Raw genomic sequence first — 144,179 nt, 5'->3', positions numbered from 1 at the left:
GGAGGAACTTTGACATAAAGAGGATTGACGCACAACTCGTGGGGACGGCAAGACTTGGACAGCAGCCCCTTGTCCTGCTGTCACCATAGTTACCCAGTGCCCAGTCAGCGACATGTAACGCCCCTGTCCATGCCTACTCGTCCAAGTGTCTGTGGTGAAATGCACCCTGTCACACACAGAGTTTCTCAAAGAAGCGGTGATGTTGTGTGCGACATGCTGGTGGAGCGCAGGCACACCTTTCTTTGAGAAGTAGTGCCGACTGGGCATCTGGTACTGGGGCACTGCGACGGACATAAGGTCTCGAAAATCCTCTGTGTCCACCAGGCGGAAAGGCAGCATTTCTGTAGCCAAGAGCTTGCAGATGGTGAAATTCAACCTCTTAGCTTTCTCATGGCTAGGAGGAAATGGTCTTTTACTTGTCCACATCTGAGGGACCGAGGGCTGGCTATTGTGCTTAGACGGGGTTGATAAGGGTGTCCCCGGCAAACTGCCGGTCTGTGAGGAAGATGCAGGCGGACATGTTAGGTTGCCTTGATCCAAAGGTGGTGCTATCGATGTCGGACAGCGCTCAACACCAGCTGGTGTTCCCACCTCCAAAGAAAATGATGACCTGCCAATCACGCTGGCTGTTGCGGGTAAAGAGGTGGCAGGTCTGCGCCCCAAAACAGGTGTGACTTCTGTCCCCCCAGTCACAGAGGATGAAGAGGCCGCGGATGCACAAGATATGGCAGACGGTGGTTGGCCCGGCCGGCTAGGCCGCATTGTAGCACACTGAGCTTCCCACTGCAACTTATGCTTCATGTCCATGTGCCGGTTCATGCATGAAGTACTCAAACTATGTATTTTTTGGCCTCTACTTAGCTTTTGCTGACAAATGTTACAGATAACACGAGTTGGGTCATCTTTATCGATCTGAAAAAATGCCCAGGCTATGCAAGGCTTAGCACCCATGCGACCTGAAGAGCCACCACGACTTGTGGTGAGAGGCAGAGTTGTGTTTGAGGATGCAGTTGTTGACGTGCTTCCAGTACTACGTCTCTGTCCAGGAAGGCGCAACCTTACCTCGTCGTCACTAGCATCTTCCTCCACCTCCTCTGCTGACCTCATCTCTTGGCTGACTGTGGGTTGACAGTAAGTGGGATCTCCAACCTCATCATCATCACCCTGAGCGTTATCACACCCGTCGTCCTCAGAGCCAACCTGTTCCTGCCCTGACAAAAAACTAAAGTTGTCGCTCCAATCAGGTATTTGAGTCTTATCATCGTCTTCCTCATTGTCTCCACCAACAGGAGTTACAGTTTGGGAATGAGGGTCTACATTATGGTCAGAACCTTCTGCGTCTGGTCCTGGATCCGACTCATAAAGATTCTGGGCATCAGTGCAGATCATTTCCTCGTCTGGATTCACAGAAGCGCTGGAGTCGACCTCTGATTCCCAGGCTATAGTGTGAGTAAACAGCTCTGCAGACTCAACCATCTGTTCTACCTCATACTCAGACGGGCAGCTGGTGATTTGGGAGCTGTGAGGAAGCAAGTGCGATTGGGGTGACACCTTTGAGGACTGGAGTATTTGTGATGTTGAAGTTGATGTGGAGGAGAGCCCACTTAAAGGAGCACTTGATATCCGTTGAAGCACCTGCTGTTTTTGTGCCTCATCTGGAATTTGTAGCGATTGGCGTGGCCGTAAGAAAGGGATCTTATCACATTGTCCGCTAAAAGAAGTAGACATTTTAGTTTGGCTGGAAGATCTTTCTTCTGCAGATGTTACTGTTGCTTTAACACCTACCCCACGGACACAACCTTTTTTCCCCTTCCCAACACGCCTATTCCCCTTTCCACCAGCAGCAGGCCTTTTTCCACTCATTTTGGTGGTTAACTAATTCACAACTCTGGAGTTGTTTGCACAAAAAACAATGGATGGTAACCGAGCAGAGCTGAGTGGCCAAACTGTGGTATTAGGCCAAAACTATTGGCTGGGTTAGATGCAGAAAAAAATTATATTCAATTTGCAACCTGATGGAGGTCAGTATAGATGGACTAATACAACAAGTCCCACACACAGCTAGAAGCCCAATATTTTTTCAGAGGTAGATGCAGAAAAAAATATATTCAGTTTGCAACCTGATGGAGGTCAGTATAGGTGGACTAATAGAACAAGTCCCACACACTGCTAGAAGGCCAAATATTTTTTCAGAGCTAGATGCAGAAAAAAATTATATTCAGTTTGCAACCTGATGGAGGTCTGTATAGATGGATTAATAGAACAAGACCCACACACAGCTAGAAGCCCAATATTTTTTCAGAGGTAGATGCAGAAAAAAATATATTCAGTTTGCAACCTGATGGAGGTCAGTATAGATGGACTAATACAACAAGTCCCACACACAGCTAGAAGCCCAATATTTTTTCAGAGGTAGATGCAGAAAAAAATATATTCAGTTTGCAACCTGATGGAGGTTAGTATAGATGGACTAATACAACAAGTCCCACACACAGCTAGAAGCCCAAATATTTTTTCAGAGGTACTGTAGATGCAGATAAAAATTATTTTTAATTTACAACCTGATGGAGGTCAGTATAGATGGACTAATAGAGAAAGTCCGACACACTACTAGAAGGCCAAATATTTTTTCAGAGCTAGATGCAGAAAAAAATTATATTCAGTTTGCAACCTGATGGAGGTCAGTATAGATGGATTAATAGAACAAGACCCACACACAGCTAGAAGCCCAATATTTTTTCAGAGGTAGATGCAGAAAAAAATATATTCAGTTTGCAACCTGATGGAGGTCAGTATAGATGGACTAACAGAGAAAGTCCCACACACTACTAGAAGGCCAAATATTTTTTCAGAGCTAGATGCAGAAAAAAATTATATTCAGTTTGCAACCTGATGGAGGTCTGTATAGATGGATTAATAGAACAAGACCCACACACAGCTAGAAGCCCAATATTTTTTCAGAGGTAGATGCAGAAAAAAATATATTCAGTTTGCAACCTGATGGAGGTCAGTATAGATGGACTAATACAACAAGTCCCACACACAGCTAGAAGCCCAATATTTTTTCAGAGGTAGATGCAGAAAAAAATATATTCAGTTTGCAACCTGATGGAGGTCAGTATAGATGGACTAATACAACAAGTCCCACACACAGCTAGAAGCCCAAATATTTTTTCAGAGGTACTGTTGATGCAGATAAAAATTATTTTTAATTTGCAACCTGATGGAGGTCAGTATAGATGGACTAATAGAGAAAGTCCGACACACTACTAGAAGGCCAAATATTTTTTCAGAGCTAGATGCAGAAAAAAATTATATTCAGTTTGCAACCTGATGGAGGTCAGTATAGATGGATTAATAGAACAAGACCCACACACAGCTAGAAGCCCAATATTTTTTCAGAGGTAGATGCAGAAAAAAATATATTCAGTTTGCAACCTGATGGAGGTCAGTATAGATGGACTAACAGAGAAAGTAACACACACTACTAGAAGGCCAAATATTTTTTCAGAGCTAGATGCAGAAAAAAATTATATTCAGTTTGCAACCTGATGGAGGTCTGTATAGATGGATTAATAGAACAAGACCCACACACAGCTAGAAGCCCAATATTTTTTCAGAGGTAGATGCAGAAAAAAATATATTCAGTTTGCAACCTGATGGAGGTCAGTATAGATGGACTAATACAACAAGTCCCACACACAGCTAGAAGCCCAATATTTTTTCAGAGGTAGATGCAGAAAAAAATATATTCAGTTTGCAACCTGATGGAGGTCAGTATAGATGGACTAATACAACAAGTCCCACACACAGCTAGAAGCCCAAATATTTTTTCAGAGGTACTGTAGATGCAGATAAAAATTATTTTTAATTTGCAACCTGATGGAGGTCAGTATAGATGGACTAATAGAGAAAGTCCGACACACTACTAGAAGGCCAAATATTTTTTCAGAGCTAGATGCAGAAAAAAATTATATTCAGTTTGCAACCTGATGGAGGTCTGTATAGATGGATTAATAGAACAAGACCCACACACAGCTAGAAGCCCAATATTTTTTCAGAGGTAGATGCAGAAAAAAATATATTCAGTTTGCAACCTGATGGAGGTCAGTATAGATGGACTAACAGAGAAAGTCCCACACACTACTAGAAGGCCAAATATTTTTTCAGAGCTAGATGCAGAAAAAAATTATATTCAGTTTGCAACCTGATGGAGGTCTGTATAGATGGATTAATAGAACAAGACCCACACACAGCTAGAAGCCCAATATTTTTTCAGAGGTAGATGCAGAAAAAAATATATTCAGTTTGCAACCTGATGGAGGTCAGTATAGATGGCCTAATACAACAAGTCCCACACACAGCTAGAAGCCCAATATTTTTTCAGAGGTAGATGCAGAAAAAAATATATTCAGTTTGCAACCTGATGGAGGTCAGTATAGATGGACTAATACAACAAGTCCCACACACAGCTAGAAGCCCAATATTTTTTCAGAGGTAGATGCAGAAAAAAATATATTCAGTTTGCAACCTGATGGAGGTCAGTATAGGTGAACTAATAGAACAAGTCCCACACACTGCTAGAAGGCCAAATATTTTTTCAGAGCTAGATGCAGAAAAAAATTAGATTCAGTTTGCAACCTGATGGAGGTCAGTATAGATGGACTAATAGAATGATGCTATGCCCAAAAGATTTTACTTCACTAGGTGCAGTAAAAAAATTGGTATTCTATACACAGGTGGTATATCTTGCAACACAGATAGGCTACTCCACTGACTAACACAGTCTGCAATAGGCCAAAAAGGATTAGCTTTGCTAGTTTCAGCCAAATGCTGTGAAAAAAACTTGCACAGCACTGGCACAGACCTGCCTGGCAAAAACTGATAGGAACTGATGTAACCTAGTCCTGAAAAGGACTCCAATTACAATTAGTCTTTACTCCCACAACCTATCTATTTAAGAGCACATACCTGCCTGATAAAAGTCGTAGGAAATGCTGTAACCTAGTCCTTAAAAGGACTGCAATCACAACTATTCCCTACTCCCAAGCTATCTGTATATTTGTGCGAAAATTGGCTTGAAATTAACAAGGTATAGCGCACACAGCAACAGCGGTGCCGTCTAACACGCAGCTGCAGCAGTGAGAAAATGGTGGCGACGGGGAAAATGGCTTGGTCTTATAGGGCAAGGACATGTGACATACACTGCCAATGACACATGCCCTTGCTTGTGTGAAAAAAAGCACTTCGCTCCATGTGTGCGCTGCTGATAGGCTGACAGATTGCACCTCCCCACTGTAAATGCGGGAAAGAGAAAAAAAAAATGGAGATCTTCATTATTCCTGCAGAGATCCATCCCCTGCCCCTCCCCCCACCCCGCTGTACACTCAAACTGCGTATTAACATTAATTTTCATCATTACTGAGAAAAAATCCAGTTATGATTTTGGTGCACGAACAGTTATCGAACATAACCTCGAACAGCCGAATTTTTCTCAAATTGTTCGTGTTCGCCGAACGGCTCGAACACCGCCCAAAACAGCTCGAATTTGAGATTGGCGAACAGTTCGAGTAGAACAACGCTCATCTCTAATCACCACATCAGTTACAAGCTGGAAGCACTGCAGTACTGCCTCAGCCAAGCGGCAACAGGCTGTACTGAAACTCATAAGCTTAGGTGATAAACCTCACACTGCTTGTGAGTTGTGGACAGCTGTGAAAGAGCAGGCAGATCTGTGGCTGAGACCGCTGAACCTACATCCAGGCATGGTCGTGTGTGACAATGGCCGTAACCTGGTGGCGGCTCTGAGGCGAGGCAAGATCACACACGTACCATGCCTGGTTCATGTGCTTAATCTCGTGGTTCAGCGGTTTCTTAAAACATACCCCGAGTTGCCAGATCTGCGCGTCAAAGTACGCCGCCTGTCAGCTCATTTTCGGAAGTCGGCTACAGCTTCCGCCGCCCTTGCTGTGTTACAGCAGCGTTTGCAGCTTCTGGCACACCAACTGGTGTGTGATGTCCCCACACGTTGGAACTCTACACTCCACATGTTGCAAAGGATTTGTGAGTAGAAGAGAGCAGTTGTGGAGTACCAGCTGCAACAAGGCCTTCGATATTCAGGTCAGACTCCACACATAAGACATCAGGAGTGGACCTGGATGTCTGACATATGTACCATCCTGACAAACTTTGAGGAGTCCACCAAGATGGTGAGTGGCGATGACGCCATCATTAGCGTCAGCATCCCACTTGTCTGTCTTTTGCAACGCTCTCTGCAGAGAATTAAAGAGGAAGCATTGCAGCCAGAGTATGATGAGATGGATCAAGAAGCCGTAGCGGGCGATTACACACAGCCCAGCCTCATCTCATCCCAACGTGCATTGGGGGACAATGAGGGAGAGGAGGAGGAAGAACAGGACCTGGTATCATGCGCTGTAGACGGTAGTACCTGTACAACTGTCATACAGTCGGTTAAGCGTTGGTGGCCTGAGGACAGAGGGGGAGGAGAGCATGGTCAGTCGTCATCTAGGTGAGGACACGGAAGTCTTGCCCGTTGCCAGTCTGGCACGCATGGCTGACTTTATGTTACGCTGCCTTAACCGTGACCCTCGCGTTGTCAAAATGTTGGGTGACAGTCATTACTGGTTGGTGACACTTTTATACCCCCGCTACAAGAACATCTTTCACGCTCTTATTCTTGAGGTGGAGAGGTCTACAAAAATGTGCCAGTACCGGAAGGCCCTTGCTGCAGAACTGTTAAAAAAATTCCCATCTGAACATGCTAGTGGCAGAGGTCACAGTTTGTTGACCAACCAAGGCATACAGGCGAGAGAGATGCAACTCCAATCCAGCAGAGGCAGGGGAACACTGTCAACATTCTGGGACAGTTTTCTGAGACCCGCCCAGCTTACAGGCCCTGAGGCGCGGGGTACTCTCACAAGGAGTGTAAAGTTTCATAAGATGGTGAGGGAGTACCTTGCCGACCGTACCAGTGTCCTCCGTGATTCCTCTGTGCCTTTTAATTATTGGGTATCCAAGCTGGACACTTGGAATGAACTCGCTCTGTACGCCTTGGAGGTCCTGGCCTGCCCTGCTGCCAGCGTGTCATCGGAGTGTGTTTTTAGTGCCACTGGGGGAATTATAACTGATAAGCGCACTCGCCTGTCAACTGACAATGCTGACAAGCTGACCCTTATCAAAATGAACAAGGGCTGGAGTGGGCCAGACTTCTCATCACCACCAAATGACAGCAGAGTAACATAAAGTCAAATTCACTGTGTTATTTCGGGAGGTGTATTCCCATTTAAATCGTCTTGTTAAGCTACTGCAACCTCCACGTCTCTTCCAAGGGGCATTTAAACCGTCTTAAGCTACTGCGACCTCCATGTCTCTTCCAAGGAACATTAAAACCGTCTTGTTAAGCTACTGCGACCTCCACCACATTTTCAAGGGGCATTGATATTGTCTTTTTATTCCACTGTGACCTCCACGTCTCTTCCAAGGGGCATTAAAACCGTCTTGTTAAGCTACTGCAACCTCCACGTCTCTTCCAAGGGGCATTAAAACCGTCTTGTTAAACCATTTTGAACTCCACAGCTCTTCCAAGGGGCATTGAAATGTTGTTTTTAATTAACTCTAACCTCCATGACTCTTCCAACGGGCATTGCATTTCCTCCTAATTTTAGTCAGCTTTTGCTTTTCAATGCATAGGCGAACACTAAGGGAGACCCACTCCCCAATAATGGGTAGAAGTTTTTTAGTATGCTGTAATCCACGTCTGTTTCAAGGGCCATTGCAGTTCCTCATAATTTTTGGAAAGCCTTCCATTCACTGCTTAGGCCAACAGTGCACAGGAGACCCAGTTGCTATAAATGGAAAAAACGGTTTAGTTAAGGCCCTCTGACCTCAATGTCACTTCCAAGGGGCATTGGAGTGCCTTCAAATTTTTGGTAGGCATTGCACTCACTGCATGTCCTATAACTGTGTAGCCGAACCGCTCCTTTTGGCACAGAAACATATCCTACAAGACATGTGTGGTTGACTGGCCTGATATTGATGTGAATGGTCCCTGTTCCTCCTGCTCTTTCTCCTTTGCCACCACCTCATCCATCATTCATCACCTGAAGCTTTGTTTTAACGGGAGTCATAGAACTGGGATAGTAGCAGGAAAACATCCAGCAATCCTCGGAGGACGTAGGATATGTGCCAAAACGCTGACCACCTCAGGCCTAGCCGCTACTACATACATGCGCTTGCATTCCAAGGAACAGAAAGCTAAGGAGATGGATGGCCTCATGATCATGAATAATTTACTTGTTGTGTAGGAGGCCGACCACTGCTGCTGTCTACATTTTGAACTTTGTGTTGAAGCCTGATTGACCCAGGACCCGCAATCCTCTATGTCTGGAGGACGTGTTGTATCCCAGTGTCCAACTGTGTCCTGGCTTCCACAATATTAACCCAGTGTGAAGGCGTGAGATGGACCATCCCTGGCCACATTCACTTGTCCACGTGTTTGTGGTTAGGCTGTCCTTCAAATAGGGGTGGCTGGGGACCGTTTATGGACACCCGGCCGCCCCCAGGCGGCTGGGGACCGTGTGTGGACACCCGGCCGCGGGGCGGCTGGGAACCGAGTATGGAAACCCGGCGACCCCCTGGCAGCTGGGGACCGAGCGTGGACACCCGGCCACCGGGTGGCTGGGGACTGAGTATGGATACCTCGCTGCCGAAGCAGCCATGAGGTAGTGGCCAGCTTCGGCCTCCTCCAAACTAAAAGACCCCATTTCAAGTGCAAGCTAGCAGTATGGTATTGCAGCCTGGGGGTGGGTGAGTGGGTGGCAGGTTGCACACTTACGCTTGCATTCCAAGAAAACAAAGCAGATGCTAATTTTTATCATCATCATCATGCTCCTCACCTCGGCACTCTCAACTCCCCTGATGGAAAAGCCAGGGCCCACCGGAGGAGTCTGGTACTCTGGTGGGCTCGTGCAATGCTGCCCTAAAGCAGGCTGGGCTAAGAAAAGTGTGTGGGGCAAGTTCCGCTGAGAAATAGGGGCGGCTGGGGACCGTTTATGGACACCCGGCTGCCCCCAGGCGGCTGGAGACCGTGTGTGGACACCCGGCCGCCGGGCGGCTTGGGACTGAGTATGGATACCTCGCTGCCAAAGCAGCCATAAGGTAGTGGCCAGCTTCGGCGTCCTCCAACTAAAAGGCCCCATTTCAAGTGCAAGCTGGCAGTATGGTATTGCAGCCTGGGGGTGGGTGGGTGGCAGGATGCATACTTGCGCTTGCATTGCAAGGAATGGGGGAGGTACAATTGAACACTGCCCTGGGACAAGGACTTGCACGGGGATAGTTGCAAGTCTGCATCTTCTGATGCGGCAAGGATCAATTCTGATGGGCACACTTTTAGGCAGTGACCTGGGTGTCAGAGATGCTTCCAAGGGTCTTCCCCATGCTGTTCCCATGTCTTTTCAGCACTGTATGCATGTGTCACACAGCACATGGCCAGATAAGATTGTAAAATGTTAAAATGACATTTCCCGGTGAATGCATTTGTCATGGTTGAAAGCAATACAAAAGTGCAAAAATGCATATATATGTGAACATAGCCCAAGGTGTGGAGGAGTATTTTTGTTTTTGGTTATTTATTTTACCTTATACACAAGTCTTTACCCTGGAAAGGAAGTTCCTTAACATATTTCACAGGAAAGCACTTTCAGTTTTGTTTTTGAACGTTTTCTTGTGAGCCCGTAAAAGTGGCTTAATACCTCTGACCACGTTGTTGACAGCAGTGACCTGGGGGTCAGAAATGCTTCCTGGGGCGATGCCCATGCTGTCCCCATGTCTTTTGAGCACTGTCACTATCGTTTTGGGCACCTTTTAGGCTTTCTACAGACTGTCGGGGGTGCCGCCGCAAAAATGTTCGGGTCTCCCATAGACTAACATTGGGCTCGTTGCTGGGGTCGAGCACACGAGTATCACGGCGAGCTCGTCCCGATCTTCGAGCACCCAAGCATTTTAGTGCTCGCTCAACACTAGCCAGGAGAAATGCACTAGTATGTTTGTGTTGACTTTAGAACTTGTGTGTATTTCTATGGCTGGACAAGAAGGACAGACCAGTATTTGTATAACCCTGATTGTTGTCTTCTCTTGGTTCTGAAACAATGATGCTTATTTACAACAGCCTCCTGCTGTAGCAACTATGTAAATTGACAATATGCTAAAACAATGAGACCTGAGACCTGTGGAATGATACTCTCCCTAACCCTTTCCCTGTGGATGTGTACTCGAAATAACAAATGTGAACTATTTAAGGAACATATGCCTCTGTAGCAAGGAGATTTGAAACAGAGAATTGAAAGAGACTTTACAGGGAGAATCAAAGATCATACTCTCTTCAGACCATCAGCTTGGTAGCATGGCTTTTTCCAAACAGACACAGATTTGGATTCTCCATGATACCAGCCTATGGGTATATGGCCCTGACTGGAAAGATACGGATCTGCTCCATTGACCATCAGAGACCTCATGGATACATTTGGGGAGACCAGGTTTGGACGATGAAGTCACCTGGCCCCATGAATATGTTGTTTGGGGTTGCCAGGTAGGACCCTCCAGTCACCTGGAACCCATAGAAACATTCGGAAAAGCCAGATTGGGACCAGCCAGTCATCTGGTCCCATGGAAACTCTTGGAGAGGCTAGGGTGGGACCCTCGGGTCTCCTGGCCTTGTACCTTGATGGACTGCTAGCTTCCTAAGCTTGCCGCTACCTTCTCTCTGTGTGGGTCCGCCAGAAGCGGGGGACCACTGGTTGAGGTAGTTTGCCCTGAAAATCCCAAAGTCGCAGCTGTTCTATCCCAGGTGGGCGGAGCGGAAGGGTGAGACTGTGTAATGTTTTACCATCTTGGGTATATGCTGGGACTGTTCTGTGTGTTTATTGTCTGTTTTGTTGTTCAATAAAGTATTACCACATTGTTTTACCCTCACCCTGTGTTGTGTGGGTGATATTACGCCCACAGAAGACACCGTGTCTTCACATTAGTTTTTTTTCAAATTTGGCGTGAACATTGCATATTCAGATGCATGATCGGACACCCGAGTGTTTTTACTGAAAATCGGCCCAAATTATCGCATTTCCATTACTACTATTTTTTAGGACTTTGGCTAGGGTAGTACTGCTGTATGATGAGCGGGGGGTTGATGATGTTTTTGATGAGGGAAGGTGATGGGGAGAGGTCAGAGTAGTGGCGGGCTGTTAATCTTATTTTTTTTTTCTTAACTTAATGTGTGCAGATTCTGGCAAGACAATCAGGCGTAGGAACCATTCACAACGTCCACACACAAGAGTTTCTGTCATTGGCTACTGAAGTCACAGGTCCCTCTCCATATAAGCGGACATGTTGTTTTAGCACCATTTTGTCAGTTTAACAGCACAGAGAGGCTGCTTCTGCTACTGTTCCTGGATACTGAGAGATTTGAGCTAGTTAGCTAGGCAGTTGCTTCTAAGTCAGATAATTAAGATAAATAGGATCCCGTGTGGCATGAAAATCGACCAAAAATCGACCAGCAGATCAATCGTTTTTGCTATTAGTGTGGTCCAGACAGAGACAGCAGGACTCTGTTGTGCACTGCTGATATTGTGCTCCATGCAGGAGTACACCTTTGAAACTCTATTTTTTTCTGTTCCTACTGTGCTACATAAAGCAGACCACTTCTGAGCTTCTAATGCTATTGCGCTGAGATTCAGCTGTATCCAGGGCTCCACAGTAAAAAAATCTAATTTCTTCTGTTACTACCGTGATACATACAGCAGGCCACATCTCAGGTTGCAAATTTTTAGCTCATATATTCTGCTGTATACAGGTCTCATCCACCGTAAAAAAATCGAATTTCTTCTGTTATAACTGTAATACATACGGCAGACCAAATCTCAGCATGTAATTTTTTGGCGCATATTTTCTGCTGTATCCAGACCTCATCCACAGTAAAAAATCTAATTTCTTTTGTTACTACCGTGATACATACGGCAGACCACATCTCAGCTTGTAATTTTTTGGGGCATATATTCTACTGTATCCAGGCCTCATCCACAGTAAAAAAAATCAAATTTCTTCTGTTACTAACATGATACAAAAAGCAGGCAACATCTCAGCTGCTAATTATTTTGCACTGAGATTCTGCTGTACCCAACGGCTCCACAGTAAAAAAAATCAATTTTTTTCTTGCTAACAGCGTGCTCCAACCACACTATTGGAGCAACATGAGTGGAAAAAAGCAAGGCCATGGTGGAAGGGGGAATAGGCTTGGTGTTCAAGGTATATGTAGGGTAGGTGGTAATGTTAGTGAAAGCACTAGCAGTGAACCAACACTGTCACGTCCTATCCAAAGACAACTAACAACTTCTGTTACTAGACGGGCTACTTCACTCCCTTTCTTTGGCAGCCGTACAGTAGTACGCCTTGTTGATGAGGGCCAGAAAGAGCAGGTGCTCCACTGGATGGCAAGCGTTGCTTCAAGTGACCTCTCCTCCTCTTCCTCCACCTCAACATCACACCTAATACAGTCCACAGAGGTGGCACCCCAATTACCCTTGCTTCCCACTGCGTTACAACTCTCCAACCGCCCAATTGACTGTAGGGAACTACAGATGGACGAGTCTGCAGAGCTGTTCACACATTGTATACCATGGGCAGCTTCAAAGATTCACAGACTCAAGAGGAGTAAAGCATCTGCACCGATGCCAAATTTTTTTTCAGTTGGATTCAGGGCAGGACGAAGTATGGTCAGAGCAGAATCCAGACCCATGTCACCAGATGTTAACCCCTGAGGCGGAAAGTTGATCCTGATGAGACTCAGATACCTGAGGCACACGCAGGTTGTACTGTGCTGTCAGGGCAGGAAAAGGAGGAGGGTGATTCTCAGGGTGAGGAATGGGAGAACAGAGAGGATGATGATGAGGTTGTAGATCTCACTTGGTGTGAACCCAGAGGCATGCAGCTTAGTAGCTCATCAGTGGAGGTGGAGGAGGAGGAAGATGAGGTGGTTACGTTGCGGCCTACCGCACAGACTCAGAGTAATGCAACCATAACAAGCACTGCATCCTCCTCCACAACTCTGGCTGTGGCCAGCAGTGTTCACGGGTCTGCAACTTGCAGGGGTAGCAAAGGTTGCCTAACCTGGTCCTTTTTTGAGACCACAACGGATGACCTAACTCACGTTTTCTGACAACTTTGATAAAAACGACTCAGTAGAGACAAAAATTGCAATAATTTGACTACCACATGCATGAACCGGCACATGCGCATGCATTAATCTGGGAATCTGTCACGGGTGTGTCAGATGTAGCAGACAATCATTCTGTAGCTGGGTGCAGAAGGTCACTTCGTTTGGCATTACAGACTCCTTCTTAAATCTGTCTTACTCTAGGACCCAGCGGCTACCTCCCTCAAACTCTGACAACCTGGCCTGGGTGTTTAAATACTTTCAGTGAGTTGTTTCATAAATTTTTTAGATCATCTCGTGCACCAGCACAACAGAGTACAAGTCTGACTTGTGGTGAACGACTGGAGAGGATGGTGCAGGAGTATCTAGAGCTCAATATCAATACCATCAGGGAGGGTTTGGACCATTTTACATTTTGGTCTTCAAAAATGGAAGAGTACCCTGTGCTCGCCTGTCACTCCTTAGAGGTTTTATTATGCCCGGCAAACAGCGTTCTCTCAGAACGTATCTTCAGCACTGCTGGTGGTGTCCTGATTGAGAAGTGCATCTGGCTGTCCCCTGGAAGTGTAGACCACCTAACTTTCATAAAGATGAACAAGTCATGGATCTCCAAAGGCTTTTGCACCCCAATCGCAGACTGTGCAGACTCGGCGATGGTGTATTTTTTACTGTGCTGCATTGATCTCGCATTATTGCAGTCTGTTATATCTTTGTCGTGGCTTCTGTGCCTGTTGTTGCTGCTGATGTTAACAATAATTTTTTGAAATGTGGAGACTCGTGATTGGGCCTTTATCTGCTGTGTTGGCTGTAGTCTAAATGGTGTCAGTGCCCTATTATACTAGTTCTACTCTTTTGAAATTAATGCCACTATAGTGGTGTCTGCCCCTAATTTTTTTAAAAGTGGAGACTCATGGTGGGGTCTCCATCAGGTGTGTTTCCTGTAGTGAAAGGAGTGTCAGTCCCCATTATATCATTTCTACTCTGGTGAAATTGATGCCACTTTGCTGGTGTCTGCCCCTAATATTTGGAAATGTGGAGACTCTTGGTTGGATCTCCATCTGGTGTGTTTCCTGTAGTGGAAGGGGTGTCAGTCCCCATTATACTATTTCTACTCTGGTAAAATTGATGCCACCTTGGCGGTATCTGCCCTCAATATTTTTAAATGTGGAAACTTGTGGTTGGGACTCCTTCATGTGTGTTGCCTGTAACAGTAGGGCTTCCAGACCGGCAGGCCTCCACTTTCAGTGACTTGGATTCAGGGAGTTTGGAAGGGAGGAATTTGGACTTAATTGCTGTCTGTATTTTATTAATTCTTTACATTTCTTTTTACCTAACATTTCTGTCTAGCGCAATCCCCATTAGGAAATGAGCTCCATTATTGGCAATGCTATCCAGTGTACATCTTGCCACATGTATGCAATCCTTGAACAGCTGGTCGGGGTTGCATACTGCTGCGCGAGATGTGTGCACGTTGTGCGTTTGGAAGCCCAGGTACTGGATCTAAATGAGCAGCTGGCAACACTAAGATCCATTGACAATATGGAAAGGAGTCTGCTGCTCACTGAGCAGCTGCTCACTGGGGTAGATGTGGGGGAGGGTGGTAGTAGGGAGCTGCAGGACAGTGAGGCAGCTAGCTGGGTGACAATTACAAGGGAGGTTAGAGGGAAGAGTGCCAAGGAGGCTAGTCCTGATCTGGCACACCCCAATAAGTTTGCAAAGTTGGCAGATGAGGGGGGTGAAGGTACAGGTGCAGCACTGCTGCAGCAAGGCATGTCCCCTAAAATCCAGAGGAGTGTCAGCTCCAGTAAGGAGGGAAATAGGAGAGCAGGGCAGGCCAGGCAGGTGCTGGTAGTGGGGGACTCAATTATTAGGGGAACAGGTAGGGCAATCTGTCACAAAGACAGGGATCGTCGAACAGTGTGCTGCCTACTGGTGCTCGAGTCCGGCACATCGCTGATTGGGTTGACAGATTACTGGGAGGGGCTGCTGAGGACCCAGTGGTCATGGTGCACATTGGCACAAATGACAAAGTTAGAGGTAGGTGGAAGGTCCTTAAAGATGATTTCAGGGAATTAGGCTACAAGGTTAAAGCAAGGACCTCCAAGGTGGTATTGTCTGAAATACTACCTGTACCACGTGCCACGCCAGAGAGGCAATGGGAGATTAGGGAGATAAATAAGTGGCTCAAGAACTGGTGTAGGAAGGAGGGATTTGGGTTCCTGGAGAACTGGGCCGACTTCTCAGTTGGCTACAGACTCTACGCTAGGGACCGGCTGCACCTCAATGGGGAGGGTGCTGCTGTGCTGGGGGAGAAAATGGCTAGAAGGTTGGAGGAGTGTTTAAACTAGGGATTGGGGGGAGGGTATTAATTTTATAGGTGGGGAAGATAGTGCAGATAGTGACCTGGGCACAAATAAAGAAGTTGGGGTGGGGTTAGAACAGTCAATAAAGTAAGAAGGAATAGAGGTACAGAGAGATACATAAAATGCATGTACACTAATGCCAGAAGCCTCACCAACAAAATGGAGGAATTAGAATTAATTTTGTTGGAAAATAATTATGACATGGTGGGGATATCTGAGACGTGGCTGGATGAAAGCCATGACAGGGCAGTTAATTTACAGGGCTATGGTCTGTTCAGAAATGACCGTACAAACAAGCGAGGGGGTGTTTATATGTAAAATAATCCTTAAAACCCATCTTGCGGGAGGATGTATGTGAATCTAATGGAAATGTAGAGTCCCTGTGGGTGGATATAAGGGGAGGGGGAAAAAATAATAAATTACTTATAGGGGTTTGTTATAAGTCTCCAAAAATAATGGAAGCAGCGGAGAATATTCTCGTAAAGCAAATAGATGAAGCAGCGACTCAAGGAGAAGTCATTATTATGGGGGACTTCAACTACCCTGGAATACATTGGGGGACAGAAACCTGTAGTTCAAGCAAAGGTAATAGGTTTTTGACAACTATGAGAGACAATTACCTTTCACAACTGGTTCAGGACCCAACAAGAAGGGGGGCAACTGCTAGACCTAATATTAACCAATAGGCCAGGCAGCATATCAAATATACGAGTTGGGGGTCATTTGGGTAATAGTGATCACAAAATAATAAGTTTTCATGTAACCTTTAATAAGATGTGTAGTAGAGGGGTTACAAGGACACTAAACTTCAGGAAGGCAAATTTCCAACGGTTTGAGAGATGATCTTAGTGCAATAAACTGGGATGATATCCTGAGACATAAAGCTACACAAAGCAAATGGGAGACATTTATTAGCATCCTGAATAGGACCTGTGCACAATATATACCCTATGGGAATAAACATGCTAGAAATAGGAGTAAACCACTATGGCTAAATAGAGCAGTAAGGGGCCCAATAAGTGACAAAAAGAAAGCATTTAGAGAACTAAAGCAAGTAGGTAGTGAAGAGGCATTAAATAAATATAGAAAATTAAATAAATTCTGTAAAAACCAAATCAAGGCAGCAAAGATTGAGGCAGAGAGACTCATTGCCAGAGAAAGTAAAAATAATCCCAAAATATTCTTTAACTACATAAATAGTAAAAAACTAAAAAATGATAGTGTTGGCCCCTTAAAAATAGTCTGGGTGAAATGGTGGATGAGGATGAGGAAAAAGCCAATATGCTAAATGATTTTTTTTCAACCGTATTTACACAAGAAAATCGCATGACAGAAAACATGATTAGTGATAACAAAAATTCTCCAATAAATGTCACTTGCATAACCCAGCAGGAAGTACGGCGGCGTCTAAAAATCACTAAAGTTGACAAATCCCTGGGCCCGGAAGGGATACACCCGCGAGTACTGCAGGAATTAAGTAACTTCATAGATAGACCATTATTTTTAATCTTTAAAGATTCCATAATAACAGGGTCTGTACCACAGGACTGGCGTATAGCAAATGTGGTGCCAATATTCAAAAAGGGGACAAAAACTGAACTTGGAAATTATAGGCCAGTAAGCTTAACCTCTACTGTGGGTAAAATCCTGGAGGGTTTCCTAAGAGATGCTCTACTAGAGTATCTGAAGAAGAATAACCTCATGACTAGTGTTGAGCGATACCTTCCGATATCGGGAAATATCGGATCGGATTGGATCGGACCGATACCCAAAAAATATCGGATTTCGCCGATTCCGATACCGGAAACCAATGCAAGTCAATGGGACACAAATATCAGAATGAAAATAAACCCTTTATTTCCTTGTAGGTTAATTCTACATGAAGGAAAACAACTAAGAATAATGTAGAATGTATTACATGAAAAGCCGGCAATTCATCAGTGGCATACACCAGTACCCGACAATTTAGAACAGAAAGAATAGAGCATCACACATAGATTAGATAGATAGAAACATGTCAGTCACATATATAAGAAGTACAGTGACAGTGTTGCTTACTGTACTTGTCATTTAGTGTTAAAGGATTTATTAAAAAAAATATAAGTGTTTTCATGCACCGTCTCTTTAAAAAAGCCGGCCGGCAATTCAGCAACGTTACCCGACAATTTATAACAGAAAGAATAGAGCATCACACATAGATTAGATACATAGAAACATGTCAGTCACATATATAAGAAGTACAGTGATAGTGTTGATTACTGTACTTGTCATTTAGTGTTAAAATAAAGGATTTATTAAAAAAAAAATTGGCGTGGGGTTCCCCGTAATTTTAGTCTCTAGCGGAGGTTAAGCAGACGGCTGGGGCAGATGTTTGAAGCCTGGGAAGGGGGTAATACCCACGGAGCTTCCCAGGCTACTAATATCAGCCCCGAGCTGAATACCTAGCCTTTACTAGCTATTAAAATGGGGGACCCCCCAAAAAATGACGTGGGGTCCCCCCTATTTTAATAGCTAGCAAAGGCTAGGCAGACAGCTGGGGGCTGATATTAATAGCCCAGGAAGGGTGCCATGAATATTGGCCCCCTCCCAGGCTAGAAACACCAGCCGTCAGCCGCCCCAGAAATGGCGCATCCATAGGAGAATTCTCTCACGCTCACCGCATGCGCAGGAGAATTCTCCCATGCTGTCAGTGACGTGCATGAGGTGAGCTGAGTTCATTGGACATGACCTCGGCTCATCTGGATGTCGTCACAGCCAGACAATGAGGAGCGCAAGCATGCCTGCGCTTCTCAGTGTCTGCGGCATGGCAAGCTGGATGGCAGCCTGTCATGTGAATGTAGCAGAGCTGGAGCCGTCCTGGGAACCATGAAAAGGTAAGGATGAGGTTGCTTTATTATTTTACTTTTATCGCAGAAGACATTGGCTTCAGCTGGAATGGGCGTGATGGTAAGTATGGTTTAATTTAGAGCAATAAAGAATTGTGTGTTTATTTCAATTGAAGGACTTTATTCTGGGTGTTTGTGTTTTTTTTTAAATTTGACTATGGGGTTAGTAATGGGGGTGTCTTATAGACGCCTCTCCATTACTAACCTGGGCTTGATGTCAGCTGGCATTTTAAGCTGACATCAACCCCAGCCCTATTACCCCACTGCCACCGCTACAGGGCAGTGGGAAGAGCGAGGCTAAGTGCCAGAATTGGCGCATCCTATGGATGCGCCATTTCTGGGACGGCTGGTGTTTCTAGCCTGAGAGGGGGCCAATATTCATGGCACCCTTCCTGGGCTATTAATATCAGCCCCCAGTTGTCTGCCTAGCCTTTGCTAGTTATTAAAATAAGGGGGAACCCACGTCATTTTTTTGTGGGTCCCCCATTTTAATAGCTAGTAAAGGCTAGGTATTCAGCTGGGGGCTGATATTAGTAGCCTGGGAAGCTCCGTGGGTATTACCCCCTTCCCAGGCTTCAAACATCTGCCCCAGCCGTCTGCTTAACCTCCGGTAGAGACTAAAATTACAGGGAACCCCACGCCAAATTTTTTTTTTATAAATCCTTTATTTTAACACTAAATGACAAGTACAGTAAGAAACACTGTCACTGTACTTCTTATATATGTGACTGACATGTTTCTATCTATCTAATCTATGTGTGATGCTCTATTCTTTCTGTTCTAAATTGTCGGGTATCGGTGTATGCCGCTGCTGAATTGCCGGCTTTTCATGTAATACATTCTGCATTATTCTTAGCCATCCAGCTTGTCATCCTTCAGAGACACTGCAGAGCACAGGCATTATGGGAACTTCCAATTCCGGCATTCGATATTCTAAAAGTATCGGAACTCAGTATCGGAACTCCGATACCGCGAATATCGGTCGATACCCGATATTTCAGTATCGGAATGCTCAACACTACTCATGACCCAATATCAGCATGGGTTTACGAGGGACCGTTCCTGTCAAACTAATCTGATCAGTTTTTATGAGGAGGCAAGTTTCGGACTGGACCAAGGAAATGCAGTGGATGTTGTGTATATGGACTTTTCAAAAGCTTTTGATACGGTTCCACACAAAAGGTTGATACATAAAATGTGAACAGTGGGGATATGGGAAAATATAAGAATGTGGGTTAAGAATTGTCTCAGTCTTAGGAAACAAAGGGTGGTTATTAATGGAACACACTCAGACTGGGTCTCAGTTAACAGTGGGGTACCACAGGGGTCAGTATTGGGCCCGCTTCTTTTTAACATATTTATTAATGACCTTGTAGGAGGCATACAGAGTAATATTTCAATATTTGCAGATGACACTAAACTCTGCAGGGTAATCAATACAGAGGAGGACAATTTTATATTACAGGAGGATCTATGTAAACTAGAAGCTTGGGCTGATAAATGGCAAATGAGCTTTAATGGGGATAAATGTAAGGTAATGCACTTGGGCAGAGGAAACAAAATGTATAATTAAATGCTTAACTGTAAATCACTGGGCAAAACTGTAACTGAAAAAGACATGGGTGTATTGGTGGATGACAAGCTCACTTTTAGTGGCCAGTGTCAGGCAGCTGCAGCAAAGGCAAATAAAATAATGGGATGCATTAAAAGAGGCATAGATGCTCATGAGGAGAACATAATTTTACCTCTATACAAGTCATTAGTGCGACCACACTTAGAATACTGTGTACAGTTCTGGTCTCCGGTGTATATGAAAGACATAGCTGAACTAGAGAGGGTGCAGAGAAGAGCGACCAAGGTTATTAGAGGACTGGGGGGTCTGCAATACCAAGACAGGTTATTACACTTGGGGTTATTTACTGTGGAAAAACGAAGGCTTAGAGGTGATCTTATTACTATGTACAAGTATATAAGGGGACAGTACAAAGACCTGTCTACTGATCATTTTACTCTGAGGCCTGAGATGGGGACAAGGGGGCATCTTCTACGTCTGGAGGAAAGAAGGTTTAGTCATAATCACAGACAGGGATTCTTTACTGTAAGAGCAGTGAGACTATGGAACTCTCTGCCGCATGATGTTGTAATGAGTGATTCACTACTAAAATTTAAGAAGGGCATGGATGCCTTTCTTGAAAAGTATAATATTACAGGTTATATATACTAGATTCCTTGATAGGTCGTTGATCCAGGGAACTAGTCTGATTGTCGTATGCAGTCGGGAAGGAATTTTTTTCCCCAATGTGGAGCTTAGTGTTTGCCACATGTTTTTTTTTTGCCTTCCTCTGGATCAACATGTTAGGCTATGGGTTGAACTAGATGGACTTAGTCTTCCTTCAACCATAAAAACTATGTTACTATGTTACTTTCAGTTTGTTGCTGTGAGTAAATTAATGCTACTTTTCCTGGTGTCTGTCCCTAATTTGAGCTGTTTTGGCAGCTTTTGAGCCCCTTTGAAGGTGTTGTGTATGAGTTTGGTTTTGCCTCCCATTGAATGCAATGGGATTCAGATATATTCAATGAATTGTTCGGCAAACTGTTTGGCAAATAATGGGAAGTTCGCAGATCTGAAAAGAATCGAAGCTTTAAAAGTTCGCTCATCTCTACCTGGCACCTCCACCAATCAGCTGATCTTGGTGACAGCGGCCGCTGGATGTGCTCAGTTGCTAAGTGGAATTACACAGCCAGTCAGCTGTAAAGTCACTGCAGCGGGGTACTGCAGATCCAACCCTACTCAAATAAATACACACAGATGTACAGTACTTGGCTGCGGCAATTACGGTATACAGTTGATGGAGCTGTGGAGTTTTGATCAGCAACTTAGCACATCCAGCTGCCGTCGACACCGAGAAAATCTGATTGGTGGAGGTGCCAAGTGTCACACCCTCTCGGATATGATATTGATGACCTATCCTATGAATCGGTCATAAATATAAAATACTGGACAACTCCTTTAGGCTGAATGTTTCTTTTATTTAATTTGTGTGAATGGTTGGAGCCTCAGGCTCAGTCCCCCACAGATTAAAATTTCTGACTTAGGGCTGTAACATGTCCAATGTTTTTTAAACGTTTGATCACCTTTTAGATTCTCAGTTGCAGTGTAGAAAACACATTATTCAAAATACAAATCATCAGATCAATCTGGGAAATTTCAGTTCTACAGCTTGCAATAATGTTATTGCAGCTCCAGACTAGAGTACGGGATATATTTTCGAAACCTTTTTTGAATCCATTTCAAAATGTTACATTGTAAGTAGATAAATTCTGTCATTAAATCCTGTGCAACATATTCAAATGTTGGCCTTTACTTTAGTCCTCTATATCGCTTAAGCATTCCATTACACAAACAATGCAGCAAGACATTGTGAAGAAAAAACGGAGAGTGGTGGTCATGGGGGATTCCCTGCTAAGAGGAACAGAGGCCGCTATCTGCAGACCAGACATAACCTCAAGAGAAATGTGCTGTCTTCCAGGAGCAAAAATTAAAGATGTGTCTGACAGGATATCAAGACTCTTCAGACCTACAGATCACTACCCATTCCTGCTAATACATGTGGGGACAAATGACACCGCAAGAAAGGACCTGGAAACCATCTGCAGTGACTTTGAAGACTTAGGCAAGAAAGTGAAAGAATTGGGAGCGCAGGTGGTCTTCTCATCCATCCTCCCAGTGGATGGCCATGGAACAATGAGGTGGAATAAGATTCTACAGGTGAACAACTGGCTACGTCGATGGTGCCGTCAACAAGGATTTGGATTTCTGGATCACGGAATGAATTACCTATACGATGGACTACTTGCTAGAGATGGGGTGCACCTTACGAAGACTGGAAAACGTGTATTTGGAAGTCGCCTTGCTACACTCATCAGGAGAGCTTTAAACTAGAACAATGTGGGAAGGGAAGCAAAAGGCCAGAAAAAGCCATACAGCTGACAAATACTATTGAGATCTCTGCTACTGGAAGTGGAAAGGAAGAACAAAGACAAAACAATTTAAATAATAAAAATATGTGAGGAAGAGAAACCAATCACAAACTAAAATGTTTTTATACAAATGCACAAAGCATGGGCAACAAGCAAGGAGAATTAGAACTACTAATGCAGGAAAAGGAATATGATGTCATTGGAATCACTGAAACTTGGTGGGACGATACACATGATTGGAATACAAGGCTAAAAGGATACAACTTATTTGCAAGAAACAGACTTGATAAACGAGGAGGAGGTGTCGCATTGTATGTTAGAAAAGCGTATATCTGCACAGAGATTGAAGCTTCAGAGACTGGGAGTTCTGTGGAAACTGTTTGGGTAAGAATACAAGGAGAGAAAGGACACCATTGTATGCATTTACTACAGGCCACCTGGGCAAGCTGAAGATATGGATGAACTCTTTATGTATCAAATGACCAAGTTCTCCAAAAAATATGACGTAGTGGTCATGGGAGATTTCAACTATCCAGACATTTTTTGGGAATCTCTCTCAAGTAAAACTAACAGGTCAAGCAAATTCTTATCCTCTCTTGCTGACAACTTTATCTTCCAAAAGTTAGGGGAGAAAACAAGGGGATCTGCTACTTTGGATCTAATCCTTATAAACAGGGAGAAATGGTTGAGGAGGTAAAGGTGGCTGGGACCCTAGGAGGCAGCGATCATGCTATTATAGAATTTTGGATAACTAGAGGAGGAAGACATGTGAAGACTCAAACTTCAAGGTTAGATTTTAGAAAGGCAGATTTTAAGAGACTCAGAAAGAGAATAGGAGGGATCCAATGGCTGGATGTCCTTAAGGACAAAAATGTCCAGGAAGGATGGGAAATTTTTAAAAATGAGATTCTCAAAGCACAATCGTTAACAATTCCGAAAAGTAGGAAGAATGGGAAGCATTTAAGGAAACCAGGATGGATGAACACAGAACTTAAACACATGCTAAAAAGAAAGAAAGAAATGTTTATTAAATGGAAAGAGGGAGGCATATCTAAAGAAGATTATAATGCAGTCTGCAGATCCTGCAGGGCACGTATCAGGTTAGCTAAAGCTGACAATGAATTAAGGCTTGCAAGAGATGTCAAAAGCAATAAAAAAGGATTTTGGGGGTATGTCAAAAGTAAAAGAAAAGTCAAAGATGCTATAGGATTTTTACAGGATGAAAATGGAGAAATGGTAAGAGAGGATGTTGAGAAGGCCGAACTTTTTAACACCTATTTTGCATCTGTTTTCTCTCAGAAAGAAAATGTAACATCAACTAATCTTCACTGTCCTTTTAAAGGAATAGAGGAATCCAAGTTATCTGTAAACAGAAAGATTGTGAGGGAATATTTAGCTAACATAAATGAGTTCAAGTCTCCAGGTCCAGATGAATTACACCCCAGAGTACTGAAGGAGATCGTAGAAGAAGTTTTAGAACCACTCTCCATAATCTTTGAAAATTCTTGGAGAACAGGAGAAGTCCCAGAAGACTGGAGAAGAGCAAATGTTGTTCCTATCTTCAAAAAGGAGAAGAAGGTGGACCCAGGGAACTATAGGCCGGTGAGTCTGACTTCTATACCAGGAAAGATCTTTGAACAAATTATTAAACAACATGTATGTAAGTACCTGGATAAGAATGAAGTGATTAACCAGAGTCAGCATGGGTTTGTAACTAACAAGTCATGTCAGACTAACTTAATTTCCTTCTATGACAGAATCACTGACTGGGTGGATCAGGGAAATGCTGTAGATATAGTATATCTTGACTTCAGCAAAGCATTTGACAAAGTATCTCACACAATCCTTATTGAAAAAATGACCAAGTATGCAATGGACCAGGCAACTGTTAGGTGGATTCATAACTGGCTTAGTGATCGGACTCAAAGGGTGGTTGTAAATGGCTTCACATCCAGCTGGATGAATGTCTCAAGTGGGGTACCACAGGGCTCCGTCCTGGGACCTGTATTGTTCAACATCTTTATCAATGATTTAGATGAAAGAATTGAGGGTAAACTGATTAAATTTGCTGATGACACAAAGCTAGGAGGGATAGCTAATACTAGAGAAGAGAGAGGGAAGATTCAAAAAGACCTAAATAAACTGGAGCAGTGGGCAGCAACCAACAGAATGGTTTTTAACAGGGAAAAATGCAAAGTACTACATCTGGGCAATAAAAATGAAAAAAGCATATACAGAATGGGAGGAATAGAGCTAAGCAACAGTACATGTGAAAAAGACTTAGGTATACTAATAGATCATAGACTGAACATGAGTCAACAGTGTGATGAAGCAGCAAAAAAGGCAAATACAATTCTGGGATGTATTAACAGAAGCATACAGTCTAGATCACGTGAAGTCATTATCGGTCTTTACTCCTCTTTGGTCAGACCTCATCTGGAATACTGTGTACAGTTTTGGGCACCACATTTTAAAAAAGACATAGACAAACTGGAGCAAGTTCAGAGAAGAGCGACCAGAATGGTGACTGGTCTGCAAACCATGTCCTATGAGGAACGGTTGCAGGATTTGGGAATGTTTAGCTTGCAAAAAAGAAGACTGAGAGGAGACTTAATAGCTGTCTACAAATATGTCAAGGGCTGTCACATTGTAGAAGGATCATCTTTATTCTCATTTGCACAAGGAAAGACTAGAAGCAATGGGATGAAACTAAATGGGAGGAGACACAGATTAGATATTAGAAAAAACTTTTTGACAGTTAGGGTGATTAATGAGTGGAACAGGCTGCCAAGAGAGGTGGTGAGTTCCCCTTCAATGGACGTCTTCAAACAGAGGCTGGACAGACATCTGTCTGAGATGATTTAGTGAATCCTGCTTTGAGCAGGGGGTTGGACCAGATGACCCAGGAGGTCCCCTCCAACTCTACCATTCTATGATTCTATGATTCTATGACATTGCTATGGACAATCACAGAAACAATTAGGCACGTTATCTCAGATATGTCATAATTACATGCACTCACAATCATAATACCTCAATGCTTTATTATTTATTCTCTGAAACCTTGTCTAGATATCTGATTGCTATGTGCCTGGACAGGTCCTGCTGGATGTCTGAAATGGAAGATTCATTACACACCCAAAATGGGTCAATCCCAATATGTTTGAAGCACTTACATTTTCATGGAAAACCTCGCCCATATATTTGGCATATTGACATCATCAAAAGGGAACATGAGTTTTAGATATAAGTGGTGAAAAGCCAACGAGGAGGAATCTTTCTTCAACACTCCATCAGTAGAGCATCATCCAGTCATACAAAGAAATAGGATCAAAATGACAAGTAAGTACGCATCAATATAGCATTGTTAGAATCTGTTAGGATAAATGTAGGATTTCTTGTTCATTTGTTCCCAATGTTATTTGTATAATGACAATTTATTGTGGTTTGAAAAGGAGAGCCAGGGGATACCATGTAGGGGTTCAATGTCAAATTCATTATTTATTGGATTTAATACCGTATATGTTGATCAATGTCCAGTGTATAGTATATAGGCTAGCATTACATTTCATGACATTTAGTGAGTTTTATATGTTTGAGTGAGCTTTATTGAGCTTTGTATATTCTCATTTTTATGTGATATCGCTGCCACTGATCGTGGGCCATGTATTATTACAGCTTACTCATCAATTCATTTTTACTGTATTTCTTTAAAACTATATGTCTAATGTAATTATATGTAGCCAGCTATTCTTAATGTGAGTTCCCTTTTAATCTGAATAGATCAAATGAAAACATTTTAGCATTTTTTTAATCTTTAAAAGGTGGAATGGCTTAGAAAATGAATTTTTAAATGTTTTATTAAGGCATTCTGACTTATTAGATGTGGGTCCTCATTTGAGATCTCTATGAATTAGCTAGTGTTCGTGTTAATATTTCTCAGTAAGGAGTGCTTACTATATTTGTGTGTTATAGGAGCAGCCAAATTATTTCAATGGACACCATGCAATGCTTTTTTTCTGTCGGAACAGAATATTTCCTGTTATGTTTCTGAGCAGGTTATAGCTGATTGCTTGGGGTTTCAGCTTTAGTGACTATTTTCAGGAAACACATTTAACAAGTTGGCATTGCATAATGCTTATAAAAAGAACCTCGGGCAGATAGACAATGTTTCTCTTGCCACCTTCTTACCTAGCATTTTAAAAATAAATGTACCTATACAATGCTTTCTCCTTCAGCCCTTGTGATAGGTAGCCATACCCTACAGAAATCTTAAGGAGGCAGAATTGGACAGGGCATTTCAGCAATCTGGCCCAAGAGACCTTTTGCAATATAGAAGATGAGGAAATCCAATATTGTCGAGACTTAGGATGCCTATTTTTTAACAGTAGTTTATTTAATTTACTCGTTTATATAGCGCCATTAATTCCACAGCACTTTACAGACATCGTCATCACAGTCCCCATTGGGGCTCACAATGTAAATTGCCTATCAGTATGTCTTTGGAGCATGGGAGGAAACCCACAAAAACACAGGGAGAACATACAAAATCCTTGTAGATGTTGTCCTTGGTGAGATTTGAAGGACCCCAGCGCTGCAAGGCAACAGTGCTTCACTGAGTCTGTGCTTTTCCTGTAAAGGAAAACTATGAAGACTAAAAAAAGTTTTGCTGTGTTTTTTTTCCTTATGGTAAACTTGTCTATTGCTCTGTTCCATTTTCAACTATGGTATGTGTATCAGCTGCTTACAGGATCCATTTAAAGTTAAAAAAAATTCCAAAACATTTAGCAACATGTCAGAAATTTTGATTACGGAGGGTCCATCTATTGAGCCTCCTTTCAGTAAAACAAAAGAGGAGAAGCAATTAGACTGCATGCAGGCTTCATTGACTTTAAGTTGAGCCTGTCATCAACGTGAGATGAAATTGGTGAGGATCTAATCATGTAAGATGCATTGACCCCATCAATGAAAACTGACTTGTGTCTATGTTTTATAAACTGATTATATACAAATTGCCTCTTCAGAGAGGAAGAGCACTAGAATTCTAGTGCCACCCATTGGAAGTAACAATCCTGAAAGTCACTATTGACCCTTTAAGGAGCCTTGTCACATGACTTAGGATAAAAGCCAAACCAGAATCTCAATTTGCTTTCAAAGCAATTTGCATATTAATTTCCCAGAGGAGCATTGCAAGGCTTAAGTCTCCTCACTGTGGCATGTCAGGCTTGGCATGTCATTCTCCACAAGGAGAAATGTTACCCTATGGATCCCAGCCAGACGCCTCTCATCCAGCCAAACCAGATAGCACACTTTGCACTGATGAGGGGTGTCACCTCAAAACACAGTGTCTGCAAATTGAGAATATGATTTGGCTTTTATCCTACGTCATGGGCAAGGCTCGTTAAAAGGTCGATATTGACTTTTAAGATTGATACTTCCTATAGGTGGCACTAGAGTTCTAGTCATCTTCCTCTCTGAAGAGGCAATTTCATATTTAATTTCCGAGAAGAGCATTGCAAGGCTTAAAAATCTCCTCACCTTTGCATGTCAGGCTTGGCATGTCAATCTCCACAAAGAGAAACGTTACCCATTCGATAAACTGAGGAGGCACTCCACCAAAAAAGAGAATAATGCTTTGTTATGTTATTATGGTCTCTGGTCTTTACCCCCAAAAATCCCAAAAATTTAGTTTTGTGCACAGATGCCCTGATATTGCAATAGAATTTGCAACAGGTTTACTCACTACCCATATATAAAAACCACACTTTGCTTCTGTGCAGCTGCCAAATATTATCAATTATGTTGTATATAGTGATGAGCGAGCATACTCGCAAGTACTCAGTACTCACCCGAGCATCTCAGTACTCGAGATGCTCGGAGCTCGCCGAGTACTTGCGAAATGCTCGGGCGGATGCTCGGGTCCCCTCCCTGCATGTTTGGCGCTCTTTACAGAGCCAATGAACATGCAGGGATTGCCTGCCACTCATTGTAATGCCGCAGCCATTGTGGTTGTGGCATTACTGTGATTGGCTGGCCACACAGAGTCATCAGGTCTATATCAGACCTGGCGCCGCCATGCTCGTCACAGTCACTCCGGAATCAGACAGTGTAGGGAGAGGTGCTGCTGAGCTAAAGAGAGATTTGCTTGTTTCTAGTTAGTGTAGGTGTACCAAACTATATTAGAGCCACATATCCATTTCAACAAACAGTCCTTCTGAGGACTAATCTATCTGCAGAGATATCAGGCAGGCAGGGTATATAGCAGACTGCAGTGCACATAGGACAAGTAGGACAAGAGGCTCCATTCCAGTTTTGTCTGCTGCTGCTGCTACTGTTAGATGTTTCTAGAAATAGGCCCAGGTCTCAGGGGCCAGGAATACTTTTTTTGGATCTTAATCCTCATTATTTGCTTAAAAAACAATCCAGTTTTTCTGCGCCATTTGCTTGTTGGCACTGCAGAATATAGCCAGGTCCTTCCCATATTACAGCGCTAAAAATCCAGCTATTTAAAACTGAATGATAATAGATTTCCTAAAGGAGAAAAAAAGTGTCGCTATCTAAGCGTAGTAAGATTTGACCAATTAAAAGGGTGAGTAGCTATAGGAAATTGCTCATCTGATGCGGTTGTGCAAGGAGAGGCACAACTCCCGCTTGTAGTATGGATGAATTTGCAAAAGACTGCGGCCGACCTGGTGAGGTGGGATTGAATCCTGAGGCAGGAGTATCCCACAACGAGGATGCCAAAAGGAAGATCCAGGTGATGTGTAGGAACTTCAGGTTGGTGTTATTTTCTGCAGAAACGAGTCCTGGCTGGAAGAAATGATGACGGTCTGCAGCCATGGAACGCAAGCAGGGTGTTTCCGGTAAACATCTTCCGGTTCAGGTTTTTAAGAAGCAGAGGGCAGGGGTGTCTGTGCGCAGACAGCCATCATTTCTTCCAGCCAGGACTCGTCTCTGCGGAAAATAACACCAACCTGAAGTTCCTGCACCTTGATCTCTTTTGGTGGCAAAGACAGCGCCATCACCTGGTTCTTTCTTTTAGCTATTTAAAACTGTGGTTTGTCCATCACACGGATCACATATAATTGCGCTGAAAATACTGCCATTTTTGGCCTCCATTCAAATTTTTTTGCAATGTGTCAGCAAAGTTTTTGACACCGGTTTGCTGTTCAAAATAGTTACCTACAGGCCAGGTATTTAAAACCGTGGTTTCTCCATCACACGGATCACATATAATTGCGCTGAAAATACTGCCATTTTTGGCCTCCATGTAGGTTTTTTTTCTGTGTGTCAGCAAAGTTTTTGGCACCGGTTTGCTGTTCAAAATAGTTACCTACAGGCCAGGTATTTAAAACTGTGGTTTGTCCGTCACATGGATCACATATACGTTTTCTGAAAATTCTGCCATTTCTGGCTTCCATTCCAATTTTTTTTCAGTGTGTCAGCAAAATTTTCGACACGGGTTTGGTGTTCAAAATGGTTACCTACAGGCCAGGTATTTAAAACTGGCCACCACTATTGAACCCAGAGCAGTGTCAAAAGGTTGTTGGTTGGATAGCGGATAATGCTTCCAGTCATTAGCCACCACCACCACCCTGTCTTCCACACGGTCAAGTCTCAGTAGCCGTGAGTCTGGACTGCATATTCCTCACCCTAATCCTCCTTCCTCCCACCATGCCGAGTGCCCGGATACAACTGATCCCACACTTGGACATTCTGAAGAGCTGTTCACTTTTACATTTATAGATTCGGGCCTCTCGCCCTGTCCACTTGAAGCGGGGCAAGAGGAGATAGCATGTAGCGATGCCCAAATATTTGAGCAGCCACGGTCTCATGAAGGTGACGGTGGGAAAGTGTTACAAGAGGTGGACGATGATGAGACACAATTGCCAGAAAGTCAGGAGGAGGACCAGGGTGCGGGAGTGGAAGAATAGGTGGTGGATGATATAGTAACTGACCCAACCTGGCAGGAGGACATGCAGAGCGAGGACAGCAGCACACAGGGAGAGGGAGGCAGAGCACCCCAACATGCAGGAAGAAGCAGTGTGGTGGCCGCAGACAGAAGGCAGGCAACTGTTCCCCGTTAGATCAACACAAAGGAAGTTGCCAGTACAACTGTTAGGTCTTCCCGAGTCTGGTTGTTTTTTAAAGACTCTGCCGATAACCACAAAAAGGCCATTTGCACCACGTGCCAGGCCAGCATCAGCAGGGGTGGCAAAACTAGCAGCCTAACCACCACCAGCATGATCAGGCACATGGCAGCAAAGCACCCGACTTTGTGGGCCGAACCCCAGGGTCAAGGAACAGTGTCTGCGGGTGGCACCATTGCTTCTTCCGCTGTTGTGCATGCAAGCCAATCCCCTGTCCATGGTGCATGCGAAGATGCCTCCTGCCCTGCACCTGTCGTTGCACACCCTCAAGTAGCAGCATCAGGAAGCATGTCCACGTCCTTGTCCCAGCGCAGCGTTCAGTTGTCCATACCCCAGTCCTTGGAACACAAGTGCAAATATGCAGCCAACGCCCCACAGGCCACACTACTAAATTTCCACATTTCATGACTGCTTGCGCTCGAAATGTTGCTTTTTAGGCTCAAGGAGACGGAAGCATTTCGCAACCTGATGGCAGGTGCCGTCCCTCGGTACTCAGTCCCCAGCCACCACTAATTCTCCTGGTGTGCTGTCCCCGCATTACACAAGCACGTGTCCCAAAACATTAGCCGTGCCCTCAACAACGCAGTTACCGGGAAAGTCCACCTAACCACGGACACATGGACAAGTGCTTGTGGGCAGGGATGGTACATCTCACTGATGGCACTCTGGGTTAACATAGTGGAAGCCAGGACCCAGTCGGACCTTGGGACGAAACACGTCCTCCCGACGCCAAGGATTGCGGGCCCTAGGTCAATCAGTGTTGCCCCCACAGTCTACAACTCCTGCACCTCATCCTCCTCAGCCTCCTCCTCCTCTTCAGCCTCTATCTCCTAAATGACCACATCAGTCACAAGCTGGAAGCACTGCAGCACTGACTCAGCCAAGTGGCAACAGGCTGTGCTGAAGCTAATATACTTAGGTGACAAACCGCGCAATGCTGAAAAGTTGTGGCAGCTTTGAAAGAGCAGGCAGATCTGTGGCTCACACCGCTGAATCTACAGCCAGACATGGTCGTGTGTGACAATGGCCGGAACCTGGAGGCGGCTCTGAGGCGAGGCGAGCTCACACACGTACCATGCCTGTCCCATGTGCTTAACCTCGTGGTTCAGTGGTTTCTAAAATCCTACCCGGAGCTGCCGGATCTGCTTGTTAAAGTACGCCACCTGTGTGCCCATTTTAGAAAGTCACCTACAGCTTCCTCCGCCCTTGTCGTGTTTCAGCTGCGTTTGCAGCTTCGGGCTCACAAACTGGTGTGTGATGTCCCCACGTGTTGGAACTCTACACTGCAGATGTTGGGAAGGATTTGTGAGCAGAAGAGGCCGTCGTTATTCAGTTCAGACTCCACACGTAAGACCTCAGGAGTGGACATGGATGTCAGACATATGTACCGTCCTCCAAAACTTTGAGGACTCCACCAAGATGGTGAGTGGCGATGATGCCATAATTAGCATCACGATACCACTTCTCTGTCTTCTGAAATGCTCTCTGCTCACAATCAAAGAGGATGCATTGCAGGCAGAGCAAGATGAGATGGAGCAAGGAACCATACAGTCACACAAACACAAACACAAACAGGAAACACACAGTCCAGCCTCATCTCATCCCAACGTGGATTGGGTGACAATGAGGAAAAGGAGGAGGAGAAGGAAGAACAGGAGCTAGTTTCATGCGCTATAGACGGTACTACCTGCACAACTGTCATACCGTCTGTTCAGCATGGATGGCCAGAGGACAGAGAGGAAGAGGAGGAGGAGGAGAGCATGGTCAGTCATCCTCTTGGTGAGGACACGGAAGACTTGCCTGTTAGCAGTCTGGCACGCATGGCTGAGTTTATGTTACGCTGCCTTTCCCATGACCCTCGCGTTCTCAAAATTTTGGGTGACAGTCATTACTGGTTGGTGACACTTCTAGACCCACGCTACAAGGAGAACTTTATATCTCTTATTCCTGAGGGGGACAGGTCTACAAAAATGGGGCAGTACCAGAAGGCCCTTGTTGTGGAACTATTAAAAAAATTCCCAACTGAAAACGCTGGTGGCAGAGGTCACAGTTCGTTGGACAACCAAGGAGTACAGGCGAGAGAGACACAACTTCAATCCAGCAGAGGCAGGGGAACACTGTCAAAGTTCTGGAAGAATTTACTTAGCCCCTCCCATCGCACATGCCTTGAGGCGCAGGGTACTCTCACAAGGAGTGCAAAGTTTTGGAAGATGCTGAGGGAGTACCTTGCCGACTGTACCAAAGTCCTCCGTGATTCCTCTGTGCGTTATAATTATTGGGTATCCAAGCTGGATACGTGGAATGAACTGGCTCTCTACGTTTTGGAGGTCCTGGCCTGCACTGCCGCCAGCGTTTTATCAGAGCGGGTGGTGGAATTATAACTGATAAGCGCATCCGCCTGTCAACTGAAAATGCTGACAGGCTGACTCTTATAAATATGAACAAGGGCTGGATTGGGCCAGACTTCTCAACACCACCGAATGATAGCAGCGTAACATAAACTCAAATCCAGTGTCTTTTTTAGAGAGGGGTATTCCCATGCACCTTTTCACACCCACAACTGGGTATACGCTTCCTGATTTTAGCTATTTGCTCTTGTCCTCCTCCTTATCCTCATCCTCATCCTCCACCACCATATCACCAGGGTGACCGGGGTCCGTGATGCAACACCCACATAATTTTTTTAAAGGGTGTTTATGATGCCGGTAAAAAAAAATTTTTACAATATGTTCATGTATTCCCCCCCCAGGGGTAAATGTTTGTCAGCCCATACACTTAGTGCATGGGCATTACAAGTATAGGAGACCCGCTCATTTCTAATGGGAACATTTTTTATGAGGCCCTCCTCCACATCTCTTCCAAGGTGCATTGGAGGGCCTCCCAATTTTTGCCAGCCCGTGCATTCACTGCATAGCAAACACAAAGGGAGATCCACTTCCTAATAATGGGAACATTGTTTTCAGGAGGCCCTCTGATCTCCACGTCTCTTCCAAGGGGCATTAGAGTGCCTCCAAATTTTTGGCAACCCTTGCATTCACTGCATAAGCAAACACAATGGGAGACCCACTTCCTAATAATGGGAACATTGTTTTCAGGAGGCCCTCCTCTAAGTCTCTTCAAAGGGGTATTGGGGTGCGTCCAAATTTTGGGCAGCCCTGCCACTCACTGCATACGCAATAACAGTATAGGAGACCCACTCTTTAGTAATGGGAACAATAAAACATAGCCGGCAGATGGCTCTCTAAGAATAGTGAGGGCCTAAATGAGCACTAAGAAAGGAATTTTGATAATTCCACCCTCAAGAGTTTTCCTCTTCATATTATAGGGGTTCAAAGATTGTATGGAATCAGTCAGTTTTGAAGATAGACATCTGAAATTTTGGATGTACGAGTAACTAAATAAGATTATTTTTTTTTACTATTAAGATAATTTTTTTTTACTATTAAAATGATCTGTCACGAAACTTAATGTGGCAGACCAAATTCCACGCGAGCGAAGGCGCGGGTAAAAGCTAGTTGGTCATATTGCTAAGTGCCTGTTTTCAGATCTTGCTATAGGACCCAGGGGCGGTTCATATAATTCTGATGTAAATACCAGTTTTAGCAATCACTAATGTTAGTCCAATCATTCACTAATATACTTTCACAGTTTTTTTTGTGAATTGTTTGTTTTGTGAGATTATAATGCAAATTGTCTCTTCAGAGAGGACAGGACTAGAACTCTAGTGCCACCTACAGGAAGTAGCAATCCTAAAAGTCAATAGTGACTAGTGTTGAGCGATACCTTCCGATATCGGGAAATATCGGATCGGATTGGATCGGACCGATACCGAAAAAGTATCGGATATCGCCGATTCCGATACCGGAAACCAATGCAAGTCAATGGGACATAAATATCGGAATTAAAATAAACCCTTTCTTTCCTTGTAGGTTATTTCTACATGAAGGAAAACAACTAAGAATAATGTAGAATGTATTGGGGGAGGTGGGGGAGACAATAAAGGCATAGAGGTTTAGCCCAGTCAAATGGAATAGCAGGAATTAATATTTTTTTATTATGTTCTGAGTTACGGAAATATTAACTATGTTAAGTATTTTTATATTTTGTCAGATATTTATGTTTCACTACTTCCATGCTCTTCACCTTCTTTTTTACTTCTCCCACACTTTCTCCTTCATCATCCTCAGCATCTTTTTCATCCACTTCTTCTTCACCTTCTTCTTCTTCACCTTCTTCGTATTATTCTTTTTTTTACATTCTTCATATTCTACTTCTTCATCTTCTTCATATTCTTCTTCTTCATCATATTCTTATTTGTGACAGGCATTCCTGTAGTTGTTATCTATAAAAGGTTGGACATTACACCTTTCGTTCTGCCCGTCACAAAAGATTTACAACAGGATTTGTCCGCGTTCAGTTTGGCCTGCAGCAGCAGGTCTTTTCCAGGGGCACCACGAGGAGGAACGGACTCACCCCCATACACTGCTTAGTCATCTTCTGCTTATAATTTAGATATTATCTTTTGCTCTGATTTTTAGTCTTATGCTTAATGTTCTTCCGCTTTTTGTTCTGCAGCTTCTTGTATTTCTGCTTCTTGGTTTTCTGTCTCTTGTTTTTCTGTATCTTGGTGCTTGTCTTCTCTTCTTTGTCTTCTTGGTCAACTTCTTCAGGGTCATCTTCTTGGTCTTCTTCGGGGTGGTCTTCAGGGTCGTCGTCTTCGGGGGTCCTCGTCTTCGGGGTCCTCGTCTTCTTCGGGTTGGTCTTCTGGGTCCTCGTCTTCGGGGTCCTCGTCTTCTTCGGGGTGGTCTTCAGGGTCCTCGTCTTCTTCGGGGTGGTCTTCAGGGTCCTCGTCTTCTTCGGGGTGGTCTTCAGGGTCCTCGTCTTCAGGGTCATTGTCTTCGGGGTCCTCGTCTTCTTAGGGTTGGTCTTCAGGGTCCTCGTCTTCAGGGTCCTCGTCAGGGAGATCCAGAGTGATTACCAAGAACCATTTCAAAAAGCTTGAACTTGGAAATGTAGCAGAAGGTACAAGAAAGCTGAGGAACTACCGAGGACCAGCTGACGGTACTGGAACCCGGATGGATAGCAGAAGGTACAAGAGCCAATGGAACTACCGAGGACCAGCTGATGTTACTGGAACTCGGTTACTAAGCAGGAGGTACCTGTGCCAGAAAGCACTACCAAGGACCAGCAGACGTTGGTGGAACTTGGATACCGAGAAGGAGGCACCTAATCCAAAGGCACTGCCGAGAACCAGCTGACGGTACTGGAACCCGGATGGGTAGCAGAAGGTACAAGAGCCAATGGAACTACCGAGGACCAGCTGATGTTACTGGAACCCGGATGGGTAGCAGAAGGTACAAGAGCCAATGGAACTACCGAGGACCAGCTGATGTTACTGGAACTCGGTTACTAAGCAGGAGGTACCTGTGCCAGAAAGCACTACCAAGGACCAGCAGACGTTGGTGGAACTTGGATACCGAGAAGGAGGCACCTAATCCAAAGGCACTGCCGAGAACCAGCTGACGGTACTGGAACCCGGATGGGTAGCAGAAGGTACCCATGTAAAAAAAAAGTTCAAGGCCGCGAGCCGGCCGCAGTTACCAAAACCCACAGTCCTACAGAGGGTGCTTGTCCTATTGGCACTATGGAACCAGCCTTCATTGCCAGATCCCGCAGCCCACATAGGAGTCACCTAAACTGCAGGCACCATAGAGTCGGCTAACCCGACCGCAACACGACAGGACAACGCATTGGAGGCAAAGTGACGTTGACACTACCCGGAAACAGCTGGCGTGCTGGAACCAGGCTGGGCAGGAGGGAGTACCCGTGCCAAAGACACTGCCGAGAACCAGCTGACGGTACTGGAACCCGGATGGGTAGCAGAAGATACAAGAGCAAATGGAACTACCGAGGACCAGCTGACGGTACTGGAACCCGGATGGGTAGCAGAAGGTACAAGAGCCAATGGAACTGCCGAGAACCAGCTGGCGGTGCTGGAGCCCAGGGTAAATACTAAAAACAGAAGAGCCAGAGGTGTATTTGGAGGAGGTTTTAAATCCGTACTACAGTGGATGTGGACAAAGCAGGAGAATTTGCCGGACACACAGCTGGGGATCAGCTGACGTTACTGAATCCCAATAACACTGGAGCAAGCGTTGACTGTGCAGACGGCACTTCTGAGCAGCAACTAGCGGTATTGGAGCCCAGGGTAAATACTAAAAACGGAGGAGCCAGAGGTGTAATTGGAGCAAGTTTTAAATAAGTAGCACAGTGAATATGGACAGAGCAGGAGAAATTGCCGTGAACACAGCAGGGGAACAGCTGACGTTACCGAACCCCAATAACACCGCAGCAAGTGTTGACTGTGCAGACGGCACTTCCGAGCGCCAACTGGCGGTGCTGGAGCCCAGGGATAAGAATGAAAACAGAGGAGCCAGAGGTGTAATTCGAGCAACTTTAAAATGTGTAGTACAGTGGATGTGGACAAAGCAGGAGAAATTGCCGTCCGCACAGCAGGAGAACAGCTGACGTTACTGAACCCCAATAACACGGCAGCAAGTGTTGACTGTGCAGACAGCACTTCCGAGCGCCAACTGGCGGTGTTGGAGCCCAGGGTAAATACTAAAAACGGAGGAGCCAGAGGTGTAATTGGAGCAAGTTTTAAATAAGTAGCACAGTGAATATGGACAGAGCAGGAGAAATTGCCGTGAACACAGCAGGGGAACAGCTGACGTTACCGAACCCCAATAACACCGCAGCAAGTGTTGACTGTGCAGACGGCACTTCCGAGCGCCAACTGGCGGTGCTGGAGCCCAGGGATAAGAATGAAAACAGAGGAGCCAGAGGTGTAATTGGAGCAACTTTAAAATCTGTAGTAGTGAGAATGTGGACAGAGCAGGAGAAATTGCCGTCCGCACAGCAGGGGAACAGCTGACGTTACTGAACCCCAATAACACGGCAGCAAGTGTTGACTGTGCAGACAGCACTTCCGAGCGCCAACTGGCGGTGTTGGAGCCCAGGGTAAATACTAAAAACGGAGGAGCCAGAGGTGTAATTGGAGCAAGTTTTAAATAAGTAGCACAGTGAATATGGACAGAGCAGGAGAAATTGCCGTGAACACAGCAGGGGAACAGCTGACGTTACTGAACCCCAATAACATGGTAGCAAGTGTTGACTGTGCAGACGGCACTTCCGAGCGCCAACTGGCGGTGCTGGAGCCCAGGGATAAGAATGAAAACAGAGGAGCCAGAGGTGTAATTCGAGCAACTTTAAAATGTGTAGTACAGTGGATGTGGACAAAGCAGGAGAAATTGCCGTCCGCACAGCAGGAGAACAGCTGACGTTACTGAACCCCAATAACACGGCAGCAAGTGTTGACTGTGCAGACAGCACTTCCGAGCGCCAACTGGCGGTGTTGGAGCCCAGGGTAAATACTAAAAACGGAGGAGCCAGAGGTGTAATTGGAGCAAGTTTTAAATAAGTAGCACAGTGAATATGGACAGAGCAGGAGAAATTGCCGTGAACACAGCAGGGGAACAGCTGACGTTACCGAACCCCAATAACACCGCAGCAAGTGTTGACTGTGCAGACGGCACTTCCGAGCGCCAACTGGCGGTGCTGGAGCCCAGGGATAAGAATGAAAACAGAGGAGCCAGAGGTGTAATTGGAGCAACTTTAAAATCTGTAGTAGTGAGAATGTGGACAGAGCAGGAGAAATTGCCGTCCGCACAGCAGGGGAACAGCTGACGTTACTGAACCCCAATAACACGGCAGCAAGTGTTGACTGTGCAGACAGCACTTCCGAGCGCCAACTGGCGGTGTTGGAGCCCAGGGTAAATACTAAAAACGGAGGAGCCAGAGGTGTAATTGGAGCAAGTTTTAAATAAGTAGCACAGTGAATATGGACAGAGCAGGAGAAATTGCCGTGAACACAGCAGGGGAACAGCTGACGTTACTGAACCCCAATAACATGGTAGCAAGTGTTGACTGTGCAGACGGCACTTCCGAGCGCCAACTGGCGGTGCTGGAGCCCAGGGATAAGAATGAAAACAGAGGAGCCAGAGGTGTAATTCGAGCAACTTTAAAATGTGTAGTACAGTGGATGTGGACAAAGCAGGAGAAATTGCCGTCCGCACAGCAGGAGAACAGCTGACGTTACTGAACCCCAATAACACGGCAGCAAGTGTTGACTGTGCAGACAGCACTTCCGAGCGCCAACTGGCGGTGTTGGAGCCCAGGGTAAATACTAAAAACGGAGGAGCCAGAGGTGTAATTGGAGCAAGTTTTAAATAAGTAGCACAGTGAATATGGACAGAGCAGGAGAAATTGCCGTGAACACAGCAGGGGAACAGCTGACGTTACCGAACCCCAATAACACCGCAGCAAGTGTTGACTGTGCAGACGGCACTTCCGAGCGCCAACTGGCGGTGCTGGAGCCCAGGGATAAGAATGAAAACAGAGGAGCCAGAGGTGTAATTGGAGCAACTTTAAAATCTGTAGTAGTGAGAATGTGGACAGAGCAGGAGAAATTGCCGTCCGCACAGCAGGGGAACAGCTGACGTTACTGAACCCCAATAACACGGCAGCAAGTGTTGACTGTGCAGACAGCACTTCCGAGCGCCAACTGGCGGTGTTGGAGCCCAGGGTAAATACTAAAAACGGAGGAGCCAGAGGTGTAATTGGAGCAAGTTTTAAATAAGTAGCACAGTGAATATGGACAGAGCAGGAGAAATTGCCGTGAACACAGCAGGGGAACAGCTGACGTTACTGAACCCCAATAACATGGTAGCAAGTGTTGACTGTGCAGACGGCACTTCCGAGCGCCAACTGGCGGTGCTGGAGCCCAGGGATAAGAATGAAAACAGAGGAGCCAGAGGTGTAATTCGAGCAACTTTAAAATGTGTAGTACAGTGGATGTGGACAAAGCAGGAGAAATTGCCGTCCGCACAGCAGGAGAACAGCTGACGTTACTGAACCCCAATAACACGGCAGCAAGTGTTGACTGTGCAGACAGCACTTCCGAGCGCCAACTGGCGGTGTTGGAGCCCAGGGTAAATACTAAAAACGGAGGAGCCAGAGGTGTAATTGGAGCAAGTTTTAAATAAGTAGCACAGTGAATATGGACAGAGCAGGAGAAATTGCCGTGAACACAGCAGGGGAACAGCTGACGTTACCGAACCCCAATAACACCGCAGCAAGTGTTGACTGTGCAGACGGCACTTCCGAGCGCCAACTGGCGGTGCTGGAGCCCAGGGATAAGAATGAAAACAGAGGAGCCAGAGGTGTAATTAGAGCAACTTTAAAATCTGTAGTAGTGAGAATGTGGACAGAGCAGGAGAAATTGCCGTCCGCACAGCAGGGGAACAGCTGACGTTACTGAACCCCAATAACACGGCAGCAAGTGTTGACTGTGCAGACAGCACTTCCGAGCGCCAACTGGCGGTGTTGGAGCCCAGGGTAAATACTAAAAACGGAGGAGCCAGAGGTGTAATTGGAGCAAGTTTTAAATAAGTAGCACAGTGAATATGGACAGAGCAGGAGAAATTGCCGTGAACACAGCAGGGGAACAGCTGACGTTACTGAACCCCAATAACATGGTAGCAAGTGTTGACTGTGCAGACGGCACTTCCGAGCGCCAACTGGCGGTGCTGGAGCCCAGGGATAAGAATGAAAACAGAGGAGCCAGAGGTGTAATTCGAGCAACTTTAAAATGTGTAGTACAGTGGATGTGGACAAAGCAGGAGAAATTGCCGTCCGCACAGCAGGAGAACAGCTGACGTTACTGAACCCCAATAACACGGCAGCAAGTGTTGACTGTGCAGACAGCACTTCCGAGCGCCAACTGGCGGTGTTGGAGCCCAGGGTAAATACTAAAAACGGAGGAGCCAGAGGTGTAATTGGAGCAAGTTTTAAATAAGTAGCACAGTGAATATGGACAGAGCAGGAGAAATTGCCGTGAACACAGCAGGGGAACAGCTGACGTTACCGAACCCCAATAACACCGCAGCAAGTGTTGACTGTGCAGACGGCACTTCCGAGCGCCAACTGGCGGTGCTGGAGCCCAGGGATAAGAATGAAAACAGAGGAGCCAGAGGTGTAATTGGAGCAACTTTAAAATCTGTAGTAGTGAGAATGTGGACAGAGCAGGAGAAATTGCCGTCCGCACAGCAGGGGAACAGCTGACGTTACTGAACCCCAATAACATGGTAGCAAGTGTTGACTGTGCAGACAGCACTTCCGAGCGCCAACTGGCGGTGCTGGAGCCCAGGGATAAGAATGAAAACAGAGGAGCCAGAGGAGTAATTGGAGCAACTTTAAAATGTGTAGTACAGTGGATGTGGACAAATCAGGAGAAATTGCCGTCCGCACAGCAGGAGAACAGCTGACGTTACTGAACCCCAATAACACGGCAGCAAGTGTTGACTGTGCAGACGGCACTTCCGAGCGCCAACTGGCGGTGTTGGAGCTCAGGGATTACAGTTCAGGTGGTAGAAACATGAACAGAACAGGAGACCTGGATACTGTTGCCAACCAATTATTTATTCTGGAAGAGGACTGGCAAATTCATGAGAGATCCAGGCCTTGTTCATTTTGAGAAAAGTAAGCCGGTCAACGTTATCGGAGGATAGTCGCATGCGACGGTCTGTTAGTACACCACCTGCGGCACTAAAGACGCGTTCCGATAATACACTAGCAGCAGGGCAAGCTAGCACCTCCAGTGCATACTGACTAAGCTCTGGCCATGTATCCAGCTTACAGACCCAAAACTTGAAGGGAGAAGAGCCGTCTGGGAGTACACTAAGAGGGCAAGACATGTAGTCTGTCACCATCTGACGGAAACGTTGCCTCCTGCTGACTGGAGCTGTCTGTGATGGTGTAGACATTTGTGGCGGCGGGGACACAAAACTTTGCCACATTTCGGCCATACTGGTCTTGCCTTGTGCTGAGGCGCTGCTTCTGCTCCCTCTTTGTGCAGAGCTTCCTCCACTGCCTCGACGCACTGAGCTGCTTTGTAAAGCACTAGCAGCACTGCTCTCGGTTGGAATGGAGAACATGATGGAATGCACCAGTGCGTCTTGGTACTCCCGCATTTTACGCTCCCTGTTCAATGGTGTTATGAGGCTTTGTAAGTTGTCCCGGTAGCGAGGATCTAGGAGGGTGGACACCCAATAATCAGCCGTGTTGAGAATGTGGGCGATGCGGCGGTCGTTTCTGAGGCACTGCAGCATGAAATCAACCATGTGCTGCAGACTGCCAACTGGCCAAGAAACGCTGTCCCCTGCTTGAGGCGTGATCTCTGCCTGCTCTGCATCACCCCACCCTCGCTCTAGATACTGACTACTAGAGCATTGTGTACCTCCCTCCTCTGGACAGATGTCTTCCTCATCCATTGACTCCTCCTCATCCTCCTCACAAAGTGTCCCCTGCCTAGGCCTTTGTGAGGAACCACGTTGCGCAGACTGTAGAGAAGCAGATGGCATTTGTGACTCCTCATCCTCCACCTCTTCCAAAACCTCGTCCCTTAGTGCTTGCAGTGTTTTTTCAAGCAGGCAGATAAGGGGGATAGTCATGCTGACTAGTGCATCATCTGCACTCGCCATCCGCGTGGAATAATCGAAGGCACGCAAAACGTGGCAAATGTCCTTCATAGAGGCCCACTCAGTGGTGGTGAAGTGTGAACGGCGCGCACTGCGACTTGTTTGCGCCTGCTGCAGCTGGTACTCCATTACTGCTGCCTGCTGCTCACACAACCTCTCCAACATATGTAACGTTGAATTCCACCTGGTGGGTAGGTCACATATGATGCGATGTTCCGGAAGACATAATCGGCGCTGCAGAGCTGCAATGCGTGATCTTGCATTGCTGGAACGCCGCAAGTGAGCGCACTCTATGCGGACCTTGTGAAGCAGTGCATCAAGATCCGGATAGTCCCTCAAAAAACTCTGCACGACCAAGTTGAGCACATGTGCCAGACATGGGATGTGAGTGAGGTTGCCTAGGCCCAGAGCTGCCACCAGATTTCGGCCATTGTCACACACTACCATGCCTGGCTGGAGATTCGCTGGCACAAACCACACGTCACTCTGCTGCTTGATGGCATTCCAGAGCTCCTGCGCTGTGTGGCTTCGATTCCCCAAAGAAATTAATTTTAATACGGCCTGTTGACGTTTGGCCACGGCTGTGCTCATATCGGTCATCATAACAGGTAACCGTTCACGGGTCGATGTGGAGGTAGACCGTGACGGCTCCTGCAGCGCTGATTCAGAGGAACTGGAGTATGAGGAGGAGTCAATGTGTACAGACTGGATTCCTGCAATCCTTGGAGTTGGCAGAACACGTACAGCGCCACTCTCAAGATCTGTACCCGGCTCCACAACATTTACCCAATGGGCAGTGAGGGAAAGGTATCGTCCCTGTCCATGCTTACTGGTCCACGCATCAGTGGTCAGGTGGACCTTGCTACTGACGGCGTTTTGTAGCGCATGTTTAATTTTTCCCTCCACATGATGTTGCAGGGCAGGGACGGCTTGCCTGCTGAAATAAAAGCGGCTGGGCACGTTGTATTGTGGGACTGCCAATGCCATAAAGTTACGGAATGTGTCAGTCTCCACCAGCCTGAATGATAGCATTTCAAGGGCCAGTAGTTTAGCAATGCCAGCATTCAGAGCCTGTGCTCGGGGGTGGTTTGCCGAGTATGGGCGCCTTTTCTCCCATGCCTGTGCTAACGATGGCTGTAGACTGGCCTGGGAGTGTGAGGATGACTGGGAAAGTGGTGCTGTGGGTGGAATTACACTGTGTCTCTGTACAACAGTGCCAGAGATTCTTCCATGGCGATCCTGTGAGGAAGCCGAACCAGCTGTGTGTGAGCTGGAGGAAGAGGCTACAACACGAGCTGAAGAGGTGGTAGGTGGCGCTGTAGGTTGGCCTAGGTCTTCAGTGTGTTTGTGTAACTCCACCACGTGCTTGGTCCGCACATGTTTCCACATATTTGTGGTATTGAGGTTGCTGACACTTTTCCCTCTTTTCACCTTCTGATTACACAGCTTGCATTTGACAAAGCAAATGTCATCTGCAACTGTGTCAAAAAAGGACCAGGCACTGCAAGTCTTGGGAGCGCCCGCTTTGGATTTTGGAAGAGCCATGCTCCTAATGGGTGCCGAAGTGGAGGCTACAGGCAACCAAGTCTGCCCCCTCCCTCTCCCTCCTTTTTGGGCCGTTCGGGGAATCTCTTCCTCAGAGCTGCTCCCACCACCTTCCTGTCCCTCACGCCATGATGGGTCAAGGACCTCATCATCTACACCACCCTCTTCAAACAACTGCTTCTCCTGGGTAGTCTCGACAGCACAGTACGCACCAGAAAGTGGCACCTGAGTCTCATCATCAGATGCGTACTGAGGTGTGCTGCTGACCATAGGCACTGGCCCACCCGCCTCTTCAGATTCAGAGAGACAAAACGGTTGCGCATCACTGCATACTACCTCTTCTTCAAATTCTCGAATTCTGCTTGGCTGGCCCCCTCTTTCCAAGCCAAGAGATTCAGAGAACAGAAGTAGAGATGGCTCCTGTCCAGGGCTCTCTGACTGCCTGGGCAATTTGGCAGGTGGTGAAGAGACAGATGGGTGCTCTTCAGTGCTCAGGACCTGAGAGGATCTGGAACTAATTGAAGTCGATGCGTTAGCTGCCATCCATCCGACAACGGCTTCAATTTGGTCCTCGCGCAGCAGTGGGGTACGGCTAGCTCCTACAAAGCTGCGCATAAAGGACTGTTCCCTGGTAAAACTGGGGGATGCTGAGTCACTGGTGCCCGCAGCAGGCACAGAATCCCCACGTCCTCTCCCTGCAGGCACAGAATCCTCACGTCCTCTCCCTGCAGAAACTCCACGCCCACGCCCACGACCACGACCACATGCCTTACTCCCTGCCTTCTTCATCTTGGTAGACTGATAAAGATAGGCAGAAAAGTACTAAGGGCTTAGTGTGCTTATTCCTGAACAGCTGCTAACAGGTATAAGAAACACTAATTTTATAAAGTGTGGACTAGACTTTAATATGAGCTAATGTGGCCTACACAACTGTAAAGTGGAGTGTTTGGTGAACTTTATTTAGGTTTTTTTTGTCACAAAAAGACACTGGATGTGCCTAAAGATGTAATAACGATAGTATCACAAACTTTTTGTAGCTATTACAATGTAGGAAGGTAACCTACAATGCAATAGATGAGGCTGCAAAAAATAGGCTAATACTAATCTGGCTGGGGCTGCAGGGCCCAATGCTGCAGAAAGGCTCCTCTATCTACTCCTATATAGTGTGTTTGGAATCAATTTAGCTGAATATGGATGGAACCACCACACTAATAGGAGATATCAGGAAAAATTATGAATTGGCAATAAAGGACAATGTATGAGGCAGTGACACACACTGAGTGCACTACAACCAGACGGGGTTGAAGCACACACTACAGGGTGAGCTGCACTCACACACCAGACCTTGCAGACAGCGGTGAACAGTACAGATGCAGAGCACTGTGCACTAGTGCTGCAAGACGGAAAAAAAATTCTCTATCTACTCCTATATAGTGTGTTTGGAACCAATTTAGCTGAATACAGATGGAACCACCACACTAATAGGAGATATCAGGAAAAATTATGAATTGGCAATAAAGGACAATGTATGAGGCAGTGACACACACTGAGTGCACTACAACCAGACGGGGTTGAAGCACACACTACAGGGTGAGCTGCACTCACACACCAGACCTTGCAGACAGCGGTGAACAGTACAGATGCAGAGCACTGTGCACTAGTGCTGCAAGACGGAAAAAAATTTCTCTATCTACTCCTATATAGTGTGTTTGGAACCAATTTAGCTGAATACAGATGGAACCACCACACTAATAGGAGATATCAGGAAAAATTATGAATTGGCAATAAAGGACAATGTATGAGGCAGTGACACACACTGAGTGCACTACAACCAGACGGGGTTGAAGCACACACTACAGGGTGAGCTGCACTCACACACCAGACCTTGCAGACAGCGGTGAACAGTACAGATGCAGAGCACTGTGCACTAGTGCTGCAAGACGGAAAAAAATTTCTCTATCTACTCCTATATAGTGTGTTTGGAACCAATTTAGCTGAATACAGATGGAACCACCACACTAATAGGAGATATCAGGAAAAATTATGAATTGGCAAAAAAGGACAATGTATGAGGCAGTGACACACACTGAGTGCACTACAACCAGACTTGGCTGAAGCACACACTACAGGGTGAGCTGCACTCACACACACAGACCTTGCAGATAGCGGTGAACAGCACAGGGAACTGTGCACTAGCACTGCAAGGCACAGTGATTTAGAAAGTAGCTTGGGTAAAGCAGTATAGAGCAAATAGGTAGCTAAAACTGTCCCTCAGAACAACAGCGTCCTATCCCTAACTGAATTCACAGCAGAGTGAGCTCAAAATGGCGGCGGTGGCTTTTATAGTGCATCATGACATCATTTCAGCAGCCAATCACAGCCATGCCATTAGTTAAGATGCCTACATGCCTAACAGGATGTGCCCACACTTCTTAGGATCCTCATTGGCTGAATAAAATGAAAATGTCTCATTGCATTATGGGAACTTCCGATTCCGGTATACGATATTGCAATAGTATCGGAATTAAGTATCGGAATTCCGATACCGCGAATATCGGCCGATACCCGATATTTCAGTATCGGAATGCTCAACACTAATAGTGACCCTTTAACGAGCCTTATCACATGATTTAGGATAAAAAGCCAAGATCAGAAACTCAATTTGCAGACACTGTGTTTCGGGTACTGCCCCTCGTCAATGCAAAGTGTGAGTTCTGGTTTGGCTGGATGAAAGGCGTCAGACCGGTATATAGGGAGATTATAATAAATGTCTTAACTTTCTAGGCTTACAACTGACCAAAGTAGACTTGCAGACAGATTATAATACCACAGAATTGGTTGTCAAGAGAGGACAAGGCTTTACAATAAAGCTTAAATTCAACAGACCTCTTGCTCAGTCTGAAGATGGCCTCACCATTACGGTTGAAACAGGTAAGCTTCTTCTAGCATCCTAAAGATCTCTGTAAGGTAGGGTAAAAAATGGTTAGAGTGCAGTTTTATGAATCAGTTGACGAGTGACATTTCTCTCTGTCCAATCTGTCCACAGGTGTGCAGGAGCCTACATTACACTTCTGTTAAAGGGGTTCAACATTTAAAGAAGATCTCACACTACAAACTATACACATTATTAAATAGTTATTTTAGACTTGGTAAGTCTGGTGTAGTTACTATGAAACTCCATGTCAGAAAAGCTAGAGATGGATTCAGAAAATGTTCATTCTAATATTAGAGAGGGAAACTATCACAAAAGATTATAAAGACTTTCTGACATGAATTTTAAAAATAAGTATACCAGCCACATAAGATCTAAAATATCTGTTTAATAATGTTTTAGTTTGTATTGTGACAAATTAAGGGTTTTTGGACAATTCTGATGTTCATAACTTAGAGCCCACTGTACGTTGAGTTTTGCTGTAATTTGCTTCCAGTCATTCACAAACTTATCACTTGTTCCCTAGTCAAAGAATACAAATTGATTTTAAATTTTAACATTATTGGATCAGACAGATTATGTTCAAAATAAAGTTTTCTGAATTACCGTATTTTTTGGACTATAAGACACACTTTTTTCCTCCAAAATTTTGGCGGAAAATGGGGGGTGCGTCTTATAGTCCGAATGTATATATATATATATATATACTATGTGGGGAGTGTGGGGGAGCGGTAGTGGTGGAGGAGCGGGGCACAGGAGGCAGCAGCCGTCTTCTGCAGCCTACACTGTCCCCGCTGCTAAAGAAAATGAATATTCACTGCTCCCCACCATGGGCATGGGGGGGATGAATATTCATGCCCTTTAATAGTGGGCACACGCGATCGCCCGGCAGCAGCAGGAGACGCACTGCGGCAACGCTGTATGCTGGCTATTAAGGAGCATGAAGTCACTGCTCCCCACGCACACAGTCTCGGCGTGGGGAGCAGTGACTTCCGGCAGCTGATCTCTTCTTGTGAGTTGCACAAGACAGTGACGCCATGCGCAGCTCACATGTTGAGATCAGTGTGGGCAAACAGGATGCATTGCTGGAGGAGAGAGAAGAAAGGTGAGTAGGAGTGTTTATTTTTATGTGCAGTGTTATGGGGATTAGGGGGACCATGCATACCAGGATAAGGATGAGGGGGCCATACATACCAGGATAAGGATAAGGCGGCCATACATACCAAGATAAGGATGAGGGGGATCATACATACCAGTATACGGATGAAGGGGCCATGCATACCAGCATAAGGATGAGGGGTGCCATGCATACCAGGATAAGGATGAGGGGGATCATACATACCAGTATATGGATGAGGGGGTCATACATAGCAGGATAAGGATGAGGGGGCCATGTATACCAGGATAAGGATGAGGAATGTCATGCATACCAGGATAGGAATGAGGGTTGCCATTCATACCAGAATAGGGATTAGGGGTGCCATACATACCAGGATAGGGATGAGGGGTGCCATGCATACCAGGATAGGGATGAGGGGTGCCATGCATACCAGGATGGGGATTACTGTGCCCTGCATACCAGGATATGGATGAGGGGTGCCATGTATATCAGCATAGGGATGAGGGGTGCCATGCATACCGGATAAGGATGAGGAGTGCCATGCATATCAGGATGGAGGGGTGCCATGCATATCAGGATGGAGGGGTGCCATGCATACCAGGATGGGGATGAGGACCACGTATAATAGGAAGGGGGGGCATATATACCAGGATGGGGGATATTATCAGAATTGGGGGACATTACCCCTATAGCAGTGTCAGCAGCAGACCCCCTCCCCCTTAACAGTGCATTGTGACCACATTTTTTTCTTACATTTTTTTTCTATTTTCCTCCTCTAAAACCTAGGTGCGTCTTATGGTCCTGTGCGTCTTATAGTCTGAAAAGTACGGTAAGTAGGTAACAAGAAACAAGATTATGTTAAGGCTTAAAAAAGATGCTTAATACCAACAACTAAACTGGCCCACCCAGACGTGTGAGTCCAGCATTTTTCCATAGCTTGAGCCATTTCACCAACATCTAGGTTATACATCAAAGCCATCTGTCAGTGTTGAACTTTCCACAGTGTTTCATGGATTACACATCTCCAAAAGAAGAAGCTATAGTTTTGAATTTATGACCATAAACCTACAGTAATTCACATATTCCTCATACCTTTAATACAAATTCATAGACTTTAATTACACCGTTAGACCTCATCTTTGGATATGATTTATAAGAAGAAGCATACAATTGATCTGGCATGCTAATTTTAATTAAAAATAATTGATGCTAATATTGATAATAATTTTATGAACTCTAAGCAACCCTATAATTAAAAAGTATTTGGGAAGGCTGAACAATAACAGTGTGTTAACCTCAAAGGCAATGATCCTGGGGAGTAGGCATTTGGGTTATTATGTCTGATGGTGTGGCACCCTGCTATTACAGGTACAACAGAACCCAAAAGGGTGCATGGACGGACTTCTCCACAAGAGGCCCTCATTACATAACAGACACCTCCACCCTTCCACCTCATACCACCAGAGGGAGCCTGTTAGGGATATATATACTGGAGGGTGGAGTTAGGCAGTCAGTGTGTGTGCTGGCACAGAGATCAGTGAAGAAGCAGCATGTGAGCTGCTGTGCTGAGGGCCAGCCAGGGCCTAAAGCACATGCTGAAGCCTTGGGGCCTAGAGCGGGGCCGGAGGCAAGGAGAAGAGTGAGAGGAGTTATGGGGGCAGAGGAGCATCTTAGGCTCACCCCAGAACACAAGCCAGCACCGGATCCGCGCCTACAGGATCCTCTACGCCCAGTAGGAATAACCGGTATACCAGGAGGATTCTAAACCCCTGGTCAACCTGAAGCTACAATCATTTAAAGAACTAGGAACCACGAAGGCCCCAGCGTCCAGGGATAGTGGTAGCCAGAAGAAAGTTCTTACCTCCAAGCATGCAGGTGAGGAGAGTGAAAGAGTACAGAAGCTAGGCCTAGTTCCAGGCTGGCCAGAAGCTTTAGAGAGAGGAAGAAACAGATCAGGAGGCCTTATACCCACTCATTGGGGAGAGTCCAGAAGTGCACCCTTCCTATCAAGTACCCTGGACCGTACCTGCTGTCTACGCCAGTAAAGGTACTGAAGCTAACCCCCTGTGTGCGTGTCTGTTATTCTCCCCTGGCCCTCTCACCTGCATCCCTTCCATCAACTCTGCCCCAGGGGCCCGCTCCACCTTTGGAAGCAGAAACATCCCAGCTGCCATCCCATCACCCCCGGAACCACAGGTGGCGTCACGAGACAAAAATGTTAACAAAGCCCCTTTTAAAGAGAGACCCAAGGGTACGGGCCCGGGAGCCGACTGCCGTGACATCCCAAAGACGGTAAAGGCCCGGGTACCGAGTCCCCTACATTCCCCCTGGGCGAGTCAATTGGGCCATATTAGAGCTATGTAGCATACTGGCTTTCTAGGTAATTAGGAGGCGGTGTTACAGATTTTTGATAGGGGGCCAGCAAAGGATGTACAGTGGTGGCCAAAAGTATATTCTGTCAGATAATACTCAGTTTCTTCCTGAAAATGATTGCAATCACAAATTCTTTGGTATTATTATCTTCACTTAATTTGCTTGCAAGGAAAAAACACAAAAGAGAATGAAGCAAAAATCAAATCATTGATCATTTCACACAAAACTCCAAAAATGGGCCAGACAAAAGTATTGGCACCCTCAGCCTAATACTTGGTTGCACAACCTTTAGCCAAAATAACTGCGAACAAACGCTTCCGGTAACCATCAATGAGTTTCTTACAATGCTCTGCTGGAATTGTAGACCATTCTTCTTTGGCAAACTGCTCCAGGTCCCTGATATTTGAAGGATGCCTTCTCCAAACTGCAATTTTGAGATCTCTCCACAGGTGTTCTATGGGATTCAGGTCTGGACTCATTGCTGGCCACCTTAGAAGTCTCCAGTGCTTTCTCTCAAAACATTTTATAGTGCTTTTGGAAGTGTGTTTTGGGTCATTGTCCTGCTGGAAGACCCATGACCTCTGAGAGAGACCCAGCTTTCTCACACTGGGCCTTACATTATGCTGCATAATTTGTTGGTAGTCTTCAGACTTCATAATGCCTTGCACACGGTCAAGCAGTCCAGTGCCAGAGGCAGCAAAGCAACCCCAAAACATCAGGGAACCTCCGCCATGTTTGACTGTAGGGACCGTGTTCTTTTCTTTGAATGCCTCTTTTTTTTTCCTGTACACTCTATGTTGATGCTTTTCCCCCAAAAGCTCTACTTTTGTCTCATCTGACCAGAGAACATTCTTCCAAAACATTTTAGGCTTTCTCAGGTAAGTTTTGGCAAACTCCAGCCTGGCTTTTCTATGTCTCGGGGTATGAAGTGGGGTCTTCCTGGGTATCCTACCATACAGTCCCTTTTCATTCAGACGCCGACGGATAGTACGGGTTGACAATGTAAGGGCAAACAGGGTAATGGGATGTATCAGAAGAGGTATAGCTGCAAAGGATGAGAACATTGTTCTTCCACTGTACAAAGCACTGGTCAGACCACACTTGGAATACTGTGCTCAGTTATGGGCCCCAATATATAGAAAGGATATAAATGAGCTTGAAAAGGTACAAAGGAGGGCAACAAAATTAATAAAGGGAATGGAGGGACTGCAATACCCAGAGAGGTTGTCAAAACTAGGACTATTCAGCCTGGAAAAGAGAAGGTTGAGGGAGGACATAATAAATGTGTACAAATATGTTAGGGGACAGTATAGAGATCTTGCCCGGGATTTGTTCAAAAGGAGGGATATTACGGTAACAAGAGGGCATTCACTAAGACTGGAAGAGAAAAGGTTTCAGCACCAGCATAGGAAGGGGTTCTTTACGGTAAGAGCAGTGAGAATATGGAATTCACTGAGTGAGGAGACGGTAATGTCGGATTCACTACACCAGTTCAAGCGGGGACTGGATGCATTTCTAGATACCAGGCAGATTTCAGCATATACTTAAAAATAAAATAAAATAGTAGGTTGAAACAGGGATTTATTCTGACTGCTGGTTTCAGAGTCGGGAGGGAATTTTTCCTCAGGTGAAGATTGGCCAAATCATTTGGGGTTTTTGCCCTCCTCTGGATCAACTTTAGCAATTACAGAACTAACAGGTCGAACTTGATGGACGCAAGTCTTTATTCGGCTTTACAAACTATGTTACTATGTTACTAATGTTGTACCCTCGGACTGCAGGGCAGCTTGAACTTGTTTGGATGTTAGTCGAGGTTCTTTATCCACCATCCGCACAATCTTGCGTTGAAATCTCTTGTCAATTTATCTTTTCCGTCCACATCTAGGGAGGTTAGTCACAGTTCCATGGGCTTTAAACTTCTTGATGACACTGTGCACGGAAGACACAGGAACATTCAGGTCTTTGGAGATGGACTTGTAGCCTTGAGATTGCTCATGCTTCCTCACAATTTGGTTTCTCAAGACCTCAGACAGTTCTTTGGTCTTCTTTCTTTTCTCCCTGCTCAATGTGGTACACACAAGGACACAGGACAGAGGTTGAGTCAACTTTAATCCATGTTAACTGGCTGCAAGTGTGATTTAGTTATTGCCAACACCTGTTATGTGCCACAGGTAAGTTACAGGTGCTGTTAATTACAAGAATTAGAGAAGCATCACATGATTTTTCAAACAGTGCCAATACTTTTGTCCACCCCCTTTTTTAGGTTTGGTGTGGAATTGTATCCAATTTGGCTTTAGGGCAATTCTTTTTGTGTTTTTTCATTGAAGACAAATTAAATGAAGATAACAATACCAAACACTTTGTGATTGCAATCATTTTCAGGAAGAAACTGAGTATTATCTGACAAAATTGCAGGGGTGCCAATACTTTTGGCCACCACTGTATGTACCATAAAGGAAGACCAAACAGTTGATATTGGGCCAAGGAGAGGGGTGGCCAAGACATGGTGTCCATGACCTTGTCTTATCTATGATCATAATGTTGATAATTACATTGGAAATAATACTTTGGATGTCCTATTCCCCATGATATATAGGTATATGAATGTTTTCAGGTTTCAGGTGACCTCAAATATATACCGTATGTAAATATTGTGGAAATATTCAAAGAATTTGCTCTTTGGCTCATTTTTGAGACATATTCAGGGTCTAATAGCAGGTAATTATTACCTGTTTTGCTGTAAGGTGTATATTTGGTTTTCAGTGCTTCACAGACAACTCCTATGTCATAAATATGGAGAAATGCTTCACTCTCTGAGAAGTTAATATGCCTATTCATTCCATTGAAGCAGAAGTATCTGTAACAGTTAAAAAGAATCTGTTATCAGGTTATTACTATTCTATTTGAAACAAGCATGCTGTATTGTCAGAGAACCAGATTCCAGCGATGTATCAGTTACTGGACTGCTTGCTGTACTTTTGACAAAATCAATGTCTTATCTGCTGCAGATTTAGCAGTTCTCTGAATGCTGAGCTCTGTATAATCCCGCTCACACTACAGATTGGCAGCTTTCTGTGTACACTGTGCATACGCAGAAAGATGCCTATCAGTGTGTGTGTGAGGGGGGCTATACAGAGATCATGAATAGGGAGGAGTGTGTGGCAGCAGGTTTACTAGTCCTCTAGTGATAATCTCCTACTCATAAAACAGTCATTTTATAAAAATTACAGCAAGCAGTCCCTTTAAATCAATCTGAGACATACATAAAATAACATTGCAAGCCCATCATCCTCCAGATGAAAAATATAGGCAGTTGATGCAGAACTGAACCTCTTTAGCTCAGACTGGTCTCTTAATTGGTGCTGAATGCCCCACTCCCCCTTAAAAAATAAAAAAAATCTTCCCTAAAACATGTATGTATGTTGTGACATTTTTGACTACTCTAAGGGCTTATACTCATCTGCGATGAGTGCAATCTGATAAAAAATCGGATTACACTCTGCCTAATGTTATTCAATGATTCCCTGCTCCTCTGAAATTTTTTTCTCAGCTCATATCGGACTGAGAAAAAATTTGCAGCATGCTGCGATTTTCCAGGTATATCGGACGAGACTTGCCAATGCAAGTCAATGTGTGCGAGAAAAAAATTGCACGGCACAAGAACCATGCGTGTGCCATCCGATTTTTACATAGTCATCACCTAGAAAACCCGACATTTCATCAGCCAAGTACAGTAAAATCACAGTGTGACCCATCACAATAGAATAGATGTGTATACATAGAATATATAGATAGAAATATGTGAGTGACCTATAGAATTAGTACAGCGCATGTGTATTTTAGTAATAAATAAATTACAGAAAAAAATGGCATAGGATCTCATGAAATTTTAATAATCAGCTGAGGGGAAGCCAGCAGCTGGGGGCTGATGTTTATAACCTGGGAAGTGGGTAATACACATGGAACTTCTCAGACTATTAATATCATCTCATAGCTGTATACTTAGCCTTTACTGATTATTAAAAAGGGGGACCCCCCAAAAAAACAACAACGTGGGTTTCCCCTATAATTAATAATCAGCAAAGGCTAGGCAGACAGCTGTGGGCTGATATTAATAGGCTAGGAAGGGACCATGGATATTGGCCCCCTCCCAGACTAAAAACATCAGTTCTCAGTCGCTACAGAACTGGTGCATCCATAAGATGAGCCAAATCTGGTACTTAGCCTCCTCCTTTCCAGCTTGCCCTGGGGCATTGGCAAGTGGGTAATAGTATTGGGGTTGATGTCAGCTTTGTATTGACACTGCCAAGTTTATTTGAAATAAACACACATACCCTCTTTTACCCATTTATTATGAAAAAATAAAAAATAATAAACCACCATATTCCTCACCTGTCTGATGAGATGATAATCCATTTGTCCTCCGACGAGTCTAGTTCTGCTACATCTAAATGCCTTGCTGAGCAGTGGCATGATGTGACCGTTCAGCCTGGCATCCAGAAGAAACACTGAGCTGTGCATGATAGCGCAGCATCAGTGCATTGTGGTGATGTGAATAAGGTGAGCGGAGTTCATAGCCAATGAACTTCATTCACCTCACTGATGTCAGTGCTATTACACTCACATATTTCTATCTATCTGAGTGTGAGCCTTTCTCAAGCTGTGTATAATGTGACCTGACAGGGTATATAACAATACATCCATTTGTAATTAGAGATGAGCGTTGTTCTACTCGAACTGTTCGCCAATCTCAAATTCGAGCTGTTTTGGGCGGTGTTCGAGCCGTTCGGCGAACACGAACAATTTGAGAAAAATTCGGCTGTTCGAGGTTATGTTCGATAACTGTTCGTGCACCAAAATCATAACTGGATTTTTTCTCAGTAATGATGAAAATTAATGTTAATACGCAGTTTGAGTATACAGCGGGGTGGGGGGAGGGGCAGGGGATGGATCTCTGCAGGAACAATGAAGATCTCCATTTTTTTTTTCTCTTTCCCGCATTTACAGTGGGGAGGTGCAATCTGTCAGCCTATCAGCAGCGCACACACGGAGCGAAGTGCTTTTTTTCACACAAGCAAGGGCATGTGTCATTGGCAGTGTATGTCACATGTCCTTGCCCTATAAGACCAAGCCATTTTCCCCGTCGCCACCATTTTCTCACTGCTGCAGTTGCGTGTTAGACGGCACCGCTGTTGCTGTGTGCGCTATACCTTGTTAATTTCAAGCCAATTTTCGCACAAATCTACAGATAGCTTGGGAGTAGGGAATAGTTGTGATTGCAGTCCTTTTAAGGACTAGGTTACAGCATTTCCTACGACTTTTATCAGGCAGGTCTGTGCTCTTAAATAGATAGATTGTGGGAGTAAAGACTAATTGTAATTGGAGTCCTTTTCAGGACTAGGTTACATCAGTTCCTATCAGTTTTTGCCAGGCAGGTCTGTGCCAGTGCTGTGCAAGTTTTTTTCACAGCATTTGGCTGAATCTAGCAAAGCTAATCCTTTTTGGCCTATTGCAGAGTGTGTTAGTCAGTGGAGTAGCCTATCTGTGTTGCAAGATATACCACCTGTGTATAGAATACCAATTTTTTTACTGCACCTAGTGAAGTAAAATCTTTTGGGCATAGCATCATTCTATTAGTCCATCTATACTGACCTCCATCAGGTTGCAAATTGAATATCATTTTTTTCTGCATCTAGCTCTGAAAAAATATTGGGCTTCTAGATGTGTGTGGGACTTGTTGTATTAGTCCATCTATACTGACCTCCATCAGGTTGCAAACTGCATATATTTTTTTCTTCATCTACCTCTGAAAAAATATTGGGCTTCTAGCTGTGTGTGGGACTTGTTCTATTAATCCATCTATACAGACCTCCATCAGGTTGCAAACTGCATATATTTTTTTCTGCATCTACCTCTGAAAAAATCTTGGGCTTCTAGCTGTGTGTGGGACTTATTGTATTAGTCCATCTATACAGACCTCCATCAGGTTGCAAACTGAATATATTTTTTTCTGCATCTACCTCTGAAAAAATATTGGGCTTCTAGCTGTGTGTGGGACTTGTAGTATTAGTCCATCTATACTGACCTCCATCAGGTTGCAAACTGAATATATTTTTTTCTGCATCTACCTCTGAAAAAATATTGGGCTTCTAGCTGTGTGTGGGACTTGTTCTATTAATCCATCTATACAGACCTCCATCAGGTTGCAAACTGAATATATTTTTTTCTGCATCTACCTCTGAAAAAATATTGGGCTTCTAGCTGTGTGTGGGACTTGTTCTATTAATCCATCTATACAGACCTCCATCAGGTTGCAAACTGAATATACTTTTTTCTGCATCTACCTCTGAAAAAATATTGGGCTTCTAGCTGTGTGTGGGACTTGTTCTATTAATCCATCTATACAGACCTCCATCAGGTTGCAAACTGAATATATTTTTTTCTGCATCTACCTCTGAAAAAATATTGGGCTTCTCGCTGTGTGTGGGACTTGTTCTATTAATCCATCTATACAGACCTCCATCAGGTTGCAAACTGAATATATTTTTTTCTGCATCTACCTCTGAAAAAATATTGGGCTTCTAGCTGTGTGTGGGACTTGTTGTATTAGTCCATCTATACTGACCTCCATCAGGTTGCAAACTGAATATATTTTTTGCTGCATCTACCTCTGAAAAAATATTGGGCTTCTAGCTGTGTGTGGGACTTGTTCTATTAATCAATCTATACAGACCTCCATCAGGTTGCAAACTGAATATACTTTTTTCTGCATCTACCTCTGAAAAAATATTGGGCTTCTAGCTGTGTGTGGGACTTGTTGTATTAGTCCATCTATACTGACCTCCATCAGGTTGCAAATTGAATATATTTTTTTTCTGCATCTAACCCAGCCAATAGTTTTGGCCTAATACCACAGTTTGGCCACTCAGCTCTGCTCGGTTCCCATCCATTGTTTTTTGTGCAAACAACTCCAGAGTTGTTAATTAGTTAACCACCAAAATGAGTGGAAAAAGGCCTGCTGCTGGTGGAAAGGGGAATAGGCGTGTTGGGAAGGGGAAAAAAGGTTGTGTCCGTGGGGTAGGTGTTAAAGCAACAGTAACATCTGCAGAAGAAAGACCATCTTCCAGCCAAACTAAAATGTCTACTTCTTTTAGCGGACAATGTGATAAGATCCCTTTCTTACGGCCACGCCAATTGCTACAAATTCCAGATGAGGCACAAAAACAGCAGGTGCTTCAACGGATATCAAGTGCTCCTTTAAGTGGGCTCTCCTCCACATCAACTTCAACATCACAAATACTCCAGTCCTCAAAGGTGTCACCCTAATCGCACTTGCTTCCTCACAGCTCCCAAATCTCCAGCTGCCCGTCTGAGTATGAGGTAGAACAGATGGTTGAGTCTGCAGAGCTGTTTACTCATACTATAGCCTGGGAATCAGAGGTCGACTCCAGCGCTTCTGTGAATCCAGACGAGGAAATGATCTGCACTGATGCCCAGAATCTTTATGAGTCGGATCCAGGACCAGACGCAGAAGGTTCTGACCATAATGTAGACCCTCATTCCCAAACTGTAACTCCTGTTGGTGGAGACAATGAGGAAGATGATGATAAGACTCAAATACCTGATTGGAGCGACAACTTTAGTTTTTTGTCAGGGCAGGAACAGGTTGGCTCTGAGGACGACGGGTGTGATAACGCACAGGGTGATGATGATGAGGTTGGAGATCCCACTTACTGTCAACCCACAGTCAGCCAAGAGATGAGGTCAGCAGAGGAGGTGGAGGAAGATGCTAGTGACGACGAGGTCAGGTTGCGCCTTCCTGGACAGAGACGTAGTACTGGAAGCACGTCAACAACTGCATCCTCAAACACAACTCTGCCTCTCACCACAAGTCGTGGTGGCTCTTCAGGTCGCATGGGTGCTAAGCCTTGCATAGCCTGGGCATTTTTTCAGATCGATAAAGATGACCCAACTCGTGTTATCTGTAACATTTGTCAGCAAAAGCTAAGTAGAGGCCAAAAAATACATAGTTTGAGTACTTCATGCATGAACCGGCACATGGACATGAAGCATAAGTTGCAGTGGGAAGCTCAGTGTGCTACAATGCGGCCTAGCCGGCCGGGCCAACCACCGTCTGCCATATCTTGTGCATCCGCGGCCTCTTCATCCTCTGTGACTGGGGGGACAGCAGTCACACCTGTTTTGGGGCGCAGACCTGCCACCTCTTTACCCGCAACAGCCAGCGTGATTGGCAGGTCATCATTTTCTTTGGAGGTGGTAACACCAGCTGGTGTTGAGCGCTGTCCGACATCGATAGCACCACCTTTGGATCAAGGCAACCTAACATGTCCGCCTGCATCTTCCTCACAGACCGGCAGTTTGCCGGGGACACCCTTATCAACCCCGTCTAAGCACAATAGCCAGCCCTCGGTCCCTCAGATGTGGACAAGTAAAAGACCATTTCCTCCTAGCCATGAGAAAGCTAAGAGGTTGAATTTCACCATCTGCAAGTTCTTGGCTACAGAAATGCTGCCTTTCCGCCTGGTGGACACAGAGGATTTTCGAGACCTTATGTCCGTCGCAGTGCCCCAGTACCAGATGCCCAGTCGGCACTACTTCTCAAAGAAAGGTGTGCCTGCGCTCCACCAGCATGTCGCACACAACATCACCGCTTCTTTGAGAAACTCTGTGTGTGACAGGGTGCATTTCACCACAGACACTTGGACGAGTAGGCATGGACAGGGGCGTTACATGTCGCTGACTGGGCACTGGGTAACTATGGTGACAGCAGGACAAGGGGCTGCTGTCCAAGTCTTGCCGTCCCCACGAGTTGTGCGTCAATCCTCTTTATGTCAAAGTTCCTCCACTGCTTCTGCCTCCTCAACCTCCTCTCGGTCTTCCACCTGCACCCAAAGCCTGTCTGGTCATGCCACAAGCTTTCTAACTGCGCAGAAGGGATCCTGCACACCTCCTTACTATGCTGGCAGTAGGGCTCAACGTCATCAGGCGGTTTTTACATTGAAATGTCTGGGAAATGTGAGTCACACAGCTGAGGAGTTGTGGTCAGCTCTGGAGAACCAATTTCATGAATGGTTGTCTCCACTGGACCTGAAACCAGGGAAGGCCGTGTGCGACAATGCTGCAAACCTGGGTGCGGCCCTTCGCCGGGGCAATGTCACACACGTGCCTTGTATGGCTCACGTGTTGAACCTGGTTGTCCAGCAATTTTTAGCCCACTATCCCAGACTAGATGGCCTTCTGCAGAGGGCACGGTCGCTGTGTGCTCACTTTCGCCGTTCGCATACGGCAGCTCAGCGACTTACATCTCTACAGAAGTCGTTGGGCCTGCCACTTCACCGGCTAAAATGCGATGTGCCTACCCGGTGGAATTCAACTCTGCACATGTTGCAGCGACTGTGGCAGCACCGACAAGCCCTGGTGCAATACGTTCTGACGTATAGCCTGGGCCAACGAGATCCAGAGGTGGGGCAAATCACGCTGGAGGAGTGGTCTCAGATCAGGGACCTATGCACCCTTCTGCACAGTTTTGAAATGGCGACGAAGATGTTTAGTGCTGACGATGCCATTATCAGCATGACTATTCCGGTGATTTACATGCTGGAGCACATGTTAAACAGAATTCGGAGTCAGGTGGTGGCACAAGAGGAGGTGGAGGAAGTAGAGGAGGAGGAGTTGTATGCGGAAGGGCTAACATCTGCAAGGTCCAGACGGTCGGCAGCACCAAGGCGGCAGGCATGTGAGGGTGGGGGAGATGGTTTTACCAGGGCACATGATAGCAGCCAAACTAGTGAGGAAGGTGCAGGAGCCCAGGAAGAAGTGGAGGACAAACTGATGGAAGACTCATCAGATGAGGGAGACCTTGATCACATTTCTGTTGTGCGAGGTTGGGGGGAGAGGACAGAGGAAGGAAGCATGATTGTTACCTCGCCACCAACACAACAGGGACTTGGTGCTCCTGGATGCGCAACACACATGAGTGCCTTCTTGCTGCACTACCTGCAACATGACCCTCGAATTGTGAGAATTAGAAATAATCCTGACTACTGGGTTGCCACACTGTTAGATCCCCGGTACAAAAGTAAATTTGCAGAAATTATTCCTGCCATAGAAAGGGATGCACGCATGCAGGAGTATCAGCAGAGACTGTTGCAGAATCTTACATGTGCTTTTCCACAAAATACCAGTGGTGCACGTAGTGAATCTCACAGTTCCAACTTGCCAACCGTGGGACCGTCAAGTGTTCAGCACTCAAACCGTAACAGAACCACAGTATCTGCTGGTAACATCAATTTTGCGGAATCATTTCACCACTTTTTTAGCCCATCCTTTGCAAGGCCACAGGAGACAAGAAGTCTGACACATAGTCAACGCCTAGAGACGATGGTACAGGAGTATCTCCAAGTAAACATTGAAGCCACGACTGTGTCACTGGACCCTTGCTCTATTTGGGATTCCAATCTGGATAAATGGCCGGAGCTAGCCACTTACGCCTTGGAGATCTTGTCATGCCCCGCAGCCAGCGTTCTGTCTGAACGTGTGTTCAGCGCTGCTGGTGGTGTGCTGACAGATAAGCGCACGCGGCTCTCCACTGATAATGTAGACAGACTCACGTTCATAAAGATGAACAAATCATGGATCCGAAACGACTTTTCTACCCCTGTGTCATCCTGGGGAGAGTAAAAGCTTGATGATTGGTTAAAATCACCCTACCAACCGTTTTAAGCTTTCAAATTACTAATCATGTTTATCTGTATCTTGGCTGGAAAATAATTTGGGCTTTGTAGCAGTGTGCAGCACTGATTCTATTAGGCCATCTATAATAAGCTCCACCAGATTTAAAATTACTAATCATGTTTATCTGTATCTTGACTGGAAAATAATTTGGGCTTTGTAGCAGTGTGCAGCACTGATCCTATTAGGCCATCTATACTAAAGCTTCACCAGATTTAAAATTAATAATAATTTTTAGCTGCATCTAGCCCGGAAAATAATTTTGGGGCTCCGAGATGCGCAAGACACATAAGTGCCTTCTTGCTGCACTACCTGCAGCATGACCCTCATATTGTCAGAATTCGAAGTAATCATGACTACTGGGTTGCCACACTCTTAGATCCCCCAAACTTTTCGATCAACCTTTTCATTTTAATAAAGACCAAAAAAATGGTCATTTTTGAAATTATAAGCATTAGCAGGTTGTTAGAAACTGAATTCAAACAGTTTTCAACTCAAAACTTTATTCTAGGTGATGTTACATTTTCACATAGGACCCCTTGTTCGAAAGGAGCTTCTGAACTCTCTCGTCCATTGAATTTGTCAGGTTTTGGATGGTTTCTGCTTCAATTGTTTTGCATGAGGACAGAATACCCTCCCAGAGCTGTTGCTTAGATGTGAACTGCCTCCCGCCATCATAGACACTCCTTTTAATGATGCTCCAAAGGTTCTGAATGGGGTAGAGGTCAGGGGAGCATGGGGGTCACACCATAAGTTTGTCCCCTTTTATGCCCATATCAGCCAGAGATGCAGATGTTTTATGTGCAGCATGAGATGGTGCATTATCATGCAGAAAAATGATCTTGCTGTGAAATACACGGTTCTTCTTCTTGAACCATGGCAGGAAGTGCTGTTTGAGAAAATCCACATACATTATGGAGTTCATCTTTAGCGCCTTCAGGGATCCTAAAGGGGCCGACAATCTCTCTCCCCATGATTCCAGCCCAAAACATTACTCCACCTCCTCCTTGTTGGCGCTGTAGCCGTGTTTGCGTGGGGTGTCCATCAACCAGCCATCCTCCACTCCATCCATCTGGACCATCGAGCGCTGCACGGCACTCATCCGTGAATAAAACAGTTTTGAAATCAGTCTTCATGTAATGTTTGGCCCACTGGAGCCGTTTCTGATTGTATGAAGTGGATAGAGGAGGTCGACAGGATGGCATATGCACAGCTGCAAACCTCTGAAGGACCCTGCATCTTGTTGTTCGGGGGACGTTGGAGGCACAAGCAGCTTCAAAAACTTGTCTGCTGCTATGACAAGGCTTTTTTGCCGCTGCTCTTTCAACCTGACGTAATTGCCTGTAGGAAAGAGTCCTCAATTTGCCCTTATCAGCACGCACACGTGTGTACTGTGAATCAGCTACATACTTCTTGATTGCCAAGACATTTCATCCTGATCATTGCACAATGTTGATTGTAGTCATGCCTTGACCTAAACACTCCACAATTTGTTGCTTCTCAGCAGCCGACACATCCTTTTTCTTTCCCATTTTGGCATTTAGGCTGCTTAATAATGTGAGACAGCCTTCTTAAGTAGTCTTGCCTTTCATTGGACACACCTGCCAAACTAATTAGCACAGGTGTCTGCAATTGCTTACAGTGATATAAAGAGCCCTGACACACATCACCATCAATGAGTTTAACTGACAAACAAACAAATTCTTCCCTTATCACTCCTAAACACTTTTTGCATAATAATTTGGAACACAGTGTACATGTGCTTTTCCACAAAACACCAGTGGTTCACGTAGTGAATCTTACAGTTCTAACTTGCCAACCGTGGTCTGTATGGAGTTGTTCAATAAAGGGCCCAAAATTAAGATAACATAGATGGGAGAGGTCTCTATGAATAGGAATTCCTAAGTATTTGATACCCTGTGAGGGCCAGGCAAAGGGAAAGTTGGACTGGATGGAATCCTATATGGATTTGGGGAGGGAGACATCGAGGGCCTCAGACTTCGCTGCATTGATTTTAAAATTTGACCATGTAACAATGTGATCTATTTCAGCCGTAACAGCATGGATGGATATATGTGATTGAGTGATATATACTAGGACATCATCAGCAAATAGAGAGCACTTGTACTCGGTGCCTCCCACCTCAATCCACCTAATATTGGGGTTATGGCGAATTGATGAGAGCAGGTGCTCCGTCACTAGGATGTATAAGAGAGGGGACAGAGAACATCCCTGCCTTGTCCCATTGGTGATTGTGAAAGGTGATGAAAATGTTCTGACGGGCCCCCTGGGCCTTGGGACACCCGGAGCCGGACCCTTTTTGGTGGATGCTGGTGGTTGTAGTCTCCGTGGCGGCAACCCGGTTCCGTGGCTCAGGGCGGTCAAACCAGTGGCGGAACTATTTATGTGGTTTTGATGTTTAAATGTCCGACTACGCCACCCGTGGATTGCGGTCAGAGTGAACCGCCACTCCAGGGCAGACCGCTGAGGCTGGTGTTGTGGGTGCAGCAGAGCGTAGCATAACTCCCCACGGGAGGAGTATAGCCTCAGGGCAGTGTATGCGGAGGATGGGGGTGATGGTGCAGGGCAGCAGCAGTAATGACACGGAGTCAGTGATGCAGTCCAGGGCCTTTACTCACAGTTCTTATTATCCAGACCACGTCTGCAGGTAACGGCTGCCCACGTCGTACTGTGCTCACCAGGTGAGGGGCTCAGACAACTCCCAGATAACTTTGGAGTGCTTCACAGGACCCCCTTTGTGTGTCCTTTGTCTGGCCTTTCTTACCAACCCTTCTGTCCGGCTGCCTCGGGCCTCCTCTTGGTAAACTTGGCGCCAGTTTCCCTGACCCTATGTGGTGCCTTCCTAGCGAGTGTAGCGAGGGGCTGCGCCACATAAAATGTCACAGCCTCCTGTTTCTAGCTGAGGGTCATTTCCTGCCTCCACTAGTTTCGGGGACCGGTCTCCCCCTTTGGCCTGACCCCTCCACGCAGGTGGATTCGGGCGTGCGGTGGCGACTCGCCCGTCCGCACCCCTGAGATCCCTTCGTTCCTCGTTCCTGGAGCCTTCTCCGCTCCTCTTCCTTCCTTCTCCCTCTTCCAGGCCTGGGCCTCTGTTACTAGGCCCGCCTCCGGAGCAGAGCTCATGCAGAGCCCCTGCTCCCTGCCACTTCTGCTCAGACTTCTCTGCACTGAACTAAGATGGTGCCCACCTTTTATACTCCCTTCTCAATGCACCCAGGAACTGCTTCCTCCCTGCTCCTGCACTACAGGGTTCCCCTTCCTCAGTGTTCCCTCCCCCCACTCCAGCCAGGGACAGGGACTGTCGTGCCCATCTCAGGGGCATATTGGTCGCCCTGCCCCACGGCAATGTGGTGTAATGCATGCAGGTGTCGGGTCCTGATCCACACTACATCCTTACCTGAGAGTGAGATATCACACCTCTGGGTGAGGTGCAATACCTCTGTAGCAACTGAACCCTCAGGGTGCTACAGTTCCATTTATCTTCAGCCTAGGTGACGTATTGCGATACAGGGCCGTGATTTTGGCTATAAAAGGGTCCCCTAGACCCCTACCCCAAGCTTTTTAAGAGAATCATATATGGCGTGCCAGGAGACTCTATGGAATGCTTTCTCAGCATCCAACGAGAGTATCTAATTACAAATTTTTAACTGCATCTAGCCCAGGAAATACTTTGTGCCTAGTAGCAGGGTCTGCTAGTCAGCGGATTATCCCGGCTGTTAAGCAAGCTACACCACCTGTAGTTTGGACACTTCATTTTTTCAAAGGAAATGCTTCGGGACCACGGGATACTCAGTGAAGAGCATCAGGAGGCACCCCAAGGCATAGGGGCTCGGACTGGCAGTAGGATGCCTTGCGGTGGACAGCCGAGCTCGATCCTTATAAAAGCTTTTTAACTGCAGCAGCTTTAGTGGACGCTACTGGAGCTGGAATTACGCGGCTGCTGGCATGAGACTTGCCCTCCAATAGATCCTTGTAAATGGATTTAAAGTGTATTTATTCAAATTAGAGAGACAATTGAAATTAAAAAGCTTAGAGCTGCCTCCACCACAGGGGGGCTCGCTCGACCCACCAGCGGACAGGCACCAGTATTGGGAGAGGGGGGCTGGCCGTCAGGGTTCACCGCGGCTCTGGCACAAACCCGGCGACACGGAGGTGGCACGGGCAGGAGCGGACTGAACGTGTCGGCTTCTCACTTTTTGGATTTTAGAAGGGCATGACATGCCTATATCTGTGTCTCCCCCTCCTTTTACTCCTCCACCTCTTTTCTTTTCGCATGACTATATGTACTTGTCACTTTTCCATGTGTTAGTTGTGTCTTCTGAGCAGTTTGTCAGCTTTTGGACACCTTTGAAGGTGTTTTCTATGTGTTTCTATGTGTTTTTGTTTGCCTGCCATTGGTTTTAACGGTGTTCGAAGGTGTTCGACGAACAGTTCGGCGAACACACGGGTGTTCGACGAACCGAACCGAACTCGAACACTACGGGGGTGGCTCAACACTATTTGTAATACAATTACATCATTAAAGTGCACAAAGTGCTGTGCAAAATATTTAAAAGAGACATAACATACATAGTCCCATAGAATAACATACAAACAATCCAATACAATTCATATTTCCATAAATATATTATCTGTGTTACCATTATATTTTATATAATTACAGTTGAAACCAGATGTTTACATACATTATATAAAAAGACACATATGCATGTTTTTCTCAATATCTGACATGAAATCAGAATAAACCTTTCCTGTTTTAGGTCAATTAGGATTACCATAATTTTTAATATTTGCCAAATGCCAGAATAGTGAGAGAAAGAATGTTTGGAGGCATTTTTATTACTTACTGCAAAGTCAAAAGTTTACATACATTTCATTAGCAATTGGTACCTTTGCCCTTAAACTGAATGACTTGGGTCAAAAGTTTGGGATATCTTTCCACAAGCTTCTCACAATAGTTGGTCGGAATTTGGGCCCATTTCTCCTGGCAAAACTGGTGAAACTGATCCAGGTTTGTAGGTAGCCTTGCTCGCAACTGCCTTTTCAACTTTGCCCATAAATTTTCAATAGGATTGAGATCAGGGCTTTGTGATGGCCACTCCAAAACATTGACTTTGTTATTCTTAAGCCACTTTGTTTCCATTTTGGCAGTATGCTTCAGTTCATTGTCCATTTGGAAGACCCATTTCCGCCTAGGCATTAACTTCCTGGCTGATATCTTGAGATGTTGCTTCAGTATTGCCACATAATCTTCTTTTCTCATGATGCCATATATTTTGTGAAGTGCACCAGTCCCTCCTGCAGCAAAACAACCCCACAACATGATGCTGCCATCCCCGTGTTTTGCAGTTGGGATGGTGTTTTTAGGCTTCCAAGCTTCTCCCTTTTTCCTCCAAACGTAACGATGGCCATTAGGCCCAAAAAGTTCAATTTTAGTTTCATCAGACCACAGGACATGTCTCCAAAAATTATGGTCTTTGTTCCTGTGTGCATTTGCAAACATTAATATGACTTTTTTTATGTTTCTTTTGGAGTAATGGCTTATTCCTGGTAGAGTGGCCTTTCAGTCAATGTTGATACAGTACTCGTTTCACTGTGGATATTGACACAATCTTACCAGCTTCGCCATCATCTTCACACGGTGCTTTTGTCCTTGTGTTGATATGCACATATCGGACCAAAGCATATTCATCTCTGCGACATAGAACCCGTCTCCTTCCTGAGCGCTATGCTGGCTGGACATTCCCATCTTGTTTGTACTTGCATATAATTGTTTGTGCAGATGAACGAGGCACCTTCAGGTATCTTGAAATTGTACCCAAGGATGAGCCAGACTTGTGCAAGTTCACAATTTTCTTCTTGATATCTTGGCTGATTTCTTTAGACTTTCCCATGATGCTACACAAAGAAGCAGTGTGTTTCAAGTGTGCATTAAAATACATCCACAGGTGGGTCTCTAATTAACTCAGATGTTGCCAAAAAAACTATCAGAAACTTCCAAACACGTGACATCATCATATGGGCAGTCCAGAGTTGTTTAAAGGCATAGTAATCTTAGAGTATGTAAACTTTTGACTTTGCAGTAAGTAATAAAAATGCTTTAAAAATTTTTCTCTGTCTCATTATTCTGGTATTTGGCAAATATTAAAAATTATGGCAATCCTAATTGACCTAAAACGTGAAAGGTTTATTCTGATTTCATGTCAGATATTGAGAAAAAGATGCATATGTGTCTTTTTACATAGTGTATGTAAACTTCTGGTTTCAACTGTATATATATATATATATATATATATATATATATATATATATATATATATATTATATGTTATGAAATATAATGGTAGCACAGATAATATATTTCTGGAAATATGAATTATATTGGATTGCTTGTATATTATTCTATGGGACTATGCATGTTACGAGGGATGTTCATTAAAGATTTCCCTTGACCCACTTCCTGTGGACTGAGAGCAATGAAACATGGCACAGTTATTAGTCCTTCTCTACATAAGTACCACCTAGGTACACACACTTCTCTCATTTCTTTAAGCAACTGTAAACACCTCACTTGTAGAAGTCGACAGGTTGCTCCAAATGCCATGTTGTGACTTCGGAAATCAGAGTCTCATCATCTGGAAAATGCTTGCCTTTCAAAAATAACTTAATTGTTGGAAAGAGGTGGAAGTCTGATGGTGCGAGGTCAGGTGAATAAGGGGGGTGCAGCAGAATTTCAAAGCCACAGGAGCATGCTTCCATTTGGGCAACATGTTGTTATGATCTGCAACATGTACAAAGGAAAGATAGGGGAAAGCTGTCCCTACAGTAAGACTAAGCTGAATCCCTACGATGTAGCGGGCTGCCTGTTCCTAGCGAACAGACCCGCCTTAGTCCTCGGCTAGTCTGAACGAAGACCTATAGCATAAGGGGAGGGTCCCTAAAAGAACTAAGGACTGGGACAAAAATGGGACACCTCCTAAACAGAGAAGTTGTTGCAGAACACAAAAAGACAAACTGACAAAAAGGTACTAAAGGTCCCAGAAGGACCAAGCGAACTGACAGAGAAAGGCACAGAAGCACCTGGCTAGAGAAACAGTCAAACACTGAAGTCCAGCACAGCCAAAAGGGCAGAGCTGGAATATAAAGGCAGGTGGTCACGTGACCGCAAAACACAAGATGGAAAAAAACAAACAGGAGGGTTCTAACACATGCGAGTTGTGAACTGGTGCATTGTCTTGCAGAAGGCAGGCACCTTTGGTGAGCATGCCACGTCTCTTTGTTTTGAAGTATGCCCCAGTGATCGTGGTACCCTTTGCTAGGAAATCCATCAATACTACTCTGTGCTGGGCCCAAAATACTATGAGCATGACCTTGCCTGCCGAGGGTTGGGCACGTGCCTTCTTTGGAGGCGGGGAGTCATGATGCTTTCATCCTGTGTGATCAGTCTGTTGAAAAAGTCCTCCTGGTTTCCATGGCACATCGTCAATAGAGCCTGAGAGCATTCGACTCATTCCTGCTTCTGGAAAGGTGTGAGCAGCTGGGGAGCCCAGCGAGTGGATACCATATGCATGGGAGGATGGTCTTGGATGATTTTTTCCACGGACTCCACACTAATCTTGACATTTTAGGCTAGGTGGCGAATGGCTACGAGGCGATTTTCCAAAATGGCGACCTCCACTTGCTGTGTTCATCAATAGCAGAGTGGAGTCACCCTGGAATTGGAGCTGTTTGCTCCGAAATCCAACCACATTTCAATTGATGATGCCAGTTCTTGACTACATCATATGATGGGGAATCATCGCCATAAACCTCTTTCATCTCATCGAACGTCTCCTTTGGTGTGCAGCCTTTCGAGTAAAGGCGCTTGATGACTGCTCTGTATTCCAGTGGGTCCATTATCAAACCTCACACCACTTCAGCACCTGTAAAATCAAAATCCTTATCAGTTCTGAGTTGCAAATTGGCACGTAACCTATAGAGACTTATATAATATCATGACACATGTGAAGTTTCAGCGTACTGTGATAAATAGTAGTAGGTCAGGGGAAATCTTTAATCGTATGTCTCTTTTAATTATTTTGCACAGCACTTTTTGCACTTTAATGATTTCATTGTATTACAAATGGATGTATTGTTATATACCCTGTCTGTTCACATTATACACAGCTTGAGAAAGGTTCACTCTCAGTGCTGAAACGTTGTTGGAGCTCTTTTGAGCTAATAAATCACCATTTCCTTGGAAGGAGTGCTGTCTTCATTTTTTCAAGTATATCTATCTATCATTCTATCGCTCTATCTACCTATGTTTTTAAGAATTTTTTATTTAAAAACTATCTTTAAATGACATACAGAATTACTCTATGTAAAAGGTAATGTTAAAATCATGTTGTGTACTGATTGCATTCGCATGTCATTCGGATGTCATTCAGCTGCTAGGTGAGAAAAATCACATTGTAATCGCTTGACACTAGTCCGACTTTTCAGGAACAACATCGAACCGATTTTATTTATGCTGATGGCTATGGGCCCAAAATTGCAGATTGGTATATTCTCCCGATATTGTGTGGGAAAAAATAGATGTATGTTATTTTAAATGTAATTTATTTGTTATTTCTGCTAACAGGTTCCAGGCCCTCTGAATTAGGAAACACAAGGGCTGTGATGCCTGTTTCTAAATCGGGCAGTAATACATCTTGGAGTGCTGTGCACGGAAACAGCAATGACAACAATATGTCAGTAACCATCAACACCCCAGCGAATGCACCCGTCGGTCGTTACAAGATGATTCTAGACATTTCCAATGGAGTGCAAAGCTCATCCTCTATTTTAGGAAACTTTGTTTTGCTGGACACCAGGTATATATGTTGATAACTTTTAATGTTTTAATACCCTACCATATATTTCTGGATAATACCAAGAAACTCAAAAGCAGTGTAAGCAATCTAAAAATCATCAAGAGGAGAGCATTCAGTCGAGGTTGACATCGACCAATACAAAGGATAGTATTAACCTCAGTTTGCTTTCTACGGAGTATAGGATGGAGTATATGATTAGTTCTTTTCAGGTTGCCAGATTTAAAAGGAAGTAATATAATTTTTCAAAAACATATTGCAGGCATTATAATTCACCTGTTGAAAAAAGAGCATTTTATATAAGCAGCCTCATCCCTCTAAGCCAGTTGTTCTCAACTTCAGTCCTCCAGACCCACCAACAGATCATGTTTTCATCATTTCATTAGTATTACACAGGTAATAATTCAATCACCTGTGCAATACTAAGGAAATCCGGAAAACATGACCTGTTGGTGGGCCTTGAGGACTGGAGTTGAGAACCAGTGCTCTAAGCCCTCCCCACTATTCAAAAGCATAGAAGGCCAAGAAAAAATGTCAAGTCGCTACATTTTTACACAACTGCATATTGTACAAAAATAGCAAATTTTATATGTGTAATGACTCTGGTAAATTCACCCTTAGGGCTCTTTCACACGTCCGTGTTTTCAGTACGTGTGGTGACAGTTTCCACACGTACTGGAGACACCGACATATGCAGACCCATTCAAATCTATGTTTATGAGGATGCACGGTCTGCAAAACATCCCACATGGATGACATCTGTGTGACATGTACTGGCGCCTGGGAATCAACATTACAGTTAGCGCTGTTCCCAAGCGCCAGGTGCTGAACGCTGCCCTCATCATGGTTCCCTGCCGGCGCTGCTATCAGCACCAGAAGGGAGAGTGATGAGGGTAGTAGTAGTCTGTTTCCGCAGTGTTTCTGTGTAAAAATAAGATTAAAAGAATAAAATCCATATACTCATCTGTCCAGAGATGTCCCCCGCTGTAATGCTCTGACCGCTGACGTCGAGGAGCCAGGAAGAATGAGCTGCTCTAGCGAGCGGGCCCCGGAGCTGCGCTCAGGAGCGGTGTCCTGTCACTCACTGAGCGCTGCTCCGGAGCAGCTCGCTGGAGCGGCTCATTCACTGCAGCTCCTCGGCATCAGCGGTCAAAGGATTACAGCGGGAAACATCTCCGGCAGGTGAGTATATGAATTTTATTATTTTAGTCTGATTTTTACACAGGAACACTGCGGGAACAGACTACTACTACCCTCATCACTGTCCCTTCTGGTGCTGATAGCAGCACCGGCAGGGAACCATGATGATGGCACATTCAGCACCTGGCGCTTGGGAACAGCGCTAACTGTAGCGCTGATTCCCAGGCACCAGTCCTTGTGATCCTGATGCGGCACACAGATGGTACACGGTTGCCACACGTGTGACACACACGGACACATGAGACACGGATATCTCCGGTACCAGAAATATACGGACGTGTGAAACCGGCCTTAGTGAGCTTGTAGGTCAGGAGACTGCCGTGTACCAAATCTACTCTATGAGATATTTATTACATCACTGGCTGCATATGTTTTATATTAATGTCCAAAGTATACAATTACTGTTCACTTTTCACTTTTTCAAAGTAGTCTTGAGAAATAAAAGAAAAGTCTGATTGGCTCTGAGGAATAATGAGGACTCGTTTAACAGAGATAGTTACCGTATACTATATGAGACCTATTGGGTATTTGGTCAATGTTGGTTAACAATTTATTTGAGAATCTATCTCAGGTGCAAAATCTTATTAATGAATGAAATTTAGTTTTCTGTGATTCCTAGGATACATTCACACATCCATGTCCATTTTAGATTTGAGAAAACAGAAGGTTTTACTTTCATGTGTCATCAGTCTTACATTCGTGTTACATCAGGGTTTCTTTCATCCATTTTTCAAAAAACTGAAGCAGGTAGACTGTCTCAACTTTTTTATATATTGACTTAACAATGGATCCATTCAAAATGGACGAAACAAGTGGAAAACTGAAGTAAAAAGTCTGCCTTCTATGTTTCATCTGTTTTAACTGAACATATAGACTTTAATGGCCAAGTCTGATTAGCAAACCAGATAAGAATATGACATGCCCTGAGTCTTATGGATCGGACACATGGATCTGTTTTTAAACAGATATGTGAATGGGTCAATGAAACTCTATATGGTAACAAAAAGAAAAATAGTCAGCTCCCCCGCTCTGAAGTCCAGTGCTCGGAAAGCCGGCAACTGGAAAACTTCATAAAATCGCTTACTTTATTGAATTCCAATGAAAACAATTCATATAAGATGTCACAACCCCATAAGGGGAATTGGATAGACAGACGTGTTTCAGACCTATGGGTCTTTAATCATTGCATGTATGAAGTGACTTCTTACAAATTGAGATATTCTGTAAACTTGATGACCAACTCCCTCGATCCCTACCATATCAGGAGGAGATTGTCATTTACAGAATATCTCAATGATAGTGAGATGAACTTATGTTTCACCTCTGATATTCAGAAGCATTGTATCAATTTCTTGGACATCACATAACACTTTCACATTCCCCTCGTGGTGTTCTAGTGGCCCCCTATAAAAAACCTTTGGCTACCAATGCTACATTGTTAGCATCATCATGCCTTTCAAAACAAACATTTAAAAACATCCCATTAAGAGAATTTATCTGCACCAGAAGAAATGCTTCTTCGGATATTAAATTTCAATCAGAAGCTACAAAAATACAACAGAGATTACGTGAATGTAAATATCCATATTGAATAATTAAGGGGGTCGCAAAACACAGTACAACATATGAATAGACAAGATAACCTTAGGGAAAAAAATGTAAAACCAATACACAAGTCGAGTCAGGACACTTTTGTATCTACCTATATGCCTCAATTTACTAAGATTAAGAGTATTATACAAAAACATATTCCAATGTTATACCAGGATACTAAACTCAAAAATATACTTCTTAATCCCACATGATTCAGTGCCAGAAAAGCCCCTAATTTGGGTAGTATTCTATCACCTAGCCTCTATGTGAATGAGAAAAATTGTTCTTAACGAACATGGCTCCATATACAGTTGCGCTCAAAAGTTTACATACCCTGGCAGAATTTTTCCTTTCTTGGCCTTGTTTCAGAGAATATGAATGATAACAAAAAAAACTTTTTCTCCACTCATGGTTATTGGTTGGGTGAAGCCAAACTACTGTGTTTTCTCTTTTTAAATCATAATGACAACTAAAAATATCCAAATGACCCTGATCAAAAGTTCGCATGCCCTGGTGATTTTGGCCTGATAAAGTCACCAACAACCTACTAAATACCAAATCCAAACGACACTACTCCATCCTCCTCCTTCTGGACCTGACAACTGCCTTCGACACAGTGGACCATTCCCTCTTACTACAGATTCTCTCATCTCTTGGCATCACGGACTTGGCCCTATCTTGGATCTCCTCATACTTAACAGACAGGACATTCAGAGTCTCCCACTCATGCACCACCTCCTCATCTCACCCCCTATCTGTCGGTGTCCCCCAAGGTTCAGTTCTAGGACTTCTGCTCTTCTCCATCTACACCTTTGGCCTGGTACAGCTTATAGAGTCTCACGGCTTTCAGTATCACCTCTATGCTGATGACACACAGATCTACCTCTCTGGACCCAATATCTCCTCCCTACTAACCAAAATCCCACAATGTCTGTCCGCCATCTCATCCTTCTTCTCTACCAGATTTCTAAAACTCAACATGGATAAAACAGAGTTCATCATCTTTCCACCCTCTCATTCATATCCCCCATCTGACCTATCCATCAACATCAATGGCTGTTCACTCTCCTCAATCCCACAAGCCCCCTGCCTTGGGGTAACCCTGGACTCTGATCTCTCCTTCAAACCACATATCCAAGCCCTTTCCACTTCCTGCCGACTCCAACTCAAAAATATCTCCTGGATCCGTGCATTCCTCAGCAAAGACTCTGCAAAAACACTATTGCATGCCCTCATCATCTCCCGCCTCGACTACTGCAACCTCCTGCTCTGTGGCCTTCCTTCCAACACTCTTGCGCCCCTCCAATCTATCCTAAACTCTGCTGCTCGACTAATCCACCTGTCCCCCTGCTATTCCCCAGCCCCCCCCCCCTCTCTGTCAATCCCTTCACTGGCTCCCCATTGCCCAGAGACTCCAGTTCAAAACCCTAACCATGGCATACAAAGTCATCCACAACCTGTCTCCTCCATACATCTGTGACCTAGTCTCCCGGTACTTACCTGCACGCAACCTCCGATCCTCACAAGATCTCCTTCTCTACTCCCCTCTTATCTCCTCTTCCCACAATCGCATACAAGATTTCTGCCGTGCATCCCCCCTACTCTGGAACTCTGTACCCCAACACATCAGACTCTCGCCTACCATGGAAGCCTTCAAAAGAAACCTGAAGACCTACCTCTTCCGACAAGCCTACAACCTGCAGTAACCACCGCTCCACCACATTACTGCATGACCTCCTCTACCCCCACCTACTGTATCCTCCCTTGTAGACTGTGAGCCCTCACGGGCAGTGTCCTCGCTCCTCCTGTACCAGTCGCTGACTCCTTTGTTAAGATTATGTAAATGTTTTTGCTATGTATATCCCTATCACATGTAAAGCGCCATGGAATAAATGGGGCTATAATAATAAATAATAATAATAAGACCAAAATTGAACTTTTTGCCCACAACCATTAATGTTACATTTGAAGAGGGGTCAACAAGGTCCATGATGAAAGGAACACCATTCCTACTGTAAAGCACGGAGGTGGATCGCTGATGTTTTGGGGATGTGTGAGCTGCAAAGGCACAGGAAACTTGGTAAAAGTTGAAGGAAAGATGAATGCAGCACGTTATCAGCAAATATTGGAGGCAAATTTGCACTCAACAACCCAGGAGCTGCGCATGGGACGTACTTAAATGTTCCAACATGACAACGATCCAAAACACAAGGCCAAGTCGACCTGTCATTGGCTACAGCAGAACAAAGTGAAGGTTCTGCAGTGGCCATCTCAGTCTCCTGACTTCAATATCATTGAGCCACTCTGGGGAGATCTCAAGCGCGCGCAGTTCATGCTAGACAGCCTGGGAATTTACAGGAACTGGAGGCTTTTTGTCAAGCAGAATGGGCAGCTTTACCATCTGAGAAAATAAAGAACCTCATCCACAACTACCACAAAAGACTTCAAGCTATCATTGATGTTAGAGGGGGCAATACATGGTATTAAGAACTGGGGTATGTGAACTTTTGATAAGGGTCATTTGGATGTTTTTGGTTGTCGTTAAGATTTAAAAAGAGAAAACACAGTAGTTTGACAAGCTTCACCCAACCAATAACCATGAGTGGAGAAAAATTTTTTTATTATCATTTATATTCTCTGAAAGAAGGCCAGGAAAGCAAAAATTCTGCCGGGGTATGTAATTTTTTGAGCACAACTGTATTGGGATTTTTCAAGTGTGGTCATAAAATTTGCACATGCTACCAGCATGTGACAAATTCAACTCATTTAATTTCATCAGTTACAAATAAAACCTACAAAATACACAATTTTATCAATTGCAATTCATCATGTATTATATATTTGATAACATGTGTGACAAAGTCACTGGAAGGGAGATATGTTTCACTGAGGCAGTTAGCATCAGTGATGTGAAACATGGAAGTCTTGTCCTGCATAGTAGGTGCAGAGAGGGTTAATCAGCCATTTAAAAGGGCATGTTATATAGGTGAATGACCATAGTGGGGGCGGGAGGTCACTCACCATATCTCCACCCCAAGGTGTGGTCTGGGCTTTAAATACCCAGCCTTTTGACTCAGGTATGGTTCAGTATCTGGAGAGGCTTGCTCCAGAGAGGAATTTGAATGTGTTGGGCTAAATTTGAATCGTGTGTGGCTAACACTGGGTGGCTGGACTCCGGCCGATATACTGACTGTGCTGTATCTTTTTTTGTTTTGTTTTGCCATTATGCCGAATGGGCTGTGTTTACTTTGTGGACTCCAGAGTGGTTTATGACATGTTTTAATAAACCAACCCGAAATTTAAAGAGACAGTGTTCCGTGTCTACCTCCATGTACAGCCAAGCAAGCCGTTTATCAGACATGTCAAATTTATAATTTCCAGTATGTGGGTTGCACCACCTGTCCATTAAAAAAACGCATTAGATGCCATTTATCTGATTCAGCTAACAAACTTACGTCCAAATGTTCAGCAGCGTCTAAGCATTTCTCAATACATTATGGAGGTGACACTACATCTTGTTCAGTTAAAGGTATAGAGCGGGTATATAGACCACACAGGGGAGGAGATCATCACAGGAAATTGCTTAACCGCGAGACCTGGTGGATTTACTTGCTACAAACCAGGATGCCGCAAGGCATGAATATAAGACACTAATTAATTCATCATCATGATTAATCATTTTTCTTCTTTCTCACCCATACCTTTCATTTTATATATGTTAACTCATATGTCAATCACTTTTTTTAATTTTGTTTTTAATGTCTATCATGTATGCTTTTTTCTTGTTCACACATTTGCTCTGATTGGACACAGTGAAACAATGTGTCCAAACAAAATATGGTATAAAGTGCTGTGTAAGCAATGATTAAAGACCTGTAGGTCTGAAACGCGTCTGTCTATCCAATTCCCCTGATTGGGTTGCGACATCCTATATGAATTGTTTTTATTGGAATTCAATAAAGTAAGCGATTTTATGAAGTTTTCCGGATGCTGGATTTTCTCCCACCTGTTTGAAATGAAACTCTATGGAATGTGTACAATTGATGTATGAATGCACCCTAAGACTTTTGACCTGGGTAAAAAGATATGGAACTTTATTTCCTTTTTAACCAACCTTTACCATCATTCTTATCAGGTACTGGTCTTTTTCCTCTGTGTAGCTGTACAAGGGCAGACATATCATTGTCTAACCTGTGGCGCCACACATGTGCTGATGAGGTAAGGGGGCCCACTACCATCTCCAAAGAAGGTGAAATTGTGCTTCATGATGAGCTATTGGGCTGCATGTTTTAAAAAGCAAGTTGGAAGTAAGCCATCGGGAGCATATTCCATTAATAACTTATGGCCTATTAGTTTGGAATACACAAACTGTTTTCTGATCACCATAAGAAATCCAAATTCTCCATTTGTGATGCTAACATTTACTAACTTAAAGACTCATGATTTTTCTCTTTTTCTTAGATGATGAAGTTAACATAAATAGTGATACCGAAAAGGAAGAGTATGTGCTTAATGATGTTGGATCATATTGGTTTGGAAGCGCAAATAGCTTTGACAATAGAAGATGGAACTAGGGCCAAGTGTTTCATATACATATTTTGTATATTTATTATTCAGGACTTCTCAACAGATGCGATTCTCCAAAGAAAATGTCATAATAATGCTTATAAAAAATGGAAAGTTTATTAAATTGGCTGTGGTTTATTCATCCATATTTCTCTGAATCCTGTCTAGAAGTTTTATCAGCTGCTTGTCCATGAGTGTCTGCCCAAGTTATAGTAGGCCGCAGAAACATGTGTCAGTTGCTTATTCATTACCGTCAAAGTCCAGGATATAATACTAATAATTTGACCCTTCCATAACCGTATTGGCGTGTGTGGGAAAAGATACTTCCCCCAGACGCCAAGATATGCCAACTCATAATACACATGATCAATGAGAATAAGGCGTTTTAACGGCATTAAAAAATTGAATTTTATTTCATCATTATTAAAATACCAAAGTGTACAGACAGTAGTAAAGTTAAAAAAACATGAAGATGGCAACAATAATCATTGGTATTGAGGCCACTAGTCTTATCTATAGATAGAGCTCATATTCCATATAAAAAAATGGGTGAAGATAGGTGGAACCCAGTCATATAGAGAAGTCAACAGTCGGGTCCGTTTTATAATAAATGTATAAGTTATTAATTTAAATAGAAGTACAAGGTTTCAAACTGAACCCAAATACATTTCTCATGTACTGTAAGGACAGTGCCACCTACCAAGAGAGAAATATCTATTGAGAAGTTAAGTTGTATCATCAGTAGTCTTACTGACGCGCCCCTGGGCCTGTGTCGCGCTGCGTTGCGCACGCGGGAGCTTACCCGAAGCCGGATCTGTTGAGGGTTGTAGTCTCGTGGCGGTGACCCGGTCCGTGCCCAGGGAGTCAAACTGAGCGGCGATGTATCAGCGGTAGATGTTGGACGACTACGCCACCCGTTGAGTACAGCTAAGGAGCTGCTGCTGCAGGGCAGACCGCTGAGGCCGGTGGTAGGATTGTGCAGCGTGATAGTATAACCCCCAACGGGAGGGGTATGGCCTCAGGGCAGCCGACGTGGATGATGGGGGTAGCAGGAACCACTCGGAGACGGTACGGTGTAGTTCAGGGTCTTTACTGGTGACAAAGATAGACCCTCCCGGAGTACTGGCTAGCGATTGGGGCCTGGTCAGTCCTTGAGCAGATGGGATCTCCCCTGGCCAGGCGGAGTTGTAGGCCTCCCAAACTAACTGTACTCTTCTGGCTACCTTGCTAGAGGCGGGTATAAGTTGCCCACGTCCCTCAGTGTACCGTGTGGTGCTCACCCGTATGGCCGGTGACTCGGGGCCTTCTAGTAGCTTCCGCTCCACGACGGCGGTGCTGGTCCCATGCGTGTGACCGTGCCTTCGGGTTTCTTGGCCAGAGGACCTGGAATCCCCTGCCTGACGGATTCTGCTGCTGGGTAGGAGTTAGTCCCCACAGCCTCGGACTCCGGGTCCGGTAAGAAATCTTCTCAGTCAGAGCGAGCTCTGCAGCTGCCAGCCCCTGACTCCTTGTAACACTGCTCCCACAGAGCTCCTGATGTTCTGTTCCTATATTTGCTTCTTTTCTCTGTCTCTACTTCTTCTCTACTCACTAACCCTGCCTCAGCCCCAGTTTTATATAGGGGAAGTTCTTCCCCTCCCAGGACTGTGCAGGAGGTGTGGCATGCATAGGATTCCTGACCAAGAGACCTCCCACCTGCTCTCAGACGTAATATCTCTATCACTGTGGCAACCAGACCCCTGGGGTGTCACATTCCCCCCTAGTGAAATTTAGTACTCCGGGACTAAACATATTTTAGAAAAACATAACAAGATATAACAATAACAATACAATAAAGAAACACATAAAGGTGGTCACGGCATGTCCGTAACCGGGTGCAGTCTTTGAAGAAAGCAAGGTGTCCATTTCACCAAAACAGGGAGACGTAACCAGGTAGGGGTCTGTCCTGCCCCGAGTCCTTAACAGTCTTTAGTCCGTCCTGGGTTACGCTCCAACTATGTACACAGGATTCCCGGTAAATCCACCAAGGACTCCTAAAAATAACTAGAAACACATAATTATTTACAAGTAACAGACAGGTGACCACAAATAAAACAATTTAAACACTTCAAATCCTCCAACGTGCGGGTAACTGGCCTCTAGTGGCCCTAGTGGACCTACGGAGCTGACTGTCTGGCCCTGAACTACAGGGTGTAGGAGCTGTCAAGGGTAAACTGGGCAGCTGTTTACGGGCTCTTTGGCTCACTAGGGATATGGCAGGCTCACTGCAAGCAGAGGGTTGATCCTCCTGATCTGCTGGTGTGGGGTCTTCTGCCTCCTGGACCGGCTGTTCTTCCAGCTCTACCTGTTGCTCCGTAGGTGCTTGGGATGCTGGTTGGAGGAAGGTGAGTACGGGTACCACAACTGCACCATTGACTTGAGTCCAAGACCGAGGGAAGTCTCCGAGCACAGTACTAACCATATCTTCCCTTTCCTCTACGGGTCGATGGTCTTCTTGTTCCTCTTCAGGGTTCCGTAGCTGTTCAGGACACTTCTTCAGGTGATCCCGGGATACAATGGCTGTGGTCTCCCCTCCGTTTTTACTGATGGTACAGACCTTCGGGTTCTCGTGGCTTGAGGGCAGTACGGTGTACGGGTCCTTCTCCCACTGGTCGTCCAACTTGTGGAGCCGTCTTTTCCTCTTCAAGACCTGCTCTCCGGGCACCAGGGGAACAGCGGGAGCATACTGGTTGTAAGTTTTCTCTTGTCTCTCCCTAGCCTGACAGAGACTTCGCTCCACGCTCTCCTGTACTTTCCGGTACTGCTGCTGCCTCTCTGTGTCCCAGTCTGCTTCTGGTGAAGTGTCCTCGGGTGTCAGGACTCCCATTTCCAGGTCAACAGGTAACTTACCAGGTCTCGCCCTCATTAGGTAAGCCGGGGTACAGTTGGTGGAACCTACCGGGATGTGGTTGTATAGGTCCACCAGATCGGGCAGCTTCTCAGGCCACAGACTGCATTCTTCCAGGGGCAACGTTTTCAGAAGATCCATTACCACCTGGTTCATTTTCTCACAAAGTCCATTAGTTTGCGGATGATAGGGTGTCGTCCTTATCTTCCGGCAGCCATACAGATTGCAGAATTCCTGGAAGACCTCCGCTTCAAAGGCAGGTCCCTGGTCCGTCAGCACTTGGTCCGGGTACCCGTGTGGACGGCAGAAGTGCTGCTGGAAGGCTCTAGCTGCTGTTTGAGCCGTTAAGTCCTTGACGGGGACGACAACCAAGAACCGGGAGTAATGATCCACGATGGTTAACGCGTAGACGTAGCCACTTCTGCTTGGGGTCAGTTTTACATGATCCAAGGCTACCAGTTCCAACGGCTGCCGGGTGACAATGGACTGCAGGGGAGTCTTCTGGCTGGCACGGTCCTTCCTCCTCAGGTTGCACGGGCCACAGTCTCTGCACCACCTCTCGATGGTTCCCCTCATGCCTACCCAATGGAACCGCCCGCGCAGCAGGAACTCCAGCTTCTTCCATCCGAAATGCCCAGCTCCATCGTGGTATGCCTCCATCACCATGGCTGCGTCTCGTCGTGGCACCACTACTTGCCAGATTAGTTCATGCGTCCGGGAGTTAACCATCCTGCGGCACAACTTCCCCTTGTAAAGGAACAATCTACTCTTTTCTGCCCACAGTTGCTTGGCTTCCTCCGGAGCGTCTGGGTCAAGGCGAGCCTCTGGCCGAGTCAGCATCTCCTTCACCAGCCGGACGGCAGGGTCACTGTCTTGCGTTTCCGCCCAGTTGTAGTGAGGTAAGGGGTTAAGCGTAGCGCCTTGCTTACTCCTTACCCGATGGGAATACTGGATAGTCCCATGACGGTGAAACGCGGGGAGTTCGACTTCTTCCAGTCCCTCTGGATCTTCTCCTACGTCCGGTAGGTTTGGCATCCTGGACAGGGCGTCCGCGTTGGTATTGGAGCGTCCTGCCCGGTATTTGATGGTGAACTCGTAGTTGGACAGGCGGGCCATCCATCTCTGCTCTAGGGCACCGAGTCTTGCCGTGTCCAGGTGTGTCAACGGGTTGTTATCCGTGTACACGACGAACCGGGAAGAAGCGAGGTAGTGCTTAAAGCGTTCGGTGACTGCCCACACCACTGCCAGGAACTCTAGCTTAAATGAGCTGTAATTCTCAGGGTTTCTTTCGGTGGGTCGCAGTTTTCGGCTGGCGTAAGCGATTACTCGCTCCTTCCCCTGCTGGATCTGGGACAACACGGCTCCTAGCCCGATGTTACTTGCGTCGGTGTAGAGGATAAAGGGCTGGCTGTAATCCGGGTACGCCAGGATTTCATCCCCCGTGAGGGCCATCTTCAGCTGGCGGAAGGACTCTTCTTCCAACTTCTCCCATCTGAAGGGCGGCTTCTGGTTCTTGGCCTTCCGGGACTGGCCTATCAGGAGGTCCTGCATAGGAGCTGCCTTTTTGGTGAAACCGGGGATGAACCTGCGGTAGTAGCCTACCAACCCGAGGAACTGCCGCACTTCCTTTACACTGGAGGGACTTGGCCATTCCTTAATTGCGGTGATCTTATCAGGGTCGGGAGCCACTCCGTCAGCGCTCACCACGTGTCCCAGGTACTGCACCTTTGGTTTCAGGAGGTGACACTTGGAGGGTTTCACCTTTAGGCCGTAGCTTGCCAGAGCTTCGAACACTTCCGCCAGGTGTTTCAGGTGGTCCTCATAAGTCTTAGAATATACGATGACATCGTCCAGGTACAACAGGACCGTCTCGAAGTTTCTGTGGCCCAGACAGCACTCCATTAATCGTTGGAAGGTTCCTGGTGCGTTGCAGAGTCCGAACGGCATACAGGTAAACTCGCTAAGTCCCATCGGGGTGGTGAATGCGGTCTTCTCCCGGTCCGCCTCTGCTACAGGAACCTGCCAGTACCCACTAGTGAGATCCAAGGTAGAGAAGAAGTTAGCAGATCTTAAAGCAGCCAAAGACTCCTCTATCCTTGGTAAGGGGTACGCATCCTTGTGTGTGATGCGGTTGATTTTCCGGTAATCTACACACATCCTCATGGTGTTGTCTTTCTTTTTGACTAAGACTAGTGGAGCTGCCCAGGGGCTACAGCTATCCCTGATCACCCCAGCCTCCTTCATGTCTCTAAGCATCCCCTTGGCGTGTTGGTAGTGTGCAGGGGGTACGGGTCGATACCTCTCTTTTATGGGAGGATGGTCTCCCGTGGGGATCTGGTGTTCTACCCCCTTGACTCGCCCGAAGTCTAACGGGTGTTTACTAAACACTCTCTCGTACTCTTGAACCACCCGATAGACTCCCTGTTTCTGGTGTGAGGGAGTGGAGTCAGTACCCAAATGTAGTTGCTGACACCAGTCCTCCATTGTTTTCTTAGAGCCGTTACCTTCCTCCGGGTGAGATGGAGGCAAGGGTTCCACAGATTGTATAGCATTTTGGTTAATGGTATATAATTTGGCTAGCGTGGCATACCGGGGCAGGTACACTTCCCTCTTCCCGATATTGATTATGCGAACGGGCACCCTCCCATGGCGTACATTAACCACCCCCCGTGCTGTCAAGATGGTGGGCCTACTGTCTGAGTAAACTGGTTCTACCATTGCCTGGTAATCTCTACCTCTCAGACCAATAGCTGCCCGGCACCAAATCATCATTTCACTTTTTGGGGGCATGGCAATAGGGAAAGGGTCACACATTCTCACGCTACCAATCTCACCGCCGGAGAGTTCCACCTGTTGCCGTCGCATCAGTGCCCGGATCTCTTTTTGGAGCACTCGCTGCTTGCCGGAGCTGGCGTTCTTGGCAACCTGCTGTAAAAGGAAAATCACCTCTGCAAGACAATTTTCAATTACATTAGTTCCTAGAGTTATCTTTGGGTGACTCTCGTGTTTGTCAATGTCTACAATGATCAGTCCCTGTGCTGCCAGTTCGACTCTACCGATTTTAATGGTCACCTCTTTAAATCCAATCTGTGGCACGGGCTGACCATTGCTGGCGATGATACTCAAGTCGTCGTCAGGGTAGCGGGTGATATCCGAGTCATTCCAGTACTGCTTGAAGAGCACGTACGGGATGGTGGTGACCTGTGACCCGGTGTCCAGTAGGGCACTCATAGGAATGCCATCCAGTACCACGGGTAAGACTGGACGTCCTCCCACATATTTGTCGCGCCAGTTCGATGGGCCTGGTGATCTTTTTCCTGGGGGTTGGCCCTCTACCCCAGGTTGTGCCAGTTTAAAGGACAGTACCTTGCCATATGTCCGGGTTGATTGCAGCGGCGGCAGATGGGTCGTCCGTCCTCGTTGTATCGGTCGCTGGGTCTCCCTCTGGCCGGTGGGGTCCTCCTTGGTCGACCCCACGGGATGTCCTCCGGTCCGGATGCCAGCTGGATCTTCCCTGGAGTGGAAACCTGTAAAGACTGCACAGTTCGGGTTAGCGCAGCAACGCTTTTAGCTAGCTCTTGGACCTGATGGTGCAGGTCTGGAGCCGGGTCATTGTTCAAAGCCTGCGCATCAGCTCTCACAGGCCCTGCCGACAAGGGTGCCGCCTCCTGGTGGTAAGTGGTAGTGGGGAGTCTGTGGGTCACAACGCCACCTGGTGCCGGTTCTCGGAGCACCCGGATGGCTCTGTCCTTGAACTGTGCAAATCCCAGATGAGGGTCCTGTAAGGCCATTGCCCGCAACTGGGTTCGGTGGGCATTGCAATATAAACCCTCTATAAATTGTTCAGTCAACAGCCTGTCCTCGTCTCCCACGCCGTCAGGGTCGGTCTGCTTAATGGCTCTCAGGGCCTCTTGTAGGTTCAGGGCATAGTCCCTTATACTCTCGTATGCTCGCTGCTTGCACCCGTAGAATCTAAGCTTGATCTCGGCTGAGGTGCGGGTATCAAAGGTGTCCCTCAGCCGGGTTAGTATCCCTGCGACAGTCCTCCCCCCAGGTGGCCAGGACTTTACCTCCCTTCGGGCTGCCCCAGTTAATTGGGCCACCAGGATGCTCACTTTTTGCTCTTCTGTGAGGGGGTACACCTGGAAGAGGCTATCCAGCTTTTCTCTAAAGTCATGCAGGGTATGTGACTCCCCTGAGTACTGGGGTAGCCAGGCCGCTCCCGGGATATAGGGCATGGTGAAAGGCATGACTGCAGCAGCGGTGGCGCTGGCGGGGGTTGAGGCAGTGAAGCTCTCCTCCGTATCCGACATCCTCCTCCCCCCTAGTGGACCGTGGCCTACCTTGCGATGATCCTCTTCCGTAGGCCGCGGCTCCGCAGTCGATCGTCAGGGTTGAGGACCTTCCGTCGCGCTCCTGTGACGTCGGCGTCTGCTGGGCTCCTTCCAGGACCTTACGCGACGTCCGGACGTGAGGCGGGGCTTCAGTTCTCGCGCGCTTTCGGAGTCCACGCCCCTCTTCTTCCCGCGCGACGTCTTCAAGATGGCGTCCAACGGCGGGAAAACTCCACGGAAGGCGGGAAGAAGGCTGAAAATGGCGCCGGATGGCGGGAATCTTCACCGATGGCGGGAAGAAGGCTGAAGATGGCGCCGGATGGCGGGAATCTTCACCACAGGTAAGTTTGAACAGTCTGTTTCAGGCACGCAGTACCCGGTGGTTGCGGGCATGAGATCCTGCCGACTACGCCAAAAGTTGACGCGCCCTTGGGCCTGTGTCGCGCTGCGTTGCGCACGCGGGAGCTTACCCGGAGCCGGATCTGTTGAGGGTTGTAGTCTCGTGGCGGTGACCCGGTCCGTGCCCAGGGAGTCAAACTGAGCGGCGATGTATCAGCGGTAGATGTTGGACGACTACGCCACCCGTTGAGTACAGCTAAGGAGCTGCTGCTGCAGGGCAGACCGCTGAGGCCGGTGGTAGGATTGTGCAGCGTGATAGTATAACCCCCAACGGGAGGGGTATGGCCTCAGGGCAGCCGACGTGGATGATGGGGGTAGCAGGAACCACTCGGAGACGGTACGGTGTAGTTCAGGGTCTTTACTGGTGACAAACATAGACCCTCCCGGAGTACTGGCTAGCGATTGGGGCCTGGTCAGTCCTTGAGCAGATGGGATCTCCCCTGGCCAGGCGGAGTTGTAGGCCTCCCAAACTAACTGTACTCTTCTGGCTACCTTGCTAGAGGCGGGTATAAGTTGCCCACGTCCCTCAGTGTACCGTGTGGTGCTCACCCGTATGGCCGGTGACTCGGGGCCTTCTAGTAGCTTCCGCTCCACGACGGCGGTGCTGGTCCCATGCGTGTGACCGTGCCTTCGGGTTTCTTGGCCAGAGGACCTGGAATCCCCTGCCTGACGGATTCTGCTGCTGGGTAGGAGTTAGTCCCCACAGCCTCGGACTCCGGGTCCGGTAAGAAATCTTCTCAGTCAGAGCGAGCTCTGCAGCTGCCAGCCCCTGACTCCTTGTAACACTGCTCCCACAGAGCTCCTGATGTTCTGTTCCTATATTTGCTTCTTTTCTCTGTCTCTACTTCTTCTCTACTCACTAACCCTGCCTCAGCCCCAGTTTTATATAGGGGAAGTTCTTCCCCTCCCAGGACTGTGCAGGAGGTGTGGCATGCATAGGATTCCTGACCAAGAGACCTCCCACCTGCTCTCAGACGTAATATCTCTATCACTGTGGCAACCAGACCCCTGGGGTGTCACATTCCCCCCTAGTGAAATTTAGTACTCCGGGACTAAACATATTTTAGAAAAACATAACAAGATATAACAATAACAATACAATAAAGAAACACATAAAGGTGGTCACGGCATGTCCGTAACCGGGTGCAGTCTTTGAAGAAAGCAAGGTGTCCATTTCACCAAAACAGGGAGACGTAACCAGGTAGGGGTCTGTCCTGCCCCGAGTCCTTAACAGTCTTTAGTCCGTCCTGGGTTACGCTCCAACTATGTACACAGGATTCCCGGTAAATCCACCAAGGACTCCTAAAAATAACTAGAAACACATAATTATTTACAAGTAACAGACAGGTGACCACAAATAAAACAATTTAAACACTTCAAATCCTCCAACGTGCGGGTAACTGGCCTCTAGTGGCCCTAGTGGACCTACGGAGCTGACTGTCTGGCCCTGAACTACAGGGTGTAGGAGCTGTCAAGGGTAAACTGGGCAGCTGTTTACGGGCTCTTTGGCTCACTAGGGATATGGCAGGCTCACTGCAAGCAGAGGGTTGATCCTCCTGATCTGCTGGTGTGGGGTCTTCTGCCTCCTGGACCGGCTGTTCTTCCAGCTCTACCTGTTGCTCCGTAGGTGCTTGGGATGCTGGTTGGAGGAAGGTGAGTACGGGTACCACAACTGCACCATTGACTTGAGTCCAAGACCGAGGGAAGTCTCCGAGCACAGTACTAACCATATCTTCCCTTTCCTCTACGGGTCGATGGTCTTCTTGTTCCTCTTCAGGGTTCCGTAGCTGTTCAGGACACTTCTTCAGGTGATCCCGGGATACAATGGCTGTGGTCTCCCCTCCGTCTTTACTGATGGTACAGACCTTCGGGTTCTCGTGGCTTGAGGGCAGTACGGTGTACGGGTCCTTCTCCCACTGGTCGTCCAACTTGTGGAGCCGTCTTTTCCTCTTCAAGACCTGCTCTCCGGGCACCAGGGGAACAGCGGGAGCATACTGGTTGTAAGTTTTCTCTTGTCTCTCCCTAGCCTGACAGAGACTTCGCTCCACGCTCTCCTGTACTTTCCGGTACTGCTGCTGCCTCTCTGTGTCCCAGTCTGCTTCTGGTGAAGTGTCCTCGGGTGTCAGGACTCCCATTTCCAGGTCAACAGGTAACTTACCAGGTCTCGCCCTCATTAGGTAAGCCGGGGTACAGTTGGTGGAACCTACCGGGATGTGGTTGTATAGGTCCACCAGATCGGGCAGCTTCTCAGGCCACAGACTGCATTCTTCCAGGGGCAACGTTTTCAGAAGATCCATTACCACCTGGTTCATTTTCTCACAAAGTCCATTAGTTTGCGGATGATAGGGTGTCGTCCTTATCTTCCGGCAGCCATACAGATTGCAGAATTCCTGGAAGACCTCCGCTTCAAAGGCAGGTCCCTGGTCCGTCAGCACTTGGTCCGGGTACCCGTGTGGACGGCAGAAGTGCTGCTGGAAGGCTCTAGCTGCTGTTTGAGCCGTTAAGTCCTTGACGGGGACGACAACCAAGAACCGGGAGTAATGATCCACGATGGTTAACGCGTAGACGTAGCCACTTCTGCTTGGGGTCAGTTTTACATGATCCAAGGCTACCAGTTCCAACGGCTGCCGGGTGACAATGGACTGCAGGGGAGTCTTCTGGCTGGCACGGTCCTTCCTCCTCAGGTTGCACGGGCCACAGTCTCTGCACCACCTCTCGATGGTTCCCCTCATGCCTACCCAATGGAACCGCCCGCGCAGCAGGAACTCCAGCTTCTTCCATCCGAAATGCCCAGCTCCATCGTGGTATGCCTCCATCACCATGGCTGCGTCTCGTCGTGGCACCACTACTTGCCAGATTAGTTCATGCGTCCGGGAGTTAACCATCCTGCGGCACAACTTCCCCTTGTAAAGGAACAATCTACTCTTTTCTGCCCACAGTTGCTTGGCTTCCTCCGGAGCGTCTGGGTCAAGGCGAGCCTCTGGCCGAGTCAGCATCTCCTTCACCAGCCGGACGGCAGGGTCACTGTCTTGCGTTTCCGCCCAGTTGTAGTGAGGTAAGGGGTTAAGCGTAGCGCCTTGCTTACTCCTTACCCGATGGGAATACTGGATAGTCCCATGACGGTGAAACGCGGGGAGTTCGACTTCTTCCAGTCCCTCTGGATCTTCTCCTACGTCCGGTAGGTTTGGCATCCTGGACAGGGCGTCCGCGTTGGTATTGGAGCGTCCTGCCCGGTATTTGATGGTGAACTCGTAGTTGGACAGGCGGGCCATCCATCTCTGCTCTAGGGCACCGAGTCTTGCCGTGTCCAGGTGTGTCAACGGGTTGTTATCCGTGTACACGACGAACCGGGAAGAAGCGAGGTAGTGCTTAAAGCGTTCGGTGACTGCCCACACCACTGCCAGGAACTCTAGCTTAAATGAGCTGTAATTCTCAGGGTTTCTTTCGGTGGGTCGCAGTTTTCGGCTGGCGTAAGCGATTACTCGCTCCTTCCCCTGCTGGATCTGGGACAACACGGCTCCTAGCCCGATGTTACTTGCGTCGGTGTAGAGGATAAAGGGCTGGCTGTAATCCGGGTACGCCAGGATTTCATCCCCCGTGAGGGCCATCTTCAGCTGGCGGAAGGACTCTTCTTCCAACTTCTCCCATCTGAAGGGCGGCTTCTGGTTCTTGGCCTTCCGGGACTGGCCTATCAGGAGGTCCTGCATAGGAGCTGCCTTTTTGGTGAAACCGGGGATGAACCTGCGGTAGTAGCCTACCAACCCGAGGAACTGCCGCACTTCCTTTACACTGGAGGGACTTGGCCATTCCTTAATTGCGGTGATCTTATCAGGGTCGGGAGCCACTCCGTCAGCGCTCACCACGTGTCCCAGGTACTGCACCTTTGGTTTCAGGAGGTGACACTTGGAGGGTTTCACCTTTAGGCCGTAGCTTGCCAGAGCTTCGAACACTTCCGCCAGGTGTTTCAGGTGGTCCTCATAAGTCTTAGAATATACGATGACATCGTCCAGGTACAACAGGACCGTCTCGAAGTTTCTGTGGCCCAGACAGCACTCCATTAATCGTTGGAAGGTTCCTGGTGCGTTGCAGAGTCCGAACGGCATACAGGTAAACTCGCTAAGTCCCATCGGGGTGGTGAATGCGGTCTTCTCCCGGTCCGCCTCTGCTACAGGAACCTGCCAGTACCCACTAGTGAGATCCAAGGTAGAGAAGAAGTTAGCAGATCTTAAAGCAGCCAAAGACTCCTCTATCCTTGGTAAGGGGTACGCATCCTTGTGTGTGATGCGGTTGATTTTCCGGTAATCTACACACATCCTCATGGTGTTGTCTTTCTTTTTGACTAAGACTAGTGGAGCTGCCCAGGGGCTACAGCTATCCCTGATCACCCCAGCCTCCTTCATGTCTCTAAGCATCCCCTTGGCGTGTTGGTAGTGTGCAGGGGGTACGGGTCGATACCTCTCTTTTATGGGAGGATGGTCTCCCGTGGGGATCTGGTGTTCTACCCCCTTGACTCGCCCGAAGTCTAACGGGTGTTTACTAAACACTCTCTCGTACTCTTGAACCACCCGATAGACTCCCTGTTTCTGGTGTGAGGGAGTGGAGTCAGTACCCAAATGTAGTTGCTGACACCAGTCCTCCATTGTTTTCTTAGAGCCGTTACCTTCCTCCGGGTGAGATGGAGGCAAGGGTTCCACAGATTGTATAGCATTTTGGTTAATGGTATATAATTTGGCTAGCGTGGCATACCGGGGCAGGTACACTTCCCTCTTCCCGATATTGATTATGCGAACGGGCACCCTCCCATGGCGTACATTAACCACCCCCCGTGCTGTCAAGATGGTGGGCCTACTGTCTGAGTAAACTGGTTCTACCATTGCCTGGTAATCTCTACCTCTCAGACCAATAGCTGCCCGGCACCAAATCATCATTTCACTTTTTGGGGGCATGGCAATAGGGAAAGGGTCACACATTCTCACGCTACCAATCTCACCGCCGGAGAGTTCCACCTGTTGCCGTCGCATCAGTGCCCGGATCTCTTTTTGGAGCACTCGCTGCTTGCCGGAGCTGGCGTTCTTGGCAACCTGCTGTAAAAGGAAAATCACCTCTGCAAGACAATTTTCAATTACATTAGTTCCTAGAGTTATCTTTGGGTGACTCTCGTGTTTGTCAATGTCTACAATGATCAGTCCCTGTGCTGCCAGTTCGACTCTACCGATTTTAATGGTCACCTCTTTAAATCCAATCTGTGGCACGGGCTGACCATTGCTGGCGATGATACTCAAGTCGTCGTCAGGGTAGCGGGTGATATCCGAGTCATTCCAGTACTGCTTGAAGAGCACGTACGGGATGGTGGTGACCTGTGACCCGGTGTCCAGTAGGGCACTCATAGGAATGCCATCCAGTACCACGGGTAAGACTGGACGTCCTCCCACATATTTGTCGCGCCAGTTCGATGGGCCTGGTGATCTTTTTCCTGGGGGTTGGCCCTCTACCCCAGGTTGTGCCAGTTTAAAGGACAGTACCTTGCCATATGTCCGGGTTGATTGCAGCGGCGGCAGATGGGTCGTCCGTCCTCGTTGTATCGGTCGCTGGGTCTCCCTCTGGCCGGTGGGGTCCTCCTTGGTCGACGCCACGGGATGTCCTCCGGTCCGGATGCCAGCTGGATCTTCCCTGGAGTGGAAACCTGTAAAGACTGCACAGTTCGGGTTAGCGCAGCAACGCTTTTAGCTAGCTCTTGGACCTGATGGTGCAGGTCTGGAGCCGGGTCATTGTTCAAAGCCTGCGCATCAGCTCTCACAGGCCCTGCCGACAAGGGTGCCGCCTCCTGGTGGTAAGTGGTAGTGGGGAGTCTGTGGGTCACAACGCCACCTGGTGCCGGTTCTCGGAGCACCCGGATGGCTCTGTCCTTGAACTGTGCAAATCCCAGATGAGGGTCCTGTAAGGCCATTGCCCGCAACTGGGTTCGGTGGGCATTGCAATATAAACCCTCTATAAATTGTTCAGTCAACAGCCTGTCCTCGTCTCCCACGCCGTCAGGGTCGGTCTGCTTAATGGCTCTCAGGGCCTCTTGTAGGTTCAGGGCATAGTCCCTTATACTCTCGTATGCTCGCTGCTTGCACCCGTAGAATCTAAGCTTGATCTCGGCTGAGGTGCGGGTATCAAAGGTGTCCCTCAGCCGGGTTAGTATCCCTGCGACAGTCCTCCCCCCAGGTGGCCAGGACTTTACCTCCCTTCGGGCTGCCCCAGTTAATTGGGCCACCAGGATGCTCACTTTTTGCTCTTCTGTGAGGGGGTACACCTGGAAGAGGCTATCCAGCTTTTCTCTAAAGTCATGCAGGGTATGTGACTCCCCTGAGTACTGGGGTAGCCAGGCCGCTCCCGGGATATAGGGCATGGTGAAAGGCATGACTGCAGCAGCGGTGGCGCTGGCGGGGGTTGAGGCAGTGAAGCTCTCCTCCGTATCCGACATCCTCCTCCCCCCTAGTGGACCGTGGCCTACCTTGCGATGATCCTCTTCCGTAGGCCGCGGCTCCGCAGTCGATCGTCAGGGTTGAGGACCTTCCGTCGCGCTCCTGTGACGTCGGCGTCTGCTGGGCTCCTTCCAGGACCTTACGCGACGTCCGGACGTGAGGCGGGGCTTCAGTTCTCGCGCGCTTTCGGAGTCCACGCCCCTCTTCTTCCCGCGCGACGTCTTCAAGATGGCGTCCAACGGCGGGAAAACTCCACGGAAGGCGGGAAGAAGGCTGAAAATGGCGCCGGATGGCGGGAATCTTCACCGATGGCGGGAAGAAGGCTGAAGATGGCGCCGGATGGCGGGAATCTTCACCACAGGTAAGTTTGAACAGTCTGTTTCAGGCACGCAGTACCCGGTGGTTGCGGGCACGAGATCCTGCCGACTACGCCAAAAGTTGACGCGCCCTTGGGCCTGTGTCGCGCTGCGTTGCGCACGCGGGAGCTTACCCGGAGCCGGATCTGTTGAGGGTTGTAGTCTCGTGGCGGTGACCCGGTCCGTGCCCAGGGAGTCAAACTGAGCGGCGATGTATCAGCGGTAGATGTTGGACGACTACGCCACCCGTTGAGTACAGCTAAGGAGCTGCTGCTGCAGGGCAGACCGCTGAGGCCGGTGGTAGGATTGTGCAGCGTGATAGTATAACCCCCAACGGGAGGGGTATGGCCTCAGGGCAGCCGACGTGGATGATGGGGGTAGCAGGAACCACTCGGAGACGGTACGGTGTAGTTCAGGGTCTTTACTGGTGACAAACATAGACCCTCCCGGAGTACTGGCTAGCGATTGGGGCCTGGTCAGTCCTTGAGCAGATGGGATCTCCCCTGGCCAGGTGGAGTTGTAGGCCTCCCAAACTAACTGTACTCTTCTGGCTACCTTGCTAGAGGCGGGTATAAGTAGCCCACGTCCCTCAGTGTACCGTGTGGTGCTCACCCGTATGGCCGGTGACTCGGGGCCTTCTAGTAGCTTCCGCTCCACGACGGCGGTGCTGGTCCCATGCGTGTGACCGTGCCTTCGGGTTTCTTGGCCAGAGGACCTGGAATCCCCTGCCTGACAGATTCTGCTGCTGTGTAGGAGTTAGTCCCCACAGCCTCGGACTCCGGGTCCGGTAAGAAATCTTCTCAGTCAGGGCGAGCTCTGCAGCTGCCAGCCCCTGACTCCTTGTAACACTGCTCCCACAGAGCTCCTGATGTTCTGTTCCTATATTTGCTTCTTTTCTCTGTCTCTACTTCTTCTCTACTCACTAACCCTGCCTCAGCCCCAGTTTTATATAGGGGAAGTTCTTCCCCTCCCAGGACTGTGCAGGAGGTGTGGCATGCATAGGATTCCTGACCAAGAGACCTCCCACCTGCTCTCAGACGTAATATCTCTATCACTGTGGCAACCAGACCCCTGGGGTGTCACATTACCACGTAAGGGGCCAGATGGAAACCAATGATTATGAAGGCGCAGTGGGGGACCCCGACGCGCGTTTCGTGGCCACCAGCGGCCGCTTCCTCAAGGGGAATGAGGGGAGGTGAAAGGACGGATCTTTTATGCGCCATAGTGTCGGTCACGTGTGGCCTCACGTGACCGATCACATGGATCACATGTGGGCATGGCCCGATGCTCGTAAGCGGCGCATGCGCCGCTGCCCCCAGCCCCAGAACGCGCACCCAAGCCGTCAGGAGCTAGTGCGCAAGAGGGCGCGCTGCCAGCAGCAGCGACAGCAGAGCACGCGCACCACATCGTTTTCTACCAGCAGATCCAGAGGGTAAAACATATGTATCATCAGTGGAGGAGTTAAAAACAATTATTTGTGTAGATTAAACAGTATAACAAAATATTAGTACAGCATACAAGGTGATCAGATTTGATCCAGTATTATATTCTTGTCACACTGTAGATAATCAGTCCTCCAATATTCAAGAGAGTTGATATGTTGTCCAGGCCAATCATAAATACATATGGGTCAAGCACAGGAGATCCAGTCCTCAGGACATATAATAAAAACTGAAAAAAATATATACATCAATTAATAAAAGCAAATCAGGGAATATCCCCTGAATGTACTGATTAGAATCAAAAGTTGCCAATGCACTAAGAGCGTGGAGAACAGGCAGGAGGGGAAGGGGATAAGTAAAGAGGGCCCACAATAGTTCAAAATCAAAATAAATTCACAGAAAAGAAGAGAATGATAGTGACTCATTAAGGCCGTTTGGTGATATGGTACCTAACCTAATGATCCATTTAGCCTCGGCTTGAGCCAAGGCTTTTTTTACATTACCTCCCTGAGCACCCATGTGGATTACATCAATTCCTCATATCCTGAGGCATCCAGGGTCACAATTATGAACCGCCCTGAAATGTCTTGGGATTGTCTTCAGTTCAGTGATGTCGGCCACTGTCCTGGCCGCACCAATATCCCGCACATGCTCCCGCACACGTACCCGGAGGTCTCTGGATGTCAATCCAATATATATCAAAGAACAATCACAAGTTGCGTAATAGATCACATTATTTGTACTGCATGAAATATAATGTCTGATGTTAAATTGTCTTGTACCATCCGAGGACGTGAACGTGGTGCAGTGCAGGACATTGGTGCAGGCATGACAGTGGCCGCAAGGGAACATGCCCAAAGTGGGACCATGGGAGCCAAAGGCGTTAGGTTTTGCCGGGACATAATGGCTGGAAACCAAAATGTCCTTTAAATTGTTGGATCATCTAGGGGTCATGAGGGGATAATCCCCAAGGATTGGTCCCAGGGAGGAGTCGGTTGTCAATACATTCCAATATTTCATCATAATACGCCTCATGTTCTCCCACTCGTGGTTGTAGGTAGATATATAACGTATCTTTTTTTGCCCATCACCACTGCTATTTTGTTTGTTAGGATATAACAAGTGATTTCTTGGGGTGCGTCTTGCTCGATCATAGCCCCGCTTAACACATCTTTTACTATATCCACGTGATTCTAATCTAAATTTTAAATCAGTGGTATGTTCCTCAAACTTAAGGTCTGAAGAGCAGATCCGTCTCGCCCTCAGGAATTGCCCGACCGGGACGGCCCTAATAGTTGTTGGGTGATGTGCGCTATTGGCATGGATGAGGGAATTGGTCGACGTTGGTTTCCTATAGATGTCCGTCTGGAGGCGACCATCGTTGTCCACCTCAAGACAAACATCCAGGAACTCGATCCTACGTGTATCGTATTTATATGTCAACCTAATTCCCCACATGTTAGAATTAGTTGTGCCATGAAACTCTTGAGCTGCCGCGCCGAGCCCCACCAAAAAAAAAAAATATCATCAATATAACGGAGCCAACACAACACATTGTCCGCGAACCCCACGCCCTCGTCGCCAAAGATTTGCCTCTCCCATGCGCCCAGGAAGAGGTTGGCGTACGAGGGCGTGCAGGCCGCCCCCATGGCCGTGCCGCGCGTCTGTAGATAGATGTTATCCTTAAACAAAAATAATTATGTGTAAGTACAAAGTGCAGCAGCTCGAGAATTAGTTCACACAGAGGACCGCCCAGGTCGGACACCCCAAGGAAGAGACGGACCGCTGCAAGGTGACCTCCCATCTGATGGGTACCACTCTGCCTACATGCCTCTCTTGGGCCACAAACCCACAACTCTGGACAGAATATGTCACTTCTGGGAGTGCAAGGTCAAACAGGAGGCAGTTTTTACATATTACTATAGGAGGTGGTAACTGCCTCCTGTTTGACCTTGCACTCCCCCCATTTAACCAGCAGGTGATGTTGTATATTCTACTCTACCAGCCCATTTAAATTGTAGGTGTTTCAGCCCAGAAGTGAAATGTTCTGTCCAGAGTTGTGGGCTTGTGGCACAAGAGAGTCATGTAGGCAGAGTGGTACCCATCAGATGGGAGGTCACCTTGCAGCGGTTGATGGGCACACATGAATTGGCCAATTTATGCGCTAAGAACCTCCGTTTTTTGTAAGTAAAGTTCATTGAGTAATAACACAGTTTAAATCAAAAGTTTGTATTGTCTTTATGTATTTTGGCCATAATGGATTGCTGCTGAACTTTCTTTTTATATATATCTATATATACATATAGATATATATATATATGTACAGTCATGGCCAAAAGTATTGAGAATGAGACAAATAGTAATTTTTCCAAAGTTTACTGCTTCATTTTTTGTAATGGCAATTTGCATATACTCCTGAATGTCAAAGAGTGATCAGCTTAACAGCAATTACTGTACTTGCAAAGTCAATATTTGCCCAGAAAATGAACTTTAACCCCCAAAACACATTTCAACATCATTGCAGTCCTGCCTTAAAAGGAGCAGCTAACATCGTTTTAGTGATTGATCCATTAACACAGGTGTGGGTGTTGATGAGGACAGGGCTGGCGATTAATCAGTCATGATTAAGTAAGAATGACATCAGTGGACACTTTAAAAGGAGGCTGGTTCTTGGTATCATTGTTTCTCTTCAGTTAACCATGGTTATCTCTAAAGAAACACGTGCAGCCATCATTGCACTGCACAAAAATGGCCTAACAGGGAATAGTATCGCAGCTACAAAGATTACACCTCAGTCAACAATCTATTGCATCATCAAGAACTTCAAGGAGAGAGCTTCCATTGTTGTCAAAAAGGCTCCAGGGCGCCCAAGAAAGATCAGCAAGCGCCATGACCGTATCTTAAAACTGTTTCAGCTGCGGGATCGGACTACCAGCAGTGCCGAGCTTGCTCAGGAATGGCAGCAGGCTGGTGTGAGTGCTTCTGCACGCACTGTGAGGCGGAGACTCTTTGAGCAAGGGCTGGTTTCAAGGAGGGCAGCAAAGAAGCCACTTCTCTCCAGAAAAAACATCAGGGACCGACTGATATTCTGCAAAAGGTACAGGGAGTGGACTGCTGAGTAGTGTTGAGCCACCCCCGTAGAGTTCGAGTTCGGTTCGGTTCGTCGAACACCCGTGTGTTCGCCGAACTGTTCGTCGAACTGTTCGTCGAACACCTTCGAACACCGTTAAAACCAATGGCAGGCAAACAAAAACACATAGAAACACATAGAAAACACCTTCAAAGGTGTCCAAAAGCTGACAAACTGCTCAGAAGACACAACTAACACATGGAAAAGTGACAAGTACATATAGTCATGCGAAAAGAAAAGAGGTGGAGGAGTAAAAGGAGGGGGAGACAAAGATATAGGCATGTCATGCCCTTCTAAAATCCAAAAAGTGAGAAGCCGAGACGGCCAGTCCGCTCCTGCCCGTGCCACCTCCGTGTCGCCGGGTTTGTGCCAGAGCCGCGGTGAACCCTGACGGCCAGCCCCCCTCTCCCAATACTGGTGCCTGTCCGCTGGTGGGTCGAGAGAGCCCCCCTGTGGTGGAGGCAGCTCTAAGCTTTTTAATTTAAATTGTCCCTCTAATTTGAATGAATACACTTTAAATCCATTTACAAGGATCTATTGGAGGGCAAGTCTCATGCCAGCAGCCGCGTAATTCCAGCTCCAGTAGCGTCCACTAAAGCTGCTGCAGTTAAAAAGCTTTTATAAGGATCGAGCTCGGCTGTCCACCGCAAGGCATCCTAGTGCCAGTCCCAGCCCCTATGCCTTGGGGTGCCTCCTGATGCTCTTCACTGAGTATCCCGTGGTCCCGAAGCATTTCCTTTGAAAAAATTAAGTGTCCAAACTACAGGTGGTGTAGCTTGCTTAACAGCCGGGATAATCCGCTGACTAGCAGACACTGCTACTAGGCACAAAGTATTTCCTGGGCTAGATGCAGTTAAAAATTTGTAAGTAGATACTCTCGTTGGATGCTGAGAAAGCATTCCATAGAGTCTCCTGGCACGCCATATATGATTCTCTTAAAAAGCTTGGGGTAGGGGTCTAGGGGACCCTTTTATAGCCAAAATCACGGCCTTGTATCACAATACGTCACCTAGGCTGAAGATAAATGGAACTGTAGCACCGAGGGCTCGGTTGCTACAGACGTATTGCACCTCACCCAGAGGTGTGATATCTCACTCTCAGAAAAGGATGGAGTGTGGATCAGGACCCAACACCTGCATGCATTACACCACATTGCCGTGGGGCAGGGCGACCAATATGCCCCTGAGATGGGCACGACAGTCCCTGTCCCTGGCTGAAGTGGGGGGAGTGAACACTGAGGAAGGGGAACCATGCAGTGCAGGAGCAGGGAGGAAGCAGTTCCTGGGTGCATTGAGAAGGGAGTATAAAAGGTGGGCACCATCTTAGTTCAGTGCAGAGAAGTCTGAGCAGAAGTGGCAGGGAGCAGGGGCTCTGCATGAGCTCTGCTCCGGAGGCGGGCCTAGTAACAGAGGCCCAGGCCTGCAAGAGGGAGAAGGAAGGAAGAGGAGCGGAGAAGGCTCCAGGAACGAGGAATGAAGGGATCCCAGGGGTGCGGACGGGCGAGTCGCCACCGCACGCCCGAATCCACCTGCGTGGAGGGGTCAGGCCAAAGGGGGAGACCGGTCCCCGAACTAGTGGAGGCAGGAAACGACCCTCAGCTAGAAACCGGAGGCTCTGACATTTTATGTGGCGCAGCCCCTTGCTCCACCCGCTAGGAAGGCACCACATAGGGTCAGGGAAACTGGCGCCAAGTTTACCAAGAGGAGGCCCGAGGCAGCCGGACAGAAGTGTTGGTAAGAAAGGCCAGACAAAGGACACACAAAGGGGGTCCTGTGAAGCGCTCCAAAGTTATCTGGGAGTTGTCTGAGCCCCTCACCTGGTGAGCACAGTACGACGTGGGCAGCCGTTACCTGCAGACGTGGTCTGGATAATAAGAACTGTGAGTAAAGGCCCTGAACTGCATCACTGACTCCGTGTCGTTACTGCTGCTGCCCTGCACCATCACCCCCATCCTCCGCATACACTGCCCTGAGGCTATACTCCTCCCGTGGGGAGTTATGCTACGCTCTGCTGCACCCACAACACCAGCCTTAGCGGTCTGCCCTGTAGCGGCGGTTCACTCTGACCGCAATCCACGGGTGGCGTAGTCGGACATTTAAACATCAAAACCACATAAATAGTTCCGCCACTGGTTTGACCGCCCTGAGCCACGGAACCGGATCGCCGCCACGAAGACTACAACCACCAGCATCCACCAAAAAGGGTCCGGCTCCGGGTGTCCCAAGGCCCAGGGGGTGCGTCAGAACATTTTCATCACCTTTCACAATCACCAATGGGACAAGGCAGGGATGTCCTCTGTCCCCTCTCTTATACATCCTAGTGACGGAGCACCTGCTCTCATCAATTCGCCATAACCCCAATATTAGGTGGATTGAGGTGGGAGGCACCGAGTATAAGTGCTCTCTATTTGCTGATGATGTCCTAGTATATATCACTCAATCACATATATCCATCCCTGCTGTTATGGCTGAAATAGATCACTTTGTTACATGGTAAAATTTTAAAATCAATGCAGCGAAGTCTGAGGCCCTCGATGTCTCCCTCCCCAAATCCATATAGGATTCCATCCAGTCCAACTTTCCCTTTGCCTGGCCCTCACAGGGTATCAAATACTTAGGAATTCCTATTCATAGAGACCTCTCCCATCTATGTTATCTTAATTTTGGGCCCTTTATTGAACAATTCCATACAGACCACGGTTGGCAAGTTAGAACTGTAAGATTCACTACGTGAACCACTGGTGTTTTGTGGAAAAGCACATGTACACCGCGTTCCAAATTATTATGCAAAAAGTGTTTAGGAGTGATAAGGGAAGAATTTGTTTGTTTGTCAGTTAAACTCATTGATGGTGATGTGTGTCAGGGCTCTTTATATCACTGTAAGCAATTGCAGACACCTGTGCTAATTAGTTTGGCAGGTGTGTCCAATGAAAGGCAAGACTACTTAAGAAGGCTCTCTCACATTATTAAGCAGCCTACATTTTCTGCCAAAATGGGAAAGAAAAAGGATGTGTCGGCTGCTGAGAAGCAACAAATTGTGGAGTGTTTAGGTCAAGGCATGACTACAATCAACATTGTGCGATGATCAGGATGAAGTGTCTTGGCAATCAAGAAGTATGTAGCTGATTCACAGTACACACGTGTGCGTGCTGATAAGGGCAAATTGAGGACTCTTTCCTACAGGCAATTACGTCAGGTTGAAAGAGCAGCGGCAAAAAAGCCTTGTCATAGCAGCAGACAAGTTTTTGAAGCTGCTTGTGCCTCCAACGTCCCCCGAACAACAAGATGCAGGGTCCTTCAGAGGTTTGCAGCTGTGCATACGCCATCCTGTCGACCTCCTCTATCCACTTCACACAAGCAGAAACGGCTCCAGTGGGCCAAACATTACATGAAGACTGATTTCAAAACTGTTTTGTTCACGGATGAGTGCCGTGCAGCGCTCGATGGTCCAGATGAATGGAGTGGAGGATGGCTGGTTGATGGACACCCCACGCAAACACGGCTACAGCGCCAACAAGGAGGAGGTGGAGTAATGTTTTGGGCTGGAATCATGGGGAGAGAGATTGTCGGCCCCTTTAGGATCCCTGAAGGCGCTAAAGATGAACTCCATAATGTATGTGGATTTTCTCAAACAGCACTTCCTGCCATGGTTCAAGAAGAAGAACCGTGTATTTCACAGCAAGATCATTTTTCTGCATGATAATGCACCATCTCATGCTGCACATAAAACATCTGCATCTCTGGCTGATATGGGCATAAAAGGGGACAAACTTATGGTGTGACCCCCATGCTCCCCTGACCTCTACCCCATTCAGAACCTTTGGAGCATCATTAAAAGGAGTGTCTATGATGGCGGGAGGCAGTTCACATCTAAGCAACAGCTCTGGGAGGGTATTCTGTCCTCATGCAAAACAATTGAAGCAGAAACCATCCAAAACCTGACAAATTCAATGGACGAGAGAGTTCAGAAGCTCCTTTCGAACAAGGGGTCCTATGTGAAAATGTAACATCACCTAGAATAAAGTTTTGAGTTGAAAACTGTTTGATTTCAGTTTCTAACAACCTGCTAATGCTTATAATTTCAAAAATGACCATTTTTTTGGTCTTTATTAAAATGAAAAGGTTGATCGAAAAGTTTGGGGGATCTAAGAGTGTGGCAACCCAGTAGTCATGATTACTTCGAATTCTGACAATATGAGGGTCATGCTGCAGGTAGTGCAGCAAGAAGGCACTTATGTGTCTTGCGCATCTCGGAGCCCCAAAATTATTTTCCGGGCTAGATGCAGCTAAAAATTATTTTTAATTTTAAATCTGGTGAAGCTTATTATAGATGGCCTAATAGGATCAGTGCTGCACACTGCTACAAAGCCCAAATTATTTTCCAGTCAAGATACAGATAAACATGATTAGTAATTTGAAAGCTTAAAACGGTTGGTAGGGTGATTTTAACCAATCATCAAGCTTTTACTCTCCCCAGGATGACACAGGGGTAGAAAAGTCGTTTCGGATCCATGATTTGTTCATCTTTATGAACGTGAGTCTGTCTACATTATCAGTGGAGAGCCGCGTGCGCTTATCTGTCAGTACACCACCAGCAGCGCTGAACACACGTTCAGACAGAACGCTGGCTGCGGGGCATGACAAGATCTCCAAGGCGTAAGTGGCTAGCTCCGGCCATTTATCCAGATTGGAAGCCCAAAAAGAGCAAGGGTCCAGTGACACAGTCGTGGCTTCAATGTTTACTTGGAGATACTCCTGTACCATCGTCTCTAGGCGTTGACTATGTGTCAGACTTCTTGTCTCCTGTGGCCTTGCAAAGGATGGGCTAAAAAAGTGGTGAAATGATTCCGCAAAATTGATGTTACCAGCAGATACTGTGGTTCTGTTACGGTTTGAGTGCTGAACACTTGACGGTCCCACGGTTGGCAAGTTGGAACTGTGAGATTCACTACGTGCACCACTGGTATTTTGTGGAAAAGCACATGTAAGATTCTGCAACAGTCTCTGCTGATACTCCTGCATGCGTGCATCCCTTTCTATGGCAGGAATAATTTCTGCAAATTTACTTTTGTACCGGGGATCTAACAGTGTGGCAACCCAGTAGTCAGGATTATTTCTAATTCTCACAATTCGAGGGTCATGTTGCAGGTAGTGCAGCAAGAAGGCACTCATGTGTGTTGCGCATCCAGGAGCACCAAGTCCCTGTTGTGTTGGTGGCGAGGTAACAATCATGCTTCCTTCCTCTGTCCTCTCCCCCCAACCTCGCACAACAGAAATGTGATCAAGGTCTCCCTCATCTGATGAGTCTTCCATCAGTTCGTCCTCCACTTCTTCCTGGGCTCCTGCACCTTCCTCACTAGTTTGGCTGCTACCATGCGCCCTGGTAAAATCATCTCCCCCACCCTCACATGCCTGCCGCCTTGGTGCTGCCGACCGTCTGGACCTTGCAGATGTTAGCCCTTCCGCATACAACTCCTCCTCCTCTACTTCCTCCACCTCCTCTTGTGCCACCACCTGACTCCGAATTCTGTTTAACATGTGCTCCAGCATGTAAATCACCGGAATAGTCATGCTGATAATGGCATCGTCAGCACTAAACATCTTCGTCGCCATTTCAAAACTGTGCAGAAGGGTGCATAGGTCCCTGATCTGAGACCACGCCTCCAGCGTGATTTGCCCCACCTCTGAATCTCGTTGGCCCAGGCTATACGTCAGAACGTATTGCACCAGGGCTTGTCGGTGCTGCCACAGTCGCTGCAACATGTGCAGAGTTGAATTCCACCGGGTAGGCACATCGCATTTTAGCCGGTGAAGTGGCAGGCCCAACGACTTCTGTAGAGATGTAAGTCGCTGAGCTGCGGGATGCGAACGGCGGAAGTGAGCACACAGCGACCGTGCCCTCTGCAGAAGGCCATCTAGTCTGGGATAGTGGGCTAAAAATTGCTGGACAACCAGGTTCAACACGTGAGCCATACAAGGCACGTGTGTGACATTGCCCCGGCGAAGGGCCGCACCCAGGTTTGCAGCATTGTCGCACACGGCCTTCCCTGGTTTCAGGTCCAGTGGAGACAACCATTCATGAAATTGGTTCTCCAGAGCTGACCACAACTCCTCAGCTGTGTGACTCACATTTCCCAGACATTTCAATGTAAAAACCGCCTGATGACGTTGAGCCCTACTGCCAGCATAGTAAGGAGGTGTGCAGGATCCCTTCTGCGCAGTTAGAAAGCTTGTGGCATGACCAGACAGGCTTTGGGTGCAGGTGGAAGACCGAGAGGAGGTTGAGGAGGCAGAAGCAGTGGAGGAACTTTGACATAAAGAGGAATGACGTACAACTCGTGGGGACGGCAAGACTTGGACAGCAGCCCCTTGTCCTGCTGTCACCATAGTTACCCAGTGCCCAGTCAGCGACATGTAACGCCCCTGTCCATGCCTACTCGTCCAAGTGTCTGTGGTGAAATGCACCCTGTCACACACAGAGTTTCTCAAAGAAGCGGTGATGTTGTGTGCGACATGCTGGTGGAGCGCAGGCACACCTTTCTTTGAGAAGTAGTGCCGACTGGGCATCTGGTACTGGGGCACTGCGACGGACATAAGGTCTCGAAAATCCTCTGTGTCCACCAGGCGGAAAGGCAGCATTTCTGTAGCCAAGAGCTTGCAGATGGTGAAATTCAACCTCTTAGCTTTCTCATGGCTAGGAGGAAATGGTCTTTTACTTGTCCACATCTGAGGGACCGAGGGCTGGCTATTGTGCTTAGACGGGGTTGATAAGGGTGTCCCCGGCAAACTGCCGGTCTGTGAGGAAGATGCAGGCGGACATGTTAGGTTGCCTTGATCCAAAGGTGGTGCTATCGATGTCGGACAGCGCTCAAGACCAGCTGGTGTTACCACCTCCAAAGAAAATGATGACCTGCCAATCACGCTGGCTGTTGCGGGTAAAGAGGTGGCAGGTCTGCGCCCCAAAACAGGTGTGACTGCTGTCCCCCCAGTCACAGAGGATGAAGAGGCCGCGGATGCACAAGATATGGCAGACGGTGGTTGGCCCGGCCGGCTAGACCGCATTGTAGCACACTGAGCTTCCCACTGCAACTTATGCTTCATGTCCATGTGCCGGTTCATGCATGAAGTACTCAAACTATGTATTTTTTGGCCTCTACTTAGCTTTTGCTGACAAATGTTACAGATAACACGAGTTGGGTCATCTTTATCGATCTGAAAAAATGCCCAGGCTATGCAAGGCTTAGCACCCATGCGACCTGAAGAGCCACCACGACTTGTGGTGAGAGGCAGAGTTGTGTTTGAGGATGCAGTTGTTGACGTGCTTCCAGTACTACGTCTCTGTCCAGGAAGGCGCAACCTGACCTCGTCGTCACTAGCATCTTCCTCCACCTCCTCTGCTGACCTCATCTCTTGGCTGACTGTGGGTTGACAGTAAGTGGGATCTCCGACCTCATCATCATCACCCTGTGCGTTATCACACCCGTCGTCCTCAGAGCCAACCTGTTCCTGCCCTGACAAAAAACTAAAGTTGTCGCTCCAATCAGGTATTTGAGTCTTATCATCATCTTCCTCATTGTCTCCACCAACAGGAGTTACAGTTTGGGAATGAGGGTCTACATTATGGTCAGAACCTTCTGCGTCTGGTCCTGGATCCGACTCATAAAGATTCTGGGCATCAGTGCAGATCATTTCCTCGTCTGGATTCACAGAAGCGCTGGAGTCGACCTCTGATTCCCAGGCTATAGTATGAGTAAACAGCTCTGCAGACTCAACCATCTGTTCTACCTCATACTCAGACGGGCAGCTGGAGATTTGGGAGCTGTGAGGAAGCAAGTGCGATTTGGGTGACACCTTTGAGGACTGGAGTATTTGTGATGTTGAAGTTGATGTGGAGGAGAGCCCACTTAAAGGAGCACTTGATATCCGTTGAAGCACCTGCTGTTTTTGTGCCTCATCTGGAATTTGTAGCGATTGGCGTGGCCGTAAGAAAGGGATCTTATCACATTGTCCGCTAAAAGTAGTAGACATTTTAGTTTGGCTGGAAGATGGTCTTTCTTCTGCACCTACCCCACGGACACAACCTTTTTTCCCCTTCCCAACACGCCTATTCCCCTTTCCACCAGCAGCAGGCCTTTTTCCACTCATTTTGGTGGTTAACTAATTCACAACTCTGGAGTTGTTTGCACAAAAAAACAATGGATGGTAACCGAGCAGAGCTGAGTGGCCAAACTGTGGTATTAGGCCAAAACTATTGGCTGGGTTAGATGCAGAAAAAAATTATTTTTAATTTGCAACCTGATGGAGGTCAGTATAGATGGACTAATAGACCAAGTCCCACACACCGCTAGAAGCCCAAATATTTTTTCAGAGCTAGATGCAGAAAATTTTTTTATTCAATTTGCAACCTGATGGAGGTCAGTATAGATGGACTAATAGACCAAGTCCCACACACTGCTAGAAGCCCAAATATTTTTTCAGAGCTAGATGCAGAAAAAAATTATTTTTAATTTGCAACCTGATGGAGGTCAGTATAGAAGGACTAATAGAACAAGTCCCACACACTGCTAGAAGCCCAAATATTTTTTCAGAGCTAAATGAAGAAAAAAATTATTTTTAATTTGCAACCTGATGGAGGTCAGTATAGATGGACTAATAGACCAAGTCCCACACACTGCTAGAAGCCCAAATATTTTTTCAGAGCTAGATGCAGAAAAAAATTATTTTTAATTTGCAACCTGATGGAGGTCAGTATAGATGGACTAATAGAACAAGTCCCACACGCTGCTAGAAGCCCAAATATTTTTTCAGAGATAAATGAAGAAAAAAATTATTTTTAATTTGCAACCTGATGGAGGTCAGTATAGATGGACTAATAGACCAAGTCCCACACACTGCTAGAAGCCCAAATATTTTTTCAGAGCTAGATGCAGAAAAAAAATTATTTTTAATTTGCAACCTGATGGAGGTCAGTATAGATGGACTAATAGACCAAGTCCCACACACCGCTAGAAGCCCAAATATTTTTTCAGAGCTAGATGCAGAAAATTTTTTTATTCAATTTGCAACCTGATGGAGGTCAGTATAGATGGACTAATAGACCAAGTCCCACACACTGCTAGAAGCCCAAATATTTTTTCAGAGCTAGATGCAGAAAAAAATTATTTTTAATTTGCAACCTGATGGAGGTCAGTATAGATGGACTAATAGACCAAGTCCCACACACTGCTAGAAGCCCAAATATTTTTTCAGAGCTAGATGCAGAAAAAAATTATTTTTAATTTGCAACCTGATGGAGGTCAGTATAGATGGACTAATAGACCAAGTCCCACACACCGCTAGAAGCCCAAATATTTTTTCAGAGCTAGATGCAGAAAAAAATTATATTCAATTTGCAACCTGCTGGAGGTCAGTATAGAAGGACTAATAGAACAAGTCCCACACACTGCTAGAAGCCCAAATATTTTTTCAGAGCTAAATGAAGAAAAAAATTATTTTTAATTTGCAACCTGATGGAGGTCAGTATAGATGGACTAATAGACCAAGTCCCACACACTGCTAGAAGCCCAAATATTTTTTCAGAGCTAGATGCAGAAAAAATTATTTTTAATTTGCAACCTGATGGAGGTCAGTATAGATGGACTAATAGACCAAGTCCCACACACCGCTAGAAGCCCAAATATTTTTTCAGAGCTAGATGCAGAAATTTTTTTTATTCAATTTGCAACCTGATGGAGGTCAGTATAGATGGACTAATAGACCAAGTCCCACACACTGCTAGAAGCCCAAATATTTTTTCAGAGCTAGATGCAGAAAAAAATTATTTTTAATTTGCAACCTGATGGAGGTCAGTATAGATGGACTAATAGACCAAGTCCCACACACTGCTAGAAGCCCAAATATTTTTTCAGAGCTAGATGCAGAAAAAAATTATTTTTAATTTGCAACCTGATGGAGGTCAGTATAGATGGACTAATAGAACAAGTCCCACACGCTGCTAGAAGCCCGAATATTTTTTCAGAGATAAATGAAGAAAAAAATTATTTTTAATTTGCAACCTGATGGAGGTCAGTATAGATGGACTAATAGACCAAGTCCCACACACTGCTAGAAGCCCAAATATTTTTTCAGAGCTAGATGCAGAAAAAAATTATTTTTAATTTGCAACCTAATGGAGGTCAGTATAGATGGACTAATAGACCAAGTCCCACACACCGCTAGAAGCCCAAATATTTTTTCAGAGCTAGATGCAGAAAAAAATTATATTCAATTTGCAACCTGCTGGAGGTCAGTATAGAAGGACTAATAGAACAAGTCCCACACACTGCTAGAAGCCCAAATATTTTTTCAGAGCTAAATGAAGAAAAAAATTATTTTTAATTTGCAACCTGATGGAGGTCAGTATAGATGGACTAATAGACCAAGTCCCACACACTGCTAGAAGCCCAAATATTTTTTCAGAGCTAGATGCAGAAAAAAATTATATTCAGTTTGCAACCTGATGGAGGTCAGTATAGATGGACTAATAGAATGATGCTATGCCCAAAAGATTTTACTTCACTAGGTGCAGTAAAAAAATTGGTATTCTATACACAGGTGGTATATCTTGCAATACAGATAGGCTACTCCACTGACTAACACACTCTGCAATAGGCCAAAAAGGATTAGCTTTGCTAGATTCAGCCAAATGCTGTGAAAAAAACTTGCACAGCACTGGCACAGACCTGCCTGGCAAAAACTGATAGGAACTGATGTAACCTAGTCCTGAAAAGGACTCCAATTACAATTAGTCTTTACTCCCACAATCTATCTATTTAAGAGCACAGACCTGCTTGATAAAAGTCGTAGGAAATGCTGTAACCTAGTCCTTAAAAGGACTGCAATCACAACTATTCCCTACTCCCAAGCTATCTGTATATTTGTGCGAAAATTGGCTTGAAATTAACAAGGTATAGCGCACACAGCAACAGCGGTGCCGTCTAACACGCAGCTGCAGCAGTGAGAAAATGGTGGCGACGGGGAAAATGGCTTGGTCTTATAGGGCAAGGACATGTGACATACACTGCCAATCACACATGCCCTTGCTTGTGTGAAAAAAAGCACTTCGCTCCGTGTGTGCGCTGCTGATAGGCTGACAGATTGCACCACCCCACTGCAAATGCGGGAAAGAGAAAAAAAAATGGAGATCTTCATTGTTCCTGCAGAGATCCATCCCCTGCCCCTCCCCCCGCCCCGCTGTACACTCAAACTGCGTATTAACATTAATTTTCATCATTACTGAGAAAAAATCCAGTTATGATTTTGGTGCACGAACAGTTATCGAACATAACCTCGAACAGCCGAATTTTTCTCAAATTGTTCGTGTTCGCCGACCGGCTCGAACACCGCCCAAAACAGCTCGAATTTGAGATTGGCGAACAGTTCGAGTAGAACAACGCTCATCTCTACTGCTGAGGACTGGGGCAAAGTCATTTTCTCTGATGAATCCCCTTTTCGATTGTTTGGGACATCTGGAAAACAGCTTATTCGGAGAAGAAGAGGTGAGCGCTACCACCAGTCTTGTCTCACGCCAACTGTAAAGCATCCTGAAACCATTCATGTGTGGGGTTGCTTCTCAGCCAAGGGAATCGGCTCACTCACAGTCTTGCCTAAAAACACAGCCATGAATAAAGAATGGTACCAGAATGTCCTCCAAGAGCAACTTCTCCCAACCGTCCAAGAGCAGTTTGGCGCCCAACAATGCCTTTTCCAGCATGATGGAGCACCTTGCCATAAAGCAAAGGTGATAACTAAATGGCTCATGGAACAAAACATAGAGATTTTGGGTCCATGGCCTGGAAACTCCCCAGATCTTAATCCCATTGAGAACTTGTGGTCAATCATCAAGAGACGGGTGGACAAACAAAAACCAACAAATTCTGGCAAAATGCAAGCATTGATTATGCAAGAATGGACTGCTATCAGTCAGGATTTGGTCCAAAAGTTGATTGAGAGCATGCCAGGGAGAATTACAGAGGTCTTGAAGAAGAAGGGGCAACACTGCAAATATTGACTTGCTGCATTAACTCATTCTAACTGTCAATATAACCTATTGGTACTCATAATATGATTGCAATTATATTTCTGTATGTGATATAAACATCAGACAAACACTAATAAAAACCAGAGGCCAGCAGATCATGTGAAAATATAATTTTGGTGTCATTCTCAAAACTTTTGGCCATGACTGTATACAGTTGGTACGGAAAATATTCAGACCCCTTTAAATTTTTTACTCTTGGTTTCATGCAGCCATTTGGAAAATTCGAAAAAGTTCTTTTTTTTTCTCATTAAAGTACACTCTGCACCCCATCTTGACTGAAAAAAACAGAAATGTAGAAATTTTTGCAAATTTATTAAAAAAGAAAAACTGAAATATCACAAGGTCATCAATACTCAGACCCTTTGCTCACTCATATTTAAGTCACATGCTGTCCATTTCCTTGTGATCCTCCTTCAGATGGTTCTACTCCTTCATTGGAGTCCAGCTGTATTTATCCCCTTTAAAGCCCATGACATACTATTCCATACCTGCGCCCTGGGCTTTAAGAGCCTGGTACGGAATAGTACGTCATGGCAATGCGGGCGCGAACGCCGCTGGGTGTCAGCTGATTGTCACAGCTGACACCCGGTACTATGTGCAGGGAGCCATCCCGCACCGCTCACGGCACATTGACCCCCGCAATGCTGCGATCGAAGTCGATCGCAGCATTGCGGTGGCTAAGGGGAGGTGATTGCAATACTCACCTCCTCTTCCGGCCTCCAGCGCTGTCTGCCACGGCTTCCCGGGTGTTGCCATGATGACCCGATGTCGTCATGACAACATCCCGGTCACCAGACAGCAGGAAGAATTTTTGGTCTTGCGCAGTACATGACCAAACAATCTTCTCACTGTGCAGCGCTGACTGCCTGCATGGCACAGGGATGGTGCTCCATCCCTATGTTATGCAGGCTATCAGAATAAAAAAAGTGAAAGTCCTATAGTAGGACAAAGTAAAAAAGCAAAAAAACTGTAAGAAAGTGAAAAAAAAAATTGTAAAAATATTTAAAAAAAAATGAAAAAAATAATCCACCAAAAATAAAAATATAATGTACCCATCAATAAATATTATTATGAAAAAACAAACTAACAATAAGAGTACACATATGTGGTATCACCGCGTCTGAAACGACCTGACCTATAAAATTTTCCCACTAGTTAACCCCTTCAATGAACACTGTAAAAAAGTAAAATAAAAAACTAAGCAAAAAACAATGCTTTATCATCATACCGCCAAACAAAAAATGGAATAACACGCGATCAAAAAGACAAATATAAATAAAAATAGTACCGCTGAAAACGTCATCTTGTCCTGCAAAAAACAAGCCACCATAGAGCTCCATCATCCGAAAAATCAAAAAGATATAGCTCTCAGAATAAAGCAGTGCAAAAAAATAATTTTTTCTATAAAATAGCTTTTATTGTGTAAAAGTGCCAAAACATCGAAAAACGATATAAATTTGGTACCGCTGTAAACATACTGACCCAAACAATAAAGTTACCTTATCAATCTTACCACACGCGGAGTAGAATAAAAAAATGTAAAAAAAAAACAATTCCTGAATTGTTGGTTTTTGTTTTTTCTGCCTCCCAAAAGCTTGAATAGAAAGCGATCAAAAAATGTCACGTGCCTGAAAATAGCACCAATAAAAACGTCAACTCATCCCGCAAAAAACAAGCCATCACATGACTCTGTTGGCCAAAAGATGGAAAAATTATAGCTCTCAAAATATGGCAATGCAAAAACTAGATTTTAAAAAATGTGTCTTTTAGTGTGTGACAGCTGTCAATCATAAAAACCCGATATGATTCTGATATCTCTGTAGTCGCACCGACCCGAAGAATAAGGTTGTCTATTCACTTATACTGCACTAAGAACGGCGTAAAAAATAAACGCTAGGGCTGGGGTTGGGGTTAGGGTTGTGCTAATGTTAGGGTTGGGGTTAGGTTTTTTTTTTTTTTCAAAAGTAAAAAAGATGACGATATGGCAACTAGTGTTGAACGCAAGTGCTCGCTACTTGAGTTTGCATCGGGTGCTCGGGTATGCATTGAGCATCGCGGGTGCTCGAGTCTCCGCCCCATATGCTTCGCCTGCCATGCATGAGCGATCCCCGCATGTTTTTTTGGGGGTGTCTAATAACCGTGAAACATGCGGGCGGGGACTCGAGCATTTCACTTGAGCACCCGTGATACATGGTGCATACCTGAGTACCCAATGCAAACTCAAGTAGTGAGCACTTGCGCTCAAGACTAATGACAACTTATTCAATGTGATGACCTAATGTTATCAAATTCTGTGTCGTTCCTCTGGGTTCAAAATGTTCACTATACCTTTGATAAAATCCTTGAGGGATGTAGTTTCCAAAATGGGGTCACTTGTGGGGGTTTCCACTATTTAGGCACATCAGGGACTCTCCAAACGCGACATGGCGTCCGCTAATTATTCAAGCAAATTTTACATTTAAAAAGTCAAAAGGCGCTCCTTCCATTCCGAACCCTGCCATGCGCCCAAACAGTGGTTTTCTCCCACATATGGGGTATCCGCTTACTCAGGAGAAATTGCACAATAAACTGCATGGTGCAATTTCTCCTGTTACCCTTATGAAAATGCAAAAGTGGGGGCTGAAAAACATTTTTGTGGGAAAAATGTGAAAATTTTATTTTTACGGTTCAATGTTATAAACTTCTGTGAAGCACCTGGGGGTTCAAGGTGCTCACCACACATCTAGATAAGTTCCCTGAGGGGTCTAGTTTCCAAAATGGTGTCACTTGTGGGGGGTTTCCACTGTTTAGACACATCAGGGGCTCCCCAAATGCAACATGGATTCCGCTAATTATTCAAGCAAATTTTACATTCAAAAAGTCAAATGGCGCTCCTTCTCTTCTGAACCCTGCCGTGCGCCCAAACAGTGTTTTTTCCCCTCATATAGGGTATCTGCGTGCCCAGGGGAAATTGCACAACAAATTTTGGGGTCCATGTTTTCCTGTTACCCCTGCAAAAGTAAAAAAAATTGGGTCTAAAGTAACATTTTTGTGAAAAAAGTTAAATATTAATTTTTTTCTTCTACATTCCAAAAATTCCTGTGAAGCACCTGAAGGGTTAATAAAGTTATTGAATGTGGTTTTGAGCACCTTGAGGGGTGCAGTTTTTAGAATGGTGTCACTTTTGGGAATTTTCTGTCATAAAGACCCCTCAAAGTGACTTTAAATATGATGTGGTCCCTAAAAAAATGGTTTTCTAAATTTTGTTGGAAAAATGAGAAATCGCTGGTCAACTTTTAACCCTTATAGTTCCCCCCCCAAAAAAATTTTTGGTTCAAAAATTGTGCTGATATAAAGTAGACATGTGGGAAATGTTACTTATTAATTATTTTGTGTGACATATCTCTCTGATTTAAGGGCATAAAAATTAAAATTTTGAAAATTGCAAAATTTTCAAAATTTTTGCCAAATTTCCTTTTTTTTTCACAAATAAACGCAAGTGATATCAAAGAAATTTTACCAAAAACATGAAGTACAATATGTCATGAAAAAACCTTCTCAGAATCAGGGGGATCTGTTGAAGCGTTCCAGAGTAATTACCTCAGAAATTGACAGTGGTCAGAATTGTAAAAATTGGCCTGGTCATTAATGTGCAAACCACCTTGGGTTTTAAAGGGGTTAATTAAACTGATAGGACTTGATTTGGAAAGGCACACACCTGTCTATATAAGACCTCACAGCTCACAGTGCATGTCAGACCAAATGAGAATCAAGAGCTCAAAGGAACTGCCCAAGGAACTCAGAGACAGAATTGTGGCAAAGCACAGATCTAGCCAAGGTTATCAAAAAAGAATTTCTGCATTACTCAAGGTTCCTAAGAGCACAGTGGCCTCCATAATCCTTAAATGGAAAAAGTTTGGGACCACCAGAAGTCTTCCTAGACCTGGCCATCCAGACAAACTGAGCAATCGTGGGAGAAGAGCCTTGGTAAGAGAGGTAAAGAAGAAGCCCAAGATCACTGTGACTGAGCTCCAGAGATGCAGTAGGGAGATGGGAGAAAGTTCCACAAAGTCAACTATCACTGCAGCCATCCACCAATCAGGCCTTTATGGCAGAGTGGCCCGATGGACGCTTCTCCTCAGTGCAAGACATATGAAAACCCGCATAGAGTTTGCTCAAAAACACATGAAGGAATCCCAGACTATGAGAAATAAGATTCTCTGGTCTAATGAGACGAAGATAGAACTTTTTGGTGATAATTCTAAGTGGTATGTGTGGAGAAAACCAGGCACTGCTTGCTTATCACCTGCCTAATACAATCCCAACAGTGAAACATGGTGGTCGCAGCATCATGTTATGGGGGTGTTTTTCAGCTGCAGGAACAGGACAACTGGTTGCAATTGAAGGAAACATGAATGCGGCCAAGTACAGAGATATCCTGGATGAAAACCTCTTCCATAGTGCTCTGGACTTCAGACTTGGCCGAAGGTTCACCTTCCAACAAGACAAGCGCACAGATAAAATAACAAAGGAGTGGCTTCAGAACAACTCTGTAACCATTCTTGATTGGCCCAGCCAGAGCCCTGACCTAAACCCAATTGAGCATCTCTGGAGAGACCTGAAAATAGCTGTCCACCAACGTTCACCATCCAACCTGACGGAACTGGAGAGGATCTGCAAGAAAGAATGGCAGAGGATCCCCAAATCCAGGTGTGAAAAACTTGTTGCATCATTCCCAAGAAGACTCATGGCTGTACTAGCTCAAAAGGGTGCTTCTACTCAATACTGAGCAAAGGGAAGGAATACTTATGACCATTAGTGATGAGCGAACGTGCTCACCACTACTCGCTGCTCGCCCATGGTGCTCGACAAGCTCGGTGCTTGGCGAGTATTTCAGGGTTGCTCGGGCGGGAACTCGGGTCCCCTCCCTGCATGTTTGGTGCTCTTTAGAGAGCCAATGAACATGCAGGGATTGCCTGCCATGCACTGTAATGCCGTAGCCATGTTGGTTGTGGGCATTACACTGATTGGCTGGCCGCACAGCGTCATCAGTTCTATATCAGAACTGGCGCCGCCATGCTCGTCACAGTCACTCCGGATCAGACAGTGTAGGGAGAGGTGCTGCAGAGCTAGGGAGAGATTTGCTTGTGTATTAGGTAGTGTAGGGAGAAAAACTGTACATTACACATATGCATCTTAGCAAACAGTCCTTCTGAGGACTAATCCATCTGCAGAGATATCAGGCAGGGTGTATAGGAAGGCATTGTATACAGCAGACTGCAGTACATATAGTACAAGAGGCTCTATTCCAATTCTGCCTTCTGCTGCTGTTACATATTTGTATACAAAGGCCCAGGTCTCAGTGGCCAGGAATACTTTTCTTTGGATCTTAATCCTCATTATTTGCATAAAAAGCAATCCAGAGAACACCGTATTTCTGCGCCATTTGCTTGTTGGCACTGCTGAATACAGCCAGGTCCTTTCCATATTACAGCGCTAAAAATCCATCCTGTCTCAATTTCTAGGGGACCGCAGCACACCACTATTGAACCCAGAGAAGTGTCAAAAGGTTGTTGGTTGGATAGCGGATAATGCTTCCAGTCACTTAGCCACCACCACCACCACCCTGTCTTCCACACGGTCAAGTCTCAGTAGCCGTGAGTCTGGACCGCATATTCCTCACCCTGATCCTCCTTCCTCCCACCATGCAGAGTGCCCAGAGACAACTGATCCCACACTTGGACACTCAGAAGAGCTGATCACTTTTCCATTTATAGATTCGGGCCTCTCGCCCGGTCCACTTGAAGCGGGGCAAGAGGAGATCGTGTGTAGCGATGCCCAAATATTTGAGCAGCCACGGTCACACAAAGGCGACGGTAGGAAAGTGTCACAAGAGGTGGACGATGATGAGACACAATTGACAGAAAGTCAGGAGGACCAGGGAGTGGAAGTGGAAGACGAGGTGGTGGATGATATATTAACTGACCCAACCTGGCAGGAGGACATGCAGAGCAAGGACAGCAGCACACAGGGGGAGGGAGGCAGATCACCCCAACAGACAGGAAGAAGCAGGGTGGTGGCCGCAGACAGAAGGCAGGCAACCGTTCCCCGTAACACCAACACGAAGGAAGTTGCCAGTACAACTGTTAGGTCTTCCCGAGTCTGGTTGTTTTTTAAAGACTCTGCCGATAACCTCAAAAAGGCCATTTGCAACACCTGCCAGGTCAGCATCAGCAGGGGTGGCAAAACGACCAGCCTGACCACCAGCATGATCAGGCACATGGCAGCAAAGCACCTGACTTTGTGGGTCGAACCCCAGGGTCCAGAAACAGTGTCTGCGGGTGGCACCATTGCTTCTTCCGCTGTTGTGCATGCAAGCCAATCCCCTGTCCATGGTGCATGCGAAGATGCCTCCTGCCCTGTACCTCTCATTGCACAGTCTCAAGTAGCAGCATCAGGAAGCACGTCCATGTCCTTGTCCCAGCGCAGCCTTCAATTGTCCATACCCCTGTCCTTGGAACGCAAGCGCAAATATGCAGCCAATTCCCCACAGGCCACACTTCTAAATTTTCACATTTCACAACTGCTTGCGCTTGAAATGTTGCCTTTTAGGCTCGTGGAGATGGAAGCATTCCGCAACCTGATGGCAGCCGTCCCTCGGTACTCGGTCCCCAGCCGCCACTATTTCTCCTGGTGTGCCGTTCCCACATTACACAAACACGTGTCCCAAAACATTAGCCGTGCTCTCAACAAAGCAGTTACTGGTAAAGTCCACCTAACCACGGACATGTGGACAAGTGCTTGTGGGCAGGGACGGTACATCTCGCTGACGGTCCACTGGGTTAACTTAGCGGAAGCCGGGACCCAGTCGGACCTTGGGAAGGAACACGTCCTCACGACGGCATGGATTGCGGGCCCTAGGTCAATCAGGGTTGCCCCCACGGTCTACAGCTCCTGCACCTCATCCACTTCAGCCTCCTCCTCCTCTTCAGCCTCCATCTCCGAAATGACCACATCAGTCACACGCTAGAAGCACTGTAGCACTGCCTCGGCCAAGCTGCAAAAGGCTGTGCTGAAGTTTATATGCTTAGGTGAAAAACCGCACAATGCTGAAGAGTTGTGGACAGCTCTGAAAGAGCAGGCAGATCTGTGGCTCACACCGCTGAAACTACAGCCAGACATGCTTGTGTGTGTCAATGGCCGGAACCTGGTGGCGGCTCTGAGGCGAGGCGAGCTCACACACGTACCATGCCTGGCCCATGTGCTTAACCTCATGGTTCAGCGGTTTCTCAAATCGTACCCGGAGCTGCCGGATCTGCTTGTTAAAGTACGCCGCCTGTGTGCCCATTTTAGAAAGTCAGCTACAGCTTCCGCTGCCCTTGCAGTGTTTCAGCAGCGTTTGCAGCTTCCGGCTCACAGACTGGTGTGTGATGTCCCCACGCGTTGGAACTCTACACTGCAGATGTTGGGAACGATTTGTGAGCAGAAGAGGGCAGTTGTTGAGTACCAGCATCAACAAGGCCGTCGGTACTCAGTTCAAACTCCATACATAAGACCTCAGGAGAGGACATGGATGTCAGACATATGTACCATCCTCCAAAACTTTGAGGACTCCACCAAGATGGTGAGCGGCGATGACGCCATCATTAGCGTCACCATTCCGCTACTCTGTATTCTGAAACGCTCTATGCTCAAAATCAAAGAGGATGCATTGCAGGCGGAGCACGATGAGATGGAGCAAGGAACCATACAGGGTGATTACACACAGCAAAGCTTCATCTCATCCCAACGTGGATTGGGTGACAATGAGGAAGAGGAGGAGGAGGATGAAGGACAAGAGCTATTTTCATGTACTATAGATGGTACTACCTGCACAGCTGTCATACCGTCTGTTCAGCGTGGATGGCCAGAGGACAGACAGGAGGAGGAGAAGGAGGAGGAGGAGCATGGTCAGTCATCCTCTTGGTGAGGACATGGAAGTCTTGCCTGTTAGTAGTCTGGCACGCATGGCTTAGTTTATGTTACGCTGCCTTCCCCACGACCCTCGCGTTCTCAAAATTTTGTGTGACAGTCATTACTGGTTGGTGACACTTCTAGATCCACGCTACAGGAGAACTTTATATCTCTTATTCCTGAGGCGGACAGGTCTACAAAAATGGGGCTGTACCAGAATGCCCTTGTTGCAGACCTATTAAAAAAATTCCCATCTGAAAACGCTGGCGGCAGAGGGCACACTTCGTTGGACAACCAAGGACTACAGGAAAGAGAGACACAACTTCAATCCAGCAGAGGCAGGGGAAAACTGTCAAAGTTCTGGGAGAGTTTTCTCAGACCCTCCCATCGGACAGGCCCTGAGGCTCGGGGTACTCTCACAATGAGTGCAAAGTTTGGGAACATGCTGAGCGAGTACCTTGCCGACCATACCAACGTCCTCCATGATTCCGCTGTGCCTTATAATTATTGGGTATCCAAGCTGGATACGTGGAATGAACTGGCTCTCTATGCCTTGGAGGTCCTGGCCTGCCCTGCCGCCAGCGTTTTATCAGAGCGGGTTTTTAGTGCCGCTGGTGGAATTATAACTGATAAGCGCATCCGCCTGTCAACTGAAAATGCTGACAGGCTGACTCTTATAAAAATGAACAAGTGCTGGATTAGGCCAGACTTCTTAACACCACCGAATGATAGCAGCATTACATAAACTCCAATCCAGTGTCTTTTCTTGGGAGGTGTATTCCCATGCACCTTTTCACACCCACACATGGGTATACGCTTCCTGATTTTGGCTATTTACTCTTGTCCTCCTCCTTCTCCTCATCCTCCACCATCATATCACCAGGGTGACCGTGGTCCATGATGCAACACCCACATTAATTTTTTAAAGGGTGTTTATGATGCCCGTAACAAATTTTTTTTATCCAGTATGTTCATGTATACCGCCCAGGGGTAAATGTTTGTCAGCCTATACACTTAGTGTATGGGCATTACAAGTATAGGAGGCCCGCTCCTTTCTAATGGGAACATTTATTTATGAGGCCCTCCTCCACATCTCTTCCAAGGGACATTAAAGTGCCTACAAATTTTTGGCAGCCCTTGCATTCACTGCATAGGCCAACACTATGGGAGACTCTCTCCTTTCTAATGGGAATTTGTCACTACTGTGGCCCTGCTCTATGTGTCTTTAATTTCTTAAAATTGTCAGCCGTTGGACTCACTGTATACCCTATAACTGTATAGCAGACTCTCTCCATTCTAATGGGAACATCTCGTACCTTGTTACTGTGGCCCTGCTCTGTGTGTCTTTAAATTCTTAGTAGGGTTTTCCCTAAAATTGTCAGCCATTGGACTCACTGCATACCCTATAACTGTATAGCAGACCCTCTCCTTTCTGATGGGAACATGTCGTAACTTGTTACTGTGGCCCTGCTCTATGTGTCTTTAAATTCTTAGTGGGGCTTTTCCCAAATTTTGGCAGCCCTTGCAGTCACAGCATGGGCATTAACACTATAGGAGACCTGCTCCTTTATAATGGGAACATTTTTTTACTGAGACCCTCCTCTATGTCTCTTCAAAGGGGTATTGGGTTGCCTCCAAATTTTTGGCAGCCCTTGCAGTCACTGAATACGCAATAACAGTATTGTAGACCCACTTGTTAATAATGGGAATAAGAAAGCATAGCCGGCTGATGGCTCTCTAACAATAGCTAGGGCCGACTGCTGGCCTTTTAAGAATAGTAAGGGCCATCTGATGTCCCGATAAAAATAGTCCCTCCTTCATAAATAAAACAGGAAGTGTCTGATGATGTGTCACACACCACATTGCCAGATAAGGTTGTAAAATGTTAAAATGACATTTCCCGGTGAATGCATTTGTCTTAAAAAAAAACTTAAAAAAACCAAAACAATAGGATCTTTCTTTATTATAAAAAAACAGTGTCACCAATTTAACAACAATGTAATCACATTGTTCAGCTCATGCACATCCTCCTTTATCTCTGAAATGACCACATCAGTCACACGCTGACAGCACTGCAGCACTGCCTTGGCCAAGCGGCAACAGGTTGTGCTGAAGATAACATGATTAATGCTTAATTGACAAACCGCCCAGCGCTGCAGAGTTGTTGAAAGCTGCAACACAGCTGCCTGATCTGTGGCTCTCACCGCGGAACATACAGTCAGGCATGGTCGTGTGTGACAATGGGCGGAACCTGGTGACAGAGAAATGACAGCCGGGGTAGATACGGTTTCCTTCTATGCCTGTTAGATATTAGAGGGTGAACGGCAGCACATTGGATCAGTGGCTAGCACTGAAGCCTTGCAGCCCTGGGATCCTGGGTTCAAATCCCAGCAAGGACAACATCTGCAAGGACTTTGTATGTTCTCCCCGTGTTTGCGTGGGTTTCCACCACAGTAAAAAAGCAGCCATAGAGTGTCCGGGAACCTTCCCACACACTTTTTTTAGCCAGGGCTGCTTCTCGGCAGGGTTGGACAGTCCCACCAGAGAATCCCCTGGTGTGCCCTGGCTTCTACATCAGGAAAGCTCATGATAGCGCTAACTTTGCAGCTTCTATGGGGCTCTTGAGCGGGGGAGAAAGGTGAGCCCTCAGAATCAAATCCTCTGGTGGGCCCAATGTATTTCAATCTGAAACATCTTCTCAGTGGGAGCTGTATTTCACCACAACCATATTCTTTAGCTCGGTGAAAGGACTGGCATAGAGGGAAACTGTATCTACTCCAACTGTCATTTCTCTGTCACCAGGTTACGCCCATTGTCACACACGACCACGCCTGGCTGTATGTTCAGCGGTGAGAGCCACAGATCAGGCTACTGTGTTACAGCTTTACACAACTCTGCAGTGCTGGGCGGTTTGTCAATTAAGCATCCAGCATGATATCTTCACCACAGCCTGTTGCCGCTTGGCCAAGGCAGTGCTGCGTTGCTTTCAGCTTGTGACTGATGTGGTCATTTCGGAGATGGAAGAGGAGGTGCCAGAGCTGAACAATGTGATTAAATTGAGGTTACATTGGCGACACTGTTTTTTATACTAATGAAAGATCCTACTGTTTTTTTTTTACGTTATTTTTTAAGACAAATGCATTCACTTGGAAATGTCATTTTAACATTTTACAACCTTATCTGGCCATGTGGTGTGTGACACATCATCAGACACATCCTGTTTCATTTATGATGGAGGGACTCTGAAAGTCACAAAGCCTATTTTTATAGGGCCATCAGGTGGCTCTTGCTATTCTTAAAAGGACTGCAGTCGGCCCTCGCTATTGTTAGAGAGCCATCAGCCGTCTATGCTTTGTTGTTCCCATTATTAACGAGTGGGTCTCCTATACTGTTATCGCGTATGCAGTGACTGTTATGATCTGCTACAAGAACTAAGAAAAGAAAGGGAATCTGTCCCTACAATAAGACTAAGCTGATTCCCTACGATGCAGCGGGCAACCTGTTCCTTGTGAACAGACCCCCATTCGTCCTCAGCTAGTCTGAACGCAGACCTATAGATTAAAGGAAGGGGTCCCTAAAAGAACTAGGGACTGGGACAAAATTGGACACCTCCTAACAGAAGTTGTAGTGGAGCAAAAAGACAAACAGACAAAAAGTACTTAGAGGTCCAAAGGACCAAACGAACTAGAGAGATAGGTACAAAAGCACCTGGCTAGATAGAGAGTCAAAATAACACTGAAGTCCAGCAAAGCCAGAAGGGTGGAGCTGGAATAAATAGGCAGCAGGTCACGTGACCATAAAATAGAAAAAACTAACAGGAAGGTTCTAACAGTACCCCCTCTTCTATGAGGATCCTCCAGGCCCAGGCCTATCAGGAAACCTCCTGTGGAACGCTCTGACAAGTCTAGGGGCAGAGACATCCTCCGCCGTTACCCAGGAGTTATCCTCGGGACCAAAACCTTTCCAAGCGACGAGATACTGCAATCTCCCTCTATGCCTTCTGGAGTTCAGAATATGAGAAATTTCATATTCGCCATCTTCTACCACCGGAGGAACTGTGACAGTGGCATCCCTATCCGATACTTCAGCCTTTTTCAACAAGGAAACATGAAACACAGGATTAATCTTCCAGGAGGTGGGAACCTCCAACCTAACAGCAGACTGGTTAACCACCTGAAGTACCTTAAATGGCCCCACAAACTTCGGACCCAATTTTTTAGAGGGAATCCTCAACCGCAGATTCTTTGAAGACAACCAAACCATGTCACCCACCGTAAACAAAACCTCTTAACGTTTCCTGTTAAAATACTTCTTGGACCTCTTGTTAGCCTCCTGAAGGTTACCACGCACATCAGTCCAAACTCTCTCCAAATCACCGGAAAAATTCTCCTCCTCCGGCACAGCCGACACCAATTTGGAGAACGAACCAAACGACGGATGTCTCCCAATACAACAAAAAAAGGAGAACACCCAGCAGAAGAGGATGTATGGCTGCTAAGAGCAAATTCAGTGAGTGGCAGAAACTCAGACCACCCCTCTTGATTGTCTGCCACAAAACAACGCAAAAACTGTTCAACATCCTGGTTCTTTCTTTTTGCCTGTCCATTAGACTCCGGATGATACCCAGATGAAAATGACAAATGGACTCCCAACCTGTCACAAAAAGCACGCCAAAAGAGAGCCACAAACTGAGGTCCCCTATCAGAAACAATGTCGGTGGGAACGCCATGGAGCCTGACAATCTCCTTAACAAATGCCCTAGCGAGTGTCTTAGCACAGGGTAGTTTAATGAAAGGACCTAAGTGACACATCTTGCTAAAACGGTCCATGACCACCCAGATGACAGTAAAACCCTCGGACACAGGAAGGTCAGTAATAAAATCCATTGCCAGATGCGTCCAAGGCGCACTAGGAACCTCCAGAGGGCAAAGCAACCCTGCAGCAGGGGTATGTGAAGCCTTTCACCTGGCACACACAGTACATTGACGCACCCACTTGATGACTTCCTTCTGCCACCCAGGCCACCAAAAACTGCGACTTATAAGTCTTAGTCTCAGAAATTCCTGGATGACCTGCCAACCGAGACTCATGATACTCCACAAACAAATCTCTCCTAAAGGTTCTAGGCACAAACAACCTCCTCCTGGGCTTTCAGAATCCCATCTTTCAAAATGAAGTCCAATGCCGCTAACACAACTCCTTCCTGTAAAATGCTCTCCTCCTCCTCGGTACCAACCATGGGAGAAAAGCTGCGAGATAAAGCATCAGTTTTAACATTCTTAGTACCAGGGATGTAAGTAACAGAAAATTTAAACCGGGAAAAAAAAAGTGCCCACCTAGCCTGACCGGCATTCAAGCGCTTGGCAGCATCCAAATAGATCAAATTCTTATGATCTGTGAAAACCTGAATAGGAAATTTAGCATCTTCCAAGAAATGACGCCAATGTTCAAACGCGAGTTTAATAGCCAGCAATTCCCGATTACCAACATCGTCATTAAGTTCGGTTTCAGTAAAATTTTTCAAAAAAAAGGCACAGGGATGTACTCCATCCTTGTTCTCCTGAGACAAAACTGCACCGACCCCCACCAAAGAAGCATCTACCTCGACCAAAAAAGGCTTGGTCTCATCAGGCTGCATAAGGATAGGGGCAGAACTGAACCTCTCCTTGAGATACACAAAAGCTTCAATGGCCTCAGTAGTCCACTGGGCCGTATTCGCACCTTTCCTGGTGAGTTCGGTCAGCGGCTTAACAATTATAGAAAAATTCTTAATGAATTTTCTGTAATAATTGGCGAAACCCAAAAATCTCTGTATCGATTTCAAACACAGCCTGAACCTTCACCGGGTCCATCTCAAAGCCCTCGCTGGAGATAATGTAGCCCAAAAAACTAATTCTCTGCACAGCGAACTCACATTTCTCCAGCTTAGCAAAAAGTGAATTGTCACTTAATAACTGCAATACCTCACGTACGCTCTGCCAATGAGACTCCAGATCAGGCGAATAAATCAGAATGTCATCCAAATACACAACCACATTCTTACCAATCAAAGGTCTCAGGATGTCATTAATAAGGTTCTGAAAAAACGCGGGTGCATTTGTAAGACCAAAAGGCATCACCAGATTCTCAAAATGACCTACTGGAGTGTTAAAAGCAGTTTTCCATTCATCACCCTCCTTAATTCGTAACAAATTGTATGCCCCCCGGAGATCAATTTTAGAGAACCACTTGGCCCCCATTAACTGGTTAAATAAGTCAGGAATTAACGGCAATGGGTAGGAATTGCGTACGGTAATTTTATTAATTTCACGAAAGTCCAAACATGGACGTAAACCGCCGTCCTTTTTTTTTTACAGAGAAAAATCCAACAGCCACAGGCGACTTAGAAGGTCTAATGTGACCAGCAGCCAAGCTCGTCTGTATGTATTCCTCCAAGGCCTTTCTTTCTGGGATAGTCAGATTAAATAAGCGACTCTTGGGTAGAGTAGCTCCAGGAACAAACTCAATAGTGCAATCATAGTCCCTATGAGGAGGTAAAACTTGCTACTCCTCCTCTGAAAAAACCTTCCAAAAATCCTGAATAGGTACAGGTAATTCCCCTTTTTCCACAGCCGCAATGCGACCTTTACATTTATCATTGCACTTAGACTCCAAGACTTAATCTCATTAGTAGACCAGTCCAGTAAAGGATTGTGCCGTTTTAACCAAGGTAAACCTAAAACTAATGGAGAAGGTAAATTATTTAATACCACCAAATCCAAATTTTCTTGGTGAATACCGCTGATAGTGAGGGGAAATTCAGCAACCTTATGAGTAATACATTTCAAAGGAGTGTTATCAATAGCAATCACAGAAATAGGTGATGACAAAGGTTTGGATTCCAATTTAAGTTTTTCCAAAAACCCCTTATCAATCACATTAAGTGTAGAACCACAATCCACAAATACCTGAAATTCAATCAAATCTTCATGCAATGAGGTACTCCCTGAAAGAAATACTCCCTTAGAATTTAAACAAGCAATACGGGCGTAACTGACCATTTTTTTTTCTTTGCTTAAACGAAGCTCACAGTTCTTAATCAAATGGTCAGATTTACCACAATAAAAACACAAACCTTTGGAAAAGCTGCGGTCTCTTTCCTGAGAGCGGAGTGACAATTCCTCCACCTCCATTGGTTCTCCGCCGTCCGAGCAGACCCTCTGAGGACTAGGAGCTGCCATTGCAAGAATTTTTTCATCATAAACCCTGGCACGCAGTCTCCTGTCCACACGTGTAGCTAATTGCATGGCTTCTTGTAAGGTCACAGGTGCAGGAAATGCAATCAGCAGATCCTTAACCCTTTCACTTAGACCAGCAAGAAACAAACATTTTAACGCCGAATCATTCCATCTCACTTCTGAAGACCACCTTCTGAAGTGAGTACAATAATTTTCAACATCACCTGACCCCTGCTTCAAACGTCTCAGTTCTGTCTCAGCAGATGAGACTCGATCAGGATCGTCATACAATAACCCCATAGCAGAAAAAAAATCCTCCACTGATCTGAAACACGGATCATTAGTTTGGAGAGAAAAGGCCCACCCCTGTGGTTCCTTGCGCAAAAGTGACATGATAAACCCAATGCGCTGTGATTCATTCTCAGAGGACCTGGGTCTCAAACGAAAATATAATAAACAAGCATTTTTAAAGGAAAAAAAATCTTGTTGTTTACCATCAAAAATATCAGGCAGTCCTACCTTTGGCTCCACAAAATGCGCTGCAGGACAGCTACTCACGTGTTGCTGGAGCTCGGCTACCTCTAGAGACAATCCCTGCAGGCGCTGAGCCAAATCTTGAACAGAATCCATTCTGATCCCCAGAAATCTTTCCTTGGAGTTTATTAGTTTTGGCTGGACTTACTGTTATGATCTGCTACAAGAACTAAGGAAAGAAAGGGAATCTGTCCCTACAATAAGACTAAGCTGATTCCCTACGATGCAGCGGGCAACCTGTTCCTTGTGAACAGACCCGCCTTCGTCCTCAGCTAGTCTGAACGCAGATCTATAGATTAAAGGAAGGGGTACCTAAAAGAACTAGGGACTGGGACAAAATTGGACACCTCCTAGCAGAAGTTGTAGCGGAGCAAAAAGACAAACAGACAAAAAGTACTTAGAGGTCCAAAGGACCAAACGAACTAGAGAGATAGGTACAAAAGCACCTGGCTAGATAGAGAGTCAAAATAACACTGAAGTCCAGCAAAGCTAGAAGGGTGGAGCTGGAATAAAGAGGCAGCAGGTCACGTGACCACAAAATAGAAAAAACTAACAGGAAGGTTCTAACAGTGACTGCAAGGGCTGCCAAAAATTTGGACGCAACCCAATACCCCTTTGAAGAGACATAGAGGAGGGTCTCAATAAAAAAAATGTTCCCATTATAAAGGAGCTGATCTCCTATAGTGTTAATGCCCATGCTCTGATTGCAAGGGCTGCCAAAATTTGGGTAAAAAAACCCCACTAACAATTTAAAGGCACATAGATCAAGGCCACAGTAATGAGTACGACATGTTCCCATTAGAAAGGAGAGGGTTTGTTATACAGTTATAGGGTATGCAGTGAGTCCAACCGCTGACAAAATTTAGGAAAAACCCCACTAACAATTTAAAGACACATAGAGAAGGGCTACAGTAATGACATGTTTCCATTACAAAGGAGCGGGTGTGCTATACAGATATAGGGTATGCAGTGAGTCCAGTGGCTGACAAAATTTAGGAAAAACCCCACTAAGAATTTAAAGACACATAGAGTAGGGCCACAGTAATGGGTACGACATGTTCCCATTAGAAAGGAGAGGGTCTGCTATACAGTTATAGGGTATGCAGTGAGTCCAACGGCTGACAAAATTTAGGAAAAATGCCACTAACAATTTAAAGACACATAGAGCAGGGCCACAGTAATGAGTATGACACGTTCCCATTAAAAAGGAGAGGGTCTGCTATACAGTTATAGGGTATGCAGTGAGTCCAACGGTTGATAAAATTTAGGAAAAACCCCACTAAGAATTTAAAGACACATAGAGCAAGGCCACAGTAACGAGTACGACATGTTCCCATTAGAAAGGAGAGGGTCTGCTGAGTCCAACGACTGACAAAATTTAGTAAAAACCCCACTAACAATTTAAAGACACGTAGAGCAGGGCCACAGTAATGACAAATTCCCATCAGAAAGGAGAGGGTCTCCCTTACTGTTTGTCTATGCGGTGAAGCAATGGCTGCCAAAAATTTTGAGGAACTCCAATGCCCCTTGCAAAAGACGTAGAGGGCCTCATGAAAAAATGTTCCCATTATTAGGAAGTGGGTCTCCCATAGTGTTGGCCTATGCAGTAAATGCAAGGGCTGAAAAAAAATTGTGAGGCATTCCAATGCCCCTTGGAAGAGACGTAGAAGGCCTCATAAAAAAAATGTTCCCATAAGAAAGGAGCTGGTCTCCTATAATTGTAATGCCAATGCACTAAGTGTATGGGCTGACAAACATTTACCCCTAGGGGGTATACATGAGCATACTGTATAAAATAAAATTTTCATGGGCATCATAAACACCTTTAAAATAATGATGTTGGTGTTGCATCACGGACCACGGTCACCCTGGTGATATGATGATGGAGGATGAGGATGAAGAGAAGGAGGAGTACAAGAGCAAATAGCCAAAATCAGGAAGCGTATTCCCATGTGTGGGTGTGAAAAGGTACACCTCTCAAAAAAAGACACTGGATTTGAGTTTATGTTACGCTGCTATCATTCGGTGGTGTTGAGAAGTCTGGCCCAATCCAGCCCTTGTATATTTTTATAAGAGTCAGCCTGTCAGCATTTTCAGCTGACAAGCGGATGTGCTTATCAGAATTCCACAAGCGGCACTAAAAACCCACTCTGATAAATCGCTAGCGGCAGGGCAGGCCTGGACCTCCAAGGCATAGAGATCCAGTTCATTCCACGTATTCAGCTTGGATACCCAATAATTATAAGGCACAGAGGAATCACAGAGGATGTTGATACGGTCATCAAGGTACTCCCTCAGCATCTTCCCAAACTTTGCACTCCTTGTGAGAGTACCCCGCGCCTCAGGGCCTGTGCGATGGGAGGGACTGAGAAAATTATCCCAGAACTTTGACAGTGTTCCCATGCCTCTGCTGGATTGGAGTTGTGTCTCTCTCGCCTGTACTCCTTGGTTGTCCAACGAACTGTGACCTCTGCCGCCAGCGTTTTCAGATGGGATTATTTTTAATAGTTCCGCAAAAGGGGCCTTCTGCTACTGCCCCATTGTTGTAGACCTGTCTGCCTCAGGAATAAGAGATATAAAGTTCTCCTTGTAGCGTGGGTCTAGAAGTGTCACCAACCAGTAATGACTGTCACCCAAAATTTTGAGAACGCGAGTGTCATGGGAAAGGCAGCTTAACTTATACTCAGCCATGGCAAGACTTTTGTGTCCTCACCAAGAGGTTGAAGGAAGACTAAGTCCATCTAGTTCAACCCATTGCCTAACATGTTGATCCAGAGGAAGGCAAAAGAAAACCATGTGGCAAACGCTAAGCTCCACATTGAGGAAAAAAATTCCTTTCTGATGCCATATGACAATCTGACTAGTTCCCTGGATCAACGCCCTATCAAGGAATCTAGTATATATAACCTGTAATATTATACTTTTCAAGAAAGGCATCCATGCCCTTCTTAAATTTTAGTAGTGAATCACTCATTACAACATCATGCGGCAAAGAGTTCCATAGTCTCACTGCTCTTACAGTAAAGAATCCGCGTCTGTGATTATGATTAAACCTTCTTTCCTCCAGACGTAGAAGATGCCCCCTTGTACCCGTCTCAGGCCTCAGAGTAAAAAGATCAGTAGAAAGGTCTTTGTACTGTCCCATCATATACTTGTACATAGTAATAAGATTACCCCTAAGCATTCGTTTTTCCAAAGTAAATAACCCCAAGTGTAATAACCTGTCTTGGTATTGCAGAACCCCCTGTCCTCTAATAACCTTGGTCGCTCTTCTCTGCATCTGCTCTAGTTCAGCTATGTCTTTCTTATACACCGGAGACCAGAACTGTACACAGTATTCTAAGTGTGGTCGCACTAGTGACTTGTATAGAGGTAAAATTATATTCTCTTTTAATGCATCCCATTATTTTATTTGCCTTTGCAGCAGCTGCCTGACACTGGCCACCAAACATGAGCTTGTCGTCCACTAATACACCCAGGTCTTTTTCAGTTACAGTTTTGCCCAGTGTTTTACAATTAAGCATATAATTATACATTTTATTTCCTCTGCCCAAGTGCATTCCCTTACATTTAACCCCATTAAAGCTCATTTGCCATTCATCAGCCCAAAATTCTAGTTTACATAGATCCTCCTGTAATATAAAATTGTCCTCCTCTGTATTGATTACCCTGCAGAGTTTAGTGTCATCTGCAAATATTGAAATATTGCTCTGTATGCCTCCTACATGGTCATTAATAAATATGTTAAAAAGAAGCGGGCCCAATACTGACCCCTGTGGTACCCCACTGTTAACTGAGACCCAGTCTGAGTGTGTTCCATTAATAAACCACCCTTTGTTTCCTATCACTGAGCCAATTCTTAACCCACATACATATATTTTCCCCTATCCCCATTGCTCTCATTTTATGCATCAACCTTTTGTGTGGAACCGTATCAAAAGTTTTTGAAAAGTGCATATACACAACATCCACTGCATTTCCTTGGTCCAGTCCGGAACTTGCCTCCTCACAAAAGCTGATCAGATTAGTTTGACAGGAACGGTCCCTCATAAACCCATGTTGATATTGGGTCATGAGGTTATTCTTCATCAGATACTCTAGTATAGCATCTCTTAGGAAACCCTCCAGGATTTTACCCAGAGTAGAGGTTAAGCTTACTGGCCTATAATTTCCAAGTTCGGTTTTTGTCCCCTTTTTGAATATTGTCACCACATTTGCTATACGCCAGTCCTGTGGTACAGACCCTGTTATTATGGAATCTTTAAAGATTAAAAATAATGGTCTATCTATGACGTTACTTAATTCCTGCAGTACTCGCGGGTGTATCCCATCCGGGCTCGGGGATTTGTCAACTTAAGTGATTTTTAGATGCAGCCGTACTTCCTGCTGGGTTAAGCAAGTGACATTTAATGGAGAATTTTTGTCATCACTAATCATGTTTTCTGTCATGCGATTTTCTTGTGTAAATACGGTTGAAAAAAAAATCATTTAGCATATTGGCTTTTTCCTCATCCTCATCCACCATTTCACCCATGCTCTCCTCCTCCTCCTCTCTGTTCTCAGGCCATCCACGCTGAACAGACGGTATGGCAGTTGTGCAGGTAGTACCGCATATAGCGCATGTAACTAGCTCCTGTTCTTCCTCCTCCTCCTCCTCGTCTTCCTCATTGTCACCTAATCCACGTTGGGATGAGATGAGGCAGGGCAGTGCTTCCAGCTCGTGACTGATGTGGTCATTTCGGAGGAGGAGGCTGAGGAGGATGAGGTGCAGGAGCTGTAGACTGTGGGGGCAACACTGATTGACCTAGGGCCTGCAATCCTTGGCATCTGGAGGGCAAGTTCCATCCCAAGGTCCGATTGGGTACCAGCTTCCACTATGTTAACCCAGTGTGCCGTCAGCGAGATGTACCATCCCTGCCCACAAGCATTTGTCCACGTGTCCGTAGTTAGGTGGACTTTTCCGGTAACTGCGTTGTTGAGGGCATGGCTAATGTTTTGGGACACGTGCTTGTGTAATGCGGGGACGGCACACAGGGAGAAAAAGTGGCGGCAGGGGACCGAGTACCGAGGAACGACCACCGCCATCAGGTTGCGGAATGCTTCCATCTCCACGAGCCTAAAAGGCAACATTTCGAGTGCAAGCAGTTGTGAAATGTGGGAATTTATTAGTGTGGCCTGTGGGGCGTTGGTTGCGTATTTGCGCTTGCGTTCGAAGGACTAAGCTAGGGACAACAGAACGCTGCGCTGGGACAAGGAAGTGGACGTGCTTCCTGATGCTGCTACTTGAGAGTGTGCAACCACAGGTGCAGGGCAGGAGGCATATTCGCATGCACCATGGACAGGGGATTGGCTTGCATGCACAACAGCGGAAGAAGCAGTGGTGCCACCTGCAGACACAGTTCCTGGACCCTGGGGTTCGGCCTACGAAGTCAGGTGCTATGCTGTCATGTACGTGATCATGCTGGTGGTGGTCAGGCTGGTCGTTTTGCCACTACTGCTGATGCTGGCCTGGGAGGTGGTGCAAATGGCCTTTTTAGAGTTATCGGCAGAGTCTTTAAAAAACAACCAGACTCGGGAAGACCAAACAGTTGATATTGGGAACTTCCTTCGTGTTGGTGTTACGGGGAACGGTTGCCTGCCTTCTGTCTGCGGACACCACACTGCTTCTTCCCGCCTGTTGGGGTGCTCTGCCTCCCTCCCCCTGTGTGCTGCTGTTCTCACTCTGCATGTCCTCCTGCCAGGTTGGGTCAGTTACTATATCATCCACCACCTAGTCTTCCACTTCTGCACTCTGGTCCTCCTCCTGACTTTCTGGCAATTGTGTCTCATCATCGTCCACCTCTTGTGACACTTTCCCACCGTCGCCTTCGTGTGACCGTGGCTGCTAAAATATTTGGGCATTGCTACATGCGATCTCCTCTTGCCCCGCTTCAAGTGGACCGGGCGAGAGGCCCGAATCTATAAATGGAAAAGTGAACAGCTCTTCAGAGTGTCGAAGTGTGGGATCAGTTGTCTCTGGGCACTCGGCATGGTGGGAAGGAGGTTCAGGGTGAGGAATATGCGGTCCAGACTCACAGCTACTGAGACTTAACCGTGTGGAAGACAAGGTGGTGGTGGTGGCTAAGTGACTGGAAGCATTATCTGATATCCAACCAATAACCTTTTGACACTGCTTTGTGTTCAATATGTTGGCATATGCAAAAGATCAGGACTTACTATAAGTGAAAGGAGGACTTTATACTAACCAGACAGCAGATGGCGATAGTGTGTAAAGTTATATGCTTGCTGTAATAAGGGAGGAAAGCTCTCAATTGTTGGTTGTTTTTACTTCCTGTGTTTTTTCTTTTCTTTTCTGAATGTGTTATGTCAGCAGCACACGGACTGTATGACACTGAATTGTATCTCATGTTTAACCGGTATGAAGTAAATACTGTTTACTCAAGATATCTTGCTGATTGAAGCTTTCGTAAGTACAGCGGTGACTGTAAGAAGATGCACTCTGCGGCAGGTTATGGGCCCAGGCCGGAACCCAGACACTAAAGCCCAGACACTACAGGCCCGCACTACAAGAGGATCCTGGTTTACAACCCCAGATAACGGAGCACACAGATAAGCTCTGTAAACAGAAGGAAATAAATCCAGATACAGAGTGACAAATTAATTAATGATCCCAGGAGCTGGATATAATTACAGAGAATTCACCCCAGGAAGGACATACAGGAACTATCAAGAAAAAAAAACAGGAGAATATCTTCAGTACAACTCTCTAAACAAGTAAGACTATATAAAGATGATGAGTAACACAGAACTGAAATTCACAGTAGCTAAACTGAATAGTGAAAATTATCAGTTATGGAAATTCAAAGTAGAGATGTTGTTATCTAAGGATGATTTATGGGAAGTAATTGTTACAGAAAGACCAGATAAAGATAATCAGACATGGGATAAGAAGAATAGACAAGCGAGAGCCACCATTAGCTTATTAGTGGATGATGCTCAATTAATACATATAAGAATTGAAGAAACAGCTAAAGGAATGTGGGAAAAATTAAGAAAACTGTATGAAAGACCTAGCTTGAATCACAAGTTATTTTTATTAAGAAAGCTTTACAGTATGAGATTGAGTGCAAATGACGACATGCAGAAGCACATATTCTCAATGATGGAAGTGATATCACAGCTAAGATCTATTGGTGAAGACATTAAAGATAGTCATGTAGCAGCCATATTATTGTGCAGTTTACCAGATTCGTATACAGCCTTGATAAATGCCCTTGAGACGAGACGAGAAACTGACATTACATTCGATTTTGTGAAATCAAGACTAATAGATGAATATCAGAGAAGAAAAGAACAAAGAAATGATTCTTCTACTGAAAAGGACAGTGAAAACGCTCTTAAAGCTACAGAATATAAAAAACCCTATTATACAGAGACAAGAAAATGCTTCAGATGTAAGAAAAAAGGTCATTTAAAGAAAGGCTGTACCATATGGAAAGCAGAACAACAAAAATTACAACATAAAAAGCATACACAGAAAGTAAAAAACACAATTTCTGATTCATGTGAGAATAATTGGAATGGCACATTTAAAGTAACAGACAAGAAATCATCACTTGGTTGGTTTATTGATTCAGGAGCAACGAGTCATATGACAAGTGACAAGAATTTCTTTACTGATCTTGATTTAGATAAGAAAGAAGCCATTTATCTTTCAGATGGAAGCAAAATAACCGCAGAAGGTATCGAACAAGGTATGCTAAATTGTTCAAACAAGTTCGGACAAGATTCAAAGATACTTGTACAGGATGTATTGTATGTTCCAAAATTGGAAGGCGGATTATTATCTGTGAAACGTTTAACAGCAAAAGGACTTACAGTAAAATTCAAAGACAATGAGTGTGCAATTATTGCAGGAAACAAGGTGATAACCAAAGTCAATGCAGATGAACAATTATATCATTTTGACACACCAAAGGAACAGATGAAGGTATATACACATGATCACAAAAACTGTATTCACATGTGGAATAGACGTCTAGGACATAGACACCCTGACAGTATAAGGGAACTACAGAGAAAAGAATTGACAAAAGATTTAAAGATATCAGATTGCTCAATTACCGTAAGATGTGAATGTTGTATAAAATCCAAAGCCACAATGATATCTATTCCAAAAGAAAGTGAGATGAAAAGCGAAAGACCACTTGATTTGGTGCATACTGACATATGTGGACCCATGAAAGTGACTACATCAGGAGGCAATAGATACATGTTGACTTTTATAGACGACTACTCAAGATGCACAGTCACATACTTAATTAAGAACAAAAGTGAAGTTTTTGATAAACTTGTAGACTATGTAACAAGATCAAGTAACAAATTTCAAAGGAAGCCAATTGTCATCAGAAGTGATAATGGAGGTGAATTTACAGGTCACAGAATAGAAGACTACTTAAGACAAAATGGAATAGAACACCAGAAAACTGTTCTATACACACCTGAACAAAATGGAGTAGCAGAAAGGAAAAACAGAACTCTAACAGAAATGATAAGATGCATGCTGACGGATTCCAAACTACCTGAGAAATATTGGGGTGAGGCAGCAATGACAGCTACATATCTACAGAACCGACTTTTTTCCAGAAAACTGACGAAAACTCCATATGAACTGTGGCAAGGTATGAAACCGAGTGTCAATCATTTAAAAGTTTTTGGATGTAAAGTTTTTATATTCATTCCAACAGAAAAACGTTCCAAACTTCAAAACAGATCCATGGAAGGAATATTCATTGGATATAGTGAAAATTGCAAAGGATATAGAATCCTAGATCCCAAAACAGACAGAGTTGCGGTGAGTAACAGTGTGACATTCATTGAAGATTTAAATGAAGACATTATGATTTCAGTTGAAACAAAAAATGAGAAAAACAATAGTGACATAATTGAAGAAATATCTGATGAGAAAGAAGTAGAAATTAATGAAGAACAAAATACTGAAAGTGAAGAATCACAACTACAAAGACACAGAACCAAGACGTTCAATGAGAGAGAACAAAGGAAAACCACCAAAACGTCTCTCATACAAGACAAGCATAAGAAAAATCTATGAGCCTACCTCTTGGGAAGACATATCTAAACTTCCTGAAGAAGAAGCTAATAAATGGATAGAAGCAACAGAAACAGAAATTAAATCCATGCATGATTCAAATACATGGACACTAACAGATTTGCCAGAAGGAAGAAAAGCCATAGGATGTAAATGGATTTTTAAAGTAAAATACCAAGCTGATGGCACAGTTGAAAGATACTGAGCAAGACTCGTAGCTAAAGGGTATTCTCAAAAATATGGAGAAGACTAAGATGAGACATTTGCTCCAGTTGTCAAACACACTACAATAAGAACTTTACTTACAGTTGCAGCAATGAAACAGATGGAACTGAGACATCTGGATGTAAAGACAGCTTTTTTGAATGGAGATTTAACAGAAGACATTTACATGGAACAACCTCCAGGATTCAAAGATGAAAGAAATCCAAACAAAGTTTGCAAACTACAGAAAAGCATATATGGTTTAAAGCAAGCAGCTAAAGCGTGGAATGACAAATTCACGGAAGTACTTACAAATGAAAAATTTCAAAGAAGCAAAGCTGATCCATGCTTGTACACAAAAAGGCTGATTAATAGATGGATTTATGTACTCATATATGTAGACGACATTTTGATTTGTTTTAAACAAGAAAGGAATAAAGAAAACATTCTAAAAATCCTGAAGCAACATTTCGAAATCAAAGACTTGGGAAATGTGAAACAGTACCTAGGAATACAGGTACAAAGAGAAGAAGACGGAAGTTTCCTACTGAATCAAAATCACATCATTCAAGAAAAATTTGGATTAAAGGATGCAAAAACAGTAAAGTCTCCAATGGAAACTAATTATCTCATCAAAGAGATGAACAGTGAAAAAAATATTCTACCAAATAATGAAGAATACAGAACAGCAATAGGAAAACTACTGTATCTAGCGACCGTTACAAGACCAGACATCGCAGCAGCAGTAGGAATCCTGAGTAGAAAGGTATCAAAACCAAATAAAGCTGATTGGAATGCCGTGAAGAGAGTAATGCGTTATTTGAAAGGAACTAGCAATGTTAAGCTGAAATTACCCACAAGTGATAATTGCATTTTAACAGGATATGTTGATGCAGATTGGGCTGGAGATCCAACTGACAGAAGATCTACCAGTGGACATATTTTTTTTCTCTCAGGTGGACCAATAAGTTGGACAAGTAAGAAACAGTCAATTGTGACACTGTCTCCAACAGAAGCAGAATATGTTGCCGCAGCACATGCGAGTCAAGAAGTACTGTAGTTAAGACAATTGTTGACAGAATTAGGACAACCACAATTGGAACCAACAAAACTGAAAGAGGACAATCAAGGACGTCTTGTTCTTGCTCAGATGGAAAGAGTCAATCCAAGAACCAAGCATATTGATGTGAAATACCATTTCTTGAGAGATCATCAGGAACAAGGAGTCTTGAAGTTAGAGTATTGACCTATTGAAGAAATGACAGCAGACATCTTCACGAAGGCGTTGAATGCTGATAAACACCAGAGACTAATAAAAAAGTTGGGTTTGATTGAATAAGTACTTACTGTTGAGAAAGGGTGTTGGCATATGCAACAGATCAGGACTTATTATAAGTGAAAGGAGGACTTTATACTAACCAGACAGCAGATGGCGATAGTGTGTAAAGTTATATGCTTGCTGTAATAAGGGAGGAAAGCTCTCAATTGTTGGTTGTTTTTACTTCCTGTGTTTTTTCTTTTCTTTTCTGAATGTGTTATGTCAGCAGTAGAGATGAGCGGTGTTCGACTAGAACTGTTCGCCAATCGCAAATTCGAGCTGTTTTGGGCGGTGTTCGAGTTGTTCGACGAACCCGAACGATTTGCAAAAAATTCGGCTGTTCGAGGTTATGTTCGAAAACTGTTCGTGCACCAAAAGCGTGTCCTGCATGTCTGGTGCTATTTAGAGCACCAATCATGCAGGGATTGTATGCCACTCACTGTAATGCCACAGCCATGGTGGTTGTGGCATTACAGTGATTGCCCAAATCGATGGGAACTGTGCTCACAGTGAAACACGAAAAGCCGGCAATTCAGCAGCGGCATACACCGGTACCCGACAATTTAGAACCGAAAGAATAGAGCATCACACATAGATTAGATAGATATAAACATGTCAGCCACATATATACGAAGTACAGTGAAAGTGCTGCTTACTGTACTTGTCATTTAGCGTAAAGGATTTATCAAAAAAAATAATAGTGTTTTCATGCACCGTCTCTTTAAAAAAGCCGGCCGGCAATTCAGCAGCGGTACCCGACAATTTAGAATAGAAGGAATAGAGAATCACACATAGATTAGATAGATAGAAACATGTCAGTCACATATATATGAAGTACAGTGACAGTGTTGCTTACTGTACTTGTCATTTAGTGTAAAGGATTTATTAAAAAAAATAATAGTGTTTTCATGCACCGTCTCTTTAAGAAAGCCGGCCGGCAATTCAGCATCTGTACCCGACAATTTATAACAGACAGAATAGAGCTTCACACATAGATTAGATAGATAGAAACATGTCAGTCACATATATATGAAGTACAGTGATAGTGTTGGTTACTGTACTTGTCATTTAGTATTAAAATAAAGGATTTATTATTAAAAAAATTGGCGTGGGGTTCCCCTTAATTTTAGTCTCTAGCGGAGGTTAAGCAGACAGCTGGGGCAGATGTTTGAAGCCTGGGAAGGGGGTAATACCCACGGAGCTTCCCAGGCTACTAATATCAGCCCCCAGCTGAATACATAGCCTTTACTAGCTATTAAAATGGGGGACCCCCCCAAAAAAATGACGTGGGGTCCCCCCTAATTTAATAGCTAGCAAAGGCTAGGCAGACAGCTGGGGGCTGATATTAATAGCCCAGGAAGGGAGCCATGAATATTGGCCCCCTCCCAGGCTAGAAACACCAGCCGTCAGCCGCCCCAGAAATGGCGCATTCATAGGATGCGCCAATTCTGGCACTTAGCCTCGCTCTTCCACGCTGCCCTGGTGCGGTGGCAAGGGGTAATAGGGCTGGGGTTGATGTCAGCTTATAATGCCAGCTGACATCAAGCCCAGGTTAGTAATGGAGAGGCGTATATAAGACACCCCCATTACTAACCCCATAGTCAAAGTTAAAAAAAACACAAACACCCAGAATAAAGTCCTTTAATTGAAATAAAGACACAATCCTTTATTGTTCTAAATTAAACCATACTTACCGTCACGCCCATTCCAGCTGAAGCCAACGATCTCCTGTAATAAAAATAAAATAATAAACCAACCTCATCCTTACCTTTCCATGGTTCCCACGACAGCTTCAGCTCTGCTACATCGAGATGACAGGCTGGACCGCAGCAGAACGCCGCCATCCAGCCTGTCATCCCGCAGACACTGAGAAGCGCAGGCATGCTTGCGCTCCACATTGTCTCTCTGTGACGGCATAAAGATGAGCCGAGGTCATGTCCAATGAACTCGGCTCACCTCATGCACGTCACTTACAGCGTGGGAGAATTTTCACGCTGAAGCGCTGAGTGCAGGAGAATTCTCCCACGCTGTCAGTGAGGTGCATGAGGTGAGCTGAGTTCATTGGACATGAACTCGTCTCATCTTTATGCCGTCACAGCCAGACACTGCAGAGCGCAAGCATGCCTGCGCTTCTCAGTGTCTGCGGGATGACAAGCTGGATGGCAGCGTTCTGCTGCGGTCCAGCCTGTCATCTCGATGTAGCAGAGCTGAAGCTGTCGTGGGAACCATGGAAAGGTAAGGATGATGTTGCTTTATTATTTTTCTTTTATTGCAGGAGATCGTTGGCTTCAGCTGGAATGGGCGTGATGGTAAGTATGGTTTAATTTAGAACAATAAAGGATTGTGTCTTTATTTCAATTAAAGGACTTTATTCTGGGTGTTTGTGTTTTCTTTTAACTTTGACTATGGGGTTAGTAATGGGGGTGTCTTATAGACGCCTCTCCATTACTAACCTGGGCTTGATGTCAGCTGGCATTATAAGCTGACATCAACCCCAGCCCTATTACCCCCTGCCACCGCTACAGGGCAGCGTGGAAGAGCGAGGCTAAGTGCCAGAATTGGCGCATCCTATGAATGCGCCATTTCTGGGGCGGCTGACGGCTGGTGTTTCTAGCCTGGGAGGGGGCCAATATTCATGGCTCCCTTCCTGGGCTATTAATATCAGCCCCCAGCTGTCTGCCTAGCCTTTGCTAGCTATTAAATTAGGGGGGACCCCACGTCATTTTTTTGGGGGGGTCCCCCATTTTAATAGCTAGTAAAGGCTATGTATTCAGCTGGGGGCTCATATTAGTAGCCTGGGAAGCTCCGTGGGTATTACCCCCTTCCCAGGCTTCAAACATCTGCCCCAGCTGTCTGCTTAACCTCCGCTAGAGACTAAAATTAAGGGGAACCCCACGCCAATTTTTTTTAATAATAAATCCTTTATTTTAATACTAAATGACAAGTACAGTAACCAACACTATCACTGTACTTCATATTTATGTGACTGACATGTTTCTATCTATCTAATCTATGTGTGAAGCTCTATTCTGTCTGTTATAAATTGTCGGGTACAGATGCTGAATTGCCGGCCGGCTTTTTTAAAGAGACAGTGCATGAAAACACTATTATATTTTTTAATAAATCCTTTACACTAAATGACAAGTACAGTAAGCAACACTGTCACTGTACTTCATATATATGTGACTGACATGTTTCTATCTATCTAATCTATGTGTGAGGCTCTATTCCTTCTTGTCTAAATTGTCGGGTACCGGTGTATGCCGCTGCTGAATTGCCGGCCGGCTTTTTTAAAGAAAGCGTCTTCTGAGCAGTTTGTCAGCTTTTGGACACCTTTGAAGGTGTTTTCTATGTGTTTCTATGTGTTTTTGTTTGCCTGCCATTGGTTTTAACGGTGTTCGACGGTGTTCTAAGGTGTTCGACGAACAGTTCGACGAACAGTTCCTCGAACATTCCGGTGTTCGACGAACCGAACCGAACCCGAACACTACGGGGGTGGCTCAACACTAGTCAGCAGCACACAGACTGTATGACACTGAATTGTATCTCATGTTTAACCAGTATGAAGTAAATACTGTTTACTCAAGATATCTTGCTGATTGAAGCTCTCGTAAGTACCGCGGTGACTGTAAGAAGATGCACTCTGCGACATAATATTGGTGTTCTGCGGACCCCTATTAATTGGGACAGGAAGGTCGAGCGAGAAGATGTGGGTGTTTGTTGTGGCACAATTTCAGCTTTCCCACGGCGTCAGCCTCTGCATGCACCATCACCATCTTGTCTAGTTTCCCGTCCCTTGTCACATGCCTTGCCCATTTTAAATGGAGCACAATATCTTTCACGCTCACTACAAATGACTGAATTTGGAGAGAACTTATATGTGATTCGTGTGATGGACAAACCACAGTTTTAAATAGCTGGCATGTAGGTAACTATTTTGAACAACAAACTGGTGGCAAAAGCATCACTGACACACTGAAACAAATTTTTAATGGAGGTCAGAAATGTCAGTATTTTCTGAAAACGTATATGTGATCCGTGTGACGGACAAACCACAGTTTTCAATATCTGGCCTGTAGGTCACTATTTTGAACAGCAAACTGGTGTCAATAGCTTCACTGACACACTGACATTTTTTTTTAATGGAGGCCAGAAATGGCAGTATTTTCTGAAAATGTAAATGTGATTCGTGTGACTGAGAAAACACAGTTTTCAATACCTGGCTTGTAGGTCAACTATTTTGAACAGCAAACTGGTGGCAATAGCTTCACTGACACACTGAAATTTTTTTTTAATGGTGGCCAGAAATGGCAGTATTTTCTGACAACGTATATGTGATCCATGTGACTGAGAAAACACAATTTTAAATACCTGACCTGTAAGTAACTATTTTGAACAGCAAACTGGTGTCAATAGCTTCACTGACACACTGAAACAAATTTTTAATGGAGGCCAGAAATGGCAGTATTTTCTGAAAACGTCTATGTGATCCGTGTGACGGAGAAAACACAGTTTTGATTAGCTGGATTTTTAGCGCTGTAATATGGAAAGGACCTGGCTATATTCTGCAGTGTCAACAAGCAAATGGCGCAGAAAAACAGTGTTCTCTGGATTGCTTTTTAAGCAAATAATGAGGATTAAAATCCAAAAAAAAATTATTCCTGGCCCCTGAGACCTGGGCCTATTTCTAGAAATATCTAACAGCAGCAGCAGACAAAACTGGAATGGAGCCTCTTGTCCTATGTGCACTGCAGTCTGCTATATACCCTGCCTGCCTGCCTATATGCACTGCCAGCCTGATATCTCTGTAGATGGATTAGTCCTCAGAAGGACTGTTTGTTGAAGATGGATATGTGTCTCTAATATAGTTTGGTACACCTACACTAACTAGAAACAAGCAAATCTCTCCCTAGCTCAGCAACACCTCTCCCTACACTGTCTGATTCTGGAGTGACTGTGACGAGCATGGCGGCGCCAGGTCTGATATAGACCTGATGACGCTGTGCGGCCAGCCATTCACTGCAATGCCACAACCAACATGGCTATGGCATTACAGTGAGTGGCAGGCAATCTCTGCAAGTTCATTGGCTCTATAAAGAGCGCCAAACATGCAGGGAGGAGACCCGAGCTCCCGCCGAGCAACCCTGGAAATACTCGGCGAGCACCGAGCATGTCGAGCAGTGAGATGCTCGGGCGAGCACCGAGCAGTAGCGAACATGCTCGCTCATCACTAACTATCATGCGTCAATTGTATTGGACAACCTAACGAACACTGAACAACTGACAGAGGACAACCTGACGAAACAATACGTCAGTTGTGTAGTGTTCATCAGGTTGTCATACGTCAGAAATTAATTTAGTAGTCCATGGAAGTATGGTACCTTTTGAAGCATTCTTTCATGCACAGGCCAGGTTTGTCGGGGCAGGTGTCACATTGATAACTGGTGTCCTTGCGTATTCCCTAGTGATGAGCGAGCATGCTCGCTACTGCTTGGTGCTCGCCCGAGCATCTCACTGCTCGAGATGCTCGTTGCTCGCCGAGTATTTCCGGGATTGCTCGGCGGGAGCTCGGATCCTCACCCTGCATGTTTGGCGCTTGTTACTCTCACGCACGGACTGTTTGGCGTGAGCGTGGTTAGTGGTCCCACTGGGCCATGAACCGAGGAGTGCCTGGAGGGGCGTGACTAGGGACCTCGCCAGATCCGATCAACGATGCACGGCGGTTTAATCGACTCCGTGGTCTGAGGAGGGATGTGGGAGGTGGTCCAGGTACTACTCCAGGTCAGACCCCGGTCACAGCTGTTGACCCACACCAGGGAATGCTGGAACAGGCAGGTTTGGCTGGTATGCAGACAGGAGGGTAGTGGCAGGCACGGCTGGTATGCAGACAGGAGGGTACTGGCAGGCACGGCTGGTATGCAGACAGGTGGGTACTGGCAAGTAGCTAAACAGGCTGGATAGGGACCAGTACACACTGGGATACAGGAACAGAGCCGCAAGTGCGGAGGGGAAGCAGAGTAAGGCAGTGCAGAGCAGCAGGAGCAGAGGGTAAGCAAAGCAGGGCAGAGCAGAACCGCAGGTGCGGAGGGCAAGCGGAGCAGGGCAGAGCAGAGCCACAGGTGTAGAGGGCAAGCGGAGCAGGGCAAAGCAGAGCCGCAGGTGCAGAGGGCAAGCGGAGCAGGGCAGAGCAGAGCCGCAGGTGCAGAGGGCAAACAGAGCAAAGCAGAGGAGAGCCGCAGGTGCAAAAGGCAAGCAGAGCAAGGCAGAGGAGAACCTCAGGTGTGGAGCTCAAGCAGAGCAGGGGAGAGCAGAGCAGAGCCATAGGTGCAGAGGGCAAGCGGAGGAGGGCAGAGCAGAGCAGATCCGCAGGTGCGGAGGGAAAGCAGAGCAGGGCACAGCAGAGCAGATCCACAGGTGCGGAGGGCAAGCGGAGCAGGGCACAGCAGAGCCGCAGGTGCAGAGGGCAAGCGGAGCATGGCATAGCAGAGCAAAGCTGCAGGTGTGGAGGAAAAGCAGAGCAAGGCAGAGCAGAGCCACAGTTGCGGAGGGCAAGCGGAGCAGGGCAGAGCAGAGCTGCAGTTGCAGAGGGCAAGCGGAGCAGGGCAGAGTAGAGCCACAGGTGCGGAGGGCAAGTGGAGCAGGGCAGAGAAACAGGTGCGGAGGGGAAGCGGAGCAGAGCAGAGCCGCAGGTGCGGAAGGCAAGCAGAGCAGAGCAGAGCCGCTGGTGTGGACAGACAGGACAGGGCTCTGTTCTCATGGAACAGACAGGGACCGGGAAACACAGGAAGATAGCCAGAACACAGGAGGTAGATACGGAGTCAGGGAAACGGGATAAGCAGAACTAGATACACACAAGGTACTTGCTATAAAGTAGCGAGTGGACAAAAAACTCACAAACAGAAGTACAGAGACAACAAGTAGGAGTTAGGTACTGGTTCAGACACTGCAGGAAAAGGGAGGGATTGGGCATAGAGACAAACAGGTAACGGGCTAGGACACAGTTCAGACAGGAACTGACACAGGAACAAGATACAGGGACGAGCCTGGGCATTCAGCCCCCAGGGTGGCGGAAATAGACTAGAAGTCACAGATACAAGTAACGGGCCTGAGTACTCAGCCCCCAGGCTGGCGGAAACAGGCGAGATTCAGGACAGGACCTGGTAACTCACAGTTGCACAGAACACACTGAAAGAAAGTGTTGCTCAGGCACCTCCCACTGGGTGGAGGAGGTTTAAGTATCCAGTGACTCACAGCAATAGGCTGGGGACGCATAAGGACTGCGCACACTGTAACTTTAAGAATCAGGAAGTTCCAGCGCCTCCGCCCTATGCCAGCAGACAAGAGACATGCACACAGCAAATAGATGAGTATAGTGCACAGCCTGAACTGGTAGGTAAGTTGTCGGTCTTGCATGGTGGGAGATGGTAAGCCATGTCAGCATGCCACCAGTGATGTTACAGCACTCTTTACAGAGCCAATGAACATGCAGGGATTGTCTGCCACTCACTGTTATGCCGTAGCCATGTTGGTTGTGGCATTACAGTGATTGGCTGGCCGCACAACGTCATCAGGTCTATATCAGACCTGGTGCCGCTGTGCTCGTCACAGTCACTCCGGAATCAGACAGTGTAGAGAGAGGTGCTGCTGAGCTAGGGAGAGATTTGCTTGTTTCAATTTAGTGTAGGTATACAAAACTATATTAGACACACATATCCATCTCAACAAACAGTCCTTCTGAGGACTAATCCATCTGCAGAGATACAGTGGTGGCCAAAAGTATTGGCACCCCTGCAATTCTGTCAGATAATACTCAGTTTCTTCCTGAAAATGATTGCAATCACAAATTCTTTGGTATTATTATCTTCATTTAATTTGCTTGCAAGGAAAAAACACAAAAGAGAATGAAGCAAAAATCAAATCATTGATCATTTCACACAAAACTCCAAAGATGGGCCAGACAAAAGTATTGGCACCCTCAGCCCAATACTTGGTTGCACAACCTTTAGCCAAAAACACTGCGAACAACCGCTTCCGGTAACCATCAATGAGTTTCTTACAATGCTCTGCTGGAATTGTAGACCATTCTTATTTGGCAAACTGCTCCAGGTCCCTGATATTTGAAGGGTGCCTTCTCCAAACTGACATTTTGAGATCTCTCCACAGGTGTTCTATGGGATTCAGGTCTGGACTCATTGCTGGCCGCCTTAGAAGTCTCCAGTGCTTTCTCTCATACCATTTTATAGTGCTTTTGGAAGTGTGTTTTGGGTCATTGTCCTGCTGGAAGACCCATGACCTCTGAGGGAGACCCAGATTTCTCACACTAGACCCTACATTATGCTGCATAATTTGTTGGTAGTCTTCAGACTTCATAATGCCATGCACACGGTCAAGCAGTCCAGTGCCAGAGACAGCAAAGCAACCCCAAAACATCAGGGAACCTCCGCCATGTTTGACTGTAGGGACCGTGTTCTTTTCTTTGAATGCCTCTTTTTTTTTCCTGTACAATCTATGTTGATGCTTTTTCACAAAAAGCTCTACTTTTGTCTCATCTGACCAGAGAACATTCTTCCAAAACGTTTTAGGCTTTCTCAGGTAAGTTTTGGTAAACTCCAACCTGGTTTTTTTTATGTCTCGGGGTAAGAAGTGGGGTCTTCCTGGGGATCCTACCATACTGTCCCTTTTCATTCAGACGCCGACGGATAGTACAGGTTGACACTGTTGTACCCTCGTACTGCAGGGCAGCTTGAACTTTTTGGATGTTAGTCGAGGTTCTCTATCCACCATCCACACAATCTTGCGTTGAAATCTCTCGTCAATTTTTCTTTTCCGTCCACATCTAGGGAGGTTAGCCACAGTGCCATGGGCTTTAAACTTCTTGATGACAGGGCGCACGGAAGACACAGGAACATTCAGGTCTTTGGAGATGGACTTGTAGCCTTGAGATTGCTCATGCTTCCTCACAATTTGGTTTCTCAAGTCCTCAGACAGTTCTTTGGTCTTCTTTCTTTTCTCCATGCTCAATGTGGTACACACAAGGACACAGGACAGAGGTTGAGTCAACTTTAATCCATGTTAACTGGCTGCAAGTGTGATTTAGTTATTGCCAACACCTGTTAGGTGCCACAGGTAAGTTACAGGTGCTGTTAATTACACGAATTAGAGAAGCATCACATGATTTTTCAAAGGGTGCCAATACTTTTGTCCACCCCCTTTTTTAGGTTTGGTGTGGAATTGGATCCAATTTGGCTTTAGGACAATTCTTTTTGTGTTTTTTCATTGAAGACAAATTAAATGAAGATAATGATATCAAAGATTTTGTGATTGCAATCATTTTCAGGAAGAAACTGAGTATTATCTGACAGAATGGCAGGGGTGCCAATACTTTTGGCCACTACTGTATATCAGGCAGGCAGTGTATATAGGCAGGCAGGCAGTGTATATAGCAGACTGCAGTGCATATAATACTAGAGGCTCCATTCCAGATTTGTCTGCTGCTGCTGCTGTTAGATATTTCTAGACATAGGCCCAGGTCTCAGGGCCAGGAATAATTTCTTTTGGATCCTAATCCTCATTATTTGCTTAAAAAGCAATCCAGAGAATACCGTTTTTCTGCG

The 144,179-nt window shown here is 45.9% G+C and overlaps 1 protein-coding gene across 5 annotated transcripts; it reads left to right on the top strand.

Moving 5' to 3' along the window:
• Nucleotides 1–25,677: 25,677 nt before the first annotated feature.
• On the top strand, nt 25,678–77,261 carry LOC141166495 (protein-glutamine gamma-glutamyltransferase 2-like). 5 transcript variants are annotated; one of them, XR_012251307.1, is made up of 5 exons: nt 25,697–25,796; nt 46,531–46,677; nt 69,568–69,799; nt 76,725–76,807; nt 77,051–77,261. XR_012251307.1 is itself a non-coding variant. In XM_073653224.1 (4 exons), exons 1-4 carry the CDS (start codon nt 25,790–25,792, stop codon nt 77,052–77,054), a joined length of 390 nt encoding a protein of 129 aa, XP_073509325.1. In that variant the 5' UTR covers nt 25,697–25,789; the 3' UTR covers nt 77,055–77,261. The 5 variants fall into 5 exon arrangements, 1 of the variants encoding a protein (XP_073509325.1); XR_012251309.1 differs by lacking the exon at nt 76,725–76,807 and adding an exon at nt 48,585–48,627; XM_073653224.1 differs by lacking the exon at nt 76,725–76,807.
• Nucleotides 77,262–144,179: the final 66,918 nt, after the last annotated feature.

Source organism: Phyllobates terribilis, unplaced genomic scaffold, assembly GCF_046119375.1.
Source record: "Phyllobates terribilis strain yellow unplaced genomic scaffold, ASM4611937v1 Scaffold_1__5_contigs__length_1240528914, whole genome shotgun sequence".
Classification (NCBI taxonomy): Eukaryota; Metazoa; Chordata; class Amphibia; order Anura; family Dendrobatidae; genus Phyllobates; species Phyllobates terribilis.
The sequence above is the reverse complement of the archived record's forward strand: the minus strand, read 5'-3'. Positions and strand labels throughout refer to the sequence as shown.

Bases quoted from the DNA above. Each gene is read 5' to 3' on its own strand.
- LOC141166495 (XM_073653224.1), top strand. The intron at 46,678-69,567 runs GTAAGCTTCTTC...TTCTGCTAACAG, and splicing joins CACCATTACGGTTGAAACAG to GTTCCAGGCCCTCTGAATTA.